Source organism: Curcuma longa, chromosome 2, assembly GCF_044706935.1.
Source record: "Curcuma longa cultivar G26 ecotype Majalengka, Jawa Barat chromosome 2, ITB_CL_G26_1.1, whole genome shotgun sequence".
NCBI lineage: Eukaryota > Viridiplantae > Streptophyta > Magnoliopsida > Zingiberales > Zingiberaceae > Curcuma > Curcuma longa.
The window spans coordinates 357,517-488,000 of record NC_133862.1 but is presented as its reverse complement, the minus strand read 5'-3'; the positions used below and the strand labels follow the sequence as shown (position 1 = coordinate 488,000).

At 36.1% G+C, this 130,484-nt stretch overlaps 11 protein-coding genes and 3 pseudogenes across 14 annotated transcripts in view; 9 read left to right on the top strand and 5 right to left on the bottom strand.

Moving 5' to 3' along the window:
- Positions 1-60, top strand: part of LOC141818580 (subtilisin-like protease 1) — a 2,351-nt gene extending 2,291 nt beyond the window's left edge. Inside the window, exon 2 of the mRNA XM_074706050.1 lies at positions 31-60. Coding sequence (XP_074562151.1) covers positions 31-60 — 30 coding nt within the window. The remainder of the gene's footprint in view (positions 1-30) is intronic.
- A 3,095-nt stretch (positions 61-3,155) lies between these two features.
- Positions 3,156-5,366, top strand: LOC141818570 (subtilisin-like protease 1; annotated as a pseudogene).
- Positions 5,367-7,300: 1,934 nt separating this feature from the next.
- Positions 7,301-18,061, bottom strand: LOC141822051 (metacaspase-1). 2 transcript variants are annotated; one of them, XR_012601233.1, is made up of 6 exons: positions 17,713-18,056; positions 14,419-14,749; positions 9,678-9,798; positions 8,494-8,700; positions 7,678-7,924; positions 7,301-7,554 (listed from the first exon to the last, which is right to left on the bottom strand). XR_012601233.1 is itself a non-coding variant. In XM_074709469.1 (5 exons), the coding sequence occupies exons 1-5, from the start codon at positions 18,047-18,049 to the stop codon at positions 7,865-7,867; spliced, it is 1,056 nt and encodes a 351-aa protein (XP_074565570.1). In that variant the 5' UTR covers positions 18,050-18,061; the 3' UTR covers positions 7,301-7,864. The 2 variants fall into 2 exon arrangements, 1 of the variants encoding a protein (XP_074565570.1); XM_074709469.1 differs by having other exon boundaries at positions 7,301-7,924; positions 17,713-18,061.
- A 4,917-nt stretch (positions 18,062-22,978) lies between these two features.
- LOC141821267 (putative indole-3-acetic acid-amido synthetase GH3.2) lies at positions 22,979-25,655 on the bottom strand. Its single transcript, XM_074708675.1, has 3 exons — positions 25,327-25,655; positions 25,133-25,234; positions 22,979-24,365 (listed from the first exon to the last, which is right to left on the bottom strand). The coding sequence occupies exons 1-3, from the start codon at positions 25,626-25,628 to the stop codon at positions 22,979-22,981; spliced, it is 1,791 nt and encodes a 596-aa protein (XP_074564776.1). The 5' UTR covers positions 25,629-25,655.
- A 12,148-nt stretch (positions 25,656-37,803) lies between these two features.
- LOC141821273 (ras-related protein RABC2a-like) lies at positions 37,804-57,148 on the top strand. The gene is made up of 6 exons (XM_074708679.1): positions 37,804-38,003; positions 42,227-42,295; positions 46,657-46,722; positions 51,500-51,621; positions 56,216-56,344; positions 56,716-57,148. Exons 1-6 carry the CDS (start codon positions 37,862-37,864, stop codon positions 56,821-56,823), a joined length of 636 nt encoding a protein of 211 aa, XP_074564780.1. The 5' UTR covers positions 37,804-37,861; the 3' UTR covers positions 56,824-57,148.
- A 2,789-nt stretch (positions 57,149-59,937) lies between these two features.
- On the top strand, positions 59,938-61,186 carry LOC141818560 (uncharacterized; annotated as a pseudogene).
- Positions 61,187-67,881: 6,695 nt separating this feature from the next.
- LOC141821134 (uncharacterized) lies at positions 67,882-73,505 on the top strand. The gene is made up of 3 exons (XM_074708512.1): positions 67,882-67,982; positions 68,833-68,889; positions 72,794-73,505. Exons 1-3 carry the CDS (start codon positions 67,959-67,961, stop codon positions 73,121-73,123), a joined length of 411 nt encoding a protein of 136 aa, XP_074564613.1. The 5' UTR covers positions 67,882-67,958; the 3' UTR covers positions 73,124-73,505.
- Positions 73,506-77,701: 4,196 nt separating this feature from the next.
- LOC141821430 (small ribosomal subunit protein eS17-like) lies at positions 77,702-78,340 on the bottom strand. The gene has a single exon (XM_074708864.1). It carries the CDS (start codon positions 78,270-78,272, stop codon positions 77,847-77,849), a length of 426 nt encoding a protein of 141 aa, XP_074564965.1. The 5' UTR covers positions 78,273-78,340; the 3' UTR covers positions 77,702-77,846.
- Positions 78,341-80,672: 2,332 nt separating this feature from the next.
- Positions 80,673-81,425, top strand: LOC141818549 (uncharacterized). Its single transcript, XM_074706031.1, has 3 exons — positions 80,673-80,678; positions 80,740-80,836; positions 80,919-81,425. Exons 1-3 carry the CDS (start codon positions 80,673-80,675, stop codon positions 81,293-81,295), a joined length of 480 nt encoding a protein of 159 aa, XP_074562132.1. The 3' UTR covers positions 81,296-81,425.
- Positions 81,426-84,313: 2,888 nt separating this feature from the next.
- Positions 84,314-87,219, top strand: LOC141822280 (uncharacterized; annotated as a pseudogene).
- Positions 87,220-88,050: 831 nt separating this feature from the next.
- Positions 88,051-97,067, top strand: LOC141821301 (26S proteasome regulatory subunit RPN13). Of its 2 annotated transcripts, XM_074708712.1 has the most exons (14): positions 88,051-88,432; positions 88,519-88,560; positions 93,519-93,612; positions 93,728-93,787; positions 94,132-94,170; positions 94,261-94,335; positions 94,574-94,640; positions 94,713-94,791; positions 95,488-95,606; positions 95,705-95,728; positions 95,796-95,890; positions 96,152-96,229; positions 96,305-96,359; positions 96,762-97,067. In XM_074708712.1, exons 3-14 carry the CDS (start codon positions 93,520-93,522, stop codon positions 96,878-96,880), a joined length of 903 nt encoding a protein of 300 aa, XP_074564813.1. In that variant the 5' UTR covers positions 88,051-88,432; positions 88,519-88,560; position 93,519; the 3' UTR covers positions 96,881-97,067. The 2 variants fall into 2 exon arrangements, with proteins under 2 accessions (XP_074564813.1, XP_074564812.1); XM_074708711.1 differs by lacking the exon at positions 88,519-88,560.
- A 2,134-nt stretch (positions 97,068-99,201) lies between these two features.
- On the top strand, positions 99,202-105,617 carry LOC141821748 (DNA excision repair protein ERCC-1). Of its 2 annotated transcripts, none has more exons than XM_074709102.1 (8): positions 99,202-99,561; positions 99,688-99,791; positions 100,287-100,386; positions 100,473-100,549; positions 101,798-101,897; positions 102,262-102,333; positions 102,525-102,593; positions 105,180-105,617. In XM_074709102.1, the coding sequence occupies exons 1-8, from the start codon at positions 99,229-99,231 to the stop codon at positions 105,468-105,470; spliced, it is 1,146 nt and encodes a 381-aa protein (XP_074565203.1). In that variant the 5' UTR covers positions 99,202-99,228; the 3' UTR covers positions 105,471-105,617. The 2 variants fall into 2 exon arrangements, with proteins under 2 accessions (XP_074565203.1, XP_074565204.1); XM_074709103.1 differs by having other exon boundaries at positions 105,218-105,376.
- A 3,821-nt stretch (positions 105,618-109,438) lies between these two features.
- On the bottom strand, positions 109,439-125,111 carry LOC141821133 (uncharacterized). Its single transcript, XM_074708511.1, has 11 exons — positions 124,838-125,111; positions 119,954-120,040; positions 119,647-119,726; positions 118,588-119,562; positions 114,215-114,303; positions 113,606-113,709; positions 113,409-113,505; positions 113,249-113,324; positions 113,041-113,155; positions 112,430-112,961; positions 109,439-110,172 (listed from the first exon to the last, which is right to left on the bottom strand). The coding sequence occupies exons 1-11, from the start codon at positions 125,094-125,096 to the stop codon at positions 109,695-109,697; spliced, it is 2,892 nt and encodes a 963-aa protein (XP_074564612.1). The 5' UTR covers positions 125,097-125,111; the 3' UTR covers positions 109,439-109,694.
- A 1,372-nt stretch (positions 125,112-126,483) lies between these two features.
- On the bottom strand, positions 126,484-127,678 carry LOC141818507 (LIM domain-containing protein PLIM2b-like). The gene is made up of 4 exons (XM_074705991.1): positions 127,492-127,678; positions 127,292-127,391; positions 127,088-127,191; positions 126,484-126,708 (listed from the first exon to the last, which is right to left on the bottom strand). Exons 1-4 carry the CDS (start codon positions 127,630-127,632, stop codon positions 126,484-126,486), a joined length of 570 nt encoding a protein of 189 aa, XP_074562092.1. The 5' UTR covers positions 127,633-127,678.
- Between the last annotated feature and the right edge of the window lie 2,806 nt (positions 127,679-130,484).

The window sequence follows — 130,484 nt, the reverse complement described above, 5'->3', positions numbered from 1 at the left end:
CATTTACTTTTCACTGTTGATGCACTCTAGATCCGGTCACGAGATCAAGAGAGGGAATGACTTAGCAAAATAATCACGATTAAATACTTTCGATCGGTTGAATACTAATTGGGTCGGTCGTCTAATAGGCATATGAGACAACATATTTGAATGTGATTCGGAAGGAGGATAGTCGAGGTGGAACTCAGTTCGACTATTCCAACGCTTAAGTCAAACTTTGAAAAGGTGGAGAAAAATGAGTAATTAAATAGAAAGTTATAAATAAAAGGAATTGATTGTTTGAGTGCTATAATTGATTATCTTTAAATAGAAAGTAAAAGGATAGTCTTATTTCTTAAAAGGGCACACCTCTTCATTTCTTCACCGGGGACATCTCTCTTGGGAGTGGGTGCTTCAACAACCGCGTCTATTTGTGACGAACGCTTCAACAGCTATCAAGTCAAATTAGAATTGGATAGATCACATTTGAATGCGATTCGAAAGGAATTGACTTGAGACTTTCTATTAGGGGTGATTTGACCCGAAGTCGATTTGATTGGACTCAAACTCAACTTGACTTTATCCAAGTTCATCTTGACTTTGACTTCCAGCACAACTTGACTATACCATGTGGTGTTGATGTTCCTTACCATATCACACTCCAATCCTCCTCTAGCTCAATTTGCCTCCACAAGATTGGGCGTCCTTAACTTTCTTTGATATTTGTGCAATCGACCCCAAGTGGTCAAGTATGACCTTAGATTTAGGAAAAAAGTTTGTCTAAAAAGCGGACTACGAGCGGAGTATGAAGGATGGGCATAGAGCTGAAGACTCGATGCATCTAAGGAGCAAGAAGTTTGATGGGAGATGGCTAAGAAGTAGACTACTTAAGGATGGCACGGCCGGGGAGAGAGCTAAGGGTTTGGTGCATCTAAGTGATGAGAAGTTTGATAGAATATGATTAGAGCAAATTATGTAAGTGAAATATGAAGGATGACTTGAAGAGTTAGTCAAACATTTTCAATACATCCGAGGGACAAGAAATTTAACAAGAGATGACCTGATGGCAAAAACCATTGTATGGTGAGAGAGTTGAGAGCAAATATACTCAAGCGATAATAGATCTCAATTGAACCAAATAATAGTATGGTGATCCACGGGATCGTAGGCTTTAGAGTAATAGTCGCTATACTATGAACCAAATAATCGACTTTGTCTTTCAAATTTATTTTTTCGTTATGTCTTTGTGTTTATTTTTGTGAAAAAAGAATAATTTTCAAAGAATGATATTCACCCCCATCTATTGCATATTTTGATCCTACAAAGTCATTATATTCGCCAACTTGCAGAGAACGAAAATGTGCGGACAACTCCTCTGCCATAAATGGAGTAGGCTTCCTTTAGAAAACCTATCCTCGCCATATCTTTCTGAGAGTAGTCAAGGCATTGAGAGTGAGGGACTATTCGAAGGATTACATCTTGCATCATTCTCCATTCTTATTAGTGGTCCCCGACCCTTTGCAACAGCATGATGATTTGTTGAGTTGCTTAAGCATTGGAGTGCTTCTTCAATTGTTGCCCGGATTAGTTGCACCAATTGATTGCGATCCAACGGGTACTTCTCTTTTCTTTCGGGGTAAATATGGGGATGGAGTTCCTCATTGTCATGTGTTATGGCATGTGAACACCATCATCGACATCGTAGTCTAAAGTTTCTCATACACAACGTCAATTATGCTACGGTAGAATTTGAATACTTTCCATGAATGCTCCTTGCTAAATAGTTTCCTGCCCAAGATTAACATGTAGTTAGAGGATGTCAGTCTTATCTATATCTTGCTTAAGTGCACTGGCGTAGCCAGGGGTGGCTGCACTGGGCTGGAGCCCAGTGCAATCCAATAATTTTTAATTTAATAATTAAAAAAATTAAAATATTTTAATTTAATTTTATTGATTAGTCTAGGACAGTTATTGATTTTGACTATGTCATTGCTTAAGTATGACCATATGCTCCCAAGCTCGAATATCTTACCGGGAGTGCTCTTTTAATTTTTTTAAAATAAAGTATCTTTTTTATGATAATTAAGGATGTCCTTTTTTATCTATTTTTTTATACACTCAATAAAAATTACTACTTTCTAAATAATAAAAATTAAGTCTTTAATTTATTACAAACACGCTGATCTTAAACCATCCTTCAATTCATTTTATTTAATTATCACTTTTAATGTAAATTTATTCCTTATCCCCTCTAAAAACACAATCATCCTTAAAAAAACATTTACAACATATTTTTCCGTATTTAAATAAACAAATTTATTAAGTGGTTTTTCTTTTATTAGAATTTAAAATAAATTTATATATATTAATAAAATAATTATTTTATTCATTAAATTAATAAATATAATTCTTTAATTTATTTTTTTTATTTAAAATAAATTTATATTTATTTTAATAAAAATAATTTATTGAAATAATAAATATATTTTGATAATTTTATTTTAATAAAATAATTCATTAAAAATAATTATTTTAATAAAATAATTCATTAAATTAATAAATATAATTTATTAATTTTATTTTTAAAAATTTAAAAGAAATATATATATATATATTAATTAAAAAATTCATTAAAATAATTATTTTAATAAAATAATTCATTAATTTTATTTTTTAAAATTTAAAATAAATTATTTTTAAATTTATAAATATTTAAATTATAATTTATTGAATTAATTAATTTGATTTTAATTAGATTTTACAGTATATTTGAGTTATGTAATATTGTATTAGAAGGTTAGGTTTAACTCTTTTCTAATATGGTTGATCCTCTTTTTGTATGATTTTTCTTTTTCCATGATAAAATGTTATTTTTATTTAAAAAATCTATTTTATTTATAATTTTTTATATTAATAAATCAAACATATTTTATAATTTTATTTTTTAGAAAATAAAAAATAATATATCATAACAAACGTATTTTTGTTTTCTCCAAATACACCGATATTTACTATTTAACAGGCAAGAAATTTAAAATTTCCGTTAATTATGTTATATATAAATATTTTAAAGGGAGGAATTATTATATTTTAATAATATATTTTTTTAAGAGTACGGATCTCTATATATAGTACGGAGGATCTTTGTCGGAGGATATAGCAATTTAGATTCCCACATGGATCTTGCGCCATGGCTGCTCTTTCTTCTCCTCGCCTTCTTCTCGAATCCCTCCGTCGCCTCTTCTTCTTCTTCTGCGAGCCGTTACATAATTCAAGTGGAGGAGCCGATTGAGCCGCTGACGGACTCGAGCCTGAAGAGGTGGCACGAGTCTTTCCTGCCGCCGGCCGCCGAGGAGTCTGGCGCCGATCCGCGGCTGCTGCACTCCTACAGCGACGTCTTCAGCGGGTTCGCCGCCATTCTGACGGAGGAAGAGCTGCAGGCGGTGGGGAAGAAGAAGGGGTTCGTGCGCGCGCTCCCCGACCTCGTGCTGCGCGTGATGACCACCCACACGCCGGATTTCCTCGGGCTCAAGGTCGGGGAGAAGGGGCTGTGGGAAGACTCGAAGCTCGGGAGCGGAGTCATCGTCGGAGTCCTCGACACCGGCGTGACGCCCGGCCACCCTTCCTACGACGACGAGGGGGTCCCGCCTCCGCCCTCGAAGTGGAAGGGCTCGTGCGAGCTCGAGACCGGTTGCAACAACAAGCTCATCGGCGCCAGGTCGATGCTCGCCGGTGGGGGGCGCGGAGTCCTCCCGTCGACGAGGGAGGCCATGGGACCCACACTTCCGCCACCGCCGCAGGTAACTTCGTCCGCAACGTGAGCTACTACGGCTTGGCCAAAGGCACGGCCGCAGGGATGGCCCCTCGGGCTCACCTCGCCATCTACCAGGTCTGCTCCGGCGACGGTAACTGCAGTTCCGACGACATCCTCGCCGGGTTTGACGCAGCTGTCAAGGACGGCGTCGACATCCTCTCTATCTCGCTCGGCGCCGCTTATTCCGTACCTCTCGACCGAGATCCCATCGCCATCGGTTCGTTCGCGGCGGCCAGGAAGGGCATCTTCGTCAGCTGCTCCGGCGGCAACTCTGGACCTCACTACTTCTCCCTCTCCAACGAGGCGCCCTGGATCCTCACCGTGGCGGCCAGCAGCGTCGACCGAAGCTTCAGGGTCTCTGTGAAGCTTCCCAACGGGAAGGTGATCCCCGGAGAGTCTCTGGACCAGACGCGCAACTTCACTACAAGCTCTCTTCCCCTGTACTACAACCCCGATTCGCCGACCTGCGACAGGGATCCTCCCGATGATAGCCACAGGGGCAGCGTCTGGGTCTGCGAGGCCGGCGACAGCCGTCCCGCAGATGTGGCAGCGTACGTCAAGTCCCTCGGCGCCAGCGCGTTGATCTTCATTTCCTCCAAGGACGCCGGCGCCACCGTCCTGATCAGGAAGATGGACTTCCCCGCAGCAGTGATCGCCAACCAATACGGCTCCGACCTCAAATCGTATTTGAACTCATCTTCCGACCCCTCCGCGTCGATCATCTTCGACGGGACGGTTCTCGGCGAATCCCCAATCCCCGCCCCCGCCGTGGCTTACTTCTCCTCCCGGGGGCCGTCGCAGGCGACGCCGGGAATCCTCAAGCCAGACATCTCCGGTCCGGGCCTTAACATCTTCGCGGCCTGGATTCCTTCCGAAGACGGCCCGCAGTACACCATCATCTCTGGCACGTCCATGGCCACGCCTCACCTCAGCGGCGTCGCCGCGCTCTTAAAGGCCGCGCACCCTACGTGGTCGCCGGCAGCTATCAGGTCGGCGATCGTCACCACGGCAGACGCCGACGTCCACGACGAGTTGCTCCAGCCGGCATTCTATTTCTGCAAGGGCGCAGGACAGGTCAACCCTGCCAAAGCTTCCGATCCCGGCCTTATTTACGACATCACCGCCGACGACTACATCTCCTACATCTGCGGCAAATTCGGCGACGAAGGCGCCAGAAAGAATAGCGCGCGGATTCGTGGACTGCTCCAAGTTCAAGAAGTTGACGGAAGCAGAGCTAAACTACCCGTCGATCCTGCTGGCTCCCAAAGGCCGGGCGGCGGCCAAGGTGAGGCGGACGGTCACGAACGTCGGGCCGGCGAGATCGAGCTACAAGGTGTCGGTGACCATATCGAAGACCGCCGTGTCGGCTACTGTCGCCCCCGAGACGTTGTCGTTCACCGAGCTGAACGAGCAGAAGTCGTTCAGCGTGAGCGCGAAATGGGCCGCCGGCAGACCTCCCGGCGGCGGACCTCCCGGCGGCTATCAATTCGTGGAGGGAAAGTTGACTTGGACCTCCGATGATGGTAAGCATGTGGTGACTAGCCCCTTGGTCGTCTCCGTCATGCACCGATAGCTCGAGCTTGTCTTTCTTCCTTCTTCAGCAAAAAGCAAAAGGTAGAAGCTGTAATTGATTACTATACTACATACAGAAGATATTTTTCATTGAAATTTGATTTTATCCACTTCAACAAATTTATCTTATAATAATCAACTCAATCATACTCCAAAAATAACTTATCTTATTCCTTACAAATATTATTCTTAGTTTTTAAGGATATGAATGAATTGTTAGAAATATGAATGGAAATAATGAAATAGAAGGAAAGAGAAGACCCTCATATGGAGGAGTTTAGTTCCACATTGGTAGTTGAGGGACAACTTGATTGGTTTATATTGTATCATAAACATTGATGTTGTGAACAAATGCAAGGGGAGAGGCTCTCTCTCATGTGTGGGTGTGCACGGGGGTGCAAATCCAGGGCTCGGATTGCACTGCTCGCAAGGTAACTTGTGTGCGAGCGCGACCGGTGCGTGTCGAATGTCGGACCGGTCAGGGCATAATTTGCCCAAGCAGATCAACCAATATTTTATTTTGCCGTTCAATTTTTGATAGTTTTTGGGTGTAATCGGTTCGTCGGTAATGATCTGTGTTTGATCGTCTTGCCGATTTAGTCATTGTATCCTGGCAAACAGACGTTCATTGTGACCTCTAAGCAACGTCGGAGGGGACGAATCTGTTTTAAGGAAACTGCGTTGAACGCCGACCTCGACCACTCGGCTCTGCAATCGAGCACTCGGCTCTCGGCTCTCGGCACTCAGCGTCTCGGCACTCGCCACTCGGCTCTCGGCCTCTCGGCACTCGGCGTCTCGGCAGTCGCCAATCGGCTCTCGACCTCTCGGCAGTCGCCAAGTCGCCACTCGGCCTCTCGGCTCTCGGTAGTCGAGCACTCGGCGACTTCGGCTCGACAACTCGGCGACTCGTCTCGACAGTCGGCCACTCGACTCGACAACTCGGCTCTCGACTCTCAGCTTGGCACTCGGCAGTCGACCACTCGGCTTGGCACTCGGCATTCAGCACTCGACACTCGACTCGACTTGGCAACTCAACCACTCAGTTGGCGGTCGGTGACTCGGCCACGCTGCTCTCTATCTGACAAAGATTGACAGACATGAATCAGTTGAAGTTGGGTTGGGCAAAATTAATGTTTTTTCCTTTCATTGACATTTTTATAAGTTTTTTTAAAACACCCAAATGGCTCATTTTTTTATTTATTATCAAATGATGATTATCAGTTTTTTAAAATATTTCTCGCCCATCTGACTTCCTCTTCCTCTACCTATCGATCTAACGGCCTATTGAATAAGTGGAGATGAGCTCTTTATATAATTAATTAGAATTCAAATTTCATTAGAAAATATTATAGAGTTTAAAAATTTTATAATGTTGGAGTGTTTATAGGATCCATCTGTATTTCTTAATTTATCTTGATGATTGATAAAAAATTTCTGTAAGATCAGATCAATCACTTTCGTGATTAATTAGATCGTAAAAGTTTAATACTTGAATTGTTAAAAAAATGATCGATTGAATAAGTGATTGAAATAATCCACTAAGCACCTTACTGCAATATTATTGCCCCGGGACACTAAGGATTTATTCTTGTTATATAGAAAAATAGAAATACGATTATCAAGCTAGTCGACTTTATTAATGATAGTGTCTTGATATAAAATATAACATAATTTAATTATTAATGAAATTATTCTTTTACTTTGTCAATTGAGTTGATTTTGTATCGACCTAATTTCTTCTATTTGACTTCATTCATTTAGTGTGTAACCTCCCATTAGTTTAGTATCTTCACTAAAATCATTAACCTCTATCCATTTATTTTCCAAATTCTTGTCTTTAAATATAATGTTGTCGATGCTTGAAAGACATTACTCCAAGAGTCATTACCTTTGGAAGTGTAACTAAGCAATATGATGATAAAAGAGTAGTCCAGTACACGAAACTCCTATCAATATAAGATTCCGAAGAAGGATCACATTAGATCACAATAGTCCTTCGATCGGGCTAATCTCGATGTATAATAAGCGGTCCGATGATAATGACAATGTCATCAACAATTGCAATTTACAAAAACTCAACAGAATATACTAAACAATAGCCAGACACTTGAGAATAGAAAGAATTACTTGAAAATATACCAACCAACAAAATTACACTTCGTAGAAGAAATACAACACCCTTTCACCTCCTGTACAGAAAGACAAACAGTAAAGAGTTTTATGTAAAGCAAACATGTTTGTCATCAGAACATGAATCTATAGACAAACCTGAAATACAAAGCAGTAATGAACCAATGGTGTTCTTCACTTACTCTGTTATTTTCCAGATTCATAGTGCTAAATCAAAATTATTTCCACAAGAATCTGAATGAATCACTCAGAAAAAGTGTATCTTCCATCCCCAGCTATGATAAAAAAATGTTTGGCCTCGGTACTATACTGCAGAATTTGTCCATGATGCAGAATGTGCTTGGCTATGGGATCTAAATCAAGTTTGTATCATAGAGAGAAGGGCTTTGTATAAACATCAAATGGCTCACAGGCAGTCAGCTGTGGCTCCTGCACGAAGGAGAGGAAGGTGTTATTCTAATGTTTCCCTTTGTTCTAGAAAATGTCATCCCATAAGAGCTATGCGAGCTATCAAGATCGATACATTCTGATCACTGGAAGAAGAAAACATAGGAAAAAAGAAGTCACTGGAAAGATTACAGCACTATCTGTATCTTGTAAAATTAAGGTCACATGAACCGAGAATACCAACATCTGAAAACAGCTAAAGAAGGTCGCTAGTTTATACTCATGAATCTTCTTAATAGACTATTTGGGACCAAAGTAAATGTATGATAATGTTTTGGCCAAAAGAGATTTAGGAGGTTCAATTGAAATACTCTGTATGTTTTTACTTTTTTTTTATAAAAAAAAAGACTTGTTAATTTGTCCAAAGATAATAAGAGCACCAGTCTTTTCTCATGGAAGATTTATTGAACCATATTAATTAGGTATCATCAGCTGGGTAAAGACCAACATGGTGTAGAAGCTTAACTATTTTGGCGATATTTTGAAAATTTAACTCTTGAAAAGTTTGATAATGAAAAGGGAGAAGTGGAGGAACTTGATGTCTAATTTACCTGTCGCAGACCACCGCTTAAGCTGCCTCCAGACAGCAGCATAGTGAGGAGTGACGTTACAGGACCTCCGCTCGTTGTATCACCAGCATTTCGTATGGCGGTTCGCATTGCATTTAGTATGCTACCATAAGTGGATCCATGCTCACGTTCAATGGCTTGGATAAAACAGAAGGTCATCGCACCAGTTGAGGTGATTCTGGAGAGAGCCTGCACAGAGTTAACTGGATCTCTTCAGTAAACTAATAACAAATCAGAAAACAATTATGTCAATTGCAAGTTTGACAAGCTGGGTTGCAATGAGCTTCAAGGTCAAAAGTAAACATGGAATAACTTCTGTAGCCAACCTATAGTGACAATTTTCCTTGGTTAGAACATTGCATCCAAACGATTGAAATATTTACAAGATGAGTGATTGAATGTCACCAGCTCTTCATTCTTTTCTTGAAGCCTAACAATTGTTTGCCTCAGTAAATGTCAACCAACTAAAAACCCGCTAGACCCACTTCGCACTGTCGACTATCATGATTGGGTATCCTGGCAAAAGAGACTACAAGAGATGTGCCTATTTGGAGAGCACCAAACAGCAACTAGTGGAGGGCATGGCAAGCCACACAAACTCAGACTTTTTCAATGATGACTTCCGCTTCATTGAGGAGCATGACTGGTTGCAGTGGCGATAGGCAGAGCATGACAGAAGGTCAATGGGTTTTTCAACTACAACCCGTGCTATGCACAGGTCGCACTATTCATTTTTATTGTGAAGATCCAAGGTAAACTTGAGTTCTTTCATGGTCTTGTGGGGGTTTCTGACAATGGAGGCCTCGTTACAGCACATTTTCTATTATGAAGAGCAAAGCATGAATTGACACAATATTGTCATTTTATGTGATGGTCAATCATCAAATAAGTTTAAGTAAAAGCCATTAGTTTCTGAAATCCTTCCCAAGGTCTTGCAAGTAACTCCAATCTAAAGCTATTTTAACCAAATACTCCATAAAAAATCAGAAATTTGACCCTTCATGTTCCAATATTCTTCATGAGGGTTTACAACCCTACGACTATTAAGTTGTATATAACGCATACTTCATGGCTGATGGTTAAATCCAAATTTAGCAAAATTAAATGGACATCAAACAAATTCCACCTCGTGGATATTTGAAATGGAAAGAATCTGTAGAGGTTACCGAGGTATCAGCAGAGGTTTGGTGGTCATCACAACCACTAAACGAAATGGCTTCTCCTCCACTTGTACCTTTCCAAACACCAGATCGCGGGCGATGGTCTTCCCACACATATTGTCCACTCCTACATCAAGAAATATGATTTCAATCAGCAAAAAATGCAGCAAGTTCAAACAAATCAAGTCATCTTTAACTGCGTAAGTAAAATAATAAGCCAGCAACATCCAGTATGAACAGGATGTCATGTAAATATTAGTTAGCACCCACCATGGCATGACAAAATGCAGATTACAAAGACATAAGCCGATGAGAACAGTAAGTCTATTTTATAAATTTATTCTACATTCCATGGCAAAACAGAATAAAACATGAGTTAAAAGTAAACAAAAAAATTTCAGCCATAAAGCCTAGCAATTACATATGTCATCAAACATAACCTGGTAAAACAATTCAAGAGACATTTGCGGAGAAGCCACTATATCATATGTACAATCAATAATCTAGACCTAACTTGATCAATCCGACGCCTGCTATTGAATCGCATGATGTGTCTCACCTCCTGTATGACATGCTCTTAATGTCATAGTTATAGCAAAATGGTCTATCGCCACTAATAAGCATATCCGAAGAGCCAACTTTATTTGCATTAAATTAAATTTTAAAAATGAAAAATTTGTATCAATAGGAAACTAATAAATAATTCAAATTGAAATTAACATTCTGTTAGTAAACCTTAAAATAGCATCACCATGTAGAAAAACAAACTAATAATGTAGACTTGACTTATCCCACTCTAGATTGTGTTGAGGTGTGCCAATTAATGGGGAAGAAAGGTTAGTTCACTACTAATAAGTTAGCACATCAACTAGGGTTGATATTCATCCTAAATATTATAGTAAATGTCTACTTGTAAGCATGAAATGGGAAATTAGAAATTAATATGATACTTGACTGTTTCATGATTATGGCATGATTGGTGATGACATATATGCATGCTTGAATGAATTGAATGTCTATATGCAAGAAACATGTTATCTTAAGCCACAATAATGTAAATACATAACATGTTTAGGACAATTTTTAGCACTAACTATTATTAACATCATAAAAATAATACAATTGCCAATCCATGACCCTAACATGAGCATTTAATGAAAAACATGTCATCAAAATGATAGGGAGAGACAATTCACACTTAGATGATCATACAATACTTAGTTTGAATTAAATGATCATTTTGGACTATGTGAGATTTGTATCAAAATACTAAATTAAATTATAATGACTTTGCACGAAAATTATTTTTCTAGTTTATGATACTTAGTTATGTATGCATGCAAATTTTCATGAATTTTCAATTTCTATAGAATTTTTTATGCATTTTTAAAATTGAAGTGTTGAACGTTTATACTCAATTGACAATCGACTGAAGTAGAATTCTAGTTTACTAGATTGCTTAGCTCAGTTGGCACTAGGTAACTTAGTCAACTAGATTAGTTAGCTGACTAAAATAGCAAAACCAATCCAATTTCATATATCTTGTATTTTGAATAGTTTAAAGCCTTAAATGATATTCAAATGATTTTTTGTCATGTAGAACGTTAGGATAACATGTTTATCCTAACTTTCACCATTAATAGCATATTTAAATTGAATTTTGACAACTTAACTAGCACCTACATTTAGGATTGAAACATTAACTGTTGATATAGTTACAATATTTGATAACAATTATTCCTAAGGAGCTCATCATATATTAATATGTCTCACATGCCATGCTTTATGGGCAAGAAATATTTGGATTGATATACATGTTGTATACTCAATTACTTACATGCCTTGATCAATATACTTGTTATTATCATGATCGTGGATGTAAGTACTTTACAACAAGAATCGTGATACCGACACAGGCGGAATTTACCATTCTGTCCATCGCCCAACACCAAAATCATTTTAGCACCGACACCAACGCAGTAGCGAGGCGGAAACGACCTCACAGCAGCCTAATTTTTTTTCTTTCCTTTCTTGTTTTTCTTTTAGGATCTTTATACGGATTAGGGTTTAGGACAGATAATTTTCCCCCCTCTTTTGGTAATTTCTTTTCCTCTTTTGTCTCTTTCTTTCCCTCCATCAATTTACATAATAAACAACAAAGAAATGATTCTTACAAAGACTAAGGAAAAAAAATACATCTTTTAAGGATGAAGGTGAAGATGATTTATTAGGAAAAGCATCTATAGCAATCAAATACTGATAAAAATATTTTTTTTAATTAATATATTTTATATTTAAAAATACTAAATCGAATCAACATTGCACAATATGGTGCTGAAACCATATCATTCCATCATAAACTAAAACTCCGGCATTTGTTAAAAATTTTAAACCTTGCTTTACACATATTATTGGTTAATTGATGCAAGGTAAAGGGGGAGAAGTATAGAGTTAAGTTAGTAAACTTCTTTCTAAATCGAAAAACAATAAGTCACCTCAAAGGCAACTCATCATTGGGGCTGAAAGGGAACCTTAAGTTAAGGGGGAGCTTTGAGGTTATGGTTTGTCTTGTTTTCTATTGGTTTTAATCCCTAACCTAAATAGCTTGATAAACATCAAAAACCAAGATGATTGTTGGGGAAACCATGCTCTCATATGTTGAGTTCAACCAATTTGTTTAATTTTTAATGCGTACATTAAGGACTCAACATAGTGCACATGCAACTCATGGATTGGGTTAACTCGACAAGATGGAGTCGATTTATAATCAATGACTAGCAACCTAAAACAACATTTAAAGCTTTGAAGCAGTTGAAAGACACTCTAGGACAAGGAGCATTAAATGGTTATGGATGCAAACACGAAGATCATATGTCCAATAGATTGGAGACCTGGTACAAGGTGGCCTTAGAAGGCTTGGAGAATTAGATGGCATAGAAGAAGCTTGTTGCATTCAATGGTCTGGATGGCCAAAGTGAGGTGGACTCTAGGGCAATACAAAACAAGATGGACTTAGAGGGACGGAGGATTGGATGGCATGGAGTTGGTATGTTTAATGAATTGGAAGCCTACCTAAGTGAAATATATGGTGAGGAACTTTAGGTGATGTAAGACCTAAAGGAATGAGAGAATGGGAGATTATGTGAGTGAAATGTAATCTTGGGCTTGTGCTTTATAGCAACATCATCGGGGATAATGTGTTTAGCTAAATAGGGGTGGATTAGTAACAGCTTGGCTTAAAGCCATCAGCCGGAGGACTATTAGTCCCAAGTTGTAGTTTGTGACCTGTCTTGGTCTTAGGACTTTGCATAGGCTTACGGAGAGGTAAGCCGAGTGAAAGAGGATTATCAACAAAATTTAATTGACTAAAAGGGAATTTAGTCGATTAGAACATGCAAAAGAGCTCAAGCAATGGATGAGGGCATCATAGGGAAGTGCAATGGAGATAAAGTTTATAATCGAAGATTCGATAGTGAACTAGGTAGCGGACAAAACAGATATGGGAGTTATGAGGTTGCTATTTGATTGAGGTAGAATTTCAAATAATCTTGCACAAAGAAAAGGGAGAAAGAAAAATTTTAGATGATCGAAGAATAAATTACAAAAGAGATCCAAACCCCTCTTGTAAACCAAAAGTAAGACTCTCCTAAAACTTGGTCTAACTTACCCTAATATATATAACAAAGAATTTTAACAACTTCAACAACTTTAGAAATTTAAACATTGGCATTGAAACTAACATAAAATTAAGCCCTAATTTCAAAACACTTTAATGTAGCACCAAGAACAAAAGAAACAATCACACATGGGGAGTGAAAAAAATTTTATTAAATTGAATAATGAATTACACAGGGATCTAAACCTCTTTTATAAACAAAAAAGACCAATTCTACCAACAAAGGTCTTGGTTTCCCTAACAAATACAACAAACTTTTAAAAAATTGAAATGTTTAAAATTAAAAAGGAACAAAACCAATCTAAAATTAAGCCCTATGTTTTAAATGCATTCACATATCCAATATATTGTTTCGGACAATATAAAATGTCTTTTAATGGGTTGCACTAGTTGGTTAACGTACATTGTTATATATATTGCTTAGATTTATATGCATAAGTATTATACACGAACTTTTAGTTTGTTTTAGGTAATTAATTTAATAGATAAGTGATAGATGTTAGTTTTGTTCTAGATTAATTAATTTGATATATGCTATATTAGTATATACAAATATATTTTTTAACATATTTATTATATATTATTTCCAATATAATTAATGTATTTATATATATATATATATAGATACAGATATGCCCATGCATGTGATATGCATAACTTGACCGCATGGCACATTTCATCTACATGTATTTTTTAAAACCTTTAGAGAACATACAAAGCATCTCTATCAAAGAAACTTAAAATGAACATAAAGAGGTCACGAATTTACAGCATATGATCATTCTTAAGCAGTCACAATCAACCTACGATTAGTTTGAAATAACTAATGGGATCTTGGTACTTCAAGTTGTTGAAAAAGACAGATAATTGTTAATCAGCTCCAATTTAAACTGTTAAAAATGGAGTCCACGACTGCAATAAATGTCATGAACTGATTATCACACATAATTCATTCAAAAGAGCATACATATAATGTAGAGAAAAAGTAATAAATAAACATTTAAAAATAGAAAAGATAAGCATGTTTATAAATGGAAATAAAAAATGAACAAACAGAGCATGGTCAATTACCTATTCATTCTGCAAAGGAAAGGTAAATCTAATACAGTGCCACTGTGGCATGCATCTATGATGGCGTGAAGCTTAACCCCATGAGGAAGTGGTCTCACAATAGTAGCATTAATTTCATCATCTATGATCATTCCTTGTGTTTCGAAATCCAAAGGGCACAAGGTTTCATCAAAGCCATCAATCTCATCTGAGTGATAGCTCCTTTGCTGTGAACCGTGACCAGAATAGTGGAACACCAGAGAATCCCCTGGTTGGCAGCCTTGGACAAGCCAATAAAGAGCCATCCTTATATTGTACTTTGTTGGTATCTTATATGGATCAGTTTCTTCTTCTGAAATTCAATCAACTATCTTAAAACAAGTTAACTAAAAGATGGTACAGAATGTAGAAAAGAAGACTCCAACTACTGCAAGATAAAAACTGATTGAGAAGAGATGCATTGCCGACATATAATATAAACAAAAATAATAATATATCTTCTAACGATCAAGAGAAGAGTGAAAGAAAAGTTCCATATATATAGCTTGTGTTAACTTGAACAACGGCATCATCGGAAAAGCATCATTACCATAATGCTAAATTATGAAAGGCACATATATATAGCAACAAAAGAAAAATAACATCTAGATAATGAAAGTGCAGAAGGATAACAACTCCCAAGAAGTCGAATGGATGTTACCAAAATCAACTATACTATGTATAGATTGTAGCACAAATTATCTCATATGGGCATGTCAGACAACTCATTATCTTTAGTCTTAACACGTAGTAAAAGGAGGCATCAATGTCCAACTCAGTATTGGTGTTAAGAGTGTTAAGTGTCTATCTAACATGGGTATGAGTAGTCATATTGTTGAAAAATACCTCGTAAACTCAAACATCCAGAGATCAATTAAACCTAAGAACCACAATATCAGGGTCATCCTTTTGCCAGGAACCTTTAGCATATATTAGAAGTCAGCAGTTATTTACTTTCATGCAATCTTGACGATTCACATTTTGCTAAAGCTAAAATGGTGGGACATATAAGCTTCAGTAATTGCTGCATTCTTTAGCATAGTTATAAAAAAAGGACCAGCCCTCTGGTTGGACCAGTACAAAGTGGAACCAAATTCTACTCTTGGTCAGGTTAGTTCATGAATTATATATACAAATAAACTGGCAAAAAATCAGTTAGACCGGCCTATTTTATAAAATCGGCCGATCTTATGAAAATCAGCCAATTTGGATTTATAAAAATTGGTCAAATGTCATGAAAAGCAACTGGTTTTATGAAAAGTGACTGGTTTTATGAAAAACAACTAGTTTTATGAAATTGGCTGGTTTTATGAAAAGTGGAATGTTTTATGAAAAGTTTTATAAAAACAGGCAGATTTTATGAAAATCAGCAGATTTTATGAAAACTAAGCAGTTGGACCAATTTTTAAAATATGAGATCAATTGGTCATATGACTCGAAATGTCAAAAATGCCCATTTGCAATTTCAGATGATTAAATTTGAGAAAATAATATAATTATTTATTTTAGATTTTAACCTATTCAAATAATAAATAAATCTTAAAAATTTATTAAAAAATCCATTTATAATATAATTGCAAATTGATTATATATCAACACTTATGCTAATGTACTAGTACATTTTATATTTGTTTATGTATGATTATGTACTAGTAATTTATATATCAATATGGAGCTTGTCTGATTTAAGTTTTGGTTTTTTATTCCTTATAATGCAATAAGCCATATGTGTTTCTCTTTTATTTATATAATATAATTTCTTAATCTTTTTAATCATCTAAATTTATGTTCAGAAATAAAATTCAATAAATTTGTAGTTTAATGGATGGATATATCGGTCAATTTGGCTTTGATTCTGATGAATAAACGTCCAGCTCCACATGTAGACCAACCAATCAACCCACCAGTCTAACCATTAACCCAATGACCTAAAGCTTAGGCAATTTGTTTTCCAATCAGGTTTTTATAATGTTCTTTATTATGAAAACACATTCTACTTCCATCTTACTGTGAATTAAAATTTGCTCATTTATCCCATATATTTAGCATTTTATATATGATTGAGAAAGGGAACTAAGGTTGCTGGCACACCAAAGAAAAGCACTTTGATTTATAAACTAATAATATGGCATCATTACCAAGGAACAAACCATGGAAGGAGAAGAAGAAGAAAGAGGATAGTAAAATAATTGTGGATAGAAATTACCACTAATTTAAATATTGTTGGATGAACACCATGTGTACAAGCTACGGAACAACAATGTGAGCATAGGATAATCTACAATAGCATAGTGCAGTTAACCAAGAGATGACATATAGCGAAAGGATATTTAAGGAAAGAAGCCTATTGAAGGGAAATGCTCAAGGTTTTTCACAACTTTTCAAAAATTGTGGATAGCATTTAGCAACTTTTAGCGGAGAGAAAAAGACAAGGAGGAGCATTATACTCCCCCACTTTGGACTAAAGAAAGCCAAAAACTCCACCTTAGCCCATACTAAACCTACCTCAACTCTGCAAATTGGAATCAACAACGTTCAATTGGACATATTAAAGTTCACCCCAAGTAACTTATTCATCTCTGAGATTCATGGCGAACTTGACTAAATCCCGAAGTGGACAACATCCACCTCAAGAAAAGTGAACTAGATTCCAAAGTACTTTGGCAGGACTTCATCCAATTTAAGCGAACTCAATCAACCCTCATCTACATCAATAGAATCCCACCCTTTTGTACTCATCAAGCTATGTGCACTTTTGAGGTCTAAACCAAATTGATATAATTGACAAACTTTTATAATCTACGGTGAAATTATCATAACGATAAGATAGAGAAAGGAATTCATGGAGAAAGAAAGAAAAGGATACCAGAATTGAAAGAGAGGTATGTGATACAATTTGCTCCTTGTTACTTCTTGCAAACATTGATGCCTTCAAGAAGATGATCTAAACCTATAGCTATTCTGCATATTCTCTTTAATTATTTGCATGAAAAATCTAAAGAAAAAAGTAACCTTTTTCTAATGACTAAATAACAGCTGAATAACTCTCTGTTAAAAAATTTATTAATGAAATCATAATTATAAAAAAAAGGATTAAAGTATGCGAAAGCACATGAATCATTGATGCTACTTTAAACAATAAATAAATAAATTTCAAAGGCAGGCAACGATCTACCAATTCAACGAGATGGCCAACAAAAATAATCAGTCACGATATGCATAGGAGGTAAGGGCGGATAAGGAATCCGATCTGAGGAGATCTAGAGGAGGATTAACCTGTAAGCAAGATGATGGAAGCCTCCGGGAAGTGGAATCGGTTGATGAGGAGGTAGCGCATGCACTTGGCGTCGTTGATGCATCCCTTGAGCTCGTGACGCGAGAAGCGGTAGGAGATCCCGCAGATGACGGCTCTCTTCCGGCCGTGGGGAGACGGCGGAGCGCCCCAGGGCGTGCCAGCGCCGGGAGAGGGTGCGGGTGCGGGTGCGGGTGCGGGTGCGGTGGCGGGCGCCACGGGGGTGACGGCCTGGCAGATGGCGCATCGGATGGATTTGGCCCCTGGAGGAAGCTGGAGCGGCGTCCGGCAAGCGGAGCAGTTGACGAGCATCAACGACATCGTCGAAGGAAAGGGAACCGACAGTAGGGAAGGGCAAAGAAGGAACGCGGCTCCAATTGAAACCGTTCCAGGAGAGAGAGAGGAGAGGGAGGGAGGAGTGACGTGTACGGTCTGGATTGGCGGAAGTTGCTGCATCGACGATAGTGATTGATGCGGGGAAGGAAGCTGCATGATTGGAAGTAGAGGTCATGTTGCGTCGGGCCCATTATGAATAGTAAATGGGACCTATCGAGTTAATTGCTCCGTTAAATAATTTAGACAGATTGAATTATAATTTTATCAATTTATTTTAAAATAGATTTAGATGAATTGATCCGTCTAGACTTGCAATCCGCGTGAATTGATCTGGAAATTGAGAAAATTTATTTATTTATTTTAAATTTTAAAATTAAAATAAAAAATTCAATAAATTAGTGGATTTGATCTATTTAAATTACAATTCAAACTTAAAAATTACACTTCAACTCACAAATTTTAACTTAATCAATTTAAATTATAATTCAAACTTAAAATTTTTAATATTTTTAATATTTTTTAATAAACTCGTGGGTTTATCCGCCTAACCCGCAGTTCGTTTTGAATTAGGTTGGATTGGAGATTTTTTAACCCGTTAAGTTGATGGGTCAGTCCGCCCCACCCTACTATATGATAGGCCCGCCATGGGTTGATCACCCTCGCCATGAGTTAGCCCATTTAACAGCTTTAGACACCATGCCGACGGAGATTAATCTGACACCTTAGATGCTCTTTGATTCGTGAATCTGCCTCCCTTATTTATTATATCTATCTAAATTCTTCATCATATTCAATTTTTATCTCTATCTTTGTAATTATATCTGATAACCTTCACAATAAATATCTATCTTTATCCTTGTCAAGAAAGATAAAATCTATCATTTCAGTGGTTTTACACATGATCGATCATATGATCATCTATAAAAAAATAAATTAAAAAATTATAATTGATCATGACAAAAGAAGATATTACCTCCTCTCTATCCTCGTAACTTAGAAGATCAAATATCTTATATATTAATAATTTCTTTATTCTATCTAACTATTAAATTTATAAGACTCTCGTAAGCATACCATGATAAATTGTGAAACAAATGCTTGTTGTTCACCCATATTTAATGTCGAAGAAATCAACTCCATATTCTAGAGGCTTGACACATCGACTAGGCAAGCACTAGTTGAATCAAATAAAATAAGTGAATGATATATGGACTATTCACCCCTTCTCTCTAGTCTCTTCAAATATTTATAAAAATTAGTTCTTGGGACATAGCTGAGTTGGTTACGATAGATTTGACTTACAGAAGAGGGTAAGGGTTCGAATTTCGACGAAGCCGAGCAATACCCTCCGTCATGACCAATTATAGTTTCTCGATTTACCTCCTTACAAATGATCGTGGGGCTAATCGTGTAGGGCCACTGGATGACGGATTCTACCTTCTACAGAAAAGATTTATAAAAACAACTATATAGATGATTTAGATCATTTACAAAAAAAATGATAATCCCAGTAGTCATCACAGAAGTTTCCCACCGACCACCAGGGTAAATCCGCATACGGCGGTCAATTCAGATGTCTAGCATCCTTTGATTGTGTTCCCTATTTGGAGGATAATTCCTGCAAATACGCCATAGTTGGGGATTGAAAGGATGTCCTACCATTGCACCATTGCCGTTTTAGATCATTTACAATCCCATGAGGAAGAAGTATACATAAGTAAAAGTTGAGGTTAGATTGAGATCGAGGAATGGTGGTGCGATGATCGACTCTCATGCCTCGCCAACGGGCTTTATCGATCTCGAGTATAGATAGACCCTACCTCAACCTCATGTTATGGTCTGGCCCAATCTTATCATGTGTTCCAACTTTCAACTAAGTTTTCTTTAGCTAAAAGTTTGAGAAGGTTGTGAATTTTAGTTTTTCACATTTTCTTTACAGGCAATTATTTGAAAGTCTTTTTTTCTAATTTATATTCTATTTAGATCTATTGGGTCAATTAAAATTTCTCTAAATTTTATATTTCTTTCTTTGGATTGATTCCCTACTAAAATTTCACATATCATTATTGTTTTGTTTAATGCAATAATGTCATATTTAAGCATGGTGTTTTGATGAGTTTAGCAAATGATTTGAGATATATTTGTTTGTACAACTTGTGTGCGCACGAAGGTTGCAAGGCTTCGATAGCTAGATGGCTCAAGATCGGAGATTAGAGAAAGATAGAAAGAGATATTCGAGGACCGGAGGACAAGGAATATTTATGTGGTAATATTGATAATAATTAAAAGAAAGTGAACTATATATATAAGGAATGAGAGAGTAGAAGAGGGCAAGGGTTCGAATCCTGGCGAAGCCAAGTAATACCCTCCTGCGTCGTGACCAACTGCAGTTTCTCAATTTACCTCCTCACAAATGATCGTGGGACCGATCGTGTGGGGCCGCTAAGGTGACGGATTCCACATTTTGCAGAAGAATGAAGGAAGATAAGTGATATGGTAGTGATAGTTGGCACCACATGACATTGTTAAGTCAAAAGTCAACTTGAACTGGAAGCCAAGTCAAATCGAGCTTAAATCCAACAAGACCAGCTTGAGTTGAGTAGGTTCCATCCGAGTCACATCCAAGTTTGGTCTACTATAATTTGGAATTATGATTCGACACGACAATTATTAAAGCGCCTACCATCAAAGGGGTGTGTCACTCAATGCAAGAGGAAAAAGATGTGTTTCTATGTCTTCTCAATTAAGAAGAGAGAGGTATGTCCATTTGAGAATAAGAGTCATTCTTTCACTTTCTATTTAAAGGTAATCAATCATAACATCAAGGCAAACAATTCCAATATTCTCTTCTCTCTTTACTATTCAATTTCGCCTTTCGTTTTCTCCATCTTTCCTCTGAGATTTGACTTGAACGTCAAAGGAGCTTTGCCAAGGCTTGCTCGCGTTGGCTCCCTTGTAACGTCTTCCTTGAATTTTCCAAATCTCTACCTGAAGATTTCTATGGTGCTCGTATTCATAAGGCCGACCTTATCGAAGCTTGACCTAATGAAGGCCGACCTCATCAAAACTTGACCTTAAAAAATTACCTGACTTAGTGACTTATATGCAATCGATCGAAAGTATTCAACCATGATTACTTTTCTAAGTCATCTCATCTCTTGATCTCCAACCAGCAATGTCAAATTGCAATGGTAAATTCTTACATGAACTATAAAAATTGAGTGACCTATAATTTAGAGTTCAAATAATTTTTATTTAGGAATAAGACTCAACAAAAAATAAAATGTTTTAGGGGTTGTAGTTGATGCTTCAACTTGATTTCAATTGATTAATGTGTTGAGTTTATTAAGGAGTTAAAAGGTTAAATTACTTGTAAAAGGACATTATATAAGCACTTAGTGTGGTTTTAATTGACTGATTTATTGTTCAAAGTTAAAAAGGAAGATCATTTAAATAAAAATATATATTCAAGTCAACTAGATGAATAAATAATTATTAATTAGCGACAACAGTTGTCATTGGCAGATAACAAGCTTGTAATTTAAGTTTTAATAAATAAAGTAGTAAATGAGTCAATTTAAACTGTGTTTGAGTTTAATTTTCTCTATCGTGATCAACTACAACTTTTTAATTTACCTCCTTATAAATGGTCATAGAACTGATCGTGTAGGATTGCTAAGGTGGTAAATTCCACTTTTTGTTAAAGAGTTTAGTTTGATTAAATAGTATTGAGTTCTTAATTCAAACTTATTTAATTGCTTCGATATGATATCAAGGAATGAGATGACTCAGTAAAGTAACCATGATCAAGTACTTTCGATTAGTTAGATAGCTGTCGAGTCAGTTTTCTTCAAGTCGGGCTTCAATGAGATCAGCATTTGTCAAGATGACTTCTCAAGAGGTTAGTTATTGTTAGGATGACTTCTCAAGAGGTCGTCAGTTGTTTGGATGACTTTTCAAGAGGTTTGTTGTTGGGTGGAAGAAGGTTGAGAATTGAATGAAGATCTTCGTCTTTGGCAATTGAGAAATGACTTAGACAAAGAATTAGGAGGGTGGCCAAGTCAAAGCTCGAGCGAAGCTCTTCTAACGTTGAAGTCAGACCTCAGAAAAAAATTGAGAAAACGAAATACGAAAATGAACAATAAAGAGAGTAGAAAATTGATTTGCTTATCTTAATGATACAACCGATTATCTTTAAATAGAAAGCAAGAAAATGATCTTGGTTTCCAAAGGACATACCTCTTATTTTCTCTGTTAAGAGACACCTTTCTTGATGATCAACACTCTTTGAGATAACACTTCAGCAATTGTCAAGTTGAATCGGAGTTCCAATTGGGCAAACCAAATTTGGATGCGACTCGGACAAAATTGACTTGAGGTCTTCTATCAGGTGATGACTTGATTCGAACTTGATTTGACCTAACTCAACTCACTTTAACTTGACCCAAATTCGTCTTTACTTTGACTTTAATTCAACTTGATTTTTAATTTGACTATGTCACATGGTGATGTTGACTTTCTCCACCGTATCATTAATTATTTAAAAATATATATATATTAAAGTTTCTTTCATTAGTCGATCGGTCAGTTTAATATTAATTTATTCATTTGAAAACTTCTTTATTTATTTATAAATTAAATAAAAAATTTCTTGATAAACATATTCACAAACTCTCTTAATGGATATTATTTATAAATATTATTCATCAATAATTTTATAATTTATATTTAAAAATATTAACAAATTAAACTCCAAGCATGAAAATACATTTAGAGCTCCAATTAGAACAAGAAATTATATATTTGATTCTGATGCGTAATTAAACATTGAGATACAAATTATGATAAATATATTACTTATATTACTCTTTTATTTATTCATTTATTTATTTATTTATTTATTTATTCAGAAATTCAGTCGCGAGGTTGCGGGGTCCACTTGGGGCAGGCGGGGCTGAAGTAGGCCCCCACGACCCTGGAGTCCAGCAGCTCGATGATCGGCGCGAAAGCCACGGCGCGCGGCGCCTTGTACTGGTTGATCGACGCGCCGCGCGCTATGGCGTAGTCCATCAGCTCCTCGAACGTGCCGCCGCGCACCACGCGGATCTCCAGCGCCCCGATCGAGCCGTCCGCCGCCCGGCTCTGCCGGTACACCGAGTTCATCGCCTCCTCCATCTCCAAGCAGCACGCCTCCAGCGCCTCCTTCGGCGGCCACCGGCCCTGCCCCTCCCCCTCCGACCTCACCAGCAACTCCCAGTAGATCACGTAATGCCCCGGAATCGACCGCGTCTCCGCTTGGCTCGTGTAGTCCACCACGCTCGCGCCCCAGCGCCGCAGCAGCTCCGACGCCCGCTCCACCGCCCGCTGCAGCTCCGCCTCGTCCGTCTTGTCCGACTCGATGCTCAGCAGCACGTTCTTCCGCCGCACGAAGCGGAACTCAGGCGCCGAATTGTAGAACCCCGTCACCTGTAGAATGTCACCGACTCGGTAGCGGTAAAGGCCGGCGTACGTGGTGATAACCAGCTCGTACTGCTTGCCCACCTCCACTCGGGCCAGGTCGACGAGCTGCGGCGGAGCACCGGAGCCCGAGGAGAGCTCGTCTTCTAGGGGAAGAAATTCGAAGTAGGCCATGTTGGGCATGATGGTGTAGGAGACCTCGCTGGGCTTGCACATGGGTCGGAGGTTGAGCCCGAAGTAGCACTCCGACGAGGCGTACATGGTGCAGGCCATCGGGAGACCGCCGCTGTAGAACTCCAGCGTGGGGATGTACTGCGCCATGGCGCCGGTCACGATCACGTCCAGGTACTTGGTGTTGGGCCATATCCGGGCGACGATGCCAGCCCAGTCTCCTTTGGCGCACTCAGACTCGATGAGCTCCGCCAGCGCCGCGTCGGGCCGCGTGAGCACCTCCGCCACGGCCGCGCGGACGGCCGGGTCGGACACGCGGGGAGTGAGCGTGCCGGTGGCGATGTCATGCGCGAGCTGGCGCCAGTGGAGCTGCAGGAAGCGGATGGCGCGGAGGAGGCCGGAGGCGAAGACAGCGCCGACGCGGAGCACGCGGAGGCGGTGGTGGAGGCCGCAGAGCATCTGGGCGTACATGCTCTGGAAGGCGTCGGCGCAGAGGACGGCGGCGGTGGGGCTCGTGTACACGTTGTAGGGGTCGAAATGGCGGTGGCGGAAGTGGTGGCTCTTGTAGTAGCTCGTCAGCACCGGCCGAGCCGGGAGCCCGCCGGCCGTCTTGCTCTCCGCCTTCACGAACAGGAAGTACAGCCCCATGCCCTTGTCCAGCCCGCCCACATACCTAAATTAATAATCAATTAATTAAATATTTAATAAATATTTAAATATATAAAATATCAGGTTATATATATATATTAATATATCATTTTCATTTGTTGATGTTTAGAAAAACACAATTTAAGTTATTATATCAATAAAAAATTCCTAGCCAATTAATATAAAGGGCATATTGTTAAAATATAGCTATAAATATTGATCATTAATTTGTGTCTCTAAACACACTTTTATTATTATAAGTATATTATTTAAATAGTCCCGAGGCATAGCTGAGTTGGTTATGACAGAGTAAATTTGTAAAAGAGGATAAGGGTTCGAATCTTGACGGAAGCGAATACCTTCCTCTATTGGTTTTTCGATTTACCTCCATATAAATGTTCGTGGAATTGACCATGTGGGCCTTTTTGCAGAAAAATATATCATCTAAATAGATTAGTATCACAAATTCTAGATTCTACCTTTTTGCATAAAAGTATATCATCTAAATAGATTAGTATGACAAATTCCAAAAGAGAATGTTTCACTTCTGTAAAAGGTAAAATCCATCATCTCATCCCACACAATCGATCCTACTATCATATATAAGGAGGTAAATCGAGAAACTACAATATATATAATTGATTACAATGGAAGAAGGTATTATTTCGACTTTGTCAAAATTCGATCTCTACCTATTTTAGTAAATTTGTTCTGTCGTAACCAACTCAATTATACCCAAAAGCACAAATAAATTGTACAATTAAATAAAAAAAAGAAAAAAAATGAACTTACAAGTTCATAACAGGCATGAGAAGAGAGTAAAGGAACTGCTTCCTGTCCAACTCTTCTTGGATGGTAGGCATTAACTTCCTCTCTCCGGCCGACGTCCCCGAGCTGCAGCATGCATGCATGCGTACGTTCGTAATCCATGAAAATTAATTACCAAGTGGATGATTAATTAATTAATTAATTAATTAATTAATCACCTGGTGAGGAACTCGGTGATGGGGTGGCTGGAGAGGATGGCGGAGCAGTCGCCGTCGGCGATCCTCTGGATCTCAGGCCGCACGTCTTCGTACGTAACCACCGGGACCTTGGCCTTGAAGGAGGCTCTGTCCGTGGCGCCGCCGAGGTCGCACTTCTGCTTCAGGTACTCCGCCGCAGAGTTCTGCGTCAGGATCTCCGCCAGCACCCGCTCCTGCACCTGCCCGGCGTTCGCCGTCATCTCCTCGATGAGCGCCAGCATTTCCGCGTCCTTCTCGCAGGCAGCAACTCCGAGCGCGGCCATCGATGGGGATCCGATCGATGTACTAAACCCTAATACCAGAAGTAGAAGTGTGGTGGTCGCTGAACGGGGAAGGAGAAGAGAGCCGGTATATATAGGCGGAGGCGGACTGTTGCATGCATGCATGCATGGACTACCGGAGGAGAAGGTCGGGAGGTTGTCGGGCGGCGGAGGAAGCAGGACGGGCCCACGCGGTGGCAGAGGGCTGGAGTGGAAGCGGCAGCCTGGGTCCGGTTGCCGGCCATGCAGGCGTCAACAGTGCCGTGGACAGTGTGTCGTCATGCGTGACGTCCTTCTCGCTGCTGTTCCGGACGGCGATGGTGATTGCCTGATTGAATTTAACGTTAATTAAGCAGCTGGTCATGTTAATATTATGGAAATTAAAAATCAATTTATTATGGCATTTTTTAATATTAAAAAAATAATTTAAGATTTGTAAGATTGGAGAAGGATAACTTGAGTAACACAGAGCTACGAAGATAGTTACGATGGGACGTACTTGCTGAAATGAATAAGAATTAAATTTAGGTAAAACCGAGGCAATGCTTTCTCCTATCGTTGTCAACTGTATCTTCTCGATTTATCTCCTCATAGATGGTCATAGGACCGACCGTATGAGACCATTGAGGTGATAAATTTTACTTTTTTACTGAAAAGATAAGAAGATGAACTACGATAACACGATGAGGAACTGAGAATTTAATACATTTGAGAAAAGTGAAAACTTATCAAGAGATATGAGTGGAGTTAGACATAACAATTTAGACGAACTTGATCTTAGATATAGTCAAAATAGTAGAGCCAATCGGGTAGATGTTGAAATTTAGTTAACTATATATAGTGACTAATACTCTTTCCTTTTACCCTGGTGGCCGGTGGAAAATTTCCGTAGGACCGTGGTCACTCCCAGAGATAGTCAATGGGGCTAACTGGAATTTATCATTTTTAATACTCTTTCCTTTTCTCTTTGTTGTTTGTCTTCCTCTACCTTTGTTTTGTTTAGAACTATTAATTTGAGTTAGATATGTTGGATTGGCCTGTCCTACTAAATAATTTAAGTGGATTGGATTAAAATTTTATTAATCTATTTTAAGATGAGTTCAAGTGGATCAACCTGTCTAGGCTCACGAGGCCAGTGTGAGTCGGCTCATGGCAGATTTGGATTGTCTTGTAGATTAGAATTTTTTTAATTTAAAATTAAAGTAGAAAACTCATTAATAGAATAGTAAGTTTGATCCATCTAAGTCGCAATCTAAATTTAAAAATTTTAAATTTAATCCGTTTAAATTATAATCCAAATTTAAAATTTTTAATATTATATATATATATATATATATTATAATTTTTTTACAGACTCATATATGGATTGACCTGCCTAATCCATAACTCGTGTTGGATTGAGTTGAATTAGAAAATTTTCAACCCATCAAATTGATGGTGCAATCCACTCCGCCTCACTAGATGATCATGAGTTTTTTAGTTTGTTTGACAACTCTACTTTGTTGGTAGCTGCTAGAATATACAATGAAAACGTCCATAAAAAATATTATAATAATATTAAAATAAAAACATGTTTAGAAGGAGTTTTCTTTAATCTTCTTGGAAAAAATTGATGTTTGCACGTTGTTAAAATTTTAGTCAACCATTCCTTAGCGTGTATTACATTGCCATCACAATAAATGGGATCGATCGATGTTCATGTTTGACTTGGGGACAGGATGTTGGCACAAAGCATAAGAGAACAAGCGTGTGTCTATGCACGAGAGGACATTGACAACTATGCTTGTCGTAGATGGTCCCGACACGTGTACTACACACAAACAAAACCTCAACATTATGCATGTGCACTGATTGACTCGATCTCTCAACGAATGATTCGATTTAATTTATGATGGTCAGCAGCAACTAGTTTCAGTCAAGTTTTCTTCTTCTTTGATGATTTTGAAAGCTTAATTATAAAGAAAGAAGAAGGATTAAAACTCTCGCAAAAATTGATATATGATTTTGAAAGCTTAATTATAAAGAAAGAAGAAGGATTAAAACTCTCACAAAAAATGACAAAAAGTAATTAATAAATCCTATAATCTTTATTAAAGTTAATTTTATGCAACTTTGGAAGCTCTTTCATTTTAAAAACTAAGCTATATATGTAAAGGGAAGTGATGCCCTCGGTGATATGGTGCAACGATAAAATATTTTTATAGTTAACCAAATATCTACGGATTGATTTTTAATATAATTATGGTGCACTACAAAATTAATTTCTTTTAGTGAAAAAACAACCTTGGAACATTGGTTGCGGAGTGAGAGTCATTTTTGTGTTTTCCGATTTACCTTAGTGGTCGGTGGAAAACTTATGTGGAAAAAGTAAAAGGAAGTGATGCATGAATGAAACTTTCTCTCATTATATGGCAAAACCCGTATAAGATCAACACGCGTCAAAGGATGTCAAGGTTATCTAATGAGGCACCTCTAATGCTTAAGTTATTATAGAGTCGTGGAAGATGGAAACTTAACAATGAAAAAGAAAAGGGTGAAGAGATTAGGGTTGGTTTCTAGGTGATCATGTTCAATATGTATACCATTGATTTCAATATAGAGCGAGAATTGTTGTCCCAAACCCTGACTTATTAGTAGATCTCGAGAGTTGTAAGAGGCAAAGTCATGTGTGGGTCATGCTCGATTATACTTTGCATGCAAGTACACTATAACTGAGCCACATAAGTCAAGTTGAGGAGTGGAGCGTGCAAGACTCGATTGGACCTAATAGTGGAACCGGAAGGGCAAGAGGCTGAGTTGGAGAGATCAACTGAATAGGAGGGGGAAAGACCAAGCTATATAGTTTGGCCACCGAAGGTGAGTCATCGAGAAGAGAATGTTTTCTTGTTGGCAGAGCTAGACCAAATAAGAATAGAGCTAGCAAGCTGAGCTAGAAGTCCAAACCGAACTATAGGAATAGTGTAGAAGCTTGAGGGCTCGAGTAGATTTTGGATCGAAGAGAATGTTTTCTTGTTGGCAGAGCTAGACCAAATAAGAATAGAGCTAGTAGGCCGAGCTAGAAGTCCAAACCGAACTATAGGAATAGTGTAGAAGCTTGAGGGCTCGAGTAGATTTTGGAACGTGAATATGTTTGGACAAAAATAATGATTATGTTTAAAATTAATTAACTACAACTAAAGCTAGTGTGAAAAAAGCGGCCCTAGATCCTAATGAGGCTGAATGGCAAAAGCTTGACCTCGAATCAAGGTATGGAGAGATCAAAAGTTTGACCCTAGAGTAGTGAGGTTAAGGGAGAAGAATACAAAGTAGATATCCGTATAGTTCGATCCCTCAACTCAGATGACCCAACAAAGTTCATGTAACTCAATTTCGCAACTCAGACGACCCAATGGAGTTAGAAAGAGAAAATATCCGCATAACTTGATCCCACAACTCAAATATGAGGCTTGGGAGAAAATAATCACAAATGAAGATCAATCCATGGCTCGGATAGAACCATGTAGACCCGACCACGGTTCAGAAACCGACGGTTCGACGGTTCGGAACCACCGGTTCGACGATTCATGGCAGGTCGACCCTTAACCTTAACCGCCCAAGACGATTACGGTTCACAGTTCGGAACCGCCGGTTCACGGTTCGATTCACGGTTCGCGACGGTTCAAGATTATTATATTAAAAAATTTAAATTTTAAAATTTATATAAAAGAAATATTGAAAAAAGAGAGAAAAGTTGATATAGTTTAATGGTGCATATTCCTTTCTCTGGTTCGATCCTCACTAACGGCATGTAAATATAATTTTGAAATAAATATATAAATAAATTTATTGAATAAGTTTAATAAAAATGTTGTAGTATAGTGGTCTCTGTATCCATTTCTCATGCGAAACTCTCGGGTTTGATCCCCACCAATCGCGTACTATAATATATTTGAAATAATTATATTATATATAGTATCGTATTGAAATTATGTATAAAAGTCATTGGGATACAGTAGTGAGTGTCTACGTCTTTGATCGGTGAGAATTGCGTGTTCGTTCTCCATCAACGGGGTCTTAAAATTGACTTGACTTAAATAAATATAAATATAGTATATATATAATTATATTAATTTTATAAACAAAAGGTATTGTAGAATAGTGGTGAGTATATGTGTTTGTGTCCCGGGATGTCAAAAATGTATTGATAATATATACAAATGTATTAAAGTTAAAAAAATCATAAAATTAAAAAAAAAATCAAACCGGCTGTTACTGTTGGAACCGGCGGTTCAACCCGCCGATTAACCGGCGGTCCGCCGGTTCCAATGGGCTTGAACCGTAACCGGCCCGGCAGGATGCCGGGCAGGTTACGGTTCGGCCCGGCTAACCGGGTCAACGGGCCAACCGGCCCGTTGACCCGGGCCGGTTCCGGGCCGGGTCCGGACCCGGCCCGTGGTCGGGTCTAGAACCATGAAGTTAGAGAGAGAATAATATAAGACCATGCTTGATCCTATGACATAGATAGATCAATGAGGTCAGGTAGAAAATACTAGACGACCATGCTCGATCCCATGATTTAACACAAGATCGATCCCTAGATTCGAAAGACTCATGAAGTCGAGAAGAGAATATAAGGAGACCAATCTCAATCCCTTAACTCGGATAGATCAATGAAGTTGAGGAGAGAATATAGCACAATCATGCGACTAAGGGTTGAGGAGGGAAAGATGCTCAATCTTGACTATGAGTTCGAAGAGAAGCTCAATCCATGGCCAAGGATCAAGAGAGAATATTATGCTTGACCATCGGGAGAACCAAGAGACAATAATGCTTGATTTGTGATAAGGCCAAGAGAGAAGTTCAATCCTTGGCCATGGGAGAGCCCATTGCCATTTAGGGAGGAAGAAGTTTAATCCCACTACTCTCGAATATTAGCAGAGTCGGGAAGAGAATAATTGATCCCACAGCTCTTGAGGATTCGCAGAGTCGGGAAGAGAATAATTAAGTTGACTCTTTAGCGTTTAGATGCTCCATTGATGCTAAGAGGGAAAGAAGTTGAATCCCAATACCATAAGTACGTAGTCTGGGAAAGATATAAGTACTTGACGATTTTTAGAAGTAATTCAAGTGAATATGTAAGTCTAGAATCAATAAAATTAAGTAATATATTTAAAAAATTACTAAATCAATGATATAAAAAGGTTTAAAAAGAGTAATATTTAAAGAATTAAAAATCTCAATACTTATGAATTTAAGGGTCCGAGAGAGAAGTTTGATTCCATTAAAATCGTGAGAGAAAAAGAATATAGTTCAACACTATAACTCTCGAATACTCAAAGTAAAAAAGAAAATAACCAAGTCAAACCCTTAATATAAGAGGGAAAGAGTGCACGATCTCAAGACCGAATCATACTAAAATATAAGGTAGACAAGGATTGACTCCAAAATAGGATGAATATTTTAAAAGTAAGATTTCTGAATATGTGTAAGTTGCACTCTAAATTTATATGACAGATAAATCACAGGAAGATTTTCTATCTCCAAATTAAATTAATAGTGAAATATAGATATATGAATTGTCAAAAATATTAACACTACTAAGATCTCAAGATTGAATCATAATAAAGTGTAAGGTGGATAAGATTTGAATTCCAAATAGGATGAATATCTATCTAAATTACCAAAATTAAAATACTACTACTACTACTACTACAACAACAAAAGATTTCATGAACCATACCACAAACATGGAAGAAGTCACACATATAGTGTTGAAACATAGAGATATAGCTAGGAAAAATGGAAAGAAAGAATAGAGAAAAAATAATTAATTCTTTATTAATAATTATCATTGACTAACAAATTTATTTATACAGATTATCAAGATAATATATGAAAAATATTATGATAAATATGATAATGGTAAATATAGTATACGATATCTTGATATCGATCATTATAGAAACAATGATAAATGTGATTGCAATTGCAATCCAGAGTCAAGCAATTGAAATAAATTTTTTATTATTATTCCATTATATATACCATACATAAAATTTTAACTTATGTGTAATTTTTTGATCAATTTCTAAAACTAGACTATATTGAATATTACATGATTCATTCACTTAATTATGATAAAATTCAATAATTGATTAAATTTACTTAAAATACTACAAAATAAAAATAATAATAATTTACCCCTTCAAATTTGACTATAGTACAAAACTATTAACTTAATATTATTATATTTATGGAATATTGTTAGTGGAACAATGGCACTTTTAGAGGAAAATAAGGGAAGGTAAACTCCCTAAGAAAATGATGTTAACTTTAAGAGAGGGGCAACCCGGTGCACGAAGCTCCCGCCATGCGGGGTCCGGGGAAAGGATCCATTGTACGCAGTCTTACCTTGCCTTTGACAAGAGGCTGTTTCTAGGATTTGAACCCGTGACCTCTAGGTCACATGGCAGCAAACCTTACCTCTCTTAAAATGATTTTAACTTTAAGAGAGGTAAACATAAATTGTTTTCTGATTTTAACAAACTTTGATTATTTTATTTATTCCATATATTTAGCTTACATGAAACAATCATTTCCTTATATTTTTAATTTATTATTTTTTAATATGTGTCAAAGGTGAAATAACGCGAGGAACTCAATCTTTTTTTATTATTATTTATTACCCTAATTTAAATAATATGTGTCAAAGGTGAAATAACACGAGGAACACAATCATTTCCTCAGAAAATCGGTGCTCAATAGCTGATCTGATATATATATATATATATATATATATATATATATATATATATATATATATATATATATATATAGACAAGATTATTTTCATAAATGATGCACTCCGGATAACAACCAGACAACTTATCTCAGGATCACGATCCAACAGTTGTCGCCCTTAACCCAACATCCCGCTCGTGCAACTGGCCAACAGCTGACGCTTCACTCATGTGGTCGTCCATGCGGCCCACCTAGGGCTTGCGTGGAAGCTTAATTAGATCTTCAACCTCTGCGGCTATATAAGGTTCCACGAAAATAAGTAAATGTTTGATTTTTTTATAAACGCGAAGGCTAATCTTTTCTGGTTTCTTTGAGCTCTTTCTTCACTCTCTCACACACTCATGCAAGACTCACACCTCGGCCCGTCGTTGACTTAATCGTCAAAGGGGCCACATCGGCAACGTCGGCCTCTAACTGACGAGCTTTGATTCGTAAAAAATTAGGAGCAGACCCATTAGAGAACTAGTGGCGTAGCCACACGGGGACAAGAGGGGGGGGGGGGGGGCGATATCCCTAATTGTTTAAAAAATAATATTATATATATATATATATATATATATATATATATATATATATATATATATATATATATATATATATATATAAATTCATACTTATATTAATTAAAATAATAATATGTGTGATTTCTATTCATTTCTCTTACCATTTCTTCTTTAAAATAGTATCAAACCCTCATCTCCACTTTAACATATCAATTCACCATCATTCATCGACAGAAAACTAAAATTGACTATATATTTAGAAAGCCCTCGACTTAAGTTACTTTTGGGAGGAAGTATCGCACTTGGAATTGAATGAGCTCGTCAGCTGTCTTCTCTTGTTGAAGTTGCATGACATATTTCTTACTATCGCGATGAGTTCTTGTCACCAAAAATCATGATTTGAGGAAGCTTAGACTACTTTTAGTAGCTAGCGTGTGATTTTGGAAGATGTGATGCACGGTAAGTGGAAGTGGAATCCTAATTTACTTTTCAATTGATTCAATTTTTGAGCATTTATGGTCGAAAATTTTGAACTTTGGTTAATTAACTAAGTTGTATTGTGTTCTTGAATAGATATTGAAGAAAATAATTCTGGAGATCGACAAATAATTATTTTAACTAGAACCAAGGACTAAAGTTGAAATTTTTTGAATTTAAGTTCATTTTCAACTCGTTAAATTCAAATTTTAGGTTTTTAGATTTTGAAAGTGTTGAAATGGTTTATGAAGTGCTAGATTTTCAACTTCAAGAGTTGAATAATCACTTTAACGAGGTGAACATATAGTTGTTATTATTTATGAGTTGTCTTGATTCATCAAATTCATTATAGGCTTATGATATGATAAAATTACTTTAGTTTGTTTAGTTGTATCCATCCGATTTCTCCCGGATAGAGTTAATGTATCTTAAGCACCAAATTGATTACTTTATTTTTCAAGTGCGTAAAAGCAATCAATTCTCGAGATTGCAAGGATTAGCAAGCTTGCTAAAAGGGATGATATGATAAATGATTGTATATATGATGGCATATATTGAGTACAAGATGTGTTTGATACTGTTGATAATTAAACTATTATTCAACATTTTCAAATCATGAAATATCGGAAAGTATTATTATAAAAACATATGAAGTTAAATATGACTTTTATTATACATTATGTGTTGTATTACTTTTTTAAAATTTATTTGAATTTACCCTATCAAAAACAACCTATTGCAAAGTAGAGTAAGAATGCATACAATAGACTTATGCATCTTTCTCCGAAACTCACATCTCGTACACCGGAGCTCGTACATCGGATTGCCCCTTTATTGAATTTGCCCTCCTAATTGAAAATCCTGACTACGTCACTACGGAGAACTGATACCACCGCACTTCCAGAGGAATCAAAGGAGAGGAGGTTCCCATGCGGGTGAAGAAGCACACCATCAATATAGTCAATAGAGGTTTATAAGTCCATCAATATAGTTGATAGAGGTTTAAGTAGCAAATATTTAGCGGATGAAAAAGGTCCAAGAGCCACTAAAAAATGATAATCCCAGTAGCCACAAATGGAGAGCAACAAGTGTCATTAAGAGAAAATCGAAGATAAAATTTAGGCAGTAATTAAGGAAGATCTAGAGGGAAAGCCTTGAGGTAGATGAAGATATATTGTTGCGTTTTAAGAGATTAAGAGCGACTAACTATCTATCCTCTCTCGTCAATCACGCTCCCAATCTCGTCATTAGCTCATCTCTGAATAGAATGGCCAACTAATCCAATTTTAAAATATAAACTTTTTTTATTTATCTAGATATTTAATTTTTTGAATTAATTAATTTTGGAGGTGATCGAATTAGCTGTACGAAAGTTTCCTATTGGTCATCGAGATAAATCCGAGAAGTGCAAATGGGTCCTAGCAAACGGCTCAACATCACAAGTGGATCGAGCACTACGGACGTATGAGATCCCCTGCAGCGTAGAAAATAAAAGAACGTCCCACCATTTACCATCGTACCAAGCCCCGGGGTAGATGGTCATTAGCTCATCTTTGAATAGAATGGCTAACTAATCCAATTTTAAAATATAAACTTTTTTAAATCGAGGTTTTCAATTTTTTGAATCGATTAATTTTGAAAGTGAACGACTCAGCTTCATGAAAGTTTTCCATTGACCATCCTAATAAATTTGAAAAGCGTAGATGGCTCCTAGCGGTAACCCAGCATTATGAGTAATTCGAACACCATGGATGTATGAGATGTCCTGTGTAGGAATCAAACTCTCGTTAAATAGAAGATTGTCCCATCGCTCTTATTTGAATAGAATGGCCAATTAATCCAATTTTAAAATATAAACTTTTTTTATTAATTCAGGTATTTAATTTTTCAAACTAATTAATTTTAGAGGTGACCCATTCAGCTCAAACTAATTAATTTTAGAGGTGACCGACTCAGCTCGATGAAAGTTTCCTACTAGCCATCGGGATATCCGAGAAGCGCAGATGGATCTTAACCGACGACTCAACATCACAAGTGGCTCGAGTACCACATACATATGAGATGCCACTCGTACCACATACATATGAGATGCCCTATGTAGAAATCGAACTCCTATTACATAAAAGATCGTCCCACCGTTTACCAATATTGTATCAAATCTTGGGTAGACGGTCATTAGCTCATCTTTGAATAGAATGGCCAACTAATCCAATTTTAAAAATTAAATATAAATTAAACTTGGACTTAAGTGTCCAATTAGCTCCATTGTTTACATCATTAAATATAATTGTAATTATAATTATAACGGTGAGTAGGTGAGTTCGCTTCCATAAAGGTCAAGGAAATCATAGCTTAGCTCAAATTTGATTAAAAAAATAATAATAAATAACTATTACAAATTTGACTTTTGACTACTAAATAATTTAATTTTTAATTTTTTTTTCTTTCTCATCAATTCGGTTCGGATTCAACACGGGTCGGTCCGTTTGGATAGTAAATAAGCTAGCTACGTTCCAAAAAGACTCTCAGAATTTTTTTTAAAAAAATTTCTTGTGATCCCATCTGATGTATGATATGATATGATATATAATATGATATCCTGAAAAAAAGGTCTTCCAAAATTTTTGTCTCCATTACATTACATTGACTGCAATTGAAGGAACTAAACGTGTCACCGATACCCGATGCCTTGTTCGACCGCTCAGACAGCTACAGTTTGTTTTGTGTGTGTTCCTCCGTTGCTGAGTCAGTCATTTCTTCTTCCTCACCTAACTTATAATATAATATACTGCGCAACTTGTGCGCGACACCGCCGTCCTTGCCACACCGTCCGACTACCGCCGGCTGCCGCCTCGGCCGCGATCGATGTGCCGCTCGTCGACGCTTCGTTCGGTGTTGGATTCCGACCGGATTGTGATTGGAATCCGATGTAATTTGATAGGAATCCGATTAAATCACACGGCCGACAATGGCGCGACCACTGTCGACCTCGATCGGGCCGGATTCCGATCAAATCGTGGTCGGAGACCGATCGAGGATGGACCAGCGTCGCACGACCATCCTTCCTCGACCGGTCTTCGATTGCGATTTGGTCGGAATCCGACCCAGTCGCGGTCGGCAGTGTGCGCGTGCCCGATTGCGGGCTCGATTTCGGCCGAAATTTGATTGGAGTCCGGGTCCTGATCGACGGGAATGTGGCGCCTGCCAGTCGGCCGCCAAATTCTGGTCAGACCGGGAGCGATTGCCAGCGGCATGCCGAGTAGAAATGGGACGGTGGCACTGTGTATTCCTACGTTTGGACAGTTCAGATCTGACGTGTGATCCCGTAATGGATGGTGGATCGCATGTCACTCACGAACACGCACGAACCCGTCGCACAGTATATATATATATACAAAAAAGCTGCTTGTCACAATAAACTCCCGTCACAAATTTGTGACGAAAATCTGCACCGTTCGATTTTAAAATTAAGATTAAATCCAGGTCGTAGATTGAATGGGTGATTGCGATGACCTGAATTTTATCTTCTATTTTAAAATCGAACGGTCCACATTTTCGTCACAAATTTGTGACGGAAATATGTTGCAACAAGGATCCCAACTGATTATATCAACTCGATTGCCTAGCTAAAATCGTACTTGATCGGTTACAATTTTGAAACCTGAGTCTCATAGATGAGAGTATAATATCTAACAAATCGATTAACAAATCGATTCAGATGTAGATATTATATCTAACAAATCGATTCAGATGTAGAGCCTGACTAAATTCTTCAATATATTATTATTATTATTATTATTATTATTATCTTCCGTTAATATTTATGTCTAAATTCTCAACGGAAACATTGTAGTAGTTATCATACATATTTAAACTATTTAAAAATATTTATATTATAATAATTATTTGTTTATAATTACTACAATATAAATATAATTTAATTTATCTATTATTTATATTATAATTATTATAAAATTTTAATTATTATAATATGTATTCGATCGGCTCATTGAATATTCACGTTGTCTGTTTTATGTTCCTAAAGTAATTATATATTGATCGTTGGTGTTGTTAAATATTTTTTTTTGATAAAAAATTAAAAAAAAACGAAGAACGTCCTTTTCCTTTTTCCCCCTAAAGATTACGCAGTAGATTAAATATTGTTGTATGAATGAATTATTAAATATTATTTTCTTCAATTTACAGCAAATAAAACAAATATTTTCATGGACCAAATATTATTATTGTTGTATTCGCACTGAGCGACGCGTAATTATAGCGACAGGGACACGTGGAAGCGAAGGGGTCAACACGTTGTGGACTACAATTGGTGGTTGCTGTCGCGACGACAACGGGAACCCAAGTTATCCCAAACCTCTCTCTCTCTCTCTCTCTCTCTTCTTTCACACACACTCTCTCTCTCGCTCCTCGTCGCTATCGCCCCACGGCGTTCGACACTGCTTCGTCGGTGGTTGGATGGGTTCGTCGCCGGCGTCGGGGCATGGATGCGACTACTCCTTCAAGATTCTTTTGATTGGGGACTCCGGAGTGGGCAAGAGCAGCCTCCTCGTCTCATTCATCTCCAACCACCTTGGGGAAGATCTCTCTCCTACCATCGGTTCGGATCCTTTAATCTTTTCATTTCGATACTTGAAATTTTGCCATGTTTCGTTGCTTTGTGATGTATTGTCGTCCTGCTTTTGGGGATATATCTTATTCTCCGTGAGGTTGAAATGTGGATCTTGAATTGAAATGGCCAATTTTCATCACGATGTGTTCTTACCCTAACTTCGCGTCTAAGCTCTGGTACAAGGCAGTTGAGCACCAACTAAGTCTAAGTATACTGCCTAATGTACGTCATGTGTTGGCATGTTCAGAGGCAACAGTTAGGATTCACATTATTAATTGAAGATGTTGGCATATGAGAGGCATGCGAGAAAGGTTGATAAGAACCTATTTTCTGGTCATATCTTTTCCATTTTACTCATTTCCATACACCATTTTGGTTGTCGGACAATGGGTTCTGAATAATTAGATGTTGTCGTGCAGCATTGCACGAATTTAAATGATTGAAAGTTTGCGACTGTTTTGTTAAAGTTTCTTAGATGCAAAGATCTTTCTATCGACAATGTTCTTGACATAGTCTTCAAACCGGTATAATTTTGCCATTGTTTGATAAAGAAAAAACAATTTTCTTTTCCTTAGGCTATGAATACTTAGATTTCTTGTTATTATGTTGGTGTAGCAGAAGCAGTTCGGATCGCTAAAGGAAAGGGATGAATAGTAACATGCAAATCAAAATCTCGATTTCTCTTATTAATGTTTTAGCAAGGATACACACTAATTAAAAACACAAATATAACATGAAAAATACGAGGCAAGGTAAGGCTGCGTACAATGGATCATTTCTGGATCATTTCCCCGGACCCCGCATGGCGGGAGCTTCGTGCACCGGGTTGCCCTTTTTTTTTTTACACACTAATTAAAAACACAAATATAACATGAAAAATACGAGGCACGAATTTACTTGATTACAACCCTCGGGTCGTTAGTCCAAGAACTATGAAAGCTTCACTAAAATATCCTTGTCGGAAATGATTTGGAGGCGGAAAAGTCTCATACAACGGTTGAGCGTAAGAATTATAAAAAAATGAAAGACAATGAATTCGAATGTGTGTGTTGTTTCCTTTTTTGATCTTCAATTTATTTATAGTCTTCACCTTGATTTAAACGTTGTGCTGACGTGGCACTTCCGGACGCTTGGATTCGTCGAATACAGTCTACTTTGGCAACGGTATGCTAACGATTCTGGATGATTTCTTGTAATTCGGGAGCCCAGAAATGATTCGGACGCTTAGATTTTACTGACGTGTATTCCATCCTGATTCGTCTCGGTAACGGTCGTGCTGACCTGGACTGGGTATCCGAGTGCCTAGAATTGATACGGACGCTTGGAGTCTGGGCAGCTGGAACATCTCCAAGCGCTTGGAATGGTCAACCTTGGGTTGACCATTTTTCTCCTCTGTTCTACCATGGTCGCCTTATGCAGTCTTCGTTTCGGATTTTCATCCCTGGGATGCACTGAGCTTTTTCGTCTTGCTCCCGTGCGTCCTCACTCCATCGGAGTACTCTTCCTTAGTTCCTCGTACCTCGAATACAACGAGCCCGTCGGTCCTTTCCTGTACCATCCTTCTCGTTCGCTTGCGTCTTCGGCCAAGGTTCATTATCTGGAATATGTGTGTTATCCTAAGTCCCTATACACTTAGTCACATGCGTCGGTCTAAGCAAGACAATGAATTCGAATGTGTGTGTTGTTTCCTTTTTCGAGCTTCAGTCTATTTATCTCGATTTGACCGTTGTACTAACATGACACTTCTAGGCGCCTGGATTTGTCGAACCTAATCCACTCTAGCAATGGTCCACTAACAACTCTGAATGATTTCTTGCAATCTAGGCTCCTGAAAATGATCCGAACACTTAGATTCTGCTGACATAGACTCCATCTTAATCCGTCTCGATAATGGTCGCGCTGACCTAGGCAGGGTATCCGGGCGCCTGGAACATCTCCAGGCACCTAGAATGGTCAACCTTGGTTCGATTATTTTCCTCCTTCATTCTGTTGTGGTCGCCTTGCGTAGTCTTTCTTCTAGCTTCTTGTACCTCAGATGCACCGAGCCCTTCCGGCTCGCTCCCGTGCGTCCTTCTCACTCTGCCGGAGTACTCTTTTGCAACTCCTTGTACATGCAACGAGTCTGTTGGCTCATTTCCCGTGCCATTCTTCTCGCTCGCTCGCTTGCGTCTTCTGCCAAGGTTCGTCATCTGGAACCATGTGTTATCCTAAGTCCATGTACACTTAGACACAAGCATTAAGATTTATTTGAGCACATATCAAAACTCCACTGGGGTACTAATATAATTATGCAATGAATTTTGAATAATCTCTAAATAAATTTGCATTTGCAAAACTATGGAACCCATCATTGTCAGGGCCATTCTTGATGAAATGTGTGTAGCCATCAGGATTAGATTGAGAAAAATCTATGCATGTAGGGATAGGGACAAGAGGAGCCTGAACTTGTTTTGGAGGGAGGAGGATAACATTCTACACAAGTTTGACCATCTACCTTGCTCATCACAAATGATAAGTGTTGAAATATTATTGAGTTTATTAGGTATTAGGAGTAGTGGGTTCAATCCCACATTAGTAAGATTTTATCATGAGTGTATATATTCCACAATAATTGTTATTTCATAACAAGAAATACATTTTTGTCATTTTACACTTCTACATGGTATCAAAACCTCCTAATTAGACTTTTCCAAAGTAGTATTCCCTTTAGAACATGATTGCTCACTGTTGTTAGGGAGGCCTTTCCAAATCTTTCTTTTGTTCGTCCTTCTTTATGTATCGTTGTTCATAAGTTATTATTCTGGCCTTCCTTGTCGTGACTTGTTCTCATTTGGTGTTATTCATGGCCTTCCTTTTGGACATGATTGATGCCATAATTGCTTGTGCTACCTAATTTGTGATTTACGAAATTCAATGGGAGTGGCCAAAATTGGTTGAAACTTTGTTTTGTGCTGGACACAAATGAAAAAGGTTGTTCTGCTTGCCGATCAGCATGCAGACAACCTTAGATGACAAAACCTTAGTGAACCTTCTATGATGACAATGACACATTGGATGATTGGAGGCTTCCCCTGTGGCATGCAAGTCCTCCGTGAGTAGGGTGAAGCTGGCGTGAGTCTTCTGTGAGCAATATGCCATTTGGAAACTGTGAATAGCATGGATATTCAGTATCAGTGGCAAATCTTCCATGAAGTCGGCGGCACATTAGAGGCTTCCCTTGAGGCATGCGAGTCTTTTGTGAATGATACGAGGCTGGTGCAGGTCTTTTGTGAGTGACGTGGTGTCTGAAAATGGATGAGAACATGCACAATTCTTCGGCATTCAACTTGGTGAGCACATCTCTGCCGGTTGAGGGGCATCCTCCATGTCTCCTTCATTGAGGCAACCTCATTGGACTTTCACTTGCCTTAACTCTCTGCTAGAGGAGCTCTAGACTTTGTCGATTCCCCTCTTTTGTTGAAGGCGATGCACTGATCCCCCCACATCATCTCTCAGCAGCTCTCCTTGACATCAACCTGCAACAGCAGCAACACTTTCACTTGCATTCTTAACAGCAGTAGCAGGTATCCAACATCCTCACCTTGTCTTCAGTTGAAACCGTTGCTTGATGTGGTTCCTTCCTTGTTCTCCCCATTGAGCAGTACTCCTGCAGTTATTTCTTTTCTGATCTCTCTTTTCAACTTGCTGGAGATGTTGGAACAAGTCTGGATCTCAGTTGAGCAGGAAGAAAATCACAGATCTGCTTCCCATCTTGAACTTTTTCAGTTGAGCAGGGATTGGATGTTGAGACATGAGGCCATTTTTGCAGCCTCCCTCGATGCCAATCCCAGATGAGTGTTAGACTAGGATCACTGGTGGCTTAGATCATATAAAATAATGGGACAGTGGAATTGGATTGATTTATTCACTTGGGCACAGACCGTATTGATACACATACTACATATCATGATTATGGAAATAATAGATGTGATACACTAAAAATAGACTTTAGTTATGGATATAAATCATTATTATGGAAACAAGTTACTCTTGATTATGAGTCTGGAAATAATTTATTTGCTGTTGTTTGCTAGTTTCAAATAGTTAATATACAATAATGATTTTACATGGGTGACTATGCAATTTTTCACATTGAAATCTTCTACAAATCGATAATTGGTAACTGTCTTTATTCATCTAATTTAATCTGTATTCCTCTTGGTTGATTGTAGGAGTGGATTTTAAGATCAAGCATCTTAATGTTAGTGGGAAAAAGTTGAAGCTCACGATATGGGACACTGGTAAGTGTGCTAACATATTTGACAGTAAGTTGCTTTTATTCTGTTTTAATTATATACTGTGTACTACAAAGCCGTTGCTGAAGTTACTTAACCTGGATGAATTGCTCGTGCTTTCTAGCAAGCAAGCCTTTATTAATAAAAGAGAATCATGAAGGACTGACATGTTACATATTTTAGTTTTCTAAGAACAGGATTGCTCGTGACATGCTGTCCATTGTTTAAAATTTCATGTTGTCCCACCAGATATTAGCAAGCACATGTCTTTCCAATGGGTAATGTCCATTCAATTTTTAACAATTTTTTTGTGTACTGCCTAAGGTTTTGTAGGTATAAGTTGGGCTTGGTGGGGCATGATGGCTCTTTGATTCCATTTTAACACTAGTCACATGTAAATCCCACAAAGAGAATTTTTTTATATAAATTGAAGAATATGCATTGCACGGGATCCAAACCAAACCACCTTTTCTAAACAGCCTTAAAAAATCTAACAAATTTATAAAAATTTAAAACAAACCCTAATTTTAAGCCCAAATTTTGAACTGGACTATTATCCTTGACCAAGGATAACTTGACTCCAAATGAGTGTTAACTTCTTTCTTTGATTATCTTTCCATGGTCATCCCTTCCAATGAGTGAGGCACGGTTGCATTTTATTTTCAGTAAGTTCTCATGGAATTTTGCCTTTTGACTTTATTCTCTTCCTTTTTGATCACCTTTTCCAATAGTAAGTAAACATTGCAATTGATCAAGAGTTGGAAATACTCTCTAGTTGTTTTATAACCATGGTTTAAAATCTCGACCTGTGTCAAAGTTTCGGTCTTGTATCGGAATAATACGATATCGGTACCGTATCGTGCCATGCTGATATTGTTTTGATATTTTTTAAATATAAAATATATTAACTAAAAATAAAAAATTTAATCTAAATATTAAAAAATAAAAAATATAAAAAAATAAAATGATTTTAAAAAATGTATGTATATTAAATTAATGGAATAGTTTCATTAGAGTTTAATTAAATCTATTTAAATTATCTCAACTATAGTTAGGAGTTGATTAAAATTATTAATCTAAATTATTTAATTAAAACCTAACTTTCTTTTTTCCTTTGTTTCTCCACACCCCATGCCAACGCCCTGTTTTGCACTGCATGTGGCATCCACGACGGTTGCGAAGTTTGCATGTGGCCTTTGTGGCGGCCGCGAGGCTTGTGCGTGGCCTCCGCATTGGCCGTGAGGCTTGTGTGTGGCCTCCACATTGACTGTGAGGCCCGCGGAGATTCTATGCCGTGGTACAAAGCCCATGCCAGTGCCGATTTTGGTCGGTAGACGGAACGAAATATTTCGTCCGTACCGAGCAAAACGACATGATATTTTAAACTATACCTATAACACAGTCAATATATGTAAACAAAAGATCCAATGTCTCCTAGTAGATTGACTATTCTCTAATTTGAAAAGTCACTACTGTTTAAATAAGTTGATAAATATAAATATTAGAATCATTTTTTTCTTATTAACATAAGTATACTTAATATAGGAACAAGCTTTTAATTCAAAAGTGCCTATAAATGGATATGTATCCATTGGTGTTTTATTAGAACTATTATAAGTAATTTTATCAATTTAATATTCCTATCTTGTCCTTTGTTCTTCATTTAGTTGGTTCTTTTGAGTCTTAAGATAAAGAGATTCTTGTAGGCTTTAGTCATTGTTGGTGGGTTACAATCAAGTTCCACATTGAAAATACATGGAAAAGATCATGTGTTTATAAGATGGAAGATATTTTCATTGGTATGAGGTCTTTTGGGTAAAATCCAAAAATAAAATCATAAGGGTTTAGAATGGTTAGATATAACAAAAAGGTGTTTCGATCTTGATAACATAGTATCAGATTTAGAAAAGTTGATAGTACGTTAGAGAAACTAAACGGAGTGCATGTCTAGGCTGGATAAGAAGTATCCTACCTGGTGCACCGAGTTATGTGAAGCTAACTGAAACTAACTCATATAATTCTAAATTAGTTAGACTAAAGTTTCTCAATAAGGTAGTTGAATGAATAATTTCTTGACTTAGCTTTGTCTAAGGAAGTGGTCGTTGCTTCGATAATCAAAAAAGTCTTTGTGCCTCGTCATGACTTAGAAGTGAAGTCTTGAAATGTGCATTTAACTATCTAACAATTAAAATTGTATTTAACCCAAGATCAAACATCTTTCCTTAATATATATTAATTAAGAATCATCTCACACAACCATAAGGTTATCTTGTCTTGAAAACCTAGTAAGGGTGAGATGAATAAGGGTAAATTAATTCCACCAAACCAACACTTGAGTCATAACTCCTACTTCATGTGTAGGAATATAAAAGTTTAAATCATGAGATACTAGTAAAAGTAAATGGAAAAGCTTTTTGAAAACCTATAAATTTATTTTCTTAAGAATATTTTTAAAATAGTGATTCATATATTTTGACGATTGTCTGTGTAAATATATATATATATACAATTTGAAAACAACTGGTGTCAAAATCCCTAGGTCAACTATGAACCCTTAGACTTCTAGAAACATAGGAATGCCCTCCTTGTGATTGACAAGACTGTCTTAAGGATGTGTGCCTAAGCATGCTGAGTGTCTGAATTGTACTATTCTGATCCACACCAACATGGTAAGATAATTTGAACTTTGGCGTGAGTTTTCTCTCTTTTTTGTTCTTTGATTTTGGATGCTAATTTATGATGGTCATGGTTGTATTCACAGAATTACAATTACAGGCTAATAATTTGTTGAGGGTCCCACCACCCAAACTGGGGGTCCCTGCTGAGCTAACCATCATAGAGGTTTATTCGAGCCATACCTTTGCTGAGTTGTCCCCATTTGTTGAATGAGCTCACTTACTATTCAAGTTGATGCAGGTGTTGCGAGCCGTTGCAACACTGACATGTATTGGCAGGATATTATAGACTGTGTCGAGCATAACTATACATATCCAGCAACTATCTCATGTCAAAAAATGACATTAGTGTTCCTTGATACTCCATTGATCATGTGATAGTATACTAGATACGGACTACTTATACTTTGTGGCCCTAAATTGAATTGTGAGGTAAAAATAATTGGGTATAAAAATTTAATTAGTTTGATGCTACATACGATTCACCTCCTCTTTATTGCCACATCTATCCTTGAATCGATCACTGTCAGATTTCAATAGTATGTAGAGCCATTGAATTGCATAAGCTTTGTATCGTGTTTCAGGGATCTGCAGCCGGGAAAATTTGGTTCATGATCAGCCTTTGGCAAGCAATTTGTATTATAGGACCTGCAGTATATTTTGTCTTATCCATATCTTGATCCTTCTAATAATCTTTATACATATATCTTTGGGATCTTTCTGGATGTTTTATGGCACATTTGTTTGCTAGATATGATGGGATTGTTTAAATTCTAAATTTATTTTCCAAATCTGCTTCCTTAATTTCACAGGTTGCTGAATTGGACCAAGTCAAGTCTTGATCACTGGGTCGCCATACAAACAGATGGGTCAATCAGTCAGTCATGTTAATAAAAGTAAATATAACTATTACTAAATTGTAAGAGGGCCAAAGAATTGGAAGAATTTAGATGGCATTTTGCTTATAACAAAACATAAGACAACTATTAGGCTTCAGTCTAAAGTTTTGAGGCTATTTAATTTGTTTTCTTTCTTAATTTGCTAAAACTTTGGCTAGATTAGCTAGGAAAATGGCTATTATTAATAAGAAAGGAGCAGTCTAAATTAACTGGACAAACTTTGGATAGATTTGCGTTTTATTGAATATTTTCACATTAGTTTGGATTAGAAGAGTTAGTTCTGATTAACATAAAACAACTAGATGGATGTCTTAATCCACTTGTTGAATATCCTTATTTTGGTAGCCAGACCAGAAAAGGTCTTTTAATTGACAACTCCAATTTAGGGTATATGTTTCTTCATAGACAGTATAAATTTGCTTAACTCTGTAACTATTGGTGTTCGGGAGGTGGTTGTTTTTGCTATTTTAGATCATTTATAATTATCATCCACTTTGAACTCGGATATTTCATATTTGTCAGTTGCATTCATTGTCATAGTTAACTACGATTTCTTTTGTATTCAAGGAATGAGTACTTGATGGGATGTTAAAAAAATTAATTTCTTATGTTGCTTATTCTATAATTATTTCTCGAGAGCATATTGAGAAGCATGATTCTGCAGTGCATACTTCTGAATTTCTAATAGTCTTTCAGCAATCTTCATATGTTTGATTTCATGTGAATATTCTTGATGCATGATATACTTTTTTTCCCCTTCTACTCTCATCAACATTTTATAAATGCTTTGCAGCCGGACAGGAGAGGTTCAGGACCCTAACTAGCTCTTATTTCAGAGGATCTCAAGGAATAATTCTCGGTAAATGACTCATCTAAATGGCTCACTCACTTACTTTTTTATTGTTTGCATTGAAATACTATTAGATTTCGTGTGATGTTACGTTTCTATAAAAGCTCTTATTTGTGATTATCTCAGACAATTTCTTCTTAAACTGCTTAGAACATTAATCTTGATGAAATAACTTGAGGTTAGAAATCAGAACCACTTCTTAAGATTAGTCGATACCAATATGGATTGACTGAGTTGGATTTGTATCAGTAAAGATTGATCTGAAATTTCCTGAGAAATTGGTTTTCTAAGAAAGATTGTCAAAGATGTTTTAAACAAAATTCAAGATTCAAAGAAATTACATATAAATGTGTTAATTTCACTAGAAAATAGAAGGAGAAAATAGATGGAAATAAGTTAAAATTGAGAGCTAGAATTGATGAGATTAGTTGATATTTCGTTGAATTAAGTTGATTCAAAAAACTTGAGGATTTAGCAAACCTTTTTGTTGAACCCAATTTGATTCTCATAAAATGCACACAAGGGGGATAGTATCTTCTTTACTTCTTGAATTCTAATTTAAATTTCTCAACCTTGCCACCATGAGACATCCTTCAACCTTGTTAGTACTTGTAAACAATATGATCATAAGTAATTTACGTTATTTTCTTAACACTCTTTAACCTCCCACAAATGCTCTGTGTGTATGTGTGGTTAAAATTGGCTGTGGATAAGAATGGTGCTTTGCTAACTTGTGGTAATTAACAATCTTAAGGTGCATAATTACTTAAGTTTAATTGATTACCACCACTGATGTACAATTGGGGTTCAACAAATTTCCTCTAGGATACGAGATTGTTCATTTTTCTACAACCTAACACTATTAAGGAAGTCAAGAAGATCAACTATACCATTTTGGAGATAATTAGAAATGTTTATGTCAATATGATTAATGCTAACCAATTATAAAATAATGTTTGGTTATATGCTGAAAATGCATATAACCTTACAAAAAATTTATTCGTGTACAAATAAATTTGCCACTATATATAGTTCAACCTCACACCTAATGCTTTATGCACAATTACTAATTTACCTAAAAAGTATAGATATATGATAACCTATTCCATGAGGTTGTCAAAGTAATGGAAGATTTTTTTTTTTGAAAAATTATCCTAATCATGGTTTAAGATATCATGTTGTGTCGGTTGTCACGAGCGGAATTTACTGTTTTGCCTATCAATTGACACCGGCATGGATTTGAAACCGAGAGTTGCAACCTCGAGGTGCCTCCGCAAGGCCACTGCCTCGTGGCGGCAGACCACTATGATCTACATTTTTTATTTATTTTATTTTTTTCTTTTTCCTATTATGATTTTTATTTTGTCTCTTTATTCCTTTCACTCTTTTTCCCTCTTAATTTTTTTCCTTCCTTCGTGATTAGTTTTTTTCCCCACCGTTCATTGTTAATTTTTAACTCCTTCATAGCTAATTTTTTCCTCTTTCATCCATCCACAAGTGTAAAAAAGAATTCTATTAAACTTTTTAAGGATGATTAATTTTTTCTCTCCTTCATTCGTCCATGAGGTAAACAGAAAGAAAAAAAATCTCTTAAAGATGGTTACTTTATTTTCCTCCTTCATTTGTCCACGAGTCGAGGTAAACAGAAGCAAAAACCGCTTTAAGATGGAGGAAAGCAGATTGCTAAAAAAATAAAAAATTATATATAATATAATTTTTAATCTTATAAAATATACTACTATTGATAAATTAAATTATTCTATATATAAATTTAGTTTAATTTTAAATTAATCAAAATAAATTCAAATTAAATCCAATGTAAACCTACTTGATCCTACTATGTCTACTTAGTGAATTTCAGCTAATCCTAAATTGACTTTTACTCAATAAGTATCAAATATTTCACTAAATAATTAAAACTTGAATTTAATATTTAATATCTCAAATATAACTCAATAATAAACATTTATAACAATCAAATATTAATAAAAATATTTTAATTAATATATTTATATTTAAAAAAGTATCAAAATTATATCGACATAGCACGATATGGTACCGAAATTATATCGTTTTAGTCATAAATCAACGGTTCTAAATTTTAAAACTTGATCATGGTTTGAAATTTTGTACATTGTTGTGCGAAATGGTCGAAAAACATTATTTTGATAAATTATCGAAACTCGATATCATTCAGTATAGATAATGTTGTCTTCCTTTGCTTTGCTTCATCTATTTCATCCTTCAACTTCCAATCTTTCACCGACATTATGTATTCGGAACATTGGCATGATATCGTCCTAGTTAAATATTGAAACTTCAACACAATTCTACATTTTGATCTTTGACTTTACCATAATTCAATCTATCTTTTTTATTAAGGTTTCTACCAATTTTAAAAAGTAATTGAGTACTCAGCTTTCTTCATAAAATAAATACTAAAAATCATAAATCATAAAATGTAGTAAAATTTAAAGTTACACTACCCTCTCATTTCTTTCCCTACTCCACAGCCTCTATGTGAGCGAATGTGCTCCCAACAAACTCTCCCTACTTGTCCATTTAAACCTTCTTTGTAAATGTTATCTTTTAAATCATTGGGAATGGTTTCATTTGGGTTCTCCTGATTGTCGCTTTGATTTAATCATACAATCCTACTTAAGGGGTATGAACAATATTTTAATTCTTTAAAAGTCAATTTTAGTGCAATAATTTTATCATCATTCTCTTCATCAACATCGTACTTGTAAACCTTATCTAACATAATACCTTATTAGTTTCATTTTAATTTTTTTTTCAATATACTAACTTTTAAAACTTGCATGACCTTTTTATCTTGCCGTTTATCAAATTTATTTTTATGTTAATTTTTTCCTAAATATTGCACCTGCCAATCATAGTCGTTTACATGAAATTGTTCCTTCCTATATCCCATATTGCTAATATAATCCTATAATTGTAGATGCACTTCTTTACTGGACTTGGACTTACAACAATACTAGAACCCTTTCATATTTTGCATCATATTTGGGTGTTGATGACCTAATGTTATAACAAATAAGAGTAACATCCATGCTTATAGGTTTAGACATTTATATCAAAGAAGTGTAACATCTAGTTACCTTGAATATCATGTCAAGTCCACAACTTGAGTCCAAAAATGACGTCATCAAAGTCACTTAACTCCACTTGTTTTGTGTATGCTCTAAATTAGACATGATCATTTTTCCTCTATCACACCTATATATTTATAGCAATCTATGCATTGACCAAGATCTATTCTCCTGCTTGAGATAGAGGATTATAGTTATATCTTAGTCCTACATGGTACAAGGGAAATTATATGGAGAATTCTAGAAAAGAGGGGTGTTAGCGTAGTATATATTGACCTAATTAAGGATATGTATGAGGAAGTAACGACTAGAGTGAAGACTTCAGGTGGATTAACTGAAGCATTTCCAATAAAGATAGGGTTACATCAAGGGTCAGCTCTAAGTCCTTATCTTTTTACACTAATCATGGATGAACTTACTGGACACATTCAAGATACCGTACCATGGTGCATGCTGTTTGCAGATGATATTGTATTGGTAGATGAGACACGTGAGGGAGTAAATGCTAAATTAGAATCTTGGCGAGAAACACTAGAAGAGAAAGGTTTTAGGCTTAGTAGAGTAAAGACAGAATATATGGAATTTAAGTTTAGCAATATTGAACGTAATGAGACAAGTATTAAAATAGGAGATGATGAGGTGTCTGGAACTGAGAGTTTTAAATATTTAGGATCATTTTTGCAAGCCGATGGAGGGATTGAGAGAGATGTCTTACATAGAATACAAACAGGATGGTTGAAGTGGAGGAGAGCATCAGGTGTTTTATGTGATCGTAAAGTGCCTCTAAAACTTAAAGGAAAGTTCTATAAAACGGCAGTTAGACCTGCCATGTTATATGGCGCTGAATGTTGGGCTATGACTCGAGCACATGAGCAAAAGATGAGAGTTGCGGAGATGAGGATGTTAAGATGGATGTGTGGACATACGAAGATGGACAGAATAAGAAATGAGAGCATTAGAGAGAAAGTTGGAGTTGCATCTATTGAGGAAAAACTCCGTGAGACACGTTTAAGGTGGTACGGACATGTACTTAGACGACCGATAAATGCTCCAGTTAGGTGGTGTGAAACTATGACAAATACGCATATCAAACGAGGGCGAGATAGACCAAAAAAGACTTGGTTAGCAACAATAAAACAAGATAAAATTTATTTAAATAGAAATGATGATATAATAGGAGATAGAGCTCAATGATGTAAAAGGATCCATATAGCCGACCCCACTTAGTGGGATAAGGCTTGGTTGTTGTTGTCTTAGTCCTACATGGTTATTATTTATTTTAGTACTTAGTCATGTGCCCTTTCTAATTCATTTTTCTTCAGTCAAAGTTTGCTCCCTACGGTGGATTGTTGCCTCTTAACTCTTAAGCCTAAAAATGTTTGTCTTTTCTCCAAGCTATATGCATATACTGTTAAATCTCATTCAGCAACCATGCAACTGGTTTTAAAGTCAGACCATTTAAGTTCCTGATATTAACTTTTCAGAAAAGTAATATCAAACAATGTTTAGCATACAAATACATTTGGAATATTAACAAGAAACGTTTGGCACTAATATTTATGATATACCTTTTCTCTTTCTGCAGCTACTTTTACCTGGAATTTTTAGACAAGGTTTGATGTAATTACTAAATCGCACTGTAAATTATTTAACTCATTACTTTTTCCTGTTAGTTTATGACGTGACCAAGAGGGAGACTTTTAATAATCTAGCTGATGTATGGGTCAAAGAAGTAGAAACGTACTCTACAAACCACAACTGTGTCAAAATACTCGTTGGGAATAAAGTAGACAAGGTTAGTTTATCTCATAATTCCGCTGCTTCTGCTTTATATGTATATCCGATGCCTCTGGTTTTGTAGTGAAAGGTCCAAATATAGACTCTTAACTATACTGTCTAGTGGGACAACTTCTAGCAATTCCAATATCATTAATCAGTTGCTATAATGTTGCAAACATCTTGTTTAAAATCAGAAATATTTTACAGACTGTTAAAGAATAAATGCAGCTTTTATCCTTGTTATTTAATTTTTATTTTTTGTTAAGTTTCTCTACATGAGACAGTTCCTAGATAGGATCTCCTTCTTTAGTCTACATGCCATGAACTGCAGTTTCCATGTGAAGGTATGTTGTGTCTATACCTGTGCTACACCAATCAGGTTCTATTTTTTTTTTTGAAAAATAAAAATTATATAGCTTCTGTTTTGTGGATTATGCAGCTTGATCATTTCCACTTGAAAGTGGAAAATATTTGGGATAAGTCTCTAGGTTTTCCTATCTACCCATGGTTATTATTCGGCAAGTTATGCTCTACACTATATTCTACAAGCAAGTTCCTTGTATTTACAATTAAGTCTCTATACTCTCCTTCGAGTTGGCCATTAGATATTATGAAAACTTAGCTTGTGATAGATATACTCAATCCAATTACCTCTTGAGACTTGGTAAGAAAATTCATTAATTGATCAAGTTGACAAATGATGTGATAACTTATTAGATTGCACCTTCTCTTTGATAAAGTAAAAAAATCAACCAATGTTTTATATGCTTGTTGAACATTAGATTAAAGACTGTGTATGACAGCTTAGTTATACTATAGTTTTTGAAGCTCTGTACTTGCTTTCCTACACTTGATCTGGATATAATAGTCTTCAAGTATTGCCTTTGGGAAAGTTCTCTTAGTTAGCATTAGGATACCCGAAAATCTAAAGGTGATCTTGATCCTAATACAGAAGACCTTTACCTAGTCAGTGTTAGTATACCCTAAAATTTAAAGGTGACCTCGATCCTCACACTTAAGACCTAGACCTTTTTATTGAGGTATTCTTTAGGTACCATAAATTTTCAAGGTTTTTCTCCACGTGGTCATGACATAAAGTCTCAAGAAAGTAACTGATCATGTTCACTGCGAATGATATGGCTAGTTGTGTAATTATATGGTAGCTTAGTTGCTATCCAGCATGGCCGAAATTTTGCATTCTAAGTGATCACTGATACACAAGACTAGGAAGCACATTGTAATTACTTGTCGCTAGGTGTCAAAAGTGGTGTCGAAGTTGTGGAGTATCTATGGTTGTCTCAGTTGGTACAGAAGGAGACATCAAAAGTGATTCTCATTGTGGATCATGGAGAGGAGATGGGAAAGTTATAAAAGGGTCAAGAGGCTATAAAAGGTCTACCAAGGGTGAGGAGTACTAGCACAGATTGCAAAATTATCAAAGCAAAGAAGTTTGGATCTTGTTGGCTTGTGGAAGAATTGGCTCTGAGGAAGAATTAGGTGAAGAGTCAAGTAAGGAATCAGGCCAGGAATTAGGTAAAGAGTCAAGTGAGGAATTGTGCAACCCATGAAATATTGGTTTTCCTATTTGGCTTCTTTGTTGTAATCATCATAGAGCCAAAAAGACTCAAAAGTCTAGTATTTTGTGGCATCAATAACAAGTTAGTTGAGGCTGACATTTTGAATTGAGAGGAGTCCTAGAGGAATCACCAGGTAAAAGGTTGTGCTAGTTGGATTGAAAAGTGCCGGAATAAGTTTCCACAACCACAAAGGGCTAGAAGTATTGCTTGTAGCAAGGTTTTGGAGCTACTAGTCTTCGGTCAACCTTCTTCTTGGCTTCTATCTTGCTATAGGGATTCATGGACAGAAACCCAGAGGTACGAGTTATCTCTGGACAGAGGCATAGAGGAATGCATGGTCAGGTTCGCTTGCAGAGGATGATCTGCTAGACTTTATAAAGTCATCAAGGAGTTTAGTTGACCGCTAAATTTCTCACATGAAGAAGCAGCTTGCAGGTGCACCACTGAGACTCAATGTTGGTAAGGATTGCCAACAGATGCTTGTGTGGATAAGGGCACATAGGACTCTACCACTGAGTCATTGAGGGAAAAGGTTCTCTCATGAAGGGAGCTGCCAATAGGTGTACGGCTGTTGTACAGGAAGGGAGCGTATCCACTCAGTAGTGTAGGAGGTGGTCATGATTGTGGGAGAGAAATCGATAATAGCTCTTCCATGGGTGGCAGCAGATCATAAGCCTTTTGTATGTGCATGAGGAGCTACGTCTAAAGAAAGGGGCATGCCAAGGACGTGTCATGCCTATGTTGAAGGCTTGCAAGCGTGGCTTGCACATGAGCAAAGCCCTTCTTTGCTGCGAGAGGAGGCTGGGAGCTCTTGTCTGGATCTCACTAGTGAAGGAGCTACTCACTAGAGCAATCAATACTGGGGAAGGATCAGTATCAGGACTTTGAAACGACATCAATGATCTAAAATTAGGGGTTAATTTTCCAGGTAATACTTAGCCTATGTTTTATTATTTGTTAACTATAACATTATACTATGCACCTTATATTATATCATATCTACATGTAGGTTTCTAGTATTTACATTTAGGTTCCTAACCATTTCAATAGTTCAATGAATCCTCTTCTTGTATTTGTAATTAGAAATTCATTCCACTCACTCTAATAAAAGCCATTATTTGACCTACTTAACTTTATTTTAGTTCTTTTAAAAGTACACTTTTCCATTTACAAATATAGATTGTATATTTCCTTATGGTGATAATTAAAAAGTTCTTTTGTATTTTCATTATTTGATTCAAATGAATAACACCTCTAAGTCTTGTTTTCCATGTATCTTGTTCAAGGAAAAGAGGTTCCAACTTGTTATGTGAGGCTATCACCTTGATGACCTTCCATTGGTCAAAATCGTAGTAACCATATGAATGAATTTTTGGGAGCATTGTAGACCTAATAGTGATCTCATATATATTGTCATTTTAACTACAAGAATACCATTAAAATATTTTTAGAAAAAAAAACTTGATGCCAAGAAGGGTATAAATATTTTTTTGGGAATATTGTAAGCCCAATGGTAGTCTTGTATTGCCATTAAGCAAGGAAAAGCAGCCGTATGGGACTTGATAGGCATCCGATGGTCAAAATCAAGGAATAAGAGCATGAATAGATTTTTAGAAGTTTCACTACTAAAATGGTGGTATGATATTATATTTTGACCATGGAATGATCATCAAAAAATATTTTAGAACACCTTGATTGTTGCAAATCTACCACTCGAATACCAACTCAGTTACATCTGTGGGAGCTATTTAGAACACCTTGATGGTCTTTCAATTTCAAAATGAAATACATGAGAATGAATATTCCTAGGAGCACTTAAAATGTATTTGTCATAAAGTCTCATTGTGGTCGTTTGAAGACATCCATGCATCATGTATAAATTAATGTATCATGTAAATCAAGTATAGCTGTCAATTTGGGTTAGATCCGTCGGGTTGGTCCGCCCCGCCAAGTAATTTAGGCGGGTTGGGTTGAAATTTTATCAACCCATTTTAAGATGGGTTCAGATGGGTTGGCCTGCCTAGACCCGCGACCCGCGTGGGTTAGCCCACGGGTTGAGAAAGTTTATTTATTTATTTTAAATTTTAAAATTAAAATAGAAAACTCAATGAATTAGTGGGTTTGATCCATTTAAATTACAATTCAAACTTAAAAATTATAATTCAAACTTAAAATTTTTAACTTAATCAATTTAAATTATAATTCAAATTTAAAATTTTTAAAATTTTTTTATTTTTTAACAGGCACGTGGATTGGCCCGCCTAACCCGCGGCTCGCCTTGAGTTGGGTTGGATTGGAGATTTTCCAACCCGCCAAGTTGGTGGGTTGGCCCGCCCCATCTCGCCATATGATGGGCCCGCCATGGGTTGGCCTGTTTGACAGTAAATGAGTTGTTCTTGTATAGTTCCATCAAGTTATTTTTTAGAAAAACATAATCATCCAGTTGCCAAAATGAGAATATAATAAGACCATTATTCATTTTGCAATGTTAGAACAAATATATTCATGCCCTTCTTGATTTTGACCACTAGAACACCATCAAAGTATTTTAAAAAACATGTAATGATCTATATTTTCGAAAGTATCTTGATGATCTTCTCATGGTAAAAAATGGTAATATGAGAGTACCAATGGTTTCCCAATGCTCTCAGGAATCGATTCATGGTCTTGTTGATTTTTTAAAAAATTTTAGAAGTACTTGAGCAGAGGATTTTTAGAATGTCAAAAGGGAAATTGTGCCCTTTGGTCAATTTAAAATCGTGACTTGCAATTTGATAATTAGCAAAGTGCTCCCTCAGATAAAATGTCAAAAATTTTATTTCTATATTTATTAGGTAGATTTATGTTCGAAATCACTTAAAAATGCTCACCATAAGTATATCAATATCAAACTAACCTATTAGTTCCATTTGATTCTTGTAGTCACTTTTCAAGTTTGTCATCAATACTCACAAAATATTTTCATTGTCAGTTTATTCATGGAAGTTGGAACAGAGAAGCATCATTTTCATACAAGTATGTTAATTTTTCTAGGATGCTGATAGATCGGTAACAACAGAAGAGGGGATCGCCTTTGCAGATGAGTATGGTTGTTTGTTCTTTGAATGCAGTGCAAAAACAAGAAACAACGTGGAGAGATGCTTTGAAGAATTGGCATTGAAGGTAAGTTAATTCGACCTTCTGGTCCCTGACTTTTCTAGTCAGATAAAAAACCTAGATTTTAAAGCTCTGCTTAGTAAATTATTGACCAAAGCAATTATCAATAACTATGAATAAAGAAAGAAATCATTAAGATGGTATGAAGATTTTCAAAGTCGATTAATAAATAATATGGTTGGATAGTAAAGAGATGAAAGAAACTTTCATCTATTGCTAGTGATCCCTGCATCCATAGATCAATGGAGGCATAAGATCTATATAGCTGGGACAGAGAGTCCTTGAGAGTTGTTTGCCCATCTTGTTAAGTCTTCCAGACAATTGGCTGATTGCGAAAATGGTCATGCTACGAAATGATAATATTACTACTATTTTAGATTCTGGGAGTTCCAGAACTGCTGGAAGAAGGATCTGCACCTGTTAAAAGGAATATTCTGAAACAGAAACAGGGACAACACCCCCAATCAGGTGGATGTTGCTCGTGATTTTGAAACCTGAAGCACTGCTCAGAGAAGGAAGTGAAGTCTAAATGAATCTGTCGTCTCCTGCGCAAATGTGGTTTAAGATTGTCAATGTGTTGTATCAGTTAACTTTGTGTGGTCTTGGAATGTACCAACAGGAGTGGTATGGAGTGGATTGGAAAATGTATGTACAGAAAAATATTCACTTTATCTTGTGTGATAGCTGATCATGATTTTATTTGTAAAAAAGAAATGGTCTTAGGAAAGTAAGGGAAGAAGATGAACTAAACCTCCTATGTTCTTTTTTTTCTTATGTTTATGAACAAAATGTTCTTTGTATTTTTTTTAATATTGTTCAATTATTCTAATAGAGCCCTATTCTTTGCTTGTATGATATACATAGAAGTTTCAATTTCAGTATTAAATCTCTTAGAACTTTTATTGACTTCTATCTTGCAGGTAATCGGTTCGGTTTTACGAAACTAACATGCTTTGATGCTTGTTGAATGACCTTTTAGAAAGGTTGCATCTAGACTTGCTTTTAGGTATGCTATTTCAGCATAACAAAGGTGGAATCCGCCATTCCAGCGTCCTCGCATGGTCAGTCCCACGATCATTTATGAGGAGGTAAATCAGGAAGTTGCAGTTGGTCATGACAGAGGAGGATATTGTCTCTGTTTCGTTGAAATTCGATCCTTGTCTACTTCAGCAATTCTGTGATTTTAGGTATGCTACAAATCTTATAAAGATGAGCAAATAATTAACATATCACACAACCGATTCGATCGATGACCACTTGAATTAAACCTATACATAGCAAAACTCAATTGAGAATAAATCTCAAGTTGATATTCTTTCCAAAGGTCTTGGGTGGATCAAATAAACACTCATATATATTCTAAGTCTTAAGGACATATTGTGATATGAGTCAATAAAGGGACTATAGTAAGCATAACTTAATTTTAGAATAGTGGGTAAGTTTAATTAATATTGCTAGAAATCACTTGAATCTTATGAACCTAAGCTAATGAAGAGTCTTTTTTATGAACCTATGGAGTTTGACTACTTTGTGTTAGGATTGGTATAGTAGATGACCAAATAGTTAGACAAAGGTGAATGGCGATTGACTTGTAAATAAAATTTATACTACTATTGCTAATCCTTTAGCAAGGTCACACAAAATAAGTTATGTGGCAAAAACATTTAAATTTAGAGCTTATCGATTGCTAACAAGATGATGTAACATGGTTCAAAACCTTCATTTCCATTCCATGGCCTATGATTGATCGATGATTCACTCTTAAAATACCACTTTCTTTCTCCTTCATGGATAACCTCCACAGGGAGAAATCTTTTACAACAAGAATCTTACAATGAAGCTTAGAGGAAAACAAAGAAGATTACAAGACAAAGACTAAATAAATTCAAATTAATATTTTTCCCCTAGCTTTTAAACATCTCTTGGTCTTTCTTTTATAGCCTTTAAACACTTTAAACTTCACTTGTTGCTTTATTGATCTATCATCGATCAGTCGACTAGATCTGTTATCAAAAAATCAATTTTATAGTTGCTTTAGCCTATAGTTTGCTAACGACTACTTAAGTCTATTAAATTTCATCATCAATTGACATTTTATTGCAATCCTTAGGTTATTTGACTATTGTAATGTAGTATTGTTTGATCAACAACTTTTAGATTTCCTACCATAACATTGGTCTATTGAAATTCATCATCAGTCGACTATTCAATCAACTCAGAAATGAATAAAAATATTTTGTTCGTTGGCTAAGTAGCTTGAGTCAAACTCATTAGTTGATTAGATCACTTAAAGTTGCTTCGAGTCTTGACTATAATCTCTTAATAATTGAGTCTTTGTTGAAGTTGAGATTGACTCTCTCCTAAGAATATTTATCTCACAACTCACATAAGAACTTACCTTTCGTAGTTTGACCTCACCACCAAGGGTCATCTCCTACTAGATTTCTAGTTCCTCAAATACACCGAACCCTTGGTCATTCCACATATCATCCTTCAATTTCAGTAAAAGGTGGAATCCACCATCCCAGCAACCCCATACGGTCGGCTCCACGACTATCTGTGATGAGGTAATCAAAAAACTACAGTTAGCCACGACAGAGGAGGGCATTACCTCGGCTTCGACGAGATTCGATCATTGCCCACTTCAGCAACTCTGCTTCGTCGTAACCAACTCAACTATGCCCCGAGAGCCACATATCATCCTTCAAGCTTCACCTATGCAGTTCATCTTCTTCAACCTTATATTATCAATATTGTGCCTCGATATCTTGTGATCCTTCAAATGTCTTATACCATCCTTCTTTGATCTTTAACAGTTCTCGTGCTATTAAACCACTTACATAATAGATGATGTTGGCTAGAGTGGGACTTATCGAGAGAGTACTTAAAGCTCAATTTATGATCATAAACACCTTATTGGAAGGAAAAAGTGGACAAAGGAGCCAGAAGTGAAATTTATGGTAAATGAAAAAGAAAAAAAACAATCTTATATGTGGATTGTGAAAGGAAACAATTTAAAAAGCCGACCTTTAGAATATTCATTTTTATTTAAATTCGAACTCTTTTTTATTTGTTCACTTAACTATTTTATCACTGTACCACATTCGTAGAGATAAAAATATTATATTCTTTGAATATATAAAGAGTATATAAATATTAAAATAATAATACTGGAATAAAAATATTTTTTATTTTTAGGTAAAGGGGGTATCTTTTATTTATTTTATGCCCATTTCAAAATATTCTAAAATATTAATTCAAAACTCAATTTCAAATGAGCTTGAAGGCGGTTAGGGTTTCCTTAGTCGGACTATAAATACGTCGCCCAAACTCAAGCAGCCTTCTTCTCAACTCAACCAGGATCCCGTCGGCTTCCGGCCATCTCCGTCTTCTCCCGGCTTCCTCCCTTTCGTTCATTCATCGTCATCTCTTGCGATCTCGCCGATCATCGAGGGTTTTCGTTCCATTCCGCTGAAAGCTGTGGATGCATCATTTGATTCTCGAGGAAAGAGAACTGCAGCAATATGGCGGAGATCCACTCTTTGATTTATCAAAAAACTCCGATCGCCCGTCGTTTATTTTGCTTTACTTTGTCTGTGATGATTTCCGTCGATTCGTGCAGTTGTTTCTGCGATTTGGGATGTGATGCAAGCAATTCGGTCCGTGTTTCTGAACGCATTGTGACTGAATCTTCTATACCAATTCTGATCCCAAAACAAACCAATTGCGGTTGTTTGGCGACATTTATTCAGTTCTTTTTGTCTTCGATTGTTGCATTTTGTGGATTTCCCTCTTTTCCCCCAATTTCCGCCATGATCAATGATGAAACAGTCTTTGTGTAGTTATGCTATTAACCTTAGATCGATCGATTTTTTTTCAGTTTTTGAAAATTTGTTCGCTTTATTTTGCTCAATTTCAGATCCGGATCAGATTCAGATCGAGAATTTTCAGTCTTCTTCCTTGGCTACAGATGATTTGTGTGCTATATACAATCGTTTCAAGTTCATGTTTGTTGTTGTTATTTATTATGCATGTGGAATCAATCCCAAATCCAGCGACCTACCTCGAGGAAACGCCAAGGAAAAAATCGACAAGATGATGGACAAGAGACAGAAAACAGATTTCAAGATTCAAATCGTGGGACAAGAGGATCATTCAAGCGTGCACGGTAATAATTGATGGTCAATTTTGTCATTCAGTACTGTGACTGCAACATTGCATGAAGCGGGGACCTCGTTCCTTTGCTATTTGGGACTAGCAATCCCCTGCATCGCTTACATTCTCCTCCTCTTTTCATTCTTCACATTCTCTACAGTCTTCCATTCACTTCTCATCTTTCTGTCCACTCCGACTTTAAGCCGCCGGCCATGGCCATGCCCTCCACCAACCCCACCACCTCCTTCCTCTTCTTCTGCCTCCTCTTCACCGTTCTCGTCTCTGCTCTCTGCCGCCCTACAGGTCAAAACATCCAACACTAGTTTCTCAGGCTGATTGAACTTTGAACTCACATCGCCAATTTGCTTACAGGCTTCGGAGGGCAAGTCACTGATCGCTCAAGCCTTTTCCCACCGCGCAAGGACGTCGTCGCAGCTGCATCAGCAGTAAGATCATTTCCTACTCGTAAATCTTCTTGCTCGACCACATTTTCTTTACACATATTTTGCCGTTCAGGAGCTGATGGCAAGGAGTGGAATGGCCAAGCGAGAGTTGATAGGCTCGACGGCTCCAACCTGCACCTACAACGAGTGTAGAGGTTGCCGGTTCAAGTGCAGCGCCGAGCAAGTTCCGGTGGACGCCGGCGACCCCATGAACAGCGCCTACCGCTACCGGTGCGTCTGCCACAGGTGATCTATATATATCTTGTCAGTCTTGCAGCTAGCCATTAATTAATATTGTAACTCGTCGAGCTTCTTGTTCTCCTTCATGTCTTTAATCTATGTGAAGAACTAGTCTTCCTTCCTTAAAGATTTGATTTTGTCACTGAAAAACTCGAAAAGTTCTAATTTTTTTGCACACTATTGCTGTTGGAGGTAAAAACTCTGAAGATTTAGGTTGTCATCAATGAATCAATCCTTTTATTCTGTACGATTGAAGGAGTAGTAAATCTATCTAGGGAAGGGAGACTTCTTTCTTTACTGTGCCACCCATTTAGGTTTGAATTAACCTGAGGAATGAATGCATGTGATGGAACCTTGTAAGCATGTAATATTGCCAGAGACAGGCTTTTGTGCAGGCACCATGAGATGTACCTTTGTTTTCTGATTTTTCACATCGAAGAAAATAGAAAAAAAAAAGAATAGAAGAAGAAGAAGATCTCCTTACCTATATATTTAATGAGTTCTTTCTTATGAATTTGTAACTTTATTGGTCATATTAATTATTTTGCTTTTCACATTTTATGAGTTTTTTTTTGTTTTGCATGGCCATTTTATGAGTTTCTAATAATTAACTAATGACAAATGCCTTTTTTTTAATGTATATTCTATTTCTATAGGAACTTAAGTAGAGTAACATGTATATTTTGTATTTGCCACTGATGTGGTGAACTAAGAGGATTATAATTTGAATCTAGATGACTAGTTCTTGGGAAAAAAAATTTTAGAAGTGAACTTCTTCAGTAAAGATGGAATCTACCACCTCAATATAGTTTCACACGGTGGATTTTACAATCATTTATGAGGAGGTATATTAAAAAATAATAGTTGATCGTTGATCATTATGAAGAGGGCATTATCTCAATTTCGTTCTTTATTTAATGGTGAGGATTTGATTATGGAAATGATTTATTTATGAAGTTTGATTTAGGAGGACCTTAACACCTCAATGATACTCCTCCACATGTATTAATATGATAACGTCTTTGATTCTCGGTCACCATGTCCTGGTCAGTCCCGCATTCACCGTGATTTACCTCTTCACAGATGGTCGGAGGGCCGATCGTGTGGAGCCGTTAAGTTGACGAATTCCAACCTTTTGCAGCATGATAACGTCTTTGATTTCATCTCTTTTTATAGATTTTTTCTTTCTCTCTCTCTCTTGTATACTAAAATAGTAACAAATCTATGCCTTTGTACAGCGTAATAGAGTCGGTGAGTAACCCTACTCTAGTCGCTAGCCCTAACACACGTCGTAACCCTACTCTAGTCGCTAATAACCCCATCCTATTTCTCTGCGGTGCCGGCCCATGCGCCTGCGAATGCGGTTCATGCGGGCGTAGTCTGCCGTGCGGCGGTGGCAGTAGTCCCGTGACGCAGTCCGCATGGACGGTTGTGGTCTGAATGGCACGCAGACCGAGGACGCAGTCCACATGGCAGGGTGCGAGTGCGGGGGGGCGTATGCGGCCAGCCCAGCCCGGCGCAGAGCCACAGCCCTCTCATGTGACACGATGAGCTCCCTCGTGATGCCACAGTGGCATGGCATGGCATGGCATGTGGATGATGCCAGCCAGTTCTCATCTTCAAGCGGCGAGCACGCTTGACACGTGCGCAAGTGGCCGGTGCACGTGAGGGAAGCGATGATTGAGCTTCCAATCACAATCGTGACTAGCGTGGACTCGGCCCACAGGCACCCAGAGACAGCCTGAGCTGCATTGTGCAATCTGTTAACTAACTATGGGCAGGACTTGGTCCATTAAGATTGGTTTGTTTTTATTTTCTACAAAAGGTGGAATCCGCTACCTTAGCGGTCCCATACGATCGGCTCCACGACCATATGTGAGGAGATAAATCGAAAAACTGCAGTTGGTCATGACGCAGAAGTGGTTTGTTTTTATCGATCCATATATAACTCTTCAAATCGATTAATCCTAAAGATGATCAATTCGACAATCATGAAATTTTTTTTATCGGCCATCAGCTTAGTATCATGAGTGATTTGAATACCGCAGACATATGAGATGCCCTGCGTGAGAATCAAATCCTTGTATGAGAACTTGTCCTAACTTTTACCATCACACCAAACTTCGGAGGACAGTCCATTAACATTAATGCCACTGGGCTAGAAGGGGTTGAATATATGCATACATTTAAAATTTTAGAATATTGGATCATTTTTTTTAGTTGACACTAGGTATTCAACTTACGTTGATTAATTCTAAGGGTGACCGATTCGGTCCTACAGAAATTTTTCATCAACCACCAAGATTGTGTGAATCATGAGGTTGACCTTTTCCATCAGGCCGATATTCCTTGAGTGCTCTAGTCCAAGTTCTTCATTCTAAACTCCCAAAACTTTTTATCTTAAAAAAAAATGGATCCACCGTGTCAATGACCTCTTAGAGTCGGTCCCATGACTATAGATGGAGGTAAATTTAGATAAGACAGGAAGTACATGGTGAGATGAATGACAAGTCGTGAATTCCTACAAGATTGATTCCTGACTATTACATCAGAAATATCATGCACCCATTGTTTACGCTAGGCCTTGGGACCAAAATTCTCTATCTCGAGCTCCTTGAACGAAGGTGGGCGTCGATCATTCATGTTGCAATTGATGGTCCATAATGGTTAAGTGGTTATTAACAAAAAGCTTCCATGATTAATAATAAGACATCTAAGTAGATGGGCGATCGAAATACCATTCAAATTACCTTCACTTCACTAAGTTCGGTTTCGTCTTTGGTCCATTTACACTTTTGATTTTTCTCCCCTTCTTATCCACTAGGAACTTGAATCCTTGCATAATAGGTTGCATCATTGCGAAATTCGTTCAAATCATACTTTCATCCTTCTCTTCCAAATATTGAAGTCTTCTTTAGGATGGTGGTTCATATGTTATCTTGGCCATCATTATGTTGCTCTCTTGGCGATTAGTCCAATAAAAAACACTTGCTTTGAATGGACCATTTATCGGGGAGGGTGAATAGTCGACGTGGTTCTCTTTCGTCTTTTACTCTACAAGACGAGTTAATCTCAATAAAAATATAAGTAAAACATAAATATAAGAGAACAAACTCTAATATGTTGATGTAATGTGGTTTCTCACTTCACAACTTAGATCCTTTAGGCAGATTAATTTGAGAAAGCCTTTATATTTTTATTCTTTTTGGTACAAACTCAAAGGTGGAGAAATCTTTTACAATGCTCAAGAGTTACAAGGAATTACAAAGGAGAATAAAAATGAAAAGTACAAACTATTCTAATCGGATTTATTCAACTCTATTTCGTTAACCTTGAAGCCTCCTCTTAAGCCTCCTTTTATAGCATTCGAGTTCTTGCTGTAAATGTTGTCTGTTGCCTCATAGTCGACTGGTCTATCGCAATCAATCAACTGCTCCTCGCAATTTGACCATTATCGAGTAGTAATGACTTTTTTTTGCTTTCAATGTGAGGCATCAATTCATTGAAAACTTACCAACAAAATTATTCAATTCATTGACTATATGAATACAATTATTACCTATTAGACTGAACCTCTAGTCGACTATTAACCTTTAAACTTTGAATTTATTTGGGGTATTAAATTTCTCAGTCTTCAATCGATTGATCTCCAATACGAGTCTACTAGCAACCCCCGACCATGACTTTTAAGGTAGAGTCTTTCTAAGTTGAGTTCTACCCTTCCCCCCAATTAGTTCAAGTCACTTAACCCTTACAGTTTACTAGAGACTTATCATTGTAACTTGACCTCGGATTGAAGCCTTCTCCCTTCAAGTCCCATGTCCTTTAAATGCTCCCAAGCTCACGACTCCTTTCTATGTCATCCTTCATGTGCTTCCCTTAGCTCATCCTCGCTGTCTCTCCTGGTCCTACAATCCCTTGATCTGTCTCAAGTAGTTTTCTTCGATTTCTATGAAACTCGAGCTATTGAACTATCAATTTGGTCACACTAGGCCAATACCCTAAAGTTGCTTCATGTGTGTTCCTGCAGTACCTACACACTCAAACACATACATCAAATACAATAGAAAAAAATCTAACTAAAACCTTTGCTTGCACATGAACAACCAAAGTCATATCAAACCACTTGGGGAATTATTACATCAACAATGTTGGACTTTATCACTATCAAACATTTAATTCTTCTTGATTTGTTAGGACTTTCTTCACTATTAAATATCTAATCTTTCTTGACCTCCCTAAACTACTATCATCACCAAAACATCTAGTCCTTTTTAATTTACTTGTCGAAATAAGACGAGATCGACCTCGTCTTATTTTGACTTCATCGATTGTCAAATATTTAGTCAATTTTGATTTTCTTAACATATCCCAGCAACAAACATATTATTTAAATATCAAACACAAATACAAACCTTGGTTCATCAAGACCAAACTAGGCTTGATTGCACCAATACCTAATATAAGTGACTTACCTAGACATCCCACATCCTAATTTTCGATAATTGTTATCCATTTTTATCAACGAAATAGTTTTTTGGATCAACTAAATATTTTTATTTGGTCAATCAAACTCTATGGATAAATAATTCAAATGATTGTTACATAATAGTTAGCCATTTGGTTGATCAAATAGGTTTCTTAGGTGAACTAATGGTTGCATATAAGCCTAAATTTGAAGTTTTATCGGTTGAAAATCACTTATAAATATCCCCTATGAGTAATAATTCAAATGATTGTTACATAATAGTTAGCCATTTGGTTGAACAAATAGGTTTCTTAGGTGAATTAATGGTTGCATATAAGCCTAAATTTGAAGTTTTATCATTTGAAAATCACTTATACATATCCCCTATGAGTCTTTGCTCAAAAGATTTCTGGGGTGGCTGATTTCACCTTTTACTGAAATAAGAAGAGATTGAGAGTTATTTTTCTTTTCTCTTCTATAGATTAATTCTATATCATTGTAAATGAGATGCTTTAAAGTTTGATTGCACTAGAGTAACATATAAACCATTGAGTAAAAATTTAGAAGGATCTCTACAAAAAAAAAACAAACTTTTACAATTAATTCTTTTTCTTTGTCTTTGTTATTGTTTTGTCATTACAATTATATTAAATCATCTTGTTGCAATTACTTTTATTTTTTTCATTATAATTTATTTACAAGTTTTATTGTTGTAATTAATTACAATTTTTTTATTATAATATAATTGCAACTATCATTTCAAGTTTTTTCTATAAATTATTTTTTAATTTATTTTTTCCTATAAATTACTTATACTTTGGTTGCATTTTACATACATGCAATCGTAGATGGATCCAAGAATTAGAGTTGAGAGAGATAAAAAAATTTATAATCTTTAAATCATAAAAGTTCAGTTTAAAGTGTATAATATTTTGATTAATCAAATAATTTCAACAAATTTTTTAGTGGGCTACAATATTTTTAAATTACAAAATAAGTCAAAGATAAATATATTCCTAAGAGTATAAAATGTTTAATTATAATTTCATTCTGATTTGGGTTCACCAATACCTTTTTTCTTGATTAAAATAAATTTTTTAGGTTCATCACAAGATTTAATAAAACTGATTACATGTGTAATATTTGTTTTATAATTTAAACTATAAGAGAGACATCATTCAGGTATGATCATGGAAAAGGCTCTCCTCAAGCGAACCGGCCTATCCTCTACTACATAAGTACATAAGGGGCTTACATGATGGTTGGATGCGGAGACACATTTGGCTGTGAATTCATTCCAACGTGGCAGATAAAATAATATATCTGCATGGCCTAATCAATAGTTCAAGTCACACACTCCCATAATCCACCCTATACTCGGAAAATCTACTTCAACTATTTATATCAAATCAAATAAGGAATACAATATTTTGAAGTTGAAGAAAAATATCCAAATAACATGTCTTACTTTTTCAATAATCCATATTTCTAGCAATGATGAAATATTATTGTCTATCGTTCCTCGCCAGTATGATATGATCAATTACAAATATCTATGATTCTATAAAGGACCAGAAATTCCTTGCTTACGTATCATTGGAAAATGCATTAACATAAATACGGCAGTAAGAAGAGGCAATACAAAAGTGTGTAAACTATAAAAACGAGTTAAAGTAGATTGGCCCACACTAGCACTTCCACGTAATAACTCTACCAAAGGCGATCCTATTCCAGGAATAGCTTCAGGTACGCCTGTCACAATTTTGACTGCCCAATAACCAATTTGGTCCCGAGGTAAGGAATAACCAGTTACACCAAAAGATGCGGTCAATACAGCCAAAACCACACCTGTAACCCAAGTTAATTCGCGGGGTTTTTTAAATCCACCTGTAAGGTACACACGAAATACGTGAAGAATCATCATTAGAACCATCATACTAGCCGACCATCGATGAACTGATCGGATTAACCAACCAAAGTTGGCCTCAGTCATTATGTACTAGAGCTGGTCTATATCATCTTGACTCTTCCATATTGAAATTTTAGCATGAAATGATACTTTAAGTCTTTGCCAGATTAAACGAATAAATACTTGTTTATCATCTATACTAAAGGTTTTGTAAAAAAAAAATTAATTTAAAGAATCAACTCTCTTCTGCTTGTCTTTCCAGTTTGTTAATTGTTTTTGTTCCATCCAATTTCTTTGTCATAAAACCCTTAGCTCTTGTTTCAGTACCAGAAATTGTTGAAAGAGAAAGCCCATGTCTCGCGATTGTCAAATTTACGTGGGGCATCAAGATTAGCAGCTTATTCCATGTGCACCATGGATGGAAAAAGGGTAAGATACAACCTTAAGATTTAAAAATTGCCTTCTGTTCGGTTCCCTACATCAGAATATTAAGTATCTGGATATTTGAGATTGTTCAAAGATAGTCCTGCTACTGTTGATCTATTTATATACTGAATCGTGTGATCTGCTAGATTCCTATTGATAAATTTTAGCACACCTCCATAACACAAATTACAACATTAACTAAAATGATTTGACATGGAATATAGATCATTGATAGTTAAGCTTACTCTTGTTCATTCGAAGTGGCTTGAGTTCAAATTTGTCCATTTGTCGATTCTTGTTGATGTGTCCTAGGACAAAGTTAATAATGCATACAAATCTAATTCCAACTTAATGTCTTTCATAGGCTGAATGATGTCAATTGCCATTTCAATCCTTTATTTCGAATCTCAAGGCATGCAATGTTTATCATGTTGAAAGTCCAAAATTGTAAAGGGCACACTTTTAAAGCAATATATTTTCTTGATTTTCGATTACCTGATAGATTTGCTCCTCTTGCAATTAAATATCTTATATCTTTGATTGATCTAATTGTCATAGTCATGAAGCAAGAACACACTGCTATAGTGTTATGCTTATGTTGCATACTTGCTAACTTGAGACTGATGTTCAATTATAAACACTTGAGCAATACTATTTTCACATCTGTTCAGACTCATTGTCATTCTATATGGCTACATTGTCTTATTGTGTTAATCTTTCTTGTTTTATCAAATACTTCGGCTGGTCTTGAACTATTGTTTAGATCTATGTTTTTTAAACCTCATGATTCACAGAATATGTATGTGTGTGGCTATTCCACATTTCTTATTTATAGTAAACCTTAATTTTCCAGACTCGCATTACAAAGGACGATCTGTGTGATCATGTTTGGGAGTTTCGTTTTAAGAAGGTATGCAATTCTACTCACTTCTTTGCTCCATTGATAGCTGAATTCAGCTTCAAGGACATGAGAATCTATGATTGAATAAGTAGCACACTCATTTCCATCCAATTCAGTTGTGATTTGATTAATCAATGATCTTGTAATCACCAACTACTGTTTTTCTTCTTTTCCTCAATAACCTTTATATATTGGTTCTGTAAAAGAATTAGGGATCTTACTTTTTTTTGGGTAAAGTTGATTGCCTAACCCCTTATTCAAAAATTCAAGCTATTAGAAAAGTCATCAATTTATATTTATTTATTGGACCGTTGCACTTGTCCATATGGGACCAATAAGTATGGAGGCTCTTATCTGCAATACACATGACCATCATGACTCGGAGGTACAAAGCTAACCTTTTTTTTTTAGTGTGTGCGCTTTCTACATAGGCAAGATTTGAACCTTGGACCTATTGCTATGATACTAGATTAACTAATCACTTATCCTAAATGCTCGAAAGCTCGAGGTGTTACAAAAGTGACCAATTTGTATTTATATAATTGACCATCACACTTGCCCATATGAGACTAATTAGCAATGCCTTGGTAAAGGGGATTACCTAAAGGTAGGGATGACAATAGGATGGAGCATTTAATTTCCCATCAGTACTTCATAGAGGAACCATGTGTTAGGTTGGGTGGGTTTTGAGTTGCATTCTTCTTCCCTATCCATGCCTTGTCCAACTTCTTGTGTAGATCCAGTTTGAAGCGAGAAATAAAATACATATAAGAATCTTTAAAATATAAATACATATTGTTAACTAAATTTAATTTGGGACGGGTAAGGTGGGTCAGGGCAGGGCATAAAAATTTCATCCCATACCCATTCTTTATATGTGAGTTTTATCTTACTTTACCCTATTTACATATTAGGCAAAGCAAAGCAGCCTTAGTCATAGTGGGGTGGGGTAGGCTTTCATCGGAATGAGGCAAATTGCCATCCCTTATGATATCCACCATTGTAGGTGATAGAGGCTCTTAAATGCCCAAATTTGGAAGAGTCAAGTTATGCATAGCGGAAGAAGATTATGGGATTGAGGGGCGTGAACCTATATTCATTAAGTTCAGTGGGAGCATACACGAGAGAGGGATGGGACAACCAGGATTGGTCGATCCATAAAACAGTGTAAGAGTAGTTTTAAAATGCAAACTTATAGGAAAGAGTGGTAAATTTATTGAGGGAGGATTACATACCCTACAAGTGTTTTTCTTTCTGGCCCTCTAATATGATCAAAAGTGGCTCTATACCAGAATACTGTAGGTATAATAATCTTCCCTTCCCAGGGAATCACTTTAGTATGTAATGTAGAAACTAAAGGGCAATTTGACTTCCCTTTAGGCAAGGAAGGATTCATGGGAATGACTGCAGTTGCCGTTTAGGCAAGAACAGATAGGGTTTTAGAATTTGTGCTTTTAGTCCCCTCCCACTAGCATCTGTTACGCCAAGACCCACCCTTTTTGGAGTCCATAAGAATTTTTTGCCTTGTACCCGCTCTTCTTGAGTCTACTTTTGTGAAAGCAGAATTTGGTTTAGTATTGTTCTTGGTTGTGAACTAACTACCATCCATGCTCCTGGCAATAGGAATCTGATATTTCTTCATGCTTTTGTTTCTAATGCCCTAGGAAACTTCTGTTGGATCTTTTCTAGTTCATATGCACACTTGATTCTCATCCATGACTTTGTAACAATACTTGCTTGAAGGTGTTTCTTCTTTATGCATAGGATAACCCCCAAGGGTTATGGGTTTTTTTCCTACCAGTTGGAACTCTCCTGTCACTGCCTTGATGAGGATGGTCTACATGGTGCATTACTACTTCTACAGGATTTTACCTAGAAAACAACTTAAATCTTGCTCTACCCAAACTCATTTTGGTTCACCCCAATATTACCCGCTTTTTCAACTACTGCTAAGCAATTCTTTTGATATCAAATGCAACATTTTGCACCTAACTCCCACTTGTCTGGTTTCTCTGGTGATAGCTTTAGATTTCTTGGCTAATAGATCTATTTCACCGTGCACTTCATTGCTGGCAACAAGATCTCCTGGTTTGCATATCCTTCCTTCCCCCTTCAATAGTTCCAGCATCTCCAGATTTCTTCCAATCTCAGTCGGTCCTTTCTTCTGTTCTATAGATTCACGGTTCTTTGTTTCTTTTTAAATTTGCTTAGTTCATTTCCTGCTCATATTTAATTAATTAATATTGTTTTAAATCTTCTCAAATTCCTTTCCTACTTCAGTTTCTATTTTTCCTTCTGTTTCATTTATTTCATAGGAAGCAAATTTTGCTGCTTGCTCATTCACATGTGCTGCTGTGCAATGAAGTGAATTCCAGCAAATTTGGCTTTGTTTTAGCTGCAGTATCTTCATCCAGCTTTCAGTGCTGATCTGTCTGAAGCTATACATTTTCTGTTTGTGATTCTCTTCATTTTCTGCAGTATTATGCACTTAAACAAAATTTTCATATTAGCCTCTTTGCTAGTGTGCCATCCAACATTAGAGATACCATTGATATACTAGTCTATCTTTATATGTTCGCATATCCACTTTAATATCCTCATCTCTATAATTCTTATCTTTTGCTCATGTGTTCGAGTCATAGTCCAACATTTAGCTCTATATAACATAGTAAGTCTAACCATCGTTTTGTAAACTTTCTTTTTAAATCTTAGAGATACTTTATGATCACAAAGAACACCTGACATTCTCCTCTATTTCAACCATCCCGTTTATTTTCTATGAAAGGCATTTCTCTCAATCCCTTTATCCTTTTGTAAAAAGGATCCTAAATACTAACTCTCAGTTACAGACAACTCATCATCTCTTATCTTGACAATTATTTCATTACATCTAATATTATTAAATTTAAATTTCATATATTCTATCTTTACTCTACTAAATCTAAAATCTTTCACTTTTAGCATTTCCCACCAATTTAGTATTTACTTCTTCATGTGTTTCATCTTCAAAATAATATCATTTGCAAATAATATGCACCGCGGAACCATATCTTGGATGTGTTCAGTGAGTTCGTCCATGATTAATATAAAAAGATAGAGACTTAGAGCTGATTCTTGATGTAATCTTATCTTTATATGAAACGCTTTGATTAATTCATGTGAAATCTTCACTCTTGTCATTACATTCTCATTCATATCCTTAATTAGTTCAATATACACTTATACTAACACCTCTCTTTTTTAAAATTTTTTATATAATTTTCTTTGGGACTCTATCATAAACGTTTTCTAGGTCGATGAATACTATATGTAATTCTTATTTCTATTTTTAATACTTTTCAATTAATTATTTAAGAAGATGTATAACTTCTATCATCAATCAACTTAATAGTAAATAACAATTTTAAATTACCACTAACAATTTCAAAAGGGAAGCATTGACATAACGATAAAGTTATTGTCGTTTGACCTAGAGATCATAGATTTAAATCCCGAAAATAACCTATTGCATAGCAAGGTAAAACTACATACAATAGACCCTTTTTCAGGATCCCGTATTGGTGGGAACTTTGTGTACCAGACTGTCCTTTTTACGTAATCTCACTTAGTGGAATAAGATTTGATTGTTGTTGTTGTATACTGTGTGCATATGGTGTTTAGAGGGTATGCTCAATGAGGAAGCATATACACTCTGATCAATGGAAGCTTAATGACATTGTTTTCTATTTACTACGAACTCAAGCATCAGTTACTCTAGATCGATTTATTTTCTTGCGCCAAAATGTATGATATCAAGTTTTTTTTTTCAGCATTATTTATATGAATACACTATTTTAGGTCAGAACCTAAGATTGCCTTTTTGATGACAATGTTGTCATTCCTTTTATCCTCTTTTAACATCTTTGTCATGTAGGCTGCTCCTGAATATTGGCGGGATCTTGATCCATCATGGAAATGTTCTGGTCCTCCAATGCGCCGATACTTCAACCCAGATGGATCCCATACTGCAGACTTTGGCGACAAAGTTTGGGGCGGTCACGAGTGCAACTACTCGATCATTACCAGCTATGTAGGCAAGGGGCAGATCAGGGACCACTATGTGAGGATCAACCGATGGCCTCAACTGACTGTGTCAAGGAAAAACGATTGGAGTTGGGAGATGCAGAACCATCTTTACTGTTACACTAGCGTTCCTGACGCAGAGAAGGAGGGTGGCACAGGTCCCCTTTTTCCGGCATGGTAGGCTGTCCAGTTGACGAACTGCCCAACAGGCTGCTGCTTGTGTTTGTACATCTATATAAAGTGTAATAATCTGGCTTGTTATGTATGATAGATGGTGGTGTGCTCTAGTGTATCTTGAAAGAATGACCTGTTTCACCAGGACTAAGAGGGATCCAGCCTTAAGTGCTGTGCTCAGTTTATCGCTCGCGAATCGGGTTGCTCTGTCTCGTCGTTATTGTGAAAAACAATCGACTGACTCTGTGACGGAGTAAAATGTCTCTTGTGTGTGTGTGTGTATGTTGAAATAATAATAGTAGAGTTGCTAGATGAATATGTTGCCTGTTTAAAAGGTCTTGTTAGATGTTATGAACATGAATGAAGAGAAAAGGCTGAGGTTTTACTAACATGTTATATTTCTGAATGAGCAACAAGATGCTATTGGAAATGTGCAAAGAAGAAAAAACAAGTTTAGTTTGTTTGTTAGGGTTCATCTTTCTTTTATTCACACCTTAAAGTTATGGTTTAGTCCTTTGATTATTGTTGCCTCCTTGATTTTCTTATGACTTATACAGACTCCATCATGCACAAGGATTTACAATTAGGATTGGTTCATGAGAGTACCTAATTTGTTCTATTTTTTAAGAGTGGAATATAAATGAGTTGGAAAAATAAATTTTAAATATTTAGAGTTGTTAGTTCTTATTGTTCTGGATTTTGCAAAACTCCATAGACAAACATGTATACGACAAATGAAATTCCCCACTCAGATTAAGACGTAACTTTTGTCAAAAGTTCATTGTGATCTTTTTGTGAAGCAGGGCAATGGATCTTTTTTTGTGATAAACAGATCTATTTTGTAAGTTTGTTAGCCAATGATTCGTTAATGAATGATTAGCATTTCATTAGACATGCACATTTTGATTTTTCAATGGATTTTCATGATTTTAGTAATGGAAATTGTTTGATGAATTGAGTAATAGAACTTGATTGTTTTCTGTTCAAGAATTTTATTTAGACGGTTCATGTCATCGAGTAGTGGGGCAAAAGCTTGACAGAGCAATGTCACGTGGAGGTAGAAGGCCTAGGGTCGTCAATTTTTTTCAGAGAAGATGCAATGGCAATATCTCAATAATAAGCATCGGCTAACTCTACATCAACAACCGTGATAAGACACAAGATGCAAGTGTTATCTGGAATGATTGAGAGTAAAGCGCCCATAGGTGACTGTCTTTAGATGTATTATCACATTCTCAAGGATTTAGGACATTTTTTTATAGGTCTATGAAAATTTTAAGCTCAAAATCCTAATTCCGAGTAGTCATTGATTAAATACTTCTCGAGCAAAATTTACGGATCGCTATCGCACATCATTATTTAGTTATTAATATTTCTTTTAAACACTAATTTTCCTCCATATGAGGGTAGCATCCACGTAGATCAACTAAAGTTTTATTATCATACATGGTGGCCATCTTAGAATTATGTATTATATTTTTATTTGGCCAGACGATGGGATGCAAGTGTGCTTAGGCCACGAAGACAAAAAATAATAGATTAATTAATTCATTATTTTTATTGTTATTTTGTTGAGTCTTATCATAAAACCCTAGAATTATATTGTAAATCTCTAGAGCCATCTTCTATAATCTGTAAGGCTTTTCCACCACCGAAATTTTGAGAAGGACAAGTTATATCACCAATATCTCAGTATGGTAAGTGCTTGTTTCTTTTTATATGTTTTATGCTACTAATTTGTTGGGATAAGAGAAAATTTTATTTTTTATTTATAAATATAGTCGTCAATTTAGATTGAACCCGTCCTGTCAAGTAATTTAAGTAGATTAAATTAAAATTTTATCAACCAAGTTCAGATGAATTGATCCACCTAAACCCGCGACCCATGTAGATTGATCCGCAGTGGGCTTAAATTGACCAGCAAATTGAAAATTTTTAAATATTTTTAATATTTTTTATTATTTAACAGGCTCGTGAGCTGACTTACCTAATCTGCAAACCATCTTGAATTGGATTGAAAATTTTTCAACCTGTCAAATTAGTGAGTCGGCCCAATCCGCCCCGCCATACGATAAATTTTTAATGAGTTAACCAATCTCGCCATGCATTAGCCCGTTTGACCACTCTATTTATAAACATGCTATTCGCTTAGTGGTGAGTTTCAGTTTCAATTTAAAATTAAATCAAAATAATTTCGATTCATTCAAAAAAATTCAATTTATTCAATTTTAATCAAATACTCTACTAACGCTCATGTTTTAGCTCACTATCACCACGATCCAACAACTAATATTAGTGTCGGACCGCCTAAAAGGACTGATCACCAACTGAATAATCAATTTTAAAGTGAAAGAATCCAAAACTACTTGAGGCTGAATTTTTTTTTTCTTCCAAATACTCCTAGGAATACATAGGTCCAAATTTGGAGAGGTTGTATCAATACTCATTAATGATTGAACAATATTTAGATTCAAGGAATTTGAGTGTGACTAAACTTAGGAGACTCAGAAAAATACAAATATCCTAGTTTATGTGAATCTAATAAACTTAAATCCATCAATGACTTTTGATTAAAAATCATTAATGACTAACAACAGTGTTCAAATTAAGGAAATTTGAACATGGACAAAAGTCTTGATTTGGAGAGATTCTTATGTTTGCAAGTCACATGAGTCCAAGTTCAGACTCAAAAGAAACTTGGGAATACATATACTAGTTGAACTCAAATATCAATATTTTGATACTATTTGACTCAATTCAATTCAACTGCACCCCTAAATAATACTTCATGCATGGTCTATAAGGAAGTTTATCTGATAATAAGCCAATTCTGCTACTGACTGTATCATCCTGAGCTTCAAAGTTTAATCTCTAGTACATGGAAAAGGGGAAGAGATATGATGAACTAGATGAAAGCAAGCATGGAAATGCAAACCACAGTGCTGGAGATGAAAGTACAAAGTATTTACTTAGGATAGCCCAGGTAAAAGCATAAGATTCTTAAAGTTTGTGCAGTAATCAGAATCAAATGTACATGAACTCACTGTATTTTCTAAAAGTGTTCTAGGAACTGGAGAGGTAACAGATGTGGATTATGGCAAGATAACCCACCCACAATCTCTAATGGTATTCATTCGTGCCATTATAATTCCAAATAGAAACTTCCTAGAACTAGAAAATCAGGACTGATCAAAGGTAATGCAAGTTTAAGAATAAGTGAAGAATTTCCACACATCTTACAATATGCAGATGATGCACTAGTATTTGGAAAGGCAAACTGACAGCAACTACTATATGTGAAAATTGTGTCGCTTGAGAATCAGTTTCAGTAAGTTTACTCGACACTATTAGGTGGAAGAGCAGAAAATGAGGTTCATGCTGCTTAATTTGTCTGTAAACATCAAGTGTCACCTAAGTAAAGTTGCCTGAAAAAGGAATAATTGCTACAAGATTGGAGACCTGACAGAGGGATATTCTTCTTATTGATATTGATTGAATTTTCATTAGGAGCTCAAGAGAAGCTCTAAATAAATTTGAAGGTGTTGATTACTTTGTTTCAAGGATATCTCTGGAAAGTATGAGCAGGGGCTCAGTTTGATGGCAACATGGTTGATAGATGGTTCTAACTGTAAATGCAGTATTCAGGAAACTACACAGGGCAAAGGGCCTAGGGAGGAATGAGAATGGTCAGGACTGTCATAGACCAACTAAAACAACATTAAAAAAAGGCAAATTTTGTCATTGTACATCTGTTATTTAGAAGTTAATAGGAGCCAGGTTAAGCTTATACCATCTCTAGCTTTTTCTAGAAAAAGAACGAAACAAACAGCAACAAAGAATCAATTTTAACTGACCTTGTTAAGGGACAAAAGGATCCTTATCAAAGCATGTTCAGTCAAAGAATAAGAAACTCAACAAAAACAATAATTAGAAAGGGCTGACTTAAACGAACCAACGATAACGCATATGCTCACCTGCTTGTCAATCTCTAGACTTGATAAATAACAATCTCATCCATACTAGACAGAGTTCTAAAAAGTGGCCAAGCAGCTGCATATACAGTTACCTAGACATTTCGACAAATGATCACAACACATGAAACATGTGAACCCTCTATACCCTCTAATTAAAAATGGATTATTCACTAATCCAGAATTTAATAAGGACTTCTGTTATGGATTTTCTCCATTAAAAATGTAATTTTTGTAATTATAAATCATTAATATAAGATTTTATATTGTAAATATTGCTTTAAATATTTATTTTACAAGTGAATTGAGAGCAAGATGAACACAACAATGCTCGCTCAAGCAATATCTTATTATGACAAATTAAAAGTCAAGGAGAACTTCATCAATTGGACGATTACAAATCAATTCTATTTCAAATATCATGCAAATATATTTAAAACCCATCAAATTTTCTACTCAAATAATTGGGATCTGGTGTTTTTTTAATGTGGCAGTGATCTGAACTAAATGTTACCATTAGTAGATGACATAATTTTTTTGGCCAAAATTACTAACGTCGGATATTGAAATCTGAGATGCTTAAAAACCACCACAAATGCACGAAGACAATTAGATTATGACCTCAAACAATATTTGGAATAAGAAAGTACAGCATAATATCAAAGATACCAACGTTCCTAAATCAAAATACCAGATTTCAAATGCAAAAGACAAGCAAACACATAAAAGTGCAATTGGTCCAGTAAAGAGGCTACCATCTTAGTTCCGGCGGCCACCGTATCCACCGGGGCGGGACGAGTACGCTGGGGCGGCCGGAGCTTCAGTTTGCTTCTCGACACCGGGTAGGTCAGCCATGCCGAGCGAGGTAAGCATGTCGATCGTCTCCTTGTCGACCACGATCTGGTCGACCTTGATGGCGGACTCGTCGGGGACGAAGTCCATGCGGCGCTCGCGCTCCTCCTCCTGGAGCTTGAGGGAGATGCCGCGGACGGGGCCGCGCTGGATGCGGCGCATAAGGTGGGTAGAGAACCCAGCGATCTTGTTGCGAAGACGCTTGGAAGGGATGATGGCAACCTCTTCCAGGATCTTCTTGTTGGTGTGGAAATCGAGAGTCATCCGCGAGTAGTACCGCTCAATTACTTGGCGGGACGATTTCTTCACCGTCTTCGTTCGAACGCGGCCCATGTCGTCGCCGGCTCTCCTCTCTCTCTCTCTCTCTCTCTCTCTCTCTCTCTCTCTCTCTTCCAAGTAGCGCCGGCGCTATCCCTTTGGATCGGCGGAGGAAGGCGATTATATATATGGGCGGCGGCGGAATACGCTAGGGTTTAGAGCCTCATCTTTGCTTCACGATTCGGGAAACATTTGATCCAACGGATAAGAAAATTCTACAGATTGTTTCTACTTTCTATTTTGGAAAAGCACAATTTTATTTTTGAGAAAAGATCAAAAGGGCAATTTTTTACCGAACAGTCGAGGCCTCACTTTAATTTATTTATCAAAATGGCATCCTACCTCAAACGGATCTATCCATAATGAAGCGGATCGATCCGTTAAAATTTTATCATATAATGGAGTAGGATGGATCAACCTAATATTTTGATGGATTAAAAAATCTTCAATTCAATCCAATCTAAAGGCATTACAAATTAGGCAGGACAAATTCAAGAGTCGATAAAATAAATAAATAAATATATAATATTAATATTAAAAAATATTATTGCAGATTAGATGGATCAAGATCATAAATCTATTGAATTTTTTATTTTAATTTTAAATTTTAAAAGATATTTTGTTTCTCAGCCTGAGGTCCATCAAAGCCCACAAGCTCATTAAATTTTTCACTTTAATTTTAAATTTTTTTAAAAAAAATCTTTTCTTAATCCGCGATCAACCTAAGCTCACCACAGACCGATCCACATGGATCTCGGGCATTTTACGATGAGTCGACTTGCCTAGACCCATCGTAAAATTGATTGATAAAACTTCAATCCAACCCGCTTAAATCATTTGACGGGATGGACCAACCCAGCAAGCCTAATCCGACTTGATAGCTTTAATCTCATCATTAATCTCATCATGTACAATTACTCAACTATCCTCCATTATACTATTTCTCATTATTATCTCTCCTCTATGTTTTCCGTCTAAATATTGAACAGGGAGCGTGTTATAGCAGCTACGAAATTATAACTACTACGATTTCGTATCTGGTATATATTTTAGCAGCTATGAACCCATAGCTGCTATAGTTCCGTAGCTGCTATATATTTGTAGCAGCTACGAACTCATAACTATTACAACCATAAATGTTAGGTAAGTTTTGAGAGATCATAACTTTTATCTCGGGTTGAACTATGGGATGCATAATATATCAAATCAAAACTTATTCAGAGATATACATTTGTTATCAAATGTAACTTATAATTAGCTAGTTTTAGACCTAAAAAATATCGTTTAAAGGTTTTTTGGAGGCTCCAAAGAATTTTAATCTTTTTGTTTAAGATTATTTTTCATATGGTAGCATTTACAGTTTCATAATTGCTACAATTATTATAGTTATAGCAGCTACAAAATCTTAACTACTACGACTATAAATTATAACTATTGTAGTTGTTGCAACTATGAAATTGTAGTTGTTACAACTATGTGACAGTTTAGTTGTAGCTGCTACAAAATCGTAGATACTGCAACTGTATAATAGCTATAGTTTTCTAACTGCTACAATGCACCCGATCGATTTAAGATTTAGACAAGATAATACTGAGAACAGTATTAGAGAATAAGTATGTTATTTTACAGATGAGATGTCCTTTTATAAAAACATTCAAAGTAGGACATCTTTTTGATGTTCTATAAAAAAAAAAAGGAATACCTTTTGATCTTTGCCCTTATGTTTTTCTCCCAAGTCAAGTATTATTTCACATTTTATGTGATTTTTTTTTCAGAGTATTAAGATATTTTAATTTATAAATCATAATAGAAAATGAAAAATTATTTTATTGTGTGAAACAAAAACAATCCTATTTCAGTATTTACCAAATTTACTATGTGAAATTAGATAGATTCTTTAAATCATATAAAGAGAAAATTATGAACATCACTAAGTTCTTGGGTTCCAACAAAGCACTAATAGAGTTTATTTTCATAAAAATTAATTTTCATGAGGTCAGATCAATAAATAATTTCTCGATTTACTCTATTGCCCGATGAACAATTTCCATGGGGGATTAGATCGATGACCTCTAGAATTGATCGAATTGTAAAAATTGTATACCTAAATTACTAAAACAAAAACAAAATGCTCTCTCTTTCTTTGCTAAACAAAATGACCCTGGGAAACAAACAAATTTTAACAAAAGGTGCTCTCCCTTTGCTAAAGATAAATCAAAATGACCCTACAAACGCCCAAACACTTTTCTTTTATATCCCATAGATGGCACAAGACTCCCACACTATCTATAATTGTTTGCTTCACTGTACTCTACTTCAGGTAGACCACAACCATCTTCCTCTTCTTCTTCCTCCTCTGGTTCTCTTCCCCTCCTCCTCATTCATTTGTGCCTTTTCGCCCCTCATTCAAGCGAGATGAAGGTGAGACCCATGCGTGTTCTTGTTTCATTATGGTTATAGATTTTGTTTGCGATATATAAAGATCTCTCTTCTTCATTTGCAGAAGATTGTGTTAAATCTGGACATAAACGGCGGGAAGGAGAAGCAGAAGGCCATGAAGGTCGTCTCCTCCCTTCCAGGCAAATCTCCCTCATCTCCCTTTTCCTCCCCTTCCAAAAGCTTCAGTACTAATTGCTGCACCTGCATGTTTTCCTCCTGCAGGAATCGATTCGATAGGAATCGATATCAAAGAAAAGAAAATGACAGTGGTCGGGTCGGTGGATGCCGTTGGCCTCGCGATGAAGCTGAGAAGATCTTGGCACAGTACCGACATCCTCTCGATCACCCCCGCAAAGGAGGAGGAGGAGAAGAAGAAGGAAGAGGAAGCAATCAAGGAAGAAGCAAAACAAGAAAAGCAAGAGGAGTCCAAGAAAGAAGAAGAAGAAGAGGCGATCGACAAAGAGATGCCTGACAATCAGCAAATGGCAGAAGAGATTGTGAATCCATACAAAATCTACTACAATCCTTACAATGCCACACAGTATTATTACTATGTGGCCAGTGCTCAAGACAATCCAAATTCTTGCACCATCTTGTGATCATTATATTAGTGCATCTGGTGATTTCAGAGGTGCTAAACTTTGTCTTTGGGTATAATAATTAGGGTTTTTGGAGGCAGGAAAGTTCAATGTGGGGGAGAGTTAGGGACTGTTCATTCTTTTTTCAAGGCTGGAAAGTGTTGGTGCATGCTTGGTTTTGGCCTTTGGGGTGTAGTAGCTGCTACTTGTTTGGAGCTTTGCTCATGGAATCTCTTTCTATGTGAAGAACTGCTCGCTCTTTAGTAAAATTTTACTCCGGTGGTTGCTGTCTTTAATTTCTTGCATCTGTGAGAATTTAGAGTGAAAATTGTTGAGTACGTATCCGGTCATCCTTGTCCTACTTAAGCTTATAATCCATTGCACGTACAATAGCATGTCGAGAAACTTGCATCAGTGAACACAATATAGACCTAACATGATGTTGGACAATCTTTACCGGAGAGATTAATTCTTTGCTGAATTAAAATTACAAGACAATTCAACTTATCTTGTAGAGATGGTTTGAACTGATAATTTCAAGCTGTCAGTAGGGACTGGTGTTTTCTCGATCACCGGTGCTGAGTCAACTGAATGACCGAGTCGCCGATTGCCGAGAGGGCAAATGGTCGAGTCGCCAACTGCTGAGACACCGAGTGCCGAGTCATCGAGTGTCAAGTCACTTAGAGGCCCGAGTGGCCGAGTGCCGAGACATCAAGTGTGACGCTAAGTGGCCGAGTGCCGAGACACTGAGTGGCCGAGTGCCGAGACGTCGAGTGGATGATGTCGAGGCTTGCGTTCAACGCAGTTTTCTTAAGACAGATTCGTCCACTCCGGTGATGCTTAGAGGTCACAATGGACGTCTGTTTTCCAGGATACAATAACAAAATCGCGTTGACCATCAAACACAGGCAGATCGCGGTGAACTGAAATAGTATCGGAACGCTATCACAAGATTCTGTCAAGCCGATAGAAAAACTTAACAGAGAGAAAGAAAGATGGGGCTGTAGGTGGATTGGCTTACTCAAGACTTGGAGTCTTATATAGAGTTCTCATCTATACGTTGAAGTTGCATTCATGCCATTAAATTGCATCCATGCATGCATTTAATTGCATCCATACGTTCATGCATCACTAAATTGCATTTATGCATGCATTAGTTGCATCCTTGAGTAAAAAAAAAAATATTTTCAAGTGGCAAAATGTTGGTTCATTCGCTTAGATAAATTTTGACCTGACCAGTCTGGTATTCGACTTGCGCAGGTCGCGCTCGCACACAAGTCACTCTTGGTTCAGTACAATCCGAGTCCTGGATTTGCATCCCCCGCGCACCAATATGTAAGAGAGAGCATCTCCTCATGCATTTGTTCACAATATTAATGCTTGTAACACAATATAAACCAATAACTATGCCTTGAAATTTCCAATGTGAGACTATATTCTCATTCACAAAGAAATTTCCTCCTTCTATCACCTTTTATTTCCATTCAAATTTCTAACACATGATTGCATCTACAATCTCTCCAATGCCACTTTGTCGAACTTGGCCATTTCGAGGTGCTCATTTAATTTGAAGAAAACTTTGATGTTGGATTTTGTTTCTCCATTAGGTGGATTTATATGTTCATGTCGTAACATACATATTTGTTATAAGGAATTAACTCAATAAAGTTTGATTATGGGTTAATATTAAATGTGGAAATTATGTATGTAGAAACTCGTTGACCCGCTTTCTATTATTATTGATGGGTTGATAACTAATTCGGATTCTAAATATATATAAAGGGCTATGATCCCTTTAAGGTTACGACAATTTTAAATCTTTTTTTCATTTCATTTGGAAAAAGAGATACGACAACCCTCACTTTAACTGCTACGAAAGATCAAGCTCATATTTGTTTACTTCTTGATCATCAAGTTAGAAATTTCACTTAAATTTGACATTAAAAAAAATTAGAGCATTTTTGACATTTTAAAACACCTAACGTATTTTTAATGCTCAACGGGTGTGACGCAGTGGTAAAACACTTGTCTAGTCCATTTAACCCAATTAGTTTGATTGTTGCTTAGGGTTGTAAGTCATAAGTTCGTGAGCAAGTTTGATGTTTGAATTGGTAAAAGCTTATTTATGTTTATTTAATATACACTAGGTAATTAAATGAACAAGTTTGAATAATTATGAAACTTAAATGAACAAACTCAATGTATATGTATTCAACTTGTTAAGGTTAATGAATAGAGATGGTAAATTATTTATTAACAATGTTCATAAATAATATCCATGAATAAAGTTTGTGAATCATATTTATCAATAAAATTTTCATCAAACTTATAAATAAATAAAAAAAGTTTTCAAAATAAATAAGTAAGTTCAAATATAAACATTTCAAGTCCTCTGGAGCATAGTGCAAATGACGAGGTATGAGTGATATAGGAGCATCTAAGGCCAATTCATAATAAAAGTATTTGTCCAGCATAATTGATTCTCAAAAATTTGAATATGAGTGTTGAGTCATTTTGCGCTTCTCAAATTTACTCTGATACTCTATGGAAACTTCTATAAAGCTAAACCAATTACTTCTAAAATTAATCGATTCGAAAAGTTAAATATCTAAATTATATATATATATATATAATAATTAAATAAATTTGAATTAAGAATTTGATAGCACCTAAAGGAAACAAACTCAACTTCAAAAAAAACAAAATACAATTATTTCAATAGCTTTAATACTTGATTTAGCTAATTTATCTTGTCAAACAAAATTGAATCGGAGCAGAGTTGTAGAAGATCTTAGATAAGGATTCAAATTTAGATGAAATTGAATAATATCGTTCTTTATTGTAATCAATTATAATTTTTCAATTGGGTCTAATTATGTGGGACCGTTGGAGATTGCTGAAGAAAATTGAACAGTATAAAATATACTTCTGCTTGGCTCATTAATTTAATAATATTTTAAAAAATAAAATAAAAAAAAGTGATTTCTCTCCGCTATCCTGACAGTGAATTAAAATTAGGGTTCCTGAGCCCAAGTTGAAGCCTTTGCGCTTCCCCGTTTCTTCCGTTCCGCTTCTTCAGTCCTCGCATTGCATCTTTTCCTGTTTGTCTCGGACCAATCCAGCCATGTCTGTGCTTCTCTGTGTGATCTCGAGCTTCGGTTGATCCATTCGAGGAGCCATGACGTACCAGGCTCACAATGCCGACAGCGACCTGATCCTCGACGCGAAGCTGGGGGGTGGCCGGGCGAATGGCGATTATGTGAGGCTGGGTGGTGGAGAGCCCGTCCGGTTTGTGGCGGAGCTTCCCGATTGCGGTCCTAGGATATGGAGTTCGCTTGGGCGGTGGGCGAAGGTGGCTCTCCTTTGCATTTGCTTGTTAGCTGCGGCTGTGCCGCTCGTCGTCTTCGCCGGCCCTTGGATTCTCAAAAAGGTCTCACCTTTCGTCTAATGCTACTGTTTGTTTGGATACATCAATGTCGAATTTCTTTGTTTCTTTTGTTGTCTGCATGGATCAGTCGTTGGAAGACGATCTGGTCGATTACTCTTCGAACGCACAATCCTCCATTGTGTTAGGGTTTCGCTGAGGGAAAATTTTTGGTGTCATATAATTAGTTTCTGAAGATTATTGGTAGCCTGGTGCAACTTCGTGGAATTTAAAGTCATAATTGCTTTTCTTGCATCCAAGATTTTGTCCCATTTGGTTTAGGGTTATGAAAGATTGTTTCCATGTTGGTTGGAAAGATCAGGATTCATGTTATTAATGTTCATGTGTCTTACTACCATAGGAAATCATCTTTAGGGGAGCCAAAAGAGAAGAGATATTGCTTGAAGACATTCTATGATGTTGATTGACAATGATAATAGAATGTTGACAATTAACAATTTGCATTGTACGACCGTTGACTTCATTTGATCATGATATTCAAATGTTGAATGCTTGTCGTATGATCTCAACAACAAACAGAAAACCATTTGGCCAACTACTTGATTCATGGATTTATTCCACCTCAAAACACTGCATCATGCCATATAAATACCACTAGTTCTTTTCTATGTTCCAAGTGCTGGTCATGGAATCACAAGAGTAATTGTGATCAAATTGAATATTATCTTTCTTATAAATTAAATTTAGTTGGATTCAATGAGCCACAATCCTTCTTTTTCTCATACCATTCACATTGCAAATCGGAATGTATCTCAAAACTCCATGATTTTATTGCATTAAAAATACAAGTCATCCAAACATTTTGATGTAATAGAGCATTCTTTTTAAATTTAACTGCTAGGAGTTTAATGTCTCTAAATACGGATGTAGCTACAGTTTAAATGTACAATTGTTGGCAAATCATTTTACCAAATCTTAAAACTAGACAGAAAATTCTGTCTAGTTTTGAAGATTATCTTTCAAGTGAGAAAATTCTATCTATTCCTTGCTTGCACTGATATATTTTATCCTTCTGGCAGGTGGTTATACCTGTTTTGGACTGGGAAATGGCATCCTTTAGCAGACTAACACTTGCTCTATTACTTTTTGCTTCAATCGCATTGTTTCCAACTCTTCTTTTACCTTCATCACCCTCTATGTGGTTAGCAGGGACGACCTTCGGTTATGGTTATGGTTTTCTGCTGATTATGGCTGGGATGATAATAGGCATGTCATTGCCTTTTATTGTTGGTTCATTATTCCATCGCAAAATACACGTTAGTCTCTGCTTCTGATATACTTGAGTATCACTTATTAATTCTTAAGATACTTGCGTAACTTCGGTCTTACTTCTTAGAAATGGTTAGAGAAATGGCCCAAGAAAGCATCTTTTGTTAGATTAGCTGGTGAAGGAGATTGGTTTCACCAGTTCCGATCTGTTATCTTGATCAGGGTCTCTCCGTTTCCATATATAATTTTCAATTATGCTGCAGTTGCTACCGATGTTAAATATGGTCCATATATCTCAGGTTCAATAGTAGGAACCATCCATGAGATCTTTATTGCAATTTACAGGTTAGTAAATCTCCTCGTGGATTTTTATTTGTGCTGTTGTCATCTTCTCCTTTGCAGTATGTGTCAGGGTCATACAGATGCACAGTCAACATGTTTAGATTTCATGATCGACTTGTATGTTTAGACTAGCACATTGTTATTTACACCTAGTCATTATCCTTACACGACCTTAGTTTCGATTCCTTGAAGAAGTAAACTGAATGCTGTTGCCCACATCTCCAAATGACACTGGTTTAATGGTTTCAAAACTATCCTTTAGTGCGTGAATTTTGCATTTGTGACTATGTAGTGAACCAAAAGGTTGTCTGCGACCAGACGACTTACATGAGATTTAGGCACTTGTTTTCCTGTTTTCATGTGTTTCATTATTATTCTTGTTTTTTATTTATTATTTTTACTTTCCAAATTTAATATGGTAAATGTGCTTCTACGAGTCAAATTCAATTATGCTCTGTAATGTGACAGATGCTTTTGCAGAAATTTGTTCCTCTTCGAAAACTAACATTGCTTCATTCTCCTTACAACTTGTTTACATGAGCAGTGGGAGGCTATTTCAAAGCTTAGCAGATGCAACTGATGATGGTGGTTTCCTTTCTTTGGAACAGATTATCTACAATATAGTCGGCTTCTCCATTACTGCCGCGGCCACTGCAGCTATTACCATCTACGCTAAAGCAAACTCTTCAAACTCTTCAAGTGGAGGATGAGCTTAGCTAGGACAGAACAGTCTGAGCTACATGTATTTATGACCATTTGTGAGTTCTGAAATACAGGTTTCCTGGTATAGTTCAAACTGCATTTTCGAGCTATTCCTTACTAAGCGGATCATTAACAAGATTTATGCTCGACTACAGGAAGATACATACAGAGTTGCAAGTTCTTGGTAGCGCATTTTCTCAATCACATTCTTTTGTAAATGTCATAAGCTTTTGTTGTATCTACGATCACTAAGGACTAATTGTTTGTAGGAGCAAGTTCTTTTAGGATTTTTGTTGTTTCAATTCAAGTCACAAACTGTGTTTATGTTTGCCTTAGATTTGATTTTCGATAGTATTATTTAGTGAGTGAACTGCTGTGCAAAGTCAATATTGAAATGAGACTGTTTTTATTTATTTCTTTTCCTTTGTAATTCTTTCTTATTTTAACCTTAAACTGGAAGTCTTGTAAGAGCCTTGCCCTTAAGATCCTCTTAATGACTATTAAGTGATGATCCTCTTAGTGACTATTAAGTGGGACACTTTAGGACATGATGATGCAAAATGTTCAATTTGCTTACATGACTCATGTCGAACTAAGAAGTTATCGAACTAAGCATTTTAAGTTTGAAAACATGATTACGATACGAACAAGTGTTCAAAATTGGGGATTGTTTGACATAAACCTTGGTTATAAAGTCAATCGAATAAGTAAATTTTACATTGAATGGACTAGATACGCGCCATGAGGGCTTAAGTATCATCGTAATAAAACCGATTGAAACCTTAAGCTACTAATTTGACCTTGTTTTAAATCACAATCTTCTCCTTTCACTAAGTTTGTTCAAACGACTCAATATCTATGTTTCACACTCTCATGGTTACTTAGGATTTTTTAGGAGTAAATTGGAATATTGAGATCTTATGGGTCGTTTTAGAAAATTATCATGCACGGTTCGGTTTGATTTACTCGGGGTCCGCTGTGAACCGAATTGAACCGGTTCAGTGGATTGGTTTGGTTAGGTTATTGGGGCGATAAAATCCCTGATTCCTCCCGTTCGGTACGAATCCCATCCACCGCCGGCGCCGCTTGGAGCCAACTTCACCCACGCCGGAACGCCTCCCTCCTCCTCCTTCGATTGACGCGGCTCCGCCGCCGCATTCTCGTGATTTCTCCGAACCACCCCTCTACTTCCTACGACCGGAGCAGCAGAGCGATCCTCGATCGAAGCTTTCCCTGTCCTCTTCATCTCAAATTTCATCTCCGCCGCACACCGCACCTATCGGATCGTCGGTCGCCTCCTCCTCTCAGACGTCTGTTTTTCCTCTCCCTCCACTCACGTTGCCTAGTAGCCGTGATTGTTGGTCTTTCCTTTCTGAGCTTTGCTGGGGATTGAATACGATTGTGATAGTGAAGAAGTGTTTTAACGATTCATAGCCGTTTTGGTAAATCGCAGCACAGAGGTATGTATCATGCATTGACATACCTAATTTTGTGGGAAGTTCCGATATTACCTTGTTTATTCATCTGCGCGTTATTGTTTGTGTAGTGCCTTTTGAATGGATTTACGTTGAACATGAGCACCATGTTAGTTAAGTTTGGAAGCTGTTACTTGTGTTAAATTGCATTATTTTTTATTACTATTTACATGCTTATATCATGCATGTATTATGGGGCTCATGTTTTTAGTTGTTGTAGTGTAGGTAGTTAACCTGGTGGTCGCATGATAACCTATAATAGAATATAATAACTTAATAGTATTTCTTGTGATTGTGGATTATAAAGCGAATGCTATATTGTTGATGAGAACTTTACCCTATTAGGATGATGATGGACCATATGACATATTGTACCAACTTTTTTACACCTCAACCACACTTGTCCTGCCAACGAGAGTGATGGACCATATAACATATTGTGGATGAGAACATTTACACTACCTATGATGGTCATGCACATGCACATGTTGGAGTGTAGGTGAGCACCACTCTACCACAGAATGGGAGAGTATAGGGGTTCATGCCCATTGGATGGACCCAAGTCACTCAATGAATGGAAAGTAGTAGTTTAATGTGGGGTATTTTTTTTGTAGCTAGTAGGTTTTTTTTTTTGCAATTTATTGCATAGTATATTTTATTGGTTACCTTATAATTATTCACCATATTTCTTGAGTTGCTCAATTTTCCATACTAACTCTTTCCTTTGTTACTCCAAAAATACTAGTGGAAGTTATTTTGGGTGGGTTAAAGATTTGGCCATTGGTAAATGGAGGTTTTGAGGATATTTTACAATGTATTTCATAGCTTTTGAGCTTTATATTTTCCATCATTAGTTTATTGCTTACCAATGTGTTTAGAATTTCTTTCCATGTTTCAATTTTTATGTCACCTTTATCTTGTTGCTAGTATGTCATAACTTTTCTTTAATTGTTCATTTATTGTCTATTTAAGACCTTTAATTAATTATGCAAACGTCATTTTCTTTTGATTCCTCTTTATAAAGGGTTAAAAACAATTTATTAAACCTTTATAAGCGATTATTTTTGAATTAGTTGGTTAGCCAAGTAGGCACTGAGGTAAATTGTTGCGTGCCCATACCTACAACCATGGAGATCAACTTTGGGCATGATATATTGGTAACCAATCAAGTACCAATTCTCATGTTGTGCAGTTGAGCTAGCTAGGGGCCTATTGCAATCAAGTAACCAACTAAATCCCTAAATTAGTTTAGGTTATAAGCAAAGCTAGCAGAATGTGTATCATTGTGCAGTGTGTTAAAAGAAATGTTAAGCTTTAATCATGTTAGAATAGTCTAAATAGCATATTAGGTTATGTATATTTCATGTAATTTATCAATATAAAGAAAGCAATTACAGCAAGCAATTAATATTACTAAACATGCAACATGCTATTTAAAGCAAATAATAAGCAATAGCAGATATGCATGCCATAGTGTATATGTATAAAAGAAACAAGAGTTGATAGAGAAAACAAGATAAACAACTAAAAGTAAAAGAGCTAACAGTTCTTCCTCTATCAACTATAATTTCCAACCAAGGTCCCCTAACATCCCCCTACCCACAAAGCACCACAACTTGAGTTTATTCACATCCAATTAAGGTATAATACTTAGCATGGTAGCAACCAAGAACCCTGTTCATTCTATTCTAGTATTGCTTCAGAATTCAACAATTTAGTTTATTCATATCCAATAAGTCTTGAAATATATCGGCATGGACAGACTACTGATATTGTATCGTTTTAGTTTTTAAAAGACCGAAATTCAAACTTGCTAGCACCACAGCCACTAACCACTAGCATCCAAATAATGACTCTTGGAACCCTACTCTCCATTTTAGGCAGTAGCTGTATGATTTGAAATTGCCAAGATGCTACCTATAACACTTCGCAATTACCTCTAAGATTTATAGAGCTCTGCTCTAAGATTTCATTTATAATCATTTTGTTCCTCTATGCTATGGATTTCATCCATTCATTTTAATTACCCTTTATCTTTAAACCAAGGCAATATATTTATGGATGAGATTGACAACATGGAGGGATGTGTGGTGATAGATGGAACTATTTGTAGATCTGGTCTCCATCGAGTTTTTGCCCACCTTGTAGGTTCTACTTTAATGCAAAATATTCTTGCAATTGTATCTGTGTAAAAGGAAAAATACACAAGCACAATTTTAACAATGATTACCCTTAAACCACTATGATAGCAGCACTAGTGTTGAAAGATGACTCCAATAATGACAGTAAGGATTCTACCTCTTTTGCATGCTTGAGGTCATTGCCACTAGTCACTACAGTCTATGAGGCCACTCTTTGTTTGCTGATAGCACATGAATTATTGTCCAAATTGAGGAGAATACCAGTGTTAAGACTAGTCCAACATAGAAGAAAACTCAGGGTCTTGCTGTTGGATAACTTGCAAGGTTGCTACAGGGGATGCAAACACAACAAGGCAGGGAACTGATGGATCTTTTGTTGGCTACCTAATAATGAAGGTACACACGACTTGTTAGAAAACCTTCTAGTTGTTTCAAAGATTATGACATCCATGAGGTTTAGATGACAATCAACAGATTTGACTTGATTTTGTGTCACACATCCATAAGGTACACTCTATTGATTTTAGGTCAGTGATAGAGAAAAATGGGGCTCGACAGTGCAGGAGGAAAGCAGGGCTTGATTTCACTCACTGCTTGTGGAGAAATGCAAGTTAACTATGATTTGACTTGGATCAGAGCTATTTAAAGGAGGGGATTGTCTTTCTACATCCATTGGTCGAGTACTATAAATCTGTAAAAACAAAGTTAGTCTTCTTTCTTTGAGTTGGTGGTGTGTGACACAAATGTGGGAGAGAGCAATTGTGGCTACTCACCTTAGTGGGAGGACTAATTCCTCTTTGCTTATGTGAGAATTAGGATGGGATGAGGATAAATTGAGTAATGAGTTTTGATATTGAGATTAGATTATTAGGTCAGGTTTTGTAAACGGTGTAATTGTGAGTGAATAAGTCCTAGCTTAGTTGGTTGAGAGTTGAGTTTTAGCCACCTATATAGTTTACTATCTGGCTTGATTTGTGTCATACTAGGCCACTTCTAATCCATGAGAGACCCAATAATAAGCTTTTATTTTATGTGTAGATTTAACAACCATTTTCATTAAATTATATTTGTTATAACTATTTACAGTTGGTAATATGAATCTTATAACTCCAATAAGCTTTGTCAAATAAAAATAATATCATTAGTAATATTAAAATTAATTAAACTATTTTTTATTTATTAATACTTTCTTTGGTCATTCGCAATCTATTACACCTTCCACTCTAATAAATTAACTCATTTAAATATATAATCTATTGACCAATTTTTACTACGCCTATTCTTTTTAGCAATTCCACCCACCTATCTTAGTGTATCATCTCTTTTACATTGACCCAATAGATCAACATTTATTTATAAATTATGGCAAGTTGTACCATATCCTATAATTTTCCTTTTATCCTAAGGGGATCATGACAATTATCTAAGTTTATAGATTTTCCTCTCTATTTTGACTCCCCAATCATTATCTTATTATTTATATTTTGATTAATATCTTTTTCTTGTTGGATTATATATTTGAGATACCTAAAACTATTATTGGCAAGACATTATCCATCCAGATAGACTCTTTTATCATTTTTTTCTGTTTTGACACTACATTTTTATATGTTTAATTTTTGTTTGACTTATTTTAAATTCTTTAGATATTTTCCATAATAACTCAAGCTTTAAATTTAATCTAAATAGAAGATTGGTTATATTATAGTTGATTATATCATAGTTGACATAATGGACCAATACCTGTATAGATTGCTCGAGCTGCAACGATATTTGTAATGATTGATTCAATAATTTTCTAGAAATCGATATCTCACAAAAATTTAGAAGTTTATAAAAAATTAGAAATTAGAATTCATTAGGTAGAAATTAGTTAAAGAATATTAGAAGATTGATGAAATCTATTGAAATTTAATCGAATTGAGAATGAAAATGAATTAAAATTTGATTAGATACTGATGATTTTAGAAAATTTGACTCATCTAGCCTTCCCTTATTCATAACTTGATTCTTAGAGAACTTGCATAGGAAGTAGGGAGGAAGGAGGGAGTCTTTGTTTCCCTCTTAAATTGTTTAGTCTTGCCATAGCTTGAGATTTTGTCACTAATTAGACTTGACTCTATCTCATTCACTATCACTCAATACTATCACTCTATTGAGGTTATTGTGAATTGAGATACTATTGTGCAGCAAGAGAGAACACAATAATGCCGCAATCAACATTACATGGATCCTAAAATTGTCCAACAAAAAATCACTTCAAATGTAATTAGGAGCATGATTAAACCCTATAGGAATACAATAATGCCTCAATCAACATAACAGTTTCAGAGTGAATATTAAGATCAATTTGGGAAAATTTGTACTGATTAGTAAATTTAAAAAGTTAGATTCTATAGTTAGACCAATTAAATCAATTAAACTGTAATGAGTAAAGGATAACTGACAGAACACAATAGAGGGATAGAATCCATATAACAATCTTCAAATTGTGGCAAACAATTTGAGGATCATGATGAATAGTACACCTTAAGGAATAGAGGTGTCTGTCATCTTGATTGGACAGAATATTTGTCTCAATCATCAGTTTGAAAGAACTAACTATCAGGCTAGTTTGTTGCCATCTTGTTTTTATGACATTGTTTGTGGTTCAAACCATTTGATTGGGTAATTCAGCGGAAGTCGAGAATATTGTAGGAATCTCCAGAGAAATGGAGATTTCTTGGATGTTCTTTGTTCTATAAATAATGGATTCACTTTTGTTGGATCTCTTGAATTGTTGAGTACTGTTCTGAAAATAGATGCTCTTTCTGTTCTTGGAATTCAATCATGAAGGATACCTTATATTGCAATATAATCTTTGGTGATTCCATGGTTTGATTATTTATCTTTTTTACATGGATATTGATAACTGACAAAGTTTGTTTCAGGATGTCGATGTTGGAATTCCGAGCTGGGAAAATGTTTCTTGATGGCACTCGAGTGATACCTGACACTCGGAAGGGTCTTGTACGCATAGGAAGAGTATGATTTACTATTGGATCAGTTATTCCTTCTTTTATGTTCAATGATTATAAAATATTTCTTATTCTTTATCTTTTCTAATACCAACTATATTTTTCATGTATTGAACTGTTAGGGTGAGGAAGGGCTAGTTCACTTCCAGTGGCTTGATCGGACCCAAAATATTGTTGAAGATGTATCCTGTGAAAACAAACATCAAACACTTTTAGCTTCTATCTGAAACTCATATGTTGTTTCCATTTCCAGCTAATGGATTATGCAAATCCATCTCTAGTTTTCTTTGTCCGATCAACAATGACCTTAATTTATTTTGTATTTATAAAGGAAATCATTCCCACTGTCTGCTATGCAACTATTCAAACATCCTTAATGTTGATAACTTCTCTAATAAAAAATGGTTTCTTTCAGTCCACTTGCCTTCTTGCTGCATATCTGTAATGTTATAGAAGTTTGCTTGTTTATCTTGTGGTAGGTTTTGTTGTGTGGATATTATTGCACATTTCCTTTACCAGATAATAGGATCAGATTATCTTTCCAGATGAAGCAATTTTTGAAAAGGTACATGTTTTGTGTGACTATTTACATTGATTTGATTATGCTTGTTGAACTTTTATGATCTTCATAGTTAATTGTTAATTGCATATTCAGGTGTCTCAATCATCAGACAGGGTGTACATTCTGAGGTTTAATTCTGATAGTAGGAAGTTTTTCTTTTGGATGCAGGTCAGCTAATTTATGTTATAAGTTAAGGCAATTTGTATGTACATCCTTATAATTTCTACTATTCCATGCACTCCATTTCCCCCCTAAATTATCAACTATAGCCAACATATCTCATTCATTCCCAATTAGTATAAGTAAGGGTACACATGTAATTTAACCTTTATTATATTCAAAGTTTCCATGTTTTATTCTGACCATATCTTTGGATTGTCAACTGTATCGTTCTAATTAATCTTAGGAGCCAAGAGCCGATGAGGACTCGCAGATCTGCACCTCTGTTAATTTCTACATTAACCAACCTTTAGGTAAGTCAGAATCATGGAGGCATACACGATGTTCATTCTGATTCACATTATCTAAAGAGTTTACTTCACCAGATCTGATGGCAGAAGATGAGACTGAAGCTTCAGTACCACTGCAAATGTCTGACACAGGGGAGGATGATTTTTCATCCAGGTATTAGCATGATAAGGCACATCTTAAGATACTTCTACCATTTTGATGAATAATTACATAGTTAAAAATTATGGAATTCACTGGTATATTCTCTGATAGATAATACAGAAAAAAGCAATGAGCATATGATTAACTAAAGTCAATTAGGAGGCATGTTGAGTCCGCTGTATAACTTTGTAGTAGTCAATATGAAAAAAGGTTCTTAGCATGAGACATTAACCTCTCTGTACTACCTTGTTGTTACTTGTCAGATGTAATTGACAATGCAAGACATAGCTTGATTTAGCCATTGCTTTGAACCATTTGTTTCACTCTACAGGGATAAATCCCTTACATTGTCCTGTTGGGTAGTTAGATTATGGTTAACCATTTAAGTTGGTCTAAAAAAACATGTTCCATTCTTTTTTAGTTCTTGTAGTTGTGAATTGAGATGACAAAAGTAATGAAGAAGAGAATGAATTTGCCAATTTTTTATGAGATCAAACTGATGTTTCGTGGTTGAGTGAAGATTGTAAATATATAGGGAGCATTCATGAAATGGCCAATTTACTTTGCTAACAGTATCCATTTCAGCATTTGGCAAAGTTTTTGCTGCTATTGCGTCCTGTTCTTAGCAATGTATTATCTGTTTCAAGTCTCAACTGTCATTTATTTAGTGAATGAAGCAACTGACTTCATTTTTTTTCTGATACATAGAGCTGGAAACCTTGTTGATCAGAATATGGCCAGTGAGCTAGGTGGAGAAGTTACTTCTTCCGGTGGACCTGTGCGGTTGGAGGATTTGCAGAGGATTCTAAGAAGCATCCAAACACCAGGTATTTTTGAATAGTGATTCTCTTGTTAAGGTGTTTTATTTGATGTTTTAGTTCCTGTCAATTATTATGTGTGGCTCATCTTGTGTTTGTGTTTCCAGATGTTGTTGAAGATCCCGATGCAGGTAAGTTTCCGACATGATTAGGTGTTGTACGATTAAATTGCAGTGCTTCTCACAATCAGAGTTTCAGGATTCGGCTTAGCTGATATTTTAAAGCCTGATTTGATCTTGCCTGTTGTCGAAACCCTGCCAGTTGAGCAACATTTTTCACAATACTTGCCTGAGGTGCCTTCCGATCAGTAAATTAAATTTTGTGGAGAGCAATGATACACTACATGAAAAATGTAGCATGAAACTCAACATGACACACTCCATGCAGTGGGTCCCACATCCATGCAGTGGGTCCCACATCCATGCCCATATCCATGCAGTTGAGTGTGTCATGTTGAGTTTCATGCTACATTTTTCATGTAGCGTATCATTTTTCTTTTGGTGGATATGGTGATTTTGCTACGATTTCTATTTCATTTTGGGATTCTATTTCAGGGCTCATGGACACCTGCTGATCTCATGGAGCTATTGCAGAGTCCACAATTCCACCAGCAAGTAGACACATTCACTCATGTAAGTGATGGTTTCTGTTGGAAAAAAGACAGAGACTTTCCCCCCAGTTTCTCATTGTCACTTTATTATAAGCAGGTGATTCGAACGGGACAGATAGATCTTTCGCAGTTCGGAATCAACCCGAGCAAATGTACGTATCTTGTTGTTTTGACTGCCATCCATTTCCTCAGTGACTAGAACTAAGATTAAGCACATCATACAACTCGGTGGATTTTTTTTTCTCTAAAAATTGTGCTCTAATCAAATCGTGTGTATATTTTAATTTTTTACATAGAAATTTACACACTTTTTTCTCAGAACAGATGCCAGAGTTTGGATGATGTTAGAATCAAGAGCCCAATTATTTTAGTAGGTTCTTTGTCACCTAGATCATAAGAAGAACCTGGCAATGCATACAAACTCATCTTCATCTATTTGTATTCCTCCTCATCGATCAAAAAATAATCTATAATCTATTTGTTTTATAGTGTAGATTCATTTGCTTTATGTTATGTTGAAGTGATGGCTAAACCTTATTTCACAACTCACGCAGACAAATTTACTGTTCTATCTTTCCTGGAGGCTCTGGAGGACTCCGTGACAAAAACGTCAGACAGTGTGGGAGAAGAGCCGCAAAGGGATGGTGGTCGTGACGCCATGGATGAGAGCTGAAACTATCAATAATTCCATTGCTGTCGAACAAGTTTCTCATTTGCAGCTGTTTGGTAGTGGTCTGGGGAATTCTTTTTTCAGTTTCATTTGACTATCGAATAGGGGATTTGGCTGTAACAGTATGCCTTATTTACAAACTTGGACTAGATAGATGCATTCATCAATAAATTAATTTACTTGAGATTCAGATGCATGTTTGATCCTAGTAGTCAGTAGCTAATGGAAGTTACTGATTTTCTATTTCATCTGGGCTTGGGCACTGCTGCTTTGGTAGGAGATCTCCAACCCCCTTCTCTACTTCTAGGTATATGGAGACGATTTGGCGCAACCAAAGTTATTAGACCACAGAATAAGGATGGCGTGGAGTATCCAAGGGATCATAGAACAAGGAGTATTGGAGAAGAGCTAAGGGAAGCGGATTTTGTAGGCAAGAGTGTGAAGGATGAACAGAGAGGAGTTGTGGACTCGAGTGCATTCGAAGGACGCGGAGAGTTAAGAGACTTGTAATTGAGAGGGTTGTCTACAACTTAGGTGAAGACTTAACTATTAAGGGGGCGCTTGATATATATTCGGTAATGGGAATGGTAATGAGGGGTTAATGGCAATGAGAATGATTACTGGATTGATGGTGCTTGGTATAGATACTGAAATGGGTATAATTACCATTGATGCTACTTGGTATGAATAAGAAAGTAATGAGAATCAGAAAAAATTTATAATTTTACCCTTACTAATTAAATACATGAAAAAATTTATTGAATAATTTTTTTATGAATATTATGAATTAGGAACATCCTTTGCAAGAAAGATGAACATGTTGGGAAAAAATAATTTTTAAGATGATGACAATTGATCTGAAGGTGTAAATTTTCAATTTTCTCGTCCAAAGAAATGTTTTCCGAAGGCCTTCCATCTCCTTTGATGTATTACTTTGTTAATTTTTGATTAAGTACCATACATATTAAAGAGAAATATATTATAGCGAGGGTAAGAATTGTGAGAAATCAAGAGAATCCAACACCAGAGGAAACACTATAGTCTCCAAAGAAAGCTAAATTCTTTCCCACACCAGAGGAAACACTACAGCAGAACAATGGCAGCGGCAGCGGCAGTGGCGGCAAAGCCGCTGCCGACGAGCAGCTTACGCGCATCGGTGAGGATGAGCTTGAGGAGACCAATCCGTTGGCGATCGTCCTCGATAATAACCCCTTCCCCTCCCCACGCCGCCCACCAACCAGCGGCGGAGGCGGCGAGTCTTCATCTACCGCGGTCGATGGGGTTCCAGTGCACGTAGTGAAGAAGGAGGAGGCGGAGTCGAAGATCTCGGCTTGGTAGATCGAGGAGGAGGAGCGACGCAAGGTGAGGAGGGGGGGAGAAGCGGGCTTCGCCTGGAGAAGGAGGCGGCGGGGAGAAGCGCGGCGCCGCTTGGAGGAGGAGGGAGACGCGCGAGGGCGAGGGCTTTGTGATCTGCGACAAAAAAAAAAAAATGAAGAGGGGGAATGAGTTTAGTGATAACCGAGGGGGTGAGTAGGTTATCAAAATAAGGCTATCAAGCATTAGGTATGGGAATGAAATTAATTTCATTCTGATTCCAACCTCTTAAATCCGTCTACCAAGCAGCGACCTAGTGTTAGTTGACTAGAAATGAATTGTAGTCGACTAATAGTGATTGAGCCAACCATGTAGTTGACTCAAGCTAATCAAACAATGAATAGAATATTTTTATTTATGACTGAGTTGATTAGATTGTGGAATATATATTCATAGGCCAAAGTTCAATGACGGAATCAGAAATCTCATAATTTTCACAAAAGCCTTGAGTTACCTTCCTTTTTTTCTTTTCAGGTTATCTTCCTCTTTTTCTTTCATTTTTTTTTCTTCTGCCACAAATCCAGCAACGGTGTCGACGTTGGACCCCTAGATTACAACTCGAGTAGTCCACCACGTAGCTCCGCCCTTACTAAGGTTAGTCAACCTCATCTAATATACTAGTTTATTTACTTCAACAAAAAGTGAAATCCGTTACTCCATTGATCCCATACGGTTGGCCACAACGAAGGAGAGCATTGCCTCAGCTTTGTCGAGATTCGATCCTTGCCCACTTCAACGAGTCTATTTCATCATAATCAACTCAATTACATTCCGGGAGCTAACTCATCTACAATCTTTGCTCCAGAGGATTGTGTACAACGATTTAGGATTTATAGTTTAAAATTTAAGTTTTAAGATATCATGTAAAAAAACTAAAGAAAATAAATTAATTTTAATATTAGGATAAGTGAAGGATTGGGGATGGATATCACTGAACCCTAATAACCGGCCAAACCCAACGTCAAGACGATCCGATCATGCCCGAGAAGGCCGACGACGGCGAAGATGTGAGGAACAACGACGGCGCCGACGGAGACGCGAAGCCGAAGAAGTCGGCTGGAGTCATAAAGATCCCCTCTTACCAAGAGGTCTTCGGCACAGCGGGTTCCTCCACCCCTCCACCCCACAATCCTTACCCTTCCTTCTCCCAAGCCTTCTCCTTCATTAAATCCTCCGAGTTCTATACGCCGCCTCCTGCCCCTCCTCCTTCGTCTTCAGAAACCATCCCGCCGTCGGTACCACCTTCCACGGTATCCACGGCGAGTGGGTCGGGTCAGAATCGGAATTCAATTCTTGTGAGCCAACGCCAGGTGACAGCTTTTGCCTTTATCATTATTATTATCATTTGTTTTCATAATTTACTTCTTTCTGCTACGCTCTTCTTTTGAGTCATGAAAATGAGAAATTTTGTTTCCTTGTTGGCTTCCGATACGCAGAAGGGGAACCCATTGCTGAAGCATATTAGGAATGTAAGATGGATGTTTGCTGACGTTGTTTGCGACTATTTGCTGGGCCAGAGTTCTTGTGCTCTTTATATAAGGTACACGAGGTTTCTTCTATCATTTACAATATTCCTTCTTTACTCTTAGTTATGTTTGTTTCTTTGGAATGTAGTAGAAAACTTTTGGAATTTATGGTGGTAATTGATTAAAAATTGTTACTTTTTGTTTCTCTTGTAACCAGCATCTGATATTGCTAATTTCTTAATAGTTACTCTTTTCTTTTATCCTCCTTTGTTCCTCTTATCACTGACATCTATAATTTGCAGTCTCCATTATGATTTTCATCCTAATTAATATTATCATTTACAGTGTTGTTGTTGTTGTTGTTTTTATATTCTTTTTATTTTCAATCTGAATTATGTTTTTTTTGGGAATGTAGTAGAAAGCTTTTGGAATTTATGGTGGTAATTGTTTACATATCACTACATTTTGTTTCTCTTGTAACCACAATAGGCTATTGCTAATTTCTTAATAGTTACTCTTTTCTTTTATCCTCCTCTTTTCCTCTTATAACTGACATCTACAATTTGCAGTCTCCGTTATCATCTTCTTCATCCTGACTACTTATATTATCGAATAAGAGAATTACAAAAGAACTATAAGCTGCGAGTTGTCTTGTGCCATGTTGATGTGGTAAACCTGATTGACTTGAGTTTCTTATTTTTGAAGTAATTGTTTAAGATATTTATGTTCTAGTTCTACTCACCTTACCTCCTTAGGAAGATGTTGTGAAGCCATTGCTGGAAGTTACCAGGACAGCCATGCTTCATGATTGCACTCTTCTTTGTGGATGGAGGTACTACTGAAACAAACATTGAGGAAACATAATGACAGATGTAATTGTGTAAAGTTGGTCTACTGAAGTTACTTGCATGCTATATTAGGTTCACTTGGTTTTTGTGTATTGTTCTTCATATGAATGCTTCTTAGCAGTGATGTTACTTTCAGTTTTGTCAACAGATGATTTTGGGGATTCTTTTAACATATTGGTATATTTCTTTATATTGATAAAACGATAAATTCTTTGAAATAGGATATGCAATAGAACTTGGAAAACCATGACATTGCATTATCAAATTCCTCTAGTTCTTTATGGTTAATAAACATTTCCGCTTTGTATGAATAAATATTTCTCTAACATTGCACAGAAGAACAATTTATTATAATAGGCTTCACTAGGAGCATCCTTTAATAGTGCTCCAAGTGCAGCTAAAAAAGGTGGGGTTGCATTAAGCCCTTACTACCAATGTAAAATTATGTCAACAGTCCCATGAACATGGATCTAATCTTATCTCGGCAAAATAATCTATGGTGCTTGTGCATCTTGAGCAAATTTTGCCTCATCTTATTCTTTCTGTAAGGGACAAAAAAATTATTTATTTGCAAATATGAATATTAAATTCTGTGACAATGTTATGCAAAGACAAAATCTAATTTCTGAATGTATTGCCTTTATAGTCCTTAGAAATGAGTGAGGCTTGATCAGCTGTCCATCTCCATTTTAGCTTCCAGTCTTCAAGTTCTCCTTCATGACAATTTTTTGGAATACCTTAAATGTTTTATCTTTTGTAATCATTTTCAGCATTTTTACCTCATTTTATTTCTTGTTAAATAAACACATAAAGGTTATCTTTTCCTAATAAAAAAATTGTTCTTTCCGAATTCTTTTTCCTTATTATCATCCACCTATAAATCTAACTGATGCAAACTCGATAGAGGCCTAATCTTACCTTATTTTCTTCTCATCGATTATGTAAAGAATTATCCATGGATTGTGTAAAAAGCTTAATCCTATTGTAGAAAATCACCACTTTTGTGGATATTTATTGCCTCATGCTTTCTAGTTTTGTTTTTGGGAAACTTGCCTGTGTTTCAGATTGTTTCTAGGTTGCATAAATTGTTAGTTAGAATTTCTTTTTTTTTGGTCTATGCATTTGTTCGTTGTCCTGTTTCATTTGTATGTATAACTGCTCCATGAGTAGTAGAAATGCAGCTCAGGTTCTAAACTTTAGTGTTTCTTTTTAATATTTTTGTTCTTTTCTAGCTTTGAAGAATGTGCTCGATACTTGGAGACATTAAAAGTGTATGAGAACAAACCCTCTGACAGCATTCGTGAGCATATGCATACAGACTATCTTTCACGGGTATTCTTCCATCCCAATATCAGTATGGTTGGTCATTGTTCTTTCATCTTGGACTTATATAGTCTAGTTCAGTAGTTTGTCCTTGTAAAATTTTTATTTCATTTTGAATTTCATGGAAATGGGCATATGTGAAGTTTTAATATTCCAGACTTGTCATCAACTTTTCTAGGTTATGTTAAGCTAGGGAGGTTATTCTGATTTTCATGCAATGGATTGGAGAATCTGATTAGTTTAATTTCTTAAACTTCAGCAATAGCATTAACTTGGTATATTCTTTCCTATATTTTTGTCTTGATATTAAATGCCAACTCATTGTTCTTAATCTCACTTTTGCATCTTTCTTTATTTAATCACTATTTTGCAGCTAAATCATGCACTTACTAGCGTTAGACATGTGAACAAGACTGATGTAGTAACACTTGGTTCAACTTTTGGGGTGAGTTTGAAATCTTTTTATGCTGTTTTGGTGTTACTTTCACTTCCTAATCTATTTCTCCAAACTGGTAATGAAGAACTAACTTACATGAAATTTTGGAAAATGTTCCTTGATTTGCATACTAGTTGTGATGGCCTGTAGGGCATAATGGTCAATGTTCATTCTTCACTATGTTTTCATGTATGATACAGTCTCTATCAGGTATTATGGATGCTTCCATGGAAGATTTGGCTCGCTGCCCTGGCATTGGTGAAAGAAAGGTGGGTTCTCTATGACTATACTCCATATTTACTCTTCCTTTGTTGCTTTTGCACGTCTCATAACTATTAAAAGAGGTTGTTTTAGATTGCACTAGATTATGATAGTAACGGGTTAAGAAATTTGGACAACTTCTAAATATTGTCCACCTATGTCTTCTAAGATGATTATAGACAATTTATGAGGTCTCTTGTATGCCATATATCTTTTATGGGCCAGACACCACTTGACAGATTAACAACAGTTTTAGAATCTGTGACAACTTTAAAGTACTACTTGAAGCCTCCTAAACGTAATAACATTCCTTTAATGACCATCAACACACTCTGCAGAGCTGAAGTTCTTTAAATGCTCCCCTTAATAGCAACCTTCCACTCTCCATGTTTAATCACCAACACAATATCTTACATAGTTAGGATTTTAATTATGTTTTTTTAAACTTTAAAAAGGTTGTATAGATTTATTTGGCCGTTTATTTGACAGTTGATTTTTTTGGATTGTGCAGTCAAATTATTTTTACAGAAAATCAGTCTTATTGTTAGTCTATAAAAGGGTTTAGGATTCATTATAGTCGATCATCTTTTGATTAATATTATGTTTCTCTTTCAGTGAGCTAAGCTGTATTTAATGTTGTAACAATTGGTATCACAATGAATTCATAATTTTCAGTGACTTCTATTTCTCCCTCTACATAAATTTTTGGACTTGACATCACATTGAGATGATCTTGTGACATTTTGGCAACCAATTTGGTTCTTTGAGCTTCTTGACCAACATCATTATCGCTCTCACGGTTCACTATCCACAACCTTTACTATAAGGTTACCCTTTAACTTTTAATGATTATATTTAACTATTTTAAGTCACAATTAATTCCTTTTAGGCTTGTTTTAAGATTTTAATTTTTTATAACCCAATAGTGAATCTAGTGTGGGTAGAATTTTCACTTTTTTCCTATAGACCTTTGTTTTATATTTTTGATTTGACTAATCACTTTGAAATTCACTTATTAATTTTTATAATTCATCAAAAGTTAAGTCTTCTACCTTCTAATTGCTTCTTTCCCCTTGAAGTTCCATCATCTTCATTTGCAAGTGCTACAAGAGCTCAGTGTATAAATATTCTTTGGGTGGGTTGACTCTTCATCTGAGGTGTCTGAGTCACTCTATATAGTCTTGAGTGCAATTTCTTTTAAAGTTGTTTTTCTTGTTGCACTTGAAACATATGAGAACTTATTTGGATCTTCTGCTCTTCTTCATTATCATCTTTACCATATGATAGCTTCATATATCCTTCAATGTGCAAGCTTTTAGATCCTTAGAAATTGTGTAAACATCCACCGTTGATGCCCATATTGGATTTCTAGAAAATCTATCTCACATGTTGTAGTAAGTTATGGGTGCCACATCCTCTCCGTTTTCCTTTTCCTTTTCTTTATAGGTTCTTCAGAAACATCAAATTTCTACTCTTATTATCAGTCACACCTAGCTACTTCCTTTGACTTGAATCCTGTTCTTGATTTGCTACTTTTAGCAAAGGGTTAGGGTGGAGCTGTGCTATTCATTTCGAGTAAAGATTACAACGACGACGACGACCAAGTCTTATCCTACTAGAAAACTTGAACAAAGAGAATATCTCAGTTTTCTAGTTCCAGAAAGAGAAATTGCTATTGTTTGTTTCTTCATGTCCTTCGAGTGCTTATTTTTCCTAAATCTGTTGTGTTATTGTATGCACGGTATATGCTGCTTCAGAAAGAAGCCCAGTCAAGATTAAGCTCTGAGATGTTTCGTCATTCTCATTTTACTTCATCCTTTCTCTCTTTATCTTTGGCTAATTTGAGGTGGACAGCATCAGCTATGTGTGCTGATCTGAGATCAAAGGGATTGTGGCTTGTGTGTTCATCAACTATTTCAAGAACTATGCTGTAGAATTTTTAAAAATAGATATTGTATCGCATCGTATTATGAAATAACCATTGTATGAATGTAGACTTATGATGATACCTAGATCCAACAATGTATCCAACTTGTACAGAAACTAGAGAAACTCACATAAGAAAAATATAAACTAGACATTACAATAATGAAAATAGAAACATATTACTCGTACTAGTCGTATGAAAATGCAACAAATGTTAAGTAGTTAATATTGGCAAAATCTTGATTGAGACATCCCTACCCATGAAACAAGGAATAGTACAACAACAATTCCTCTGAGTTGGATCAACATCATCTCTGAGCTTCCCATCAAGATCAAGATCATAAGGAGGCTGAGATCCACAACTGGCGATCCGCTCATTAGAGAAGTTGTCTTTTTCTTCTCTACAATACATATCCCTCTAATTGATTTTTAGTGGGAGAAACCTAGATGGACATGCATTTCTAGGCTTTGTTCAACATGGACATTTTGAACTATAAAATATCCTCTTTGCACTGGCATAAAAGGTCAATTAACAATATGATGTCGAGTCCATTTTTCTAGAAGACTTGAAAATTCAACAGACAGTAGATGCTGGTTGCATGATTATGCTCTTTAGGTTGTCATTCAATTCTCATAGTAGAGGTAAAATTCTGAATTGATTGTTACAGGTGAAGCGTCTCTATGATACTTTTCATGAACCATTCAGGCGAGTTTCTTCTCGGCCTGCTAGTGTCATTCCAGAAACAGAAGCTAGTACCTCCAGACATGATACCAATGAACTTGCTGGACAACTGACGAATCCTTCCGGATCTCAAAAAGAAAGTAATCCTCCTAATGTTAGATCGGCGCTGAATGCTGCCTTCGCTAAGTATGCTGAAAAGGTACGCAGACAAGATACAAAAGACACCTTACCTGAACAACGAAAATCTGGCAATGGGAAGACCAAAAAGAATCCATAGAAGTAGGATAAACATATTCCATGATCAAGAGTAAACCAATCACTTCACTATGCAGTATGCCTTTAATCATTCATATGGATAATTTTGTCAGTGATGTAGATGAAAGAAGATATTCAATGTTTTATCCCTTTGTTCTTTCTGAGTTCTTATCCTTTTTTTCAAGTGATACTTTGTTTGGTGAAAATATGCCCTATGCCAAAACATACATTTTTAGCAGCTTTTAGTGACATTACTAATTTATTTTATAGGATTTATATGATCCTTCAATATTCTGGTCTTCTATAGCTTGCTTATTTAGATATTTCATTTATATATGTGTATAGAATTTTAATAGAACAAGTGTTTAGCAACTTCCCTTGTTAAAAAATATAATTTGGTGTGATAGCTTTCATCTTTATTAAGCTCCTTATGGTAACTTCTCTTACCCTCATGCCTAAATCATTAGCCCCCCTCCCTGTCTCTTGGTCATACCCTAAATCCTTCTGATATAGTTGAATGAGCAAACAAGCCTTGTAAAAAGGTTTGTTTGCTTTGTAGGCATTTGAAACTTTTTTTCTATAAACTTTTTTTTTATAAACTATAGAGAAATCTAGGAAATAAATTACCTGAATCAGGGAAATATGCTACATAAGTCATATGTAAACAATAAAATTGCTTTGCTTGCTAAAGTCAATTTTAAAATATTCTCTAATTTATTTTCTTTAATTGAAGTGCATCAATTTTAAATTATTTTTCAATTTATTTCTTTAATTTATTTATTTGCATTATTATCTCTGTTAGTTCTCGGGCAAAAAATCACTTTAAATTAAAAAAAACATCATCAAATGAACTTTCATCTTTAAAATAAGTTTTCCTATCAAATTTTGTTGTAAAATACTTCTTATTTCAATTGTTACAATGCTTTTTATTTTTAGTCATTGTAGCAATTATGACTAACTATTACGTGTAGAAATTATTTTATAGTTGTTATAACATATAGAAGTTAAATAGTAGTTGTTATAATGTGTGACATTTAATGCAATATTGTTGTAGTGTTTTAAAAAAAATTTATAAACCAAAATCTTATGGAATTTAAGATATAAATTACTTGAATCAGGGAAATATGCTACATAAGTATATGTAACAATTTACGAAACAATAAAATTGCTTTTTAAAGTTAATCTTAAAATATTCTCTAATTTATTTTCTTTAATTGAAGATGCATCAATTTTAAATTATTTTTTAATTTATTTTCTTTAATTGAAGATGCACCAATAAGGTAGGGATGATGCAAGGACTCAAGCTCTCTAATAAAGCCCTTTTGTAAGTGTCCCTTAACTTGCCTATTTGATTCAATACACTATAGGAGAGTTCATACGATAGTGCGAACGGTTAGACAATTACGACCCCAAGATAAGATTCAAGGCATTAAATTTAAAAACTTAGTATTTAAAATCATATTAAACCCTTGTGTTAGCGTTGTGTTATTTCTTTGTTGCTTTTGTTCCTACTATATATAATTGTCACTCTAACTCGACACACATATTGCTAATGATTGTCGTGCGACCTCCTCCCTTCTCTAGCTCATATCGTTTATCCGCCAAATCCTCCATAACCTCCTAGTTGCTACTGCAATCGACCTCAACTCATTGAAATTCCTTTCAAGCGAATAGGAAGATCGTACCTTAAAAGGGCCATTGTCGTTTGCTCGAAATAAGAAGAGACTAAAGGAAAGTTTGTGTCAATCCTCACCTCTGAAATCCCCCTTCAAGGATGTTGCTTACCTCCTGAATGCGAGAGCTACTCACAAAGACAAAGACAAAGACAACGATCACTCACTCGAGCGACCAATTCTATATGACTCACTACTTGAAGCCGCGAAAACTTGTTCTTCGTTGTAGGATTAAAGGAAAAGAAGAAAGAAAATATACTAGTCGTAATGTATGTATAAGAAGAAGATAACTCTACTCGTTGCACATCAGGAAGAAGCTGAGAATGCTCGTAGGTAATACCGACAAGTGGAGGGATGAGGAAGACTTAGGCTACTCGATAGAGTAAAACATGCTCGAATTGCAAGGCAAATTCAACTTCGAGATTAAGGAGATGACACCCAAGTACAAGGAGCCACCCTAGTTCAATCTATTTGTTTGCAAGGATTTGCGATGGGGGAGACCAGTTTGCCCACAAATAGCAATCAAAAGGGTGATGGTGGTATCTTCTCCTAGAGAAGAGGCGAAACTGCGTAGTTAGCTTGGGTTATCAACTTCGAACTTGCAATCTACTCAGCCCATTCAGTCCGAATTGACTTCGCTTGGTTTGCTTCGACCACTTGATCCATTTTGTCAGTGCAAATTCATCTAGTACATTTGCTTGGCTCACGCGTTTCGTCCAATCAAAACCACTGCATTAGCTGATTCACTCGCTGCCCTTGACTTGTTCGAACTTCCTAGTTAACCTCACTCACTTAATCAACTAGACTTTCCCAGCATGTTTTGTATCTTCGACCAACCTAGCTAGCTCTTAAACTACAAAATGTATAGGATGGAAAAGGCATTATTAGAAAGCACCATCATAAATTATCCGACTAAATATTATAATTGATGATATGTTTGATTGGTAAGTAATACATCAATAATAAATTTTATAATATTTAAAATATCTAAATTAATATTTTGCATAGTTTGCTCAATCCACCTAATTTACAATCACTTGAGCTTTCCTAAGCAATCACGACAACGTTCAAACAACTAATGATATTAGGGCGTCACATTAGGAGCTACTTTACTTCTTGAATTGACTTGATAGCTGAAATGTGAAAACGGACCATCCACCTTAAGATTAGTCAGATCATAAGAACTAAATACTTGGTGAAAAAAAAATAAGCTAGTCAAATTAGTTAGCCCAACTAAACGTAGCTTGCTAAGCTTGTTCGAGTTTCCCTATTTGCTTGATTCACTTAGTGTTTAGGATATGACTCATCTAACTCCAATACAATTAGCATATTGGCTCTATCCACTCTATTTGACATAGCCTATTTTTTGTATGCCCAACTAGTCCACTTGACCTATTCAACCTATTAGCATACCATACTCATCCCCTCTTACATGACTATATTAAATCATAAAGTCTACTAGAAATATATGTTACTTGGAGAATGGAATACAACAATTATAAGATTCTCACAAACAAGTATTTGGAGAATGAATATAATAATTTTATATATTTTAGAATATAGTATTGAGAATAACTATGAAGACAATGAGAGAATAGAAATACTATAAAGTAAACAAAATAAATCAATGACTACTCCAAAAATTAATAAAAATAGGATAGTAAACCACAAGATCAACTTTTGGCCAAAAGTAATGAATCATCAAGAAAATTGTAGTTTGTTGCCATGCTGTTCCTGTTTTGTTTGTTGTAACAAACAATTACTAAAGTGAATGATGTGGTGAGTTTTAGTTCAATCAAATCTATTGCACAACAATTGTGAGGTCATTCATATTCCATTAAGGATTAATTAATAATCTTTAGCATCCTTAAAATTTTAAAGCTATTATATTTTCTTTGAAAAAAAAAAATCTATCGAAAAGTCTTAAATTTTAATTTTAAATATATCATCCATCTGCACTCTATAGGTCCACTAGTTAGTAGTGTGATAATGATATGTGGCAAAACATACATGCCATCAGTATCAGCCATGCCCAATGTCATCAAAATGAACAACACTAGAGTTTCATTGTTTTTCCCATTTCGATTGTTGACATGGCAAATGATCTAGTGTTCCACCACATCATCACCACATTACCAACTTAATACTTAGTAAATGGATAGTGCAGCTGAATTATATACTTGAAACTAAAAAGTTCTGATAAATTTAATTTCAAAGATCATACAAAGAAGCTGCACCTGCAAACCACCATTGGCAGAACTGCTAATAAGTTACTTTCCTTAAATTCGACGCCATCTTTGCAGTATCATTGTACCTGTTAAGATCAATGAGGCATCAGTATACTTCATTATTAATACTCATACATGGAAAATGATTATCGCAACATGAAAATGATAGGACTTCCAAAACACTGGTTATGGTTTTTCATGCGGAGTGAATATGCCAACCATGGTTGGCAGAGAAGAAACAATTTTGGACAGCTTATTATGAATCTGGACGTTCTTGATCTATTGATGGCTCATTTCCTTTCACTTGACGTAACCTCTAGTTTACATAAAATGAACAAAAATTTCTCATGTCTTGAACTTCTGTCTGATCTTTCCAACACCTTCCTTGCAATCTTCTACTATCCTCCGAGTCCGGTCCCCGACAAAACATCTGAACTCAGAGGCATTTTCCTGGACACTATCCACTGAGTATTTAGCTTTAGCAACTAAATGTTTCCAAAGATCCAGTACCTGTGTGGAAGCAGCTAAAGCCTGTTGTTTCAAAGCTGTAATTAAAGATAGAATCTTTTCCACTACTTTCTCAATAGTGGAAGAAGATCTGAATCTTAATTCAGCTGCCATTGATTTGAGATTCTTAACCAAGCTTTCTCCTCTTTCAATGATTGGTTCAACTGGAGACTGTTCCAATGCTGTTACAGTGAAAGCTTCATTTTGTAAACCTCCATTAACAACATCAATTAAATGCCCCTTCCACCTTATTCTAGCTTCTTCAAGTACTTTGGCATACTCCCTAACTCTTTTGGCTTCCTCCTCTGCCCAGGACCTGGTGAAAATGCAACATAAATCATTTGGAACCATGCACATAAACATATCATTTAAAGAAGAATCAAAGGAACTTTTGCTAGCGGCTATCCCAATTGTCAAGCCTGGCAAAGCTCATAGATTGGGATGACCCTAGAAGCCTGGAACTTAATTGTTGACATCCAAGTGAGTAATATGTAGAGGATTATGCTGATAGTTTGGGCAACCGAACTAAAACAAACCCATGACATGAACATGTTTATAGTGAGGGACTGCCAGGTTTAGCATTAAACCTTATTAGCTTGGATCATCTCGGGGATGTGTTGCCTGTAATTTGATAGATCATATGTAATGTGTTGCAAGTGGTAAGAAAGCTTTTTCTATGACTTTCCAACAAATACTAACTTGAGAGTTTTTTGTATATCAACTCAAAACACAGAGCTAGCTTTTGTCATGTTGATCTCCAGTCTAGAAGATAACATGGGTTTGATAGTAAATTTTTCATATAGTTTTAGTTGCAGAGAATAATTATATCTGTACTCCTAACAAGGGCAGAATTCTATGTGCTTGAGAGAATGAAATGTAATTTTCCACTTGGGGCGTTCAGTCAAATCATCTAATGTGGTCTGGCCTTTGCTTGTATAATCAATGAGCATTAATGTATGTGCTTAATTTTACATGACCACATTTATTTACTAAAAAATATTAGCTCTCTGGTTAGGTAACATTACCCCACAAACTAGGTGGCCCTGGACTTTGTTGGGCTTAGAGAACTTGTCATAGGGAAGGCCAGGTAAGCCTTGAAAAAATCATGGCAGCTTCTGGTTGTGTTGCGCCCAACCCATTGACATCCCATACTAATCCACCTCTCCCTAACTGCCCACCTCACCATCAGACATCATGGTAGTACAGTCTAGCTTTCTGCCACTTAGTTAAGGTAGCTTGCCCTCTTCTTCTACACATGCATGTTTTCTTCTCAGGTAGCTTCCTGCCACTTAGTCAATGACTGAGTTGGGACACGCTCTCATAGAGCCAACAAAACTATACTATGACAATCAAATTGCTATTTTGAATACCTACAATCTATTGTTCCATAAGAGGATGAAACTCTATACACATTAATTGTCACTTTATTGGAAAGGTGCAATACAATGAAAATATCACCTCTCTCCAAAGGTTAGTTAGTAGATCTACTTACCAAATCTAGGTCCTAGAATAGAATATATCTATAATAAGCTGGATTTCCTTTATATCTTTAAACTAGCTTAAGGGAGAGTATTAGGGACCTAATTGTAGATACCACAATTTAGGATGCAAAATGTAAGTTACAATAATGAATACAAGTATAGGTAGGGAGGGCCACTCATGAATTTTCCCATTGCTCCTACTAGATACTTCCAACTTGGGGGGAAGTTATAGACAAAATAAGCATAGACCTACCTAAATGCCTTCAGTTTCAATAAAAGCTCTACATATACTTTTGTCATCTGATTGAATACATAAAATGCAAAAAAAAAAAATATATATTTCAATTTTTTCTAACTGATTACCTAATTGAACTCTTTTTAAACTATTTTATATATTATTTAACAGAAGTTGAGAAGTCAATTTTTGGATTGAAAAATAGCAATTGAATGTCTGGATTCAAATTGACTTTCGTGCTGGATTTTTTTTCATAGGTGTGCGTAGTAATTAAATTTTACTGAAAATTATATATTACATGCTGAGGAACTTTAAAAGTCCAAAGTCCTCTCAAAGACTACACTAATGGTTTTTCTATAAAAAGAATATTCTAGTGCTTAGGTTCTTTGCATTCCAGAAATTATTCATAGATACAATAGATAAATAATGAATTGCGAATTCTCAATCATTGAAACAATTACAAGAAAGTAAGGCTAGCCATAAGACACAAATACTATCAACAACAAATGTTCATATTTGAATGGTACAATCTCGATTCTTGAGTACTAGAAACTTTTGCGACATACTATCATATGTAAATGGGAAAATGAGATTGACTCTTCTATGATAAGATATGGGTGTAGCCGAGATACACCCCATATGCAAAAGGATCCATTTTTTTAGACATCCTTGGCAACCTACATGAGATTCTTTAGCCTTTTAAGATTATTAGGCAACGTTTTAAGTGCTTTGGTTCAATAAAATTCTTGAGTTTGCTAAGCCTCATTAGTAACATGCTAGAAAACATTACATAGGTTATGTAGCAAGACAAAATATCATTAGAAAACCACAGAGAAGAGAATAGAGTATTAAAGTACCTTGCTAAGTACATAGCTTTCCTCTCAACTTCCAGCTCATATTGCAACTGAGCAATAACCTGATTTTGGCTTTCTGCCTCTTGTCTAAGTTTGTTGATCTTATCCCTCTCAAAAGATATCTCCAGCTTGTTACTCATGAGACTCTGTAATTGCTCTTCCAACTCATGCCTTAACCTGGAAAGGACTTCCATTTCAGATTCAACAGCAGCGTGCTCCTTGATTAGAGAATTATGTTCATCCTCCCTTTCAGTCTTTAATCTATCTAATTCAACCTTCACTTCTTCTGCTAATTTCTCTAAAGCCTTTGCTTTCTCCTTTTCCTTGGTAAGTTCTTTCTCAAAATTTGCATTAAGATCAATTTCAAGTTGAGCTACCAAAGCAGCATGTGCATTCACAGCAGTTTCAGCCAATGATTCAGCTTGAATCCGAGCAAGCTCCTCATTGACCACCTCTGCTGCATCACCTGTTGCAAGTGCAATAGCAGCTTGTGCCTTCGTGACAGGTTTATCAGGTTGGAATAGTCTTGTGCGACCTATTCATTAATCAAGCAGGACAATTAATTTCTGGCAACCTAGTATATTATATATAAACAGAAAACCAGGTAAACTTACCAAATGCAAGAGCAGAAATTCCTTGCTCGCCAGAAGATAGATCAGCCACCAAAGCTGGCCAAGCATCTGGATTAATCTTATGAATATCTATATAACCAGAGCATTGATATAGGTCCTGATCATAAAAAGATATCATGAGTGTAAAGAATCGATGCTTAATCTCCAAACAAGGCCAAGAATAAGTGACCTAAGGACTTTTTTGCTTTACATTTTGGTCAACTTGTGGAAGTTGCCTTCTTTCAACAGCCATTGTCCAGCTTATGAGATCTTGACGTGACACAGGCCTAATATGAAACGTGTTTGGTCAAAAGATGTCAAAGATGCTAACTGCAAAAGGAAAAAAATAAAGATATGAGGAGACATGTTACCCTTCAGGCAAGAAAAGAACAGAATCTTGCTGATTGCTGGAGTGATCCAAATCCATCAAAGAAAGCTTGCTAGAGATTAGCCCAGCTTCTGCCAAGCCTGCCCCAAGAAACAAGGCATAAAGGAGAGGACAAGAGACTGATGAACCATACAAGTCGCATCATGTTATAATTAGTTGCTCGTGCTCTAAAATTCGTACCTTGAATATAAGGAAAATCTGGGTCTTCTGGTGTAACATCATCAAATGCAAGTTCAGTTATGTTCTCTATGTACATAGCTGGATAAATCTTTGAAATTGTAGTCCTGTTTTACGAAAATCAGGAACTTAATATACATACTGCAGCATGACTCCCTATGAAATTATGTTTTAGATTTTTTTTTTTTAAATAAAACAAAGGATAACATCTAAATAATCTTATCTAAGAAGGAAGCTGGACCTATTTGATTTTCAAGCATATTGAATTAAGTTCTGGTCTCGGTTTCACCAGCCATCAATATAGATGTTAACACTCGAGTACATGAGATTATCAAGGAAATAAAACAGGCTTAGAAACCCTAAAAATTAAGTAACTCAAACAAAGCAAACCAGCAAGCAATTAGCAACCCAACCTCCAAAACAGATTTAAATTGGAAAGGATCTAATGTCCAGTGAAAAAGTGAATAGAAGGGCCCAAATAGGTGACATCATTAATTTTACAGATTGTGACCCCAAGCATTTTGATCACTTTCTAAATAAAGGATTAATGTCAGATACACAAACAAACAGCAAACCCTGATGTAGGTTAGTTGGAAAACAACTGAATTATACCTGGAAAGATTACTGCTGGCAATAACTAACCAACGAGCATACTCACGACGAGTACATACAGCTTCTGGCTGAACATCAGCCTCAATAACCTACAATATTCAACTGAGTGTGATAGATAACTATGGTAGTCCTATAAAAGAGAACAGATATGCACGTACTAAAAAATTTCAGCGTTTCTACAGTGATTAATGAAAAACCTATCTTGTTTTATCCCAATCAAGATTAACATATAAATAACTAAATAAAAGTTCCTGACACTTGACCATTTTACACCAAACATTATCCTTCAAGAAATTATAAACACATCACAACTTAGGATATTTGCAAAACCAAAGTATTATAGAAGAGAATGACGATAAATATAGTGAAGAAATCTACATTGTGTGAATCAAGAGCTTACTTAGAATGGTTATGAATTCATAGGGATCTAGCATAAAGTAATAAGATTTTATAATTTTTTGAAAATTACATTTGGCATTTGTTAGGAACCCATTTATAAATGTTGAATACCTACTTGTAAATATAAAAATACACACAAATATAGCTGTAAATGGTACGTAATACATACATACAAATAGAAAGTACTACCTTGTGGATAAACCAAAACAATTTCTTTGCAACATGATACAAGAGTTGATACCTCATTTGTCTCATGTCACATGCCTACAACATCATCTTCCTTAAGCAGTCATGAGTTCGTACATCCACGAAGATGCTCACACACAGTGAGTTCTACCAATTGTGTGATTCTCTTGTCTCGTAGTTATGATTCTTCTTCCTCATCCATGTGATTTTGTTGCCACAATTCGTCCCATCATGATTCATCACCAACTCCAGGCCTGTTTGCATGAGGCTTTCTTTCTTCATCAGACCAAGAATCACACTTGCTCCTCAGCTCACATCTACTCATGAAATGATTCAACTCATGCTTGTTCTATTCCCTACACGTGCTTGCATGATTCCTAGAGTTCCCTACTCCGGCTGAGACAAATATGCCTACATGTTTCACCACCTTTGCCTGCCCTTACCAAATCCAGAGCTGATGTCCACCAAAGTGTGGTCCTTCAACTTCAAACAATGGTCATTGGTAGCAACCACTTGTCTTAATACTGCTACAGATATGACACCTCCTTGATTTTGTGAGCATCCAGTTTCTGCTACTGTATTTTGTCGGCAACTCCTGTCATTCTTTGATTTCCCAGCAGTCCTGTGTTGAAATGCCAATCTTTAATTACATCAAAGTCCTTTCCTACCACTTCCCTCCCAACTTTTCTGAGCTCCATGACCTCCACTGTAGAGGTTAAATTGGAGAAATTTTGCCTCGTGTTGCTCTATCAAAGTCAACTAAAACACCTAACATAAAAGGTTGCAGATACTCATTCCTGAATCAGACAAAGTAACTTGGGGGAGGATAATCGCTCAAGTACTTATCCTACTTTGGGAGGCAATTGACCTAGTCTTCTAAGCTCATTGAGACCTGGACCAAGCATGAGATCTGTAGAATTTGATATTTCTTGTGCTTATGAGAGAATTGGGAATCAACCAAGTTAGGCAAGATTTGAAGTGTTGATCTGGTTTCAATTTGAAAAATCAAACACAACCAGCAAACTAACTAATGTCATATTATCTAAGAATCTGCAAGTGTCAATCTAATTTAATTTGAAAAATTAAACACAACCATAAAACAAACTAATGCCAAATTGTGTAAATAATTAGCAAGTGTTAATCTGATTTCAGTTGAAAAATCAAACACAACTAAGAATCTAAGTAAATAGATAAGGATTTGATTGGCTATCTGAAATGAGGGAGATTTGGAAGAATTGGGTTGAAAGCTCAGTAATTGAATGATTCCAACTATAATTTTCCAGACCATCAACAAGTAGGGTCGCAAACAACGGAGAGAAAGGAGTGTCGGTGCTTTTTGATCGTACTAGCCGGCAAGTGTAAGTCTATTGTTTAATGGAACACAAGAAGACGAAGTTTTGAAGAAGGAGAGGTTAAGTCAAGAACTATCAACTATTAACAATAATAATGTTATATGATTATCAATAATATTTGATTAGTACCAATGCTAATTTTTATTGCTAATATAATTATGTTGTCATTTATTTATCTTGTTGTATTGATATTACTTATATACAACATCTAAGCTTTATCCCACTAGGTGGGTCAGCTATGGATTCTTCTACGTCATTGGACTCTATCCTTACTATATCATCATCTATATTTAAATTTTATTTTGCTTTATCATTGTTAATAAGTCTTCTTTAGTCTTCTACTTCCTCATTTAATGTGCGTATTTGTCATAGTTTCACATCACCTAACTAGGGCATTTATTGGTTGTCAAAGTACATATTCATACCATCAAGTAAAGAATGATATTACGTATATAGTTTAGTAAATTAATTATTATCAATAATATTAATTGTATATCATAATACTTATAATGGTTGTTATTAATTGACTCTAAATACCTAATTATCAAAAAATTTGGTGATATTGCTCCTATTATGGTTATTATTAATTTTTTATATTTTTTGAATATTTTCTTTACCAATTCCAAAGAAACTAATTCTATCAAATGAATACATTTGAAAACTAGGTTTTTGAAAAATCCTAGATTTTTTACCATCGTCTCCTAGTATTAAATATATTTGTAACAATATGGGATTTTATATATTATTAAACCACTTTGAGAGGAAATGTTGGGAATCTATTTGTATCTTTTAAATGCCTACATGTAAATATACAAATCAAGATTTGAAATCTCAAGTTGTACAATTTTCGTACCATGCCAAGTACCAACATATGATGATGACAGACTGGAGATGGAGAGGGAATAGAGATATTAATTTATTATAAATACCTAATTATAAAAAAAAACTAATATTATTGCTCCTATTATACTTATTATAAAATTATTTTTATTTTTTCTTATATTTAATATTTTTTTACCAATTCCACATAAACTAATTCTATCGAATGAATACATTTGATAACTAGGGTTTTGGAAAATCCTAAATTTTTTACCATCATCTCTTTAAGTGATCCTAGTATTAAATAACATATCTACAACAATATGGGATTTTATAAATTATTAAACCACTTTAAGAGGAAATACTGGGAATCAATTTGTAACTTTAAATTGTCTGCATCTAAATATAGAAATCAAGCTTTGAAATCTCAAGCCGTACATGCCAGAGCACCAAAATATGATGTTGATGATGAACTGAAGAGGGAGAGGGAGAGGGAAAGAGAATAGAGATAAAGAATAAGAAAATAAGAACAAAACTACATATCTAGGGGTAATATTTAAATTATCATTTTATGCTATAATTTTTATTGCCCATTGAAAAGGTATAGTTTTGGCACCATGTTGTTTTACATTTACCACACTTTGACATGCATCGAAGCATGACAAAATGAATTTAGTTTATATATAAAAATAATAGTATAGCAATTAGATAGTCAATGAATTAAATTTTATCTTATTATATTATAATGTAAGTTTTTTCATGTGTTAAAGCCTATCAAAATGAATTCAAATGGGATTTGCACAATCTAATTTTATGATATTTTCACGAACATCTCAAATTTTACATCATTCTAACATCATGAACCTTAGTTAAATATTCTTACACTAAATATATGAAAAATATAATATGAGGAAAACACATGTAGGTCCTAATCTGAGCACGTGCATGGAGGAGATTGCACAGTTGTATCACTAGGCACCTCATCTCCTAATAAAAACTACAAATCACCATGATACCCACATGTCATACTACAGCTCACTTCAAGCCAATATCATGCCTACCTGTAAAATTGCCCAATTATGAGCTTGAATATATAGAATGTAATTGTTAAGATGCTGCATTTTTATGCGGCAAGTATATTTATATAAAAAAGGCAGCGAGGAGGTTAAAAGGGATTCTTCTGCTTAAAAATTAATAAAAGTTCTTGTATAATTGAAACTTGAAAGTTTCTTAGATGGACTGGTCGCAAAAAAATAGTCTACTTTCAGTAGATGTTATTGTTTAGAATCTTGCATGTATGCATCTGACCATATTAGGTTTGCAAGATTCTAGCATAGTTTACTTTTTTTTCGATCCTGTATGGAATCTGGATAGTCTAGCACATTTTCTCATAGGATCATAAGATCTTAAAGCCAAGACAATCTTAAGGATCATAGATGGAAAGTAAAAAAATTTCACGGAGTGATGAGATCCTATCATGAAAAAAAAAGGTTAAAGTATCCTTAAAATACTTAAATACAGTATTTTTCAACAAATAGACCAATGTTATCATTAGGACATAGAATTTCTAACTAATTCAATAAATAGCAACAGAAATAATAAAAAAATAGTTATTACCTTTAGAAATTGCAACGCTGCTAAAGCTTGCCCCTGAACCTGATCAACTAATGGAGGAACCAAAACTTTTCCTATGGGTAACTGGTGAGTTGCAGATATGTGACACGGAGCAGGTATTCCAGAATGAGAGGATTGTTTATTAAGTTGTGACTCAGGAGATAAGGTTTCACTTTGATTTACAGATTTTAAATCGGATTCTATTTGACCTAGCTCTTCTGATACAGTTACAGAATGGATGACACGTGATTGAGAATCAATTAAATCTTCTGAAAAATTAACACTATCGTACTGAAGCACCAAACTGTCAGTGTCATGAAAATCTAAATTGAAAGATGTTTCTGGAGAAGCATTTTCATTGGGGTTGGATGATGGCCGATCTAAAGTGAAAGATTCAGGACTCTGCATCTTGTTCTCTCCAAAAGCTTGGTTCTCTGTGAAAGACTGTGAGTTCACTACCAAATCCTGGGAGCCAACTTGGCTAACTAAATTTTCCTCTGAAGCAGTGTCAAACTGGCTCTCAGATCCAACAAACTGATCGAATGGGACTTCAAAATTTGAGTTTTCTGCAGATTTGATGCTTCCTTCATAATGATCATCTGTACTAGCAGAATCAGATTGAACTAAATCGTCATGTGTCATAGTTCTGAGCATATTCACATCATTTCCTGTAACTGAGTTCTCAGTCTCAGATAAGGTGGTGGCATCTAAATCTTTTATAATCTTCTTACTAGGTGGAACACCAGCTGCATTTGTAGGAAAATCAGCTGTTCTGGTATTAAATCCATCAGGTAAAGGACTATCATTAATTTCATCTACTACTTCAGTATTATCTTGATCAAATGTTCTCTCAGTAGCATCACTGCCAACTTCGGTTGATTTAGCATGTATAAATGCAGCTTCAGTGTCAACATCTCCATTATGTAAAACATCCAATCTGCTCTTACTAGCTTCTCCACTAATTTCTGGGAGGAAGTCCTGGATAACACTTAATATTAGTGTTTACAGATTTATTATGTTTTCTTTATGAACTAAAGCAAGTTTATTGTAGAACTGTCTTACTCGATCAGCATTCTCATCGACATCACTGGATATGAAGCTTTCCTGCTCTGTTGTTACTGGTTCCATGTCTTGGTTGGCTCCTGTTGAAACTCTAATCAAAGCATGCACTTTGATTGGCTATATGTGTTTGCAAAAATACTATATGGTTCTCGAATAGCTGAAAGTATTTGACAAATTCTTAAATGCATAACGTTCAAGTAACAATAGCTGTCTCACAACTAAAGAGAGGTTACCAAATTTTTAAGGTGTCTATTGTAAATGAAAAATAATATTACAAAAATAAGTTGTTTTGATCAATTGAATATACCATGTGCACGCTTGCTAGAAATTGATAGTGCTGCAAATGTTACTCCAGCAACAAAAAGTAGTCCAGCAAGTGCAGCTCCTAGCATACCTGGAAGTGCACTTCTACGAATGTTTCAGCAAAGACTCAACATTGATAAGAAAATGTAGAATAGTTCTAATACTATCTCAATAGCAGGAAACAATCAATTTGATTAAGAACTTTAACAACCAAATGCTATAGTTGTTTTGTTGGCTATCAACAACCTACTTCTATTCTGAAAATATTTTGCCTAGTTCAATTACACAAAATCAAGATCATCTTCAAATGATTTGGTAGATTAAAGAAAAGCATATCATGTTAAATTAGGCAGAATTTGTTTACCAAGGAAATCAAGATTATTAACATATCCTTTTTTCTTAGTTGTGCTAGCAAGTTATTTACCCATGAGAAAGGTGGCTTAATTTCATCAGCAATAAACTAAATATTTCCTCATAATCTCTTTTTGGGTCAAAGGTAACATGATCAAAGAAATCGTTGAAGCAAAAGGTAACATGAGTAGAAAATTTAATTTGAAGTAAGAAGCATGTTAAACAAGTGAATAATTGAGAAAAATCAACTAAGCAATGCAAACATATGTGAAAAGACAATAAATTACTGCACAAGCTGTCCCAACAATTGTTATACAGAATTCCTTGGAATTGAGAGGTGCCATCATAACTAAGTGCACCCCTACACTAGCACTTGTGATTTCTATTTTTTCCCACGCTTTTTCTTTTGACCTAATATTATAAGACAAAAATCAAAGTGCACCCCCTTCATTACAGAATCGCCAAATGGTCATCCCTTTTATTTTATGATCAAAAGGGTGTCTCAGGATGTCTAACCCAGTATTTTCTTCCAAATTTATACTTCAAAGCCTGCAGCACCTTTACTCAGCCGCCTAAAAATAGTAGAATGATAATCCAACCAAGCAAACATGTGCCTCTAAGCAAACTCATGTAGCAATTTTAAATGCAGTTTTGGTAAAATCTGTTACCTAAGTTGTAAAATTTAAAAATATATATATACCAAAAACTCACAAAAAAATCTTTTAAAAAAAAAGAAAGCAAAATGATATGAATTATACCATAAATTTTTGAAAGATGTTACATTGTTTTAAAATTTAAAAAAAACAAAAATGCATTCCTTTTCCATTCTAAGCCAGTTTAGGGTCATGCAGAATGTAGAAATTTTGTTCAACAGTGCTACTCTCCTATGCATTCTCCAAATCTAATAGTCATGTGCATTCTTTTTCCAATTTTAAATAAATAAATTCACAAACATCAACTCCTATGTGTTCCATGTACCCTATAGGGTCGTTATATGCATTGGTTCTCCAATTTTAGAACTGTTTAAAACCATTGGTCCTAAACTGCTCTAAATTGAAAAAGGATAACTCTTATGTGTTCCCTAAAACCTCTAGAGTCACTATATGTCTTTCTTTTCAAAGGGCAATTTCAGTTCATATAGCAGCACTACATGCACTCAAACCGATTTAATTCCATAAACAAGCACTTTTGTGTGTTCCCTAGATCCTTTAAAGTCATTATATGTCTTCCTTTTCCAATTAAGTTCAAAGAAATATATCAGGTTTCTTCAAAATTATTACATGGAGCTAAACTGCTCTTAATTCACAAGTATACACTCCCATCCGTTCCATAGACCCTCTAAATTTGCTATAAGTCTTCCTTTTATAATTTAGATCAACTTAAGACTATGTAATAGTTTTGAACAAAATGTGATATGAACTTAACATCTCTAAATTCATAAACAATCACTATATGCCTTCCTTTTCCAATTATGAGGTTTGTTCAAAACTGTTACATGGAGGTAAACTGCTCTAAAATCACAAGCATGCATTCCTATGTGTTCCATAGACCTTCTAAATTTGCTATATGTCTTCCTTTTATAATTTAGATTAGTTTAAGACTATGTAGTAGTTTTGAACAAAATGTTATATGGACTTAACATCTCTAAATTCATAAACAAGCATCCCTATGCATTCCCTAAATGTTATAGATTCTGGATTCATTACATGCATTTCTTTCAAATTTAGACCATTTAGACCCACATAAAACTTTTGAACAATGGCTAAAAAGACCTAAATTGCTCTAAATTTACAAACAAGTACTCTTATGCATTCCCCCTTTGGAGTTCTTTATATGCATTCTTTTTTTATTTTGAACATTTTAGATCCATGTAGCAGTTTTGAGCAATATTGGTACATAGACCTAAATTGCTCTAAATTCACAAACAATCGCTAGACCCTCTGAATTTGCTATATGCCTTCTTTCAATTCATAAACAAACACTTTATGAGTCTCTATGTATTCCCTGAGTTCTATAAAAGTGTAAAATTCATTACTCTTCATATTTATGCAATTTTACCTAAACTACTGCCTAGACGTAAAAGGGTTAAACTTCACATAAATTAAGAGTTAAAAATTTTCCCATTGCATATATATTGAAATTACAGAGTTACAATTTTCCTCCTTCCACATATATCAAAGTTAATAGAGTTTTAATTTTATCCTTGCACATATATCAAAGTATAATTTTTTTATGCACATATATCATATAATTACAACTTTTTGCCTTACACAAATATAAAAGTTACAAAACTACACTTTTCCTCTTTGTGTCATTATTATTCTACAATCAAGTGATTATTCGACAATGAACCATAACTTTCTTCACCTATTTGACAACTTGCGGAAGAAACTACACTTGGACAACTTACTTTTAAAAATGATAGTCATGTTAATGGTGCAGCTGAGTGTGCATAGTATGCAAGCGGAACTCTAAAAGTGAAAGCGAAAAAAAATGATAATCCTAGTAGTAGTGCAACACTCAACCTTGTGAGACTTACTAGGTTATTTTAAACGGTTAAGCATCTTGCTTCACGATCCCACCTCTAAAAAATAAAACCATTTCACTTTAATTTATTTCTATAACTATGTTAAGCAATGCTTCTAGAGACATCATGGAAAATCTTGTCTATGAAGAACTTAAAGACATCTAACCCTGCAAAACTAACACATTAAATTTTCATAGTATGTATAATAGCAAAAGGATCATATATTTAAAGATTGGGGCAATTTAAGGTCATATAGCAGTTTTGTTCAAAACTACTAGATAGACCTAATCTGCTCTAAATTCACAAACATGCATTCCAGGGACCCAATGGAGAAGAAACATGAGCGAGTGAGGGTTAAGATCATATTTCTTCAAGCAGTATATGGTAGAAAAGTACTTTTGAATGAACAAAGGATTTAAAATATATACATGAAACAGGAGAAGAAATAAAAAATAAAAATAGCTGAAGAAAAATGACAGTGTCAATAGGAAAAAAAGGAGAGAATTCTACCAATGATAGAGAGACAAAGCGGCATTTGTTGGTTCGACGGAATTTCTAACCTAGTATAACTTCACAAACACTCACACTCTTATGCATTCTCTGAACCCCATGGAGGAGAAACATGAGTGAGTGTCAAGATCTGCTTATTTTGATATTTCTTCAAGCTTTATATGGTTATAAAGTATCTTTGAATGAACAAAGGCTTCAAAATGTATACATGAAAATGGAGAAGATACTAAAAAAAATGCTGAAGAAAAACGACAATGTAGACCAGAGAAAAAAGGAGTGAAGTCTGCCAATGACAAAGAGACAAAGCAACATTTGCTGGTTTGATGGAATTAAAGGGTAGTAGTAATAGTAGGGTGTCCTTTGATGAATTGAGTGGGACATAGATCGGAAGACAACTGATTCAATTTTATTTGGCTGAGCAGATGAGTGAACACTGGCTTAAGCAGGTTTATAAAGGTATACTTGGCAATTTACATAAAGTGAGGCATCCTAGGGCATTCTTTTGATGATAAATCAAAAAGGGCACCCCCTTGATGATTCTATTAAAAAGGAACATCCTTTTGATGTTTTCCTAATATGTGTATTACTTATGTGTATTACTAGAATTTTTTTTTTTCCATTTCCCCTCCACTTATGTGTATTACTAGAAGAAACACATTTTGATTTTTTTTTCCATTTCTCACTAATTGTCATTCTTAATGTACCTATTTTTTAAATTGCATCTGTGGGATTGTATCTGATCTTCAATTGACAAATGCCGTCAATTAATATGTTAAACCAAGATAAGAAAATAAGTAACAAGTAACCAATTAACAGAGAATTCATCATAAAAATTCATAGTGAAATATGTGTTTCTGAAAGCTAAGAGGCATGATTAAATACATTCCTTATGATGTGAGTAGTACATGTCTAGAACTTAATTATGTATATTCTGAAGTAGCTTCAGCTATGCCAGTAACAAGTTCCATAAAAGAAATTGTTCATCAAGTGATTCATATTTAAGCAAAAGTCTTTATGTTCTAAAACATGAAAGAAAATAGGTAATGTGGTGCCTATTACGAGGGGCCTAGAGGGGACAAAGAGGCAAAAAGAAGATTTTTGAGGCAGAGAAGTTGGAAAGGAAGAGAGAAGGAGGAATTTCCTTTGTCTTACAAGGAGAGGGGAAAAAAAAGCGGAAATAAGGGAAAATAATAAATTTAACCCTTTAATTTTGTCATTCAAATTCCCAAGACATGTAGGATTAAACCTATCTTTGCAATACTTTTCCTTTCTCTCACCGAAAGTGGAGAAAAGAGATCCAAATTGTCCTTTTCTCTTCTCGTTAATTAGTTTTTACTATTCCACTAAAGTAGAAAAGCGAAATGATTCCGTTCCCCCTTCCTCTCCAGTAAAAAACAAGTTCACAAATTCCAAATGCCTTATGGGAAAGCAAAGATTCCACATGAATTTGTTAACGAAAAAGGGTGGGTGTGGTGTCTTTCAAAACCTAAAACAGCTCACCTTCTAATTTCTCCTTTCCGGGGGAGGCACTCCCACCGTTCCCGGCCTCGGACCAACCGGCGAAGAAATCCGGCGACCCGTCAGAGCCACTCCAAGCTCCTCGGTTCCTTTCGCCACCGGAAGCAGCCGCAGACCGAAGGCGACGGCCAAACGGAGGGAACCGCGTGCGGAGGAGGACGAGGCGCGGCGGGCTTCGGCATCTGAGGTTGACCCTGAGATGCAGAGCATTGGGGGACGCAGGCCGACACAGCAACGGCATGATCGAGCGCAGGACGAGGGTTCCTAGGGTTTCTGCTCGGGAAGCGTCGCAGTGGAAAGGTCGAGGAGCGAGTGGTCGTAACGGCACCCGCAACGGCAGCAGCAGCCAGCGGGGTTTATTTTATTTTTATGTTTATTTTTATTTGATTAGTTAATGAATTTAATATTATAAAAAATTTATTTATTCGTTTAAGTTTATTTATTTATTTATTTATTTTATGAGTTTATCGATGAGATTAATAATAAACTTCGTCCATGGCCATGATTTTATAAACTTTATTATTTAAATATTATTTATAAATAATTTATAATTTTTTCTCATAAAAATTAACAAGTTGAATTTATAAATATCCCTTCCTAATCATCTAGTTATAATTTTGATGTGTTATCTTCGATGGCTATATAAGCTAAACAATAAGAGAATCCCTTCCTAGTCGTCTATTATGATTTTGATACATTATCAATTAAGATTAAGTTATGTCTCACTATTTCTTTTCGATGGCTATATAAGCTAAGAGAAATGCTATGTCGCGCGACTTGCGACTCATGTGCGACACCTCCGACCCACCGCCGTTGCCGCACTGCGCCCGACCACCGCCGATCGTCGCCCCAGGCACGATCAACGCGTCGGCGCTCCTTTCGGTGGCGGATTCCGGGCGGATAGTGGTCGGAATCCGACGAATTTGCTCGGAAACACGACCCGTGCCCGCTCACCGCCATTGCCGCCCAAATCACGGTCGGATTCCGATCAAATCGTGATCAGATTCCGGCCAAATCGCGGTCGGAGACCGGCCGAGGAAGACCTCAGCCGGTCTCCGACCGCGATTTGGCCGACAATGTCAGGGGTCGGATTCTGCTACGCCGGTCCTTCCTCGGCCAGTCTCCGACCGCGATTTGGCCGGCCGAGTTTAGCCAGCAGCGGCGGTGAGCGGGCACAGGTCGCGTTTCCGAGCAAATTCGTCGGATTCCGACCACTATCCGACCGAAAATCCACCACCGGAAGGAGCGCCGGCGAGTGGCGCGTCGATCGCGATCGAGGCAGCGGTCGGTCGGACGGCGGTAGCGGATGGGAGGCGGGAGCAACGGCGGCGGTGGATCAAGGAGTCGTGCACGGATTTATCGTACAATATAGCAATCTCGTATAAGCTAAAATGTTTCGCGAAAGAAATATGAGATTAAAAAAAAAAGGTTATATTCCTCTTCCATTTTCGAATACTATATCTTTCGACCATTAGAGACAACATTTGTGTTCTTATCCATTTAGCATCGACAATACTTTCCAATCCAAATATTCTTCGTCTTTAGTCGACAAATTAAACATCAAAAAACTCGATGAGTTGAAGGGGGAAAAAGTAGTAGTAGTTTTGTTATAGGCCATGATGCACTAGCTAGAGCGCAGCAGGGAGCTGGCCTACTGCGTGCTCTACGGCGGCGGCCTGCTTGAGCATGGCAGCTTGGATGACATGGCTGTAGGTTCCCTTCTCCATGAACAACTGCGCGAAGTGGTGCTTGCAGTAGAGGATGCCGTTTAGTGCAGCATACGACGAGGGCGTCAAGATGCACCCTCCCACCGAGCACTTGAAGCACGTCTTGTGGTAGTATTCTCCCAAAGTCTTCCATCGTCAACTACACATATTACATTGAAACAAGCTTGTAATATCAAACTCGCTAACTAATTAAACAAGTTTAAAAATAAATAAATTAATTAAATAAATAAGCTTGAATTGGCTCAAACTCGCTAAATTAAACAAGTTTAAAAATATAAATAAGCTTGAATTGACTCAGTTACCTTATTAAACAAATTTGAACAATACAAAACTTGACTCATTTACGACCCTAAAAATCTAACACACTAATTAACTAAAAGTTTAAATTGAGAGTTTAATAACATCTAAACTTAATTTCAACAACATAATTTCTTTTAGGTTTAGGCATCATTAACTTTGTTACCTTATCAAACAAACTTGAACAACACAAAACTCTACGAATTACCTTCTCCAAGGGGTATACCGTCTTCTTGCAGGTGGCACATTTATCTTGGGTTCCAGAAAACATAGATGAGTACTTGCTTGCAATCCTCTCTACAGACTTTGTGCCTGAGAATCATATCAGTATATATCAATCAACCTTTCCAGTAAATAAAATCTGAGTAATTAATTAATATAATTAATGGCAGATGATGATGATGATCACTACTAGCTGGGAAGTTCTTGGTGAAGGTGCCGGTCTCCAAGAAGAGCTGCTCGAAGTGGGGCTTGCAGTAAAGAACACCATCCATGGAAGAGAAGCTGCACATCTGAAATTAAACCATGCACACCCATTAATATATACGTCTTAAGTTCATCCCTGTGCATTATTAGTACTGTTAATGGAAGAGTTGATGATCGATCGAGTACAGAGAGAGTTCCATTGCAGTGGCTGCACCGGAAGCAGGACTTGTGGTAGATGACTCCGTCGGCGGACAGGAGGTCGACGAAGTGGGTCGTCTTCTCGCAGGCCTTGCACTTGTCCAGGGTGCCGCTGAAAGCCACTGCCATGGCGATGCCCGATTAGGTCACTGCCTCTCTCTCTCTCTCTCTCTCCTCTCTCTCCGAGAAGGATAGGAATGAAGGAATTGGGAGAGAGTGGGAGGGGAGGAGGAGAGGAAGGGGGGAGCTAGGGGGTTAAAAGGAGTGAGGGGAGGGGAGGGGAGGAAGGATAGGAGTGGAAAACGGAGGAATCGAGAGTTCCAAACCACACGACTAGGTCAAGCTTCAAACACCAACATATTGATATATATGAAAAAGACTATCTTTAGGGTAAGTAAGACCCAACATGTTTGTTCATATCATAATTTTCTTACGAAATGAATGTCGTGTATTTTCAAATAAAAACAAGTAGCTTGTTCAATTCGGATGCATGATAGTATTGAATTTCGATATGTTATATATGTTTGATACATGTTGTATGATTTGGCACATGCATGGTATCATGTCTAATTTGATCATGTTGTATCTACTTATGATATGTTTGTTTATATCATGTTACATGTTTGATATTCTTATTATATCGTGTTCAAGTTGAGTTGACAATCGATTAGATTTACGATCGATTTCTTGGACAAACAAGCTCAACATGTACAATTGTTCATATGTTATATATTATATATATATATATATGCGACAATCAGAGTTAAATGTACATGACATTTTAATAAGAAGATATAATATGATTCGAAGATCATCTCATGGTTCACAATGTATAATACATTTGGTGCGTCACCCTTAAAATTTTTACTAAACGAACCCCTTTAAATGAGGAAATTAGATAAGTCTATAGCTCTTTTAAACTATATAAAGGATGTCAGCATCCTTCTCCGTCGTGGTTAACTGCAACTTCTCGATTTACCTCCTATGGTTGTGGGGCCAATCGTGTGAGGCCGCTGGGGTGGTGGATTTCACCTTTTGCTGAAGTTATTTATATCATGTTACATGTTCGATATTCTTATTATATCGTGTTCAAGTTGAGTTGACAATCGATCGATTAGATTTATGATCGATTTCTTTGACAAACAAGCTCAACATGTACACAATGATACACACAGTGTGCGCGCGACAATCAGAGTTAAATGTACATGAAATTTCGATAAGAAGATATAATATGATTCGAAGATCCTCTCATGGTTCACAATGTATAATACATTCAGTGTGTCACCCTTAAAATTTTTACTAAACGACCCCTTTAAATGAGGAAATTAGATAAGTCTAGCTCTTTTAAATTGTATAAAGGATGCTAGCACCCTTCCTCCCAACAATAGATGCTAGCACCTTTATGTTAGAATGTGAACTTATTTCGCGTGGATGACATAAAGGATGCGAGTTTTATCGTAAGAATGTATAAGATCGACATGTCTATTAAAAGAGGAAAGTTAAAACAATTTTGTCTAATTTTCCTTTTTTTATAGGGTTTAATGTAAGAGCACCTCTTTTTTTATTAATCATCAAAATAGTTCTCCATCTCTTTTTTTATTATTTAAAGTACCACTCATTACCCGACCGATCTGAATCCATGGAAACTAAATTGTTATGTTGATTATGTAAACACTTAAGTCAATACTCTATTATAATTGTTATGAATCGTAACTATTACAATGTGTAGCAACTATGAATCGTAAATACACCTGCAAATCACGTGCACAGGTGAGATCCTATTCAACTAGAGTCAACATTGATTAATAATTTATTGTAGCAACATTAACTATAACTGCTATAACATATGCACAGATGAGACCTTTTTCAACTCAAATTAACATTAGTCCGGAGCATGTTGTAGTAGCTACCATTAATAGCTACTACAACAAGTGCACAGGAGGTCAACAGATATTGTAGCAATTATAAATTCTATTGCTTCAAAATTATAGTAATTATTTTTCATAGTTGTTACGTTACAATATGAATATACTGATCAGAACTTGTTCAACTTAGTTCGGTCAAACTTAAGGGTATTAAGGTTAAACTACAAGTGCAAAAGTAGGGTAGTGCATTGATGAATAAGGAAAAGGGGTCACCATTTTGACAATTCGGCATCCTTTTGATTTTTACCCAAATTAAAAATAAGTCGCTTCCACTAAACTAGTGTGTTGCCTTCTACTACGATGACCAACACTATCATCCAACACCATTTCAGCATCCGTCATCTCAGCGGCCCCACACGATCGACCTCATATCATCCAACACCATGCTTAATTAATTAGAAATAAAGGTGTCATTTGTGTGGCACTTAAAATTCCTAAAACATTATAAAATCCTATATACGAGTACAATGTGAACAAAAAAAGCATATGCAATTCAAGTTAACATAGATCTCACTATGCTTATAGATATTTAGTTAACTACTCGAAGAAAATTAAAATATGAGAAAATTATCTTACATTAATGTGTTAACTACGATAATATATATGTTAGATATGGAGCTCCCCCTCCCAATGGATCTGCTCCCTTAACGGTCTCAACAAACCCCTTATTGATAAGGATCCCAATGGATCTTCTCTCTTAATGGTTCCAACAGACCCCTTAATAGGAGCCCACACCATATAGACCTACTCTGATGCCACTGTTAGATACGACATGTAATCCATATATATCTCACAATGATACAATATTGTCCACTTTGGGCTCACACCCTCATGGTTTATTTATTTTTGAGTTTTACCCAAAAGACCTCATACCAATGAGATATTTTTTTATCTTATAATCCCAGAATCTTTTCCATGTATTTCTAATGTGGGACTTTGATTGTATCCTAACAATATATGCTTCTTGACTTGTGGTTTATATATGAAGCATTAGTGCAGGGCTATCTAGTAGCTTCCGTCTTAGACCTACATGATCGATCATCTAGCTAAGGATGA

What these genes read in the sequence shown, in the direction of transcription:
- LOC141821267 (XM_074708675.1), bottom strand. Translation starts at nt 25,628, where the DNA reads ATGGCCGCGCTCGGAGTTGCTGCCTGCGAGAAGGACGCGGAAATGCTG. An exon ending in ATCACCGAGTTCCTCACCAG is followed by an intron (nt 25,235 to 25,326) that starts GTGATTAATTAA and finishes TGCATGCTGCAG; the next exon opens with CTCGGGGACGTCGGCCGGAG. An exon ending in CTCATGCCTGTTATGAACTT is followed by an intron (nt 24,366 to 25,132) that starts GTAAGTTCATTT and finishes TTATTAATTTAG; the next exon opens with GTATGTGGGCGGGCTGGACA.
- LOC141822051 (XM_074709469.1), bottom strand. Translation starts at nt 18,049, where the DNA reads ATGTCGTTGATGCTCGTCAACTGCTCCGCTTGCCGGACGCCGCTCCAG. An exon ending in TTCCATCATCTTGCTTACAG is followed by an intron (nt 14,750 to 17,712) that starts GTTAATCCTCCT and finishes ATTGAATTTCAG; the next exon opens with AAGAAGAAACTGATCCATAT. An exon ending in TTCCTTTGCAGAATGAATAG is followed by an intron (nt 9,799 to 14,418) that starts GTAATTGACCAT and finishes TTCTTGATGTAG; the next exon opens with GAGTGGACAATATGTGTGGG.
- LOC141821273 (XM_074708679.1), top strand. Translation starts at nt 37,862, where the DNA reads ATGGGTTCGTCGCCGGCGTCGGGGCATGGATGCGACTACTCCTTCAAG. An exon ending in TTGGGAATAAAGTAGACAAG is followed by an intron (nt 51,622 to 56,215) that starts GTTAGTTTATCT and finishes TAATTTTTCTAG; the next exon opens with GATGCTGATAGATCGGTAAC. An exon ending in TTGAAGAATTGGCATTGAAG is followed by an intron (nt 56,345 to 56,715) that starts GTAAGTTAATTC and finishes CTACTATTTTAG; the next exon opens with ATTCTGGGAGTTCCAGAACT.
- LOC141821430 (XM_074708864.1), bottom strand. Translation starts at nt 78,272, where the DNA reads ATGGGCCGCGTTCGAACGAAGACGGTGAAGAAATCGTCCCGCCAAGTA.
- LOC141818549 (XM_074706031.1), top strand. An exon ending in GGTCGTCTCCTCCCTTCCAG is followed by an intron (nt 80,837 to 80,918) that starts GCAAATCTCCCT and finishes TTCCTCCTGCAG; the next exon opens with GAATCGATTCGATAGGAATC.
- LOC141821133 (XM_074708511.1), bottom strand. Translation starts at nt 125,096, where the DNA reads ATGCCGTTGCTGTGTCGGCCTGCGTCCCCCAATGCTCTGCATCTCAGG. An exon ending in TTCTAGCAAGCGTGCACATG is followed by an intron (nt 119,727 to 119,953) that starts GTATATTCAATT and finishes GAGTTTCAACAG; the next exon opens with GAGCCAACCAAGACATGGAA. An exon ending in AGATTTTCCTTATATTCAAG is followed by an intron (nt 113,506 to 113,605) that starts GTACGAATTTTA and finishes TTCTTGGGGCAG; the next exon opens with GCTTGGCAGAAGCTGGGCTA.
- LOC141818507 (XM_074705991.1), bottom strand. Translation starts at nt 127,632, where the DNA reads ATGGCAGTGGCTTTCAGCGGCACCCTGGACAAGTGCAAGGCCTGCGAG. An exon ending in CACCAAGAACTTCCCAGCTA is followed by an intron (nt 127,192 to 127,291) that starts GTAGTGATCATC and finishes TATGATTCTCAG; the next exon opens with GCACAAAGTCTGTAGAGAGG. An exon ending in CGGTATACCCCTTGGAGAAG is followed by an intron (nt 126,709 to 127,087) that starts GTAATTCGTAGA and finishes TGACGATGGAAG; the next exon opens with ACTTTGGGAGAATACTACCA.
- LOC141821301 (XM_074708711.1), top strand. Translation starts at nt 93,520, where the DNA reads ATGTCGATGTTGGAATTCCGAGCTGGGAAAATGTTTCTTGATGGCACT. An exon ending in AGTTTTTCTTTTGGATGCAG is followed by an intron (nt 94,336 to 94,573) that starts GTCAGCTAATTT and finishes AATTAATCTTAG; the next exon opens with GAGCCAAGAGCCGATGAGGA. An exon ending in GAGGATGATTTTTCATCCAG is followed by an intron (nt 94,792 to 95,487) that starts GTATTAGCATGA and finishes TCTGATACATAG; the next exon opens with AGCTGGAAACCTTGTTGATC.
- LOC141821748 (XM_074709102.1), top strand. Translation starts at nt 99,229, where the DNA reads ATGCCCGAGAAGGCCGACGACGGCGAAGATGTGAGGAACAACGACGGC. An exon ending in TTCTTGTGAGCCAACGCCAG is followed by an intron (nt 99,562 to 99,687) that starts GTGACAGCTTTT and finishes TCCGATACGCAG; the next exon opens with AAGGGGAACCCATTGCTGAA. An exon ending in ACTCTTCTTTGTGGATGGAG is followed by an intron (nt 100,550 to 101,797) that starts GTACTACTGAAA and finishes GTTCTTTTCTAG; the next exon opens with CTTTGAAGAATGTGCTCGAT.
- LOC141821134 (XM_074708512.1), top strand. Translation starts at nt 67,959, where the DNA reads ATGTGCACCATGGATGGAAAAAGG. An exon ending in GCACCATGGATGGAAAAAGG is followed by an intron (nt 67,983 to 68,832) that starts GTAAGATACAAC and finishes TTAATTTTCCAG; the next exon opens with ACTCGCATTACAAAGGACGA. An exon ending in GGGAGTTTCGTTTTAAGAAG is followed by an intron (nt 68,890 to 72,793) that starts GTATGCAATTCT and finishes TTTGTCATGTAG; the next exon opens with GCTGCTCCTGAATATTGGCG.